General features: G+C 49.1%; 5 protein-coding genes, 1 long non-coding RNA gene and 1 other non-coding gene across 9 annotated transcripts in view; 3 read left to right on the top strand and 4 right to left on the bottom strand.

Moving 5' to 3' along the window:
• Positions 1-1,275: 1,275 nt before the first annotated feature.
• On the bottom strand, positions 1,276-13,028 carry LOC115182293 (60S ribosomal protein L18a). The gene is made up of 5 exons (XM_029743921.1): positions 12,956-13,028; positions 11,614-11,793; positions 9,008-9,137; positions 6,305-6,414; positions 1,276-1,429 (listed from the first exon to the last, which is right to left on the bottom strand). The coding sequence occupies exons 1-5, from the start codon at positions 12,971-12,973 to the stop codon at positions 1,337-1,339; spliced, it is 531 nt and encodes a 176-aa protein (XP_029599781.1). The 5' UTR covers positions 12,974-13,028; the 3' UTR covers positions 1,276-1,336.
• LOC115182294 (small nucleolar RNA SNORA68) lies at positions 11,945-12,079 on the bottom strand. Its single transcript, XR_003873709.1, has one exon. It is a non-coding gene; the product is annotated as a small nucleolar RNA SNORA68 (small nucleolar RNA).
• A 948-nt stretch (positions 13,029-13,976) lies between the features above and the next one.
• On the top strand, positions 13,977-67,724 carry xpot (exportin, tRNA (nuclear export receptor for tRNAs)). Its single transcript, XM_029743897.1, has 27 exons — positions 13,977-14,159; positions 31,227-31,392; positions 33,876-33,958; positions 34,386-34,442; positions 36,239-36,308; positions 36,804-37,022; positions 37,457-37,501; positions 37,610-37,749; positions 40,155-40,323; positions 49,280-49,516; positions 50,673-50,753; positions 51,391-51,429; positions 52,535-52,597; positions 53,228-53,352; positions 53,431-53,575; positions 54,697-54,816; positions 56,144-56,238; positions 58,562-58,631; positions 60,041-60,279; positions 62,195-62,480; positions 64,740-64,929; positions 65,474-65,590; positions 65,943-66,058; positions 66,151-66,198; positions 66,304-66,375; positions 66,486-66,542; positions 67,006-67,724. The coding sequence occupies exons 2-27, from the start codon at positions 31,303-31,305 to the stop codon at positions 67,030-67,032; spliced, it is 3,000 nt and encodes a 999-aa protein (XP_029599757.1). The 5' UTR covers positions 13,977-14,159; positions 31,227-31,302; the 3' UTR covers positions 67,033-67,724.
• Positions 67,725-73,007: 5,283 nt separating this feature from the next.
• Positions 73,008-73,398, bottom strand: LOC115182284 (uncharacterized). Its single transcript, XR_003873703.1, has 2 exons — positions 73,171-73,398; positions 73,008-73,122 (listed from the first exon to the last, which is right to left on the bottom strand). It is a non-coding gene; the product is annotated as an uncharacterized LOC115182284 (long non-coding RNA).
• A 355-nt stretch (positions 73,399-73,753) lies between these two features.
• On the bottom strand, positions 73,754-87,758 carry LOC115182283 (tRNA-splicing ligase RtcB homolog). Of its 2 annotated transcripts, none has more exons than XM_029743899.1 (12): positions 87,563-87,758; positions 86,932-87,010; positions 86,622-86,689; positions 86,219-86,318; positions 84,802-84,958; positions 83,186-83,342; positions 82,673-82,832; positions 80,157-80,332; positions 78,760-78,948; positions 75,598-75,708; positions 74,809-74,928; positions 73,754-74,246 (listed from the first exon to the last, which is right to left on the bottom strand). In XM_029743899.1, exons 1-12 carry the CDS (start codon positions 87,653-87,655, stop codon positions 74,139-74,141), a joined length of 1,518 nt encoding a protein of 505 aa, XP_029599759.1. In that variant the 5' UTR covers positions 87,656-87,758; the 3' UTR covers positions 73,754-74,138. The 2 variants fall into 2 exon arrangements, with proteins under 2 accessions (XP_029599759.1, XP_029599758.1); XM_029743898.1 differs by having other exon boundaries at positions 78,727-78,948.
• A 347-nt stretch (positions 87,759-88,105) lies between these two features.
• Positions 88,106-118,199, top strand: fbxo7 (F-box protein 7). The gene is given in 10 exon segments (XM_029743889.1): positions 88,106-88,309; positions 92,128-92,250; positions 104,691-105,144; positions 106,990-107,214; positions 107,562-107,805; positions 108,925-109,008; positions 110,182-110,277; positions 110,951-111,127; positions 116,025-116,068; positions 117,788-118,199. Coding segments are annotated over 9 exon segments (1,764 nt in total). The 5' UTR covers positions 88,106-88,309; position 92,128; the 3' UTR covers positions 118,106-118,199.
• A 9,668-nt stretch (positions 118,200-127,867) lies between these two features.
• Positions 127,868-142,330, top strand: part of kiaa0930 — a 75,747-nt gene continuing 61,284 nt past the window's right edge. For both annotated transcript variants that reach the window (XM_029743886.1, XM_029743887.1), the window contains exon 1: positions 127,868-128,465. In XM_029743886.1, coding sequence (XP_029599746.1) covers positions 128,315-128,465 — 151 coding nt within the window. In that variant the 5' untranslated portion in view covers positions 127,868-128,314. The remainder of the gene's footprint in view (positions 128,466-142,330) is intronic.

The following is a 142,330-nucleotide window of genomic DNA, read 5'->3' on the forward strand; positions in this document are numbered from 1 at the left end:
AAAGGACTTGTTCTCAACTAGCCACCTGGTTAAATAAAGGTGAAATAAATAAAAAGCCAGGGTATTACAGGTATGTCTACCTGATGTTTCAGAAGGTCTTTCCAAGGGGATCAGGAAACCTGGCGGGGGAATAAACCAGTATTAAACTGGTCCTCTCCTCTCTCTGTCAACACCGTATCTGAGCACTGACTGTCACTGATATCTGTAGGACCTCCGTTACCCACATGAGGTTGTTGAAAATGTATCATTCATATTGCAAGCCAGCCTACATGTCTTGATTTATTAGCCAACCTAAAAGCACATTTGAATATAAAAAAACAAATCTGACACAGGACATAACGTGTGATGTGACACTGGATTTATTAAGGTCTATTGAGTTGAGTAAAAAAAAAAATGAAGTCAGATTTAGTCTCATCCGTTAACGGAAGACATGAAACCGTCCCATGTGAGTTCAACACAATTTCAATTGAGAATAACTTTCCCCGCTCATTTTACCGAATTGAGAATAACTTTCCCCGCTCATTTTACCGAATTGACGTTTACCAAACTTACCTGAAGCTTTGCCAGGTATTTAAACCTTTAATGAAATCCCCTTCGTGACAGTAAAACGTCGATGACCGCGGTACCTCAAGACTACAAACTCCAGCCACAAGATGGCGCCAACTTACAGGAAATGAACATGTGGAAGGTGTGTGTGTGCGCGCCACAAACACAAAATACATTTAAAATAATTTAAATATACAGCTAACATGACTAATGGCACGGGCTATGGTTTCTTTACAAATATTAGTGGGGTGAAACTATGTCATTATAGAACAAAAAGGCAAGAACTCTTAAAAATGTGAGTTTCTAATGGATAAGGGGGGTAAAAATGGCCTCTTGCAGGACAATGCATGTAACAACCTGCAGGTGGTGACGATGAGCTCAACCATGGTATTTTATTGATAACTTTTATCTTTCATATATTGATCAGTACTCGTATGCAATGCATATTTCTTTCTAAATGCTCATTTATAAAGCCATAATTTAAGGGGGCTGTTTTTGTAGCAAATCTGTGGCGATGGTTCAAATTTTCTCTTCACATTTCTGAATGTTAACTAATAACTTCTCACATAATATCCACCGACAACAATTCACCCCCTCCTCCTGCAAAGCATTATGCAATCCAACTCACGGTTCACAGAAATTTGTTATATCAAACTTGCATATCAGAAGTATCACAAAATCTTAGCTAAAAATGTATTTAAAAAAAGAAATAACTCAAAACAAAATGGCTTCTTTTCTACAATTAGAAATTTTATTGTCCCGCACAACGTGAAACCAGAGGTCATTTCCTTTAGAAGAAGGTGTTTGGTCTCTTGGTGGTGAAGCGGGGCTTGTGTTGACGACGCAGGACCCTGTGAGGAAGAGGGAACTTGATCTTGGAGTCCTGAGGAGAGGACAAGGACGAGACTGTTTTAGACAAAGACATGCTATCCATTTTATCTGACAGGCAGAAGGTACGCGCACCTGATTAGGCGAGGCGCTGGTTAGCAGAGTGGAACACTTAAAATCGAAAAGGAGCGTCTCTCTGTCACACACACACACACACACACACACACACGAGGAGCTAAGATGCAATAATTGAATAACAATTCTTTGAAACGTTCACATGATTCCATCTTAGCTCCTAGCATTTCCATGAAGAAAACAAGGCACACGTAGCCGCCATGCTAACACGTAGCCGCCATGCTAACACGTAGCCGCCATGCTAACACGTAGCCGCCATGCTAACACTCGCTTGGTTTATTTTGAACAGCAGAAACCTACAGCCATCACAGCTACAATCATTTAAAAAAATAATAATCAAGTAGAAATGTATAGAATGAAAAAGCCAATTGACATTTACTCCTGAGGTGCTGACCTGTTGCTCCCTCGACAACCACTATGATTATTATTATTATTTGACCCAACAGTCTGACCTAGACTCGGGTCCCCAGTACCGCTTGCTGTGCCGGTAGCAGAGCGAACAGTCTGACCTAGACTCGGCGCCCCGGTACCGCTTGCTGTGCCGGTAGCAGAGAGAACAGTCTGACCTAGCTAGGGGCCCCGGTACCGCTTGCTGTGCCGGTAGCAGAGGGAACAGTCTGACCTAGACTCGGGTCCCCGGTACCGCTTGCTGTGCTGGTAGCAGAGAGAACAGTCTGCCCTAGCTAGGGGCCCCGGTACCGCTTGCTGTGCCGGTAGCAGAGAGAACAGTCTGACCTAGCTAGGGGCCCCGGTACAGCTTGCTGTGCTGGTAGCAGAGAGAACAGTCTGACCTAGCTAGGGTCCCCGGTACCGCTTGCTGTGCCGGTAGCAGAGAGAACAGTCTGCCCTAGCTAGGGGCCCCGGTACAGCTTGCTGTGCCGGTAGCAGAGAGAACAGTCTGACCTAGCTAGGGGCCCCGGTACCGCTTGCTGTGCCGGTAGCAGAGAGAACAGTCTGCCCTAGCTAGGGGCCCCGGTACCGCTTGCTGTGCCGGTAGCAGAGAGAACAGTCTGACCTAGCTAGGGGCCCCGGTACCGCTTGCTGTGCCGGTAGCAGAGAGAACAGTCTGCCCTAGCTAGGGGCCCCGGTACAGCTTGCTGTGCTGGTAGCAGAGAGAACAGTCTGACCTAGCTCGGGGCCCCGGTACCGCTTGCTGTGCTGGTAGCAGAGAGAACAGTCTGCCCTCGCTAGGGGCCCCGGTACCGCTTGCTGTGCTGGTAGCAGAGAGAACAGTCTGACCTAGCTAGGGGCCCCGGTACAGCTTGCTGTGCCGGTAGCAGAGAGAACAGTCTGCCCTAGCTAGGGGCCCCGGTACAGCTTGCTGTGCTGGTAGCAGAGAGAACAGTCTGCCCTAGCTAGGTGCCCCGGTACAGCTTGCTGTGCTGGTAGCAGAGAGAACAGTCTGCCCTAGCTAGGGGCCCCGGTACAGCTTGCTGTGCTGGTAGCAGAGAGAACAGTCTGCCCTAGCTAGGGGCCCCGGTACAGCTTGCTGTGCTGGTAGCAGAGAGAACAGTCTGCCCTAGCTAGGGGCCCCGGTACCGCTTGCTGTGCTGGTAGCAGAGAGAACAGTCTGCCCTAGCTAGGGGCCCCGGTACCGCTTGCTGTGCTGGTAGCAGAGAGAACAGTCTGCCCTAGCTAGGGGCCCCGGTACCGCTTGCTGTGCTGGTAGCAGAGGGAACAGTCTGCCCTAGCTAGGGGCCCCGGTACAGCTTGCTGTGCTGGTAGCAGAGGGAACAGTCTGCCCTAGCTAGGGGCCCCGGGCCGGTAGCAGAGGGAACAGTCTGACCTAGCTAGGGGCCCCGGTACAGCTTGCTGTGCTGGTAGCAGAGAGAACAGTCTGCCCTAGCTAGGGGCCCCGGTACAGCTTGCTATGCCGGTAGCAGAGAGAACAGTCTGCCCTCGCTCGGGGCCCCGGTACAGCTTGCTGTGCTGGTAGCAGAGGGAACAGTCTGCCCTAGCTAGGGGCCCCGGTACAGCTTGCTGTGCTGGTAGCAGAGAGAACAGTCTGCCCTAGCTAGGGGCCCCGGTACAGCTTGCTGTGCTGGTAGCAGAGAGAACAGTCTGCCCTAGCTAGGGGCCCCGGTACAGCTTGCTGTGCTGGTAGCAGAGGGAACAGTCTGCCCTAGCTAGGGGCCCCGGTACAGCTTGCTGTGCTGGTAGCAGAGAGAACAGTCTGCCCTAGCTAGGGGCCCCGGTACCGCTTGCTGTGCTGGTAGCAGAGAGAACAGTCTGCCCTAGCTAGGGGCCCCGGTACAGCTTGCTGTGCTGGTAGCAGAGGGAACAGTCTGCCCTAGCTAGGGGCCCCGGTACAGCTTGCTGTGCTGGTAGCAGAGGGAACAGTCTGCCCTAGCTAGGGGCCCCGGTACAGCTTGCTGTGCTGGTAGCAGAGAGAACAGTCTGCCCTAGCTCGGGGCCCCGGTACAGCTTGCTGTGCTGGTAGCAGAGAGAACAGTCTGCCCTAGCTAGGGGCCCCGGTACAGCTTGCTGTGCTGGTAGCAGAGGGAACAGTCTGCCCTAGCTAGGGGCCCCGGTACAGCTTGCTGTGCTGGTAGCAGAGAGAACAGTCTGCCCTAGCTCGGGGCCCCGGTACAGCTTGCTGTGCTGGTAGCAGAGAGAACAGTCTGCCCTAGCTAGGGGTCCCGGTACCGCTTGCTGTGCTGGTAGCAGAGGGAACAGTCTGCCCTAGCTCGGGGCCCCGGTACAGCTTGCTGTGCTGGTAGCAGAGGGAACAGTCTGCCCTAGCTCGGGGCCCCGGTACAGCTTGCTGTGCTGGTAGCAGAGAGAACAGTCTGCCCTAGCTCGGGGCCCCGGTACAGCTTGCTGTGCTGGTAGCAGAGGGAACAGTCTGCCCTAGCTCGGGGCCCCGGTACAGCTTGCTGTGCTGGTAGCAGAGAGAACAGTCTGCCCTAGCTAGGGGCCCCGGTACAGCTTGCTGTGCCGGTAGCAGAGAGAACAGTCTGACCTAGCTAGGGGCCCCGGTACCGCTTGCTGTGCCGGTAGCAGAGAGAACAGTCTGCCCTAGCTAGGGGCCCCGGTACAGCTTGCTGTGCTGGTAGCAGAGGGAACAGTCTGCCCTAGCTAGGGGCCCCGGTACAGCTTGCTGTGCTGGTAGCAGAGAGAACAGTCTGCCCTAGCTCGGGGTCCCGGTACAGCTTGCTGTGCTGGTAGCAGAGGGAACAGTCTGCCCTAGCTAGGGGCCCCGGTACAGCTTGCTGTGCTGGTAGCAGAGAGAACAGTCTGCCCTAGCTCGGGGCCCCGGTACAGCTTGCTGTGCTGGTAGCAGAGGGAACAGTCTGCCCTAGCTAGGGGCCCCGGTACAGCTTGCTGTGCCGGTAGCAGAGGGAACAGTCTGCCCTAGCTAGGGGCCCCGGTACAGCTTGCTGTGCTGGTAGCAGAGAGAACAGTCTGCCCTAGCTAGGGGCCCCGGTACAGCTTGCTGTGCTGGTAGCAGAGGGAACAGTCTGCCCTAGCTAGGGGCCCCGGTACAGCTTGCTGTGCTGGTAGCAGAGGGAACAGTCTGCCCTAGCTAGGGGCCCCGGTACAGCTTGCTGTGCTGGTAGCAGAGGGAACAGTCTGCCCTCGCTAGGGGCCCCGGTACAGCTTGCTGTGCTGGTAGCAGAGGGAACAGTCTGCCCTAGCTAGGGGCCCCGGTACAGCTTGCTGTGCTGGTAGCAGAGAGAACAGTCTGCCCTAGCTAGGGGCCCCGGTACAGCTTGCTGTGCCGGTAGCAGAGAGAACAGTCTGCCCTAGCTAGGGGCCCCGGTACAGCTTGCTGTGCTGGTAGCAGAGGGAACAGTCTGCCCTAGCTCGGGGCCCCGGTACAGCTTGCTGTGCTGGTAGCAGAGGGAACAGTCTGCCCTAGCTCGGGGCCCCGGTACAGCTTGCTGTGCTGGTAGCAGAGGGAACAGTCTGCCCTAGCTAGGGGCCCCGGTACAGCTTGCTGTGCTGGTAGCAGAGAGAACAGTCTGCCCTAGCTCGGGGTCCCGGTACAGCTTGCTGTGCTGGTAGCAGAGAGAACAGTCTGCCCTAGCTAGGGGCCCCGGTACAGCTTGCTGTGCTGGTAGCAGAGAGAACAGTCTGCCCTAGCTCGGGGCCCCGGTACAGCTTGCTGTGCTGGTAGCAGAGGGAACAGTCTGCCCTAGCTCGGGGCCCCGGTACAGCTTGCTGTGCTGGTAGCAGAGAGAACAGTCTGCCCTAGCTCGGGGCCCCGGTACAGCTTGCTGTGCTGGTAGCAGAGGGAACAGTCTGCCCTAGCTAGGGGCCTCGGTACAGCTTGCTGTGCTGGTAGCAGAGGGAACAGTCTGCCCTAGCTAGGGGCCCCGGTACAGCTTGCTATGCTGGTAGCAGAGGGAACAGTCTGCCCTAGCTAGGGGCCCCGGTACAGCTTGCTGTGCTGGTAGCAGAGGGAACAGTCTGCCCTAGCTAGGGGCCCCGGTACAGCTTGCTGTGCCGGTAGCAGAGAGAACAGTCTGCCCTAGCTAGGGGCCCCGGTACAGCTTGCTGTGCTGGTAGCAGAGGGAACAGTCTGCCCTAGCTAGGGGCCCCGGTACAGCTTGCTGTGCTGGTAGCAGAGAGAACAGTCTGCCCTAGCTAGGGGCCCCGGTACAGCTTGCTGTGCTGGTAGCAGAGGGAACAGTCTGCCCTAGCTAGGGGCCCCGGTACAGCTTGCTGTGCTGGTAGCAGAGAGAACAGTCTGCCCTAGCTAGGGGCCCCGGTACCGCTTGCTGTGCCGGTAGCAGAGGGAACAGTCTGACCTAGCTCGGGGTGAACGATATACTGTGTGTGTTGGACTTACGTGGAACTGCTTGATGGCAGGTCTGCGGCATTTATTGGCGGCGATCTCCTGCACCTTCATGATGTGGATGGAATGAGCACGGGCACGATGGCGAGCGCCCATATCACGATCTGGAGAACACACACACACACAAAACATTAGAATAACAAAAAAACAAAAACACAGCTAGTGACAACACCACTCAACTGCCCCCCCCCCCCCCAAGAAAGATTTATCAAAACCTTTAGGAGGGCAAATTAAGCAACATCCCAATGATCAAATTTCTGGTCTGCTGAGCGGACACTTGAACTTTGTGAAAAAAACTGTGTGACCTTTGGGGGGGGGGGTGTCAGATAAAGTACACGTCTCAAAGATTTTAAGTGCGGATTGGAGAACGTTGGTTTCAAAAGCTTTTAAGTGTGGATTGGAGAACGTTGGTTTCACGTGTAGCTGCTGAAAGACAACAGGGTCCTGATGGTTTGATTTCTGACACGACAAGATCACACACAGCAGGCTTGTAAATGATCTCCAGCTGTGCATCTGGTTTGCTAACTTGCTAGCTAAGATGTACTGAGTAAATGACATCTGGTTTGCTAACTTGCTAGCTAAGATGTACTGAGTAAATGACATCTGGTTTGCTAACTTGCTAACTAAGATGTACTGAGTAAATGACATCTGGTTTGCTAACTTGCTAGCTAAGATGTACTGAGTAAATGACATCTGGTTTGCTAACTTGCTAACTAAGATGTACTGAGTAAATGACATCTGGTTTGCTAACTTGCTAGCTAAGATGTACCGAGTAAATGACATCTGGTTTGCTAACTTGCTAACTAAGATGTACTGAGTAAATAGCTAACTTACTTGCTAGCTAAGATGTACTGAGTAAATAGCTAACTTGCTAGCTAAGACGTACTGAGTAAATAGCTAACTTGCTAGCTAAGACACCAATGATCAAATTTCTGGTCTGCTGAGCGGACACTTGAACTTTGTGAAAAAAACTGTGTGACCTTTGGGGGGGGGGGTGTCAGATAAAGTACACGTCTCAAAGCTTTTAAGTGTGGATTGGAGAACGTTGGTTTCACGTGTAGCTGCTGAAAGACAACAGAGTCCTGATGGTTTGATTTCTGACACGACAAGATCACACACAGCAGGCTTGTAAATGATCTCCAGCTGTGCATCTGGTTTGCTAACTTGCTAGCTAAGATGTACTGAGTAAATGACATCTGGTTTGCTAACTTGCTAGCTAAGATGTACTGAGTAAATGACATCTGGTTTGCTAACTTGCTAACTAAGATGTACTGAGTAAATGACATCTGGTTTGCTAACTTGCTAGCTAAGATGTACTGAGTAAATGACATCTGGTTTGCTAACTTGCTAACTAAGATGTACTGAGTAAATGACATCTGGTTTGCTAACTTGCTAGCTAAGATGTACCGAGTAAATGACATCTGGTTTGCTAACTTGCTAACTAAGATGTACTGAGTAAATAGCTAACTTACTTGCTAGCTAAGATGTACTGAGTAAATAGCTAACTTGCTAGCTAAGACGTACTGAGTAAATAGCTAACTTGCTAGCTAAGACGTACTGAGTAAATAGCTAACTTGCTAGCTAAGACGTACTGAGTAAATAGCTAACTTGCTAGCTAAGACGTACTGAGTAAATTGCTAACTTGCTAGCTAAGACGTACTGAGTAAATAGCTAACTTGCTAGCTAAGACGTACTGAGTAAATAGCTAACTTGCTAGCTAAGACGTACTGAGTAAATAGCTAACTTGCTAGCTAAGATGTACTGAGTAAATAGCTAACTTGCTAGCTAAGATGTACTGAGTAAATAGCTAACTTGCTAGCTAAGTGTTAGATGTCAACATCAAGCTTCTTGGTTACAGCAGAGATACTCAACATCCCCCTGGATCAAGGTCCCGGTTTCCTAAATGGTTTACAGTGCAACTTAGGTACACCTCCGATAATACCGTATACCCCAGCGTGGTACAGAAACGGTATGAACATCCGGATAGTACCCAAACCTAACACACACACACACACACACACACACACACACACACACACACACACACACACAGAGAGAGACAATGCACTTCGGGTTTATGTGCCAACTCAAACGTTTACACTGTTAACTCTAAATTCCCTCTCTATTCTCCTGGGACGGAGCTACAGCAGATACAAGCTGTTTAACTAAACATCTATCATCATTAGGAACCAGCTGATAATGATCACAGATCTTAAAAATGGCCGTCCAATGCATCAATGGGTTAAATCCAGTGAACTCCAGACTGTCAGACAGACTGGGACAAACTTACAGCACTAGGAGACAGTCCAGTGTTGTCCACACTGGGAGACAGTCCAGTGTTGTCCACACTGGGAGACAGTCCAGTGTTGTCCACACTGGGAGACAGTCCAGTGTTGTCCACACTGGGACATACAGCACTAGGACAGTCCAGTGTTCTCCACACTGGGTCAAACTTACAGCACTGGGTGACGGCTGCAGACGTGGTCAGGTCTCTGTATTCTACCGGGACATACTTACAGCACTGGGTGACGGCTGCAGACGTGGTCAGGTCTCTGTATTCTACCGGGACATACTTACAGCACTGGGTGACGGCTGCAGACGTGGTCAGGTCTCTGTATTCTACCGGGACATACTTACAGCACTGGGTGACGGCTGCAGACGTGGTCAGGTCTCTGTATTCTACCGGGACATACTTACAGCACTGGGTGACGGCTGCAGACGTGGTCAGGTCTCTGTATTCTCTGTACATGTTGTGGGTTCCGCTACGGGAGTCGTAACGCAACCAGATGCCAAAGTTCTTCACCTTCAGGGGAGTCTTCTCGTGCACCTGAGACAGAGGTGGGGGGGAATCAGAGTTAATTAGACAGGGGTCAACCTTACAGAACGAGACAACTTCCTGGACTGACTGACAGGGTTCAACCTTACAGAACGAGACAACTTCCTGGACTGAGAGACAGGGTTCAACCTTAGAGAACGAGACAACTTCCTGGACTGAGAGACAGGGTTCAACTTTACAGAACGAGACAACTTCCTGGACTGAGAGACAGGGTTCAACCTCACAGAACGAGACAACTTCCTGGACTGAGAGACAGGGTTCAACCTTACAGAACGAGAACTTCCTGGACTGACACTTTTAAGGGCAGAGGGATGAAAGACGGATGTACATTAGTGTTGCACGGTATTCTGAAACTTCGGTACTTTTCCAGATACACAACAACAACAAAAAACAGCCCGGTAAAAGTATTTTGTTAGTTACATTCTGTGCTTCTGTCAAACGGGTCTCACACGATTGAGAGGTTCCAGTCTATCAGCGCAATGCTAGTCCTAAAACAGAAGGGATTGTTTGTTATCTGTAGCCCCATTGAAATTAAATCAGCTAAAAACAAGCTGAATAACTCAATGCATGACACACTCCTATTGAATAATCTTCATTCACCTGTACTGTGAATAAGACCTGGTCTTCAGCTTGATTTAATTAAGTTTACCTAGAAATGTATCTTTCAAAATAAATTATTACCAAAATGTTTTTACTAAAATCTACAAAAGAACAATCAAATTGAATGTATGATTGATACATTGTGCGTCACCCATAACACAAATTGGCCCAGCGTCGTCCGGGTTCGGCTGGTGTAAGCCGTCATGGTAAATAAATAATATATATATTTTTTTTTTAAAACTGACTTGCATAGTTTAAAGAAAACCCCAAGATACCCAACCACAGAACAGAGGCGGCAGGGTAGCCTAGTGGTTAGAGCAGGTAGCCTAGTGGTTAGAGCAGGTAGCCTAGTGGTTAGGGCAGGTAGCCTAGTGGTTAGAGCAGGTAGCCTAGTGGTTAGAGCAGGTAGCCTAGTGGCTAGAGGCAGGTAGCCTAGTGGTTAGAGCAGGTAGCCTAGTGGTTAGAGGCAGGTAGCCTAGTGGTTAGAGCAGGTAGCCTAGTGGTTAGAGCAGGTAGCCTAGTGGTTAGAGCAGGTAGCCTAGTGGTTAGAGCAGGTAGCCTAGTGGTTAGAGCAGGTAGCCTAGTGGTTAGAGGCAGGTAGCCTAGTGGTTAGAGACAGGTAGCCTAGTGGTTAGAGGCAGGTAGCCTAGTGGTTAGAGGCAGGTAGCCTAGTGGTTAGAGACAGGTAGCCTAGTGGTTAGGGCAGGTAGCCTAGTGGTTAGGGCAGGTAGCCTAGTGGTTAGAGCAGGTAGTCTAGTGGTTAGAGCAGGTAGCCTAGTGGTTAGAGGCAGGTAGCCTAGTGGTTAGAGGCAGGTAGCCTAGTGGTTAGAGACAGGTAGCCTAGTGGTTAGAGGCAGGTAGCCTAGTGGTTAGAGACAGGTAGCCTAGTGGTTAGAGCAGGTAGCCTAGTGGTTAGAGCAGGTAGCCTAGTGGTTAGAGCGTTGGACTATTAACCGAAATGTTGCAAGTTCGAATCCCCGAACTGACAAGGTACAAATCTGTCGTTCTGCCCCCTGAACAAGGCAGTTAACCCCACTGTTCCCCGGGAGGCCGTCATTGTAAATAAGAATTTGTTCTTAACTGACTTGCCTAGTTATATAAAGGTTAAATAAAAGAGCTGTAACTGAGTTCCTCCATCTGGATCAGGTGCCATTTTCCATCGGTGCCTTAAGCGACCATTTTATATGTTGTGGCGTCGTTTTGAAAATCAAGCATCGTTGATGATATTGAGTATCCTGACAGTAAAACAGGAAGTTTAAGTCTAAATTCAGGATATCGTGACGACACTGGTGTACACCCACGACATTTACTCATGTTTACCCTGAAAACGGCAACATTTGTCAATTTCTTCAGGTATGACGGGGCCTTCGGGAGAGTACCATCTCACAAACGATGCAGCGATCGGTTTCTTTTTACATACAAATCTAATACCGGTCAATCTCATCAACCGTTTCCTTTCTTCTGTAATCTCTCTTTAAAGAGCAGTGTCTTTAAAACTACTTCATGGTTGTTTGTGCAACAGTAATACTAACTTCCAGCCAGACCACTGACCACCATCCATTCCCATAATATAATCGTTTATTTGCACATAATGAAAATCTCAGTAAATAGAAAACACATAAAAAAAACATATGAATTCAATAAACCGGTGAAATCTTAGCAGTTGATTTGTTCCCCCCCTGACTTATCATCCCACCCTGTCTGTCCCCCCCATCCCACCCTGTCTGTCCCCCCCCATCATCATCCCACCCTGCCCCCCCCATCCCACCCTGTCTGTCCCCCCCCCCCTCCATCCCACCCTGCCCCCCCCCCCTCCATCTTACCCTGTCCCCTCCCCCATTATCCCACCCTGTCCCCCCGTACCTACCAGCCCACAGTAGACAGTCTCTCCGTTGGCCTTCTTCATCTTCCTCAGCTGGGAGACAAAGTACCAGAAGCGAGATTTAGCCACCACGTGGTTAGGAGCGAAGATCCGCATGCGGTAGAGAGGAGGGGTGGGGTTCTTCACCGAGGGCAGGAGGCGCCCAACGACTTTGTACTCCCTAAGCTGTGTGGATGGAGCAGGAGAGGAAGTAATGTGAGGTAACGTACAATATAATGTCCATAGGACGATTTTTACAAACCGTCCAAATATACCAGTTGCTAACTTTAAATAAAAGACTGATGGATACCGGATAAAACAAAATATAGTATTAAAAAAATGTTGAACCTTGGATTCACTTTCAACGGCACATCGGCATCAGAGAAAGGCGACAAGGTACATCATGTTGATTTTAGCACACCTGACAAGATCATACCTTTTATTTGATATGGCCTTTGGGTTAGGGTGCATTACAATTCAGAAATAGAAAAACATTTACTAAATGAAATTAATACAATGCTTGACATTTCCTACAGTCAAACTGCATGATGTCAACATTACGTTGGTTTCATGTATTAATAAAGGCGCAATGTTTTTAGGTTGGTAACCAGCCAATCTTAACCTGCTAACTTAAGATATTTTTTACAGTTCTGAATGACACTACATTTTACAGACGGTCTTATCCAGAGTGACTTACAGTAGTGAATGCATACATTTCATACATTATTTTTCTCCGTACTGGTCCCTCGTGGGAATTGAACCCTCAACCCTGGCGTTGCAAACACCACGCTCAACCAACTGAGCCACACGGGACCACTATCTAGTTATATATATGTATAAAAAAAAATGTATGAAATGTATGCATTCACTACTGTAAGTCGCTCTGGATAAGAGCGTCTGCTAAATGACTAAAATGTAAGTGGCCAAGTTAGCCGGCTAGCAACGTGGCCTCCGGCTGGGCAGGTATATGGCAACTAACTAGCTTACTAAAGTTAGCACTTCACGGGCATTTTAACACACCCTGGGATGAAGTGTACAGAAAGACAAATTGTTTGGAGAAAGGTGGGCTAAAAATACACAGACGGGTAAATTTGTTCTCATCTTTTCCCTAGTTAGCTTGCCTTGTTTCTCTACGGGCCCACATGGTCCGAAATCTCAAACGTGGACGCCATGTTATAGCCGCGGAGGCTTCAGTTTTTATAAAAGAAAACGATCATTTAAACTATTTATATCGATTTAGCATCATGTGACTACATCAATCAAACGATTGTAACGGTATGTACTCAAATCTGTCTATATAACTGGGTTTCTGTGGTTTTAAAAAGGTCGAATAAACAATTTTACATACTGTGCCAGACGCCTTCATGGTGTCTCTCGCTGACTGCGAACTGGGAAAGAGGAAGTAGTAGGGCGGAGAACCCGGATATCACGTACAAAAAGGGGCGGGATCAAAACGTTTTAATTCCTCAGATTGGTTCGCCGTCAAGAGCGTTTATAAGCTGTAATAACCCAATTAAAAAAAAAAAATCTTATGAACGATTTTCTTTATATTTTAGCTATAATTTTTATCAGTATCTTTGACATTGTCAACGACAGTCAATCTTTGGCTGTATCAGAGAGTAGAATCACCTCATATCTAAATCTCTGAAACTGGAAACACTTATCTCCCTCACCAGCTTTAACCACCAGCTGTCAGAGCAGCTCACAGATCACTGCACCTGTACATAGCCCATCTATAATTTAGCCCAAACAACTACCTTTTCCCCTACTGTATTTATTTATTTATTTTGTTTTGCTCCTTTGCACCCCATTATTTCTATTTCTACTTTGCACTTTCTTCTACCACAATTCTACCATTCCAGTGTTTTACTTGCTATATTGTATTTACTTTGCCACCATGGCCTATTTATTGCCTTATCCTCCCTTATCTCACCTCATTTGCTCACATTGTATATAGACTTATTTTTCTAATGTATTATTGACTGTGTGTTTTGTTTATTCCATGTGTAACTCTGTGTTGTTGTATGTTGTCGAACTGCTTTGCTTTATCTTGGCCAGGTCGCAGTTGTAAATGAGAACTTGTTCTCAACTAGCCTACCTGGTTAAATAAAGGTGAAATAAATAAAAAAATAAAAAAATAATAAATTAGATTTATCTCATCAATTTGTGAAAAAAAATAGTTAAATATTCCCTTTTCAAAAACATTTATGGAATTATTATGAGGAAAAAGGATGACAAAAAAACATATATCTAGCCACAGACTTGTCGTGAAGGAAATGAAAGGTTTTAACGTTTTATTTGACAAAAAAAAAAAATGTGTGAGGGAACTTCTTCTTCCGGTGGTCATGACCCCACGTTTCCCCCCCGACATCCGGTTTTAATCGACACGCCGCAAGAAATCCGCTCGAAGAAATTCCTCCTCTTGAACCCTATTTTTTGTTTAGTAGAGATAAACAGACAAAACTAGAAGGGAAAGTGTTTCTCCTGAGTAATTCCTGACCATTTAGGATGTACCGACGGACGGAGACGATGAGATAAAAGTTAGCAATAAGGTGAGATATATATCGGTTTTCTTCTGAATTGATTTTGTTTAACGGGGCCTCGGGAATCGAGCACCGAGACCGTTATCGGGGCGCAATGTGGTACAACGATAGACGTTTTTTTTGTTTTGTTGATAATACAAGTATAAAACCTGTATTTATCGTTGTTATACCTTGTTAGTTTAAACGAAGCTAACTAGATATCCAGCTAACGTTATGAGAACAAGCCAGCACTCTACACACACACACACACACACACACACACACACACACAAGGGCAACTTTTTGTGAGGAGTGGCTGACCAGACACAGACGGACAGTCGGTATATCGGTGCCCGATGTCCAGCCGCTAGCGAGTTAAGCTAGTTAACGTTAGTCAATACTAGGTAACAGGCATCTAGGTCAAAATAGTTTATTAGACCTCGCAAGGCGACCGGACCGGACCAGACAGCATCCCACGTCCTCAGAACATGTTATTAACCAGCTGGCTGGAGTGTTTCCGGATATATTCAGTCTCTCTCCTATCCCAGTCTGATGTCCACATTTGCTTCAAGATGTCCACCATTTGTTCCTTGACCCAAGAAAAGCTAAAAGTACCTGAACTAAATGACCATCGCCCCCACAGCGCTCACTGCTGTCACCCTGAAGTGCTTTGACGCTAGTTAAGGTTCATATCACCTTACCTGATGCCCTAGACCTACTAGTTAATATCACCTTACCTGATGCCCTAGACCCACTAGTTAATATCACCTTACCTGATGCCCTAGACCCACTAGTTAATATCACCTTACCTGATGCCCTAGACCCACTAGTTAATATCACCTTACCTGATGCCCTAGACCCACTAGTTAATATCACCTTACCTGATGCCCTGGACCTACTAGTTAATATCACCTTACCTGATGCCCTAGACCCACTAGTTAATATCACCTTACCTGATGCCCTAGACCCACTAGTTAATATCACCTTACCTGATGCCCTAGACCCACTAGTTAATATCACCTTACCTGATGCCCTAGACCCACTAGTTAATATCACCTTACCTGATGCCCTGGACCCACTAGTTAATATCACCTTACCTGATGCCCTAGACCCACTAGTTAATATCACCTTACCTGATGCCCTAGACCCACTAGTTAATATCACCTTACCTGATGCCCTAGACCTACTAGTTAATATCACCTTACCTGATGCCTAGACCACGATTATATCACCTTACCTGATGCCCTAGACCCACTAGTTAATATCACCTTACCTGATGCCCTAGACCCACTAGTTAAGGTTCATATCACCTTACCTGATGCCCTAGACCTACTAGTTAATATCACCTTACCTGATGCCCTAGACCCACTAGTTAATATCACCTTACCTGATGCCCTAGACCCACTAGTTAATATCACCTTACCTGATGCCCTAGACCCACTAGTTAATATCACCTTACCTGATGCCCTAGACCCACTAGTTAATATCACCTTACCTGATGCCCTAGACCCACTAGTTAATATCACCTTACCTGATGCCCTAGACCCACTAGTTAATATCACCTTACCTGATGCCCTGGACCCACTAGTTAAGGATTATATCACCTTACCTGATGCCCTAGACCTACTAGTTAATATCACCTTACCTGATGCCCTAGACCCACTAGTTAATATCACCTTACCTGATGCCCTAGACCCACTAGTTAATATCACCTTACCTGATGCCCTAGACCCACTAGTTAATATCACCTTACCTGATGCCCTAGACCCACTAGTTAATATCACCTTACCTGATGCCCTGGACCCACTAGTTAATATCACCTTACCTGATGCCCTAGACCCACTAGTTAATATCACCTTACCTGATGCCCTGGACCCACTAGTTAAGGATTATATCACCTTACCTGATGCCCTAGACCTTCTAGTTAAGGATTATATCACCTTACCTGATGCCCTAGACCCACTAGTTAATATCACCTTACCTGATGCCCTAGACCCACTAGTTAATATCACCTTACCTGATGCCCTAGACCCACTAGTTAATATCACCTTACCTGATGCCCTAGACCTACTAGTTAATATCACCTTACCTGATGCCCTAGACCCACTAGTTAATATCACCTTACCTGATGCCCTAGACCTACTAGTTAATATCACCTTACCTGATGCCCTAGACCCACTAGTTAATATCACCTTACCTGATGCCCTAGACCCACTAGTTAATATCACCTTACCTGATGCCCTAGACCCACTAGTTAATATCACCTTACCTGATACCCTAGACCCACTAGTTAATATCACCTTACCTGATACCCTAGACCCACTAGTTAATATCACCTTACCTGATGCCCTAGACCCACTAGTTAATATCACCTTACCTGATACCCTAGACCCACTAGTTAATATCACCTTACCTGATGCCCTAGACCCACTAGTTAATATCACCTTACCTGATGCCCTAGACCCACTAGTTAATATCACCTTACCTGATGCCCTAGGCCCACTAGTTAATATCACCTTACCTGATGCCCTAGACCCACTAGTTAATATCACCTTACCTGATGCCCTAGACCTACTAGTTAATATCACCTTACCTGATGCCCTAGACCCACTAGTTAATATCACCTTACCTGATGCCCTAGACCCACTAGTTAATATCACCTTACCTGATGCCCTAGACCTACTAGTTAATATCACCTTACCTGATGCCCTAGACCTACTAGTTAATATCACCTTACCTGATGCCCTAGACCCACTAGTTAATATCACCTTACCTGATGCCCTAGACCCACTAGTTAATATCACCTTACCCGATCCCCTAGACCCACTAGTTAATATCACCTTACCTGATGCCCTAGACCCACTAGTTAATATCACCTTACCTGATGCCCTAGACCTACTAGTTAATATCACCTTACCTGATGCCCTAGACCTACTAGTTAATATCACCTTACCTGATGCCCTAGACCCACTAGTTAATATCACCTTACCTGATGCCCTAGACCCACTAGTTAATATCACCTTACCTGATGCCCTAGACCCACTAGTTAATATCACCTTACCTGATGCCCTAGACCCACTAGTTAATATCACCTTACCTGATGCCCTAGACCCACTAGTTAATATCACCTTACCTGATGCCCTAGACCCACTAGTTAATATCACCTTACCTGATGCCCTAGACCCACTAGTTAATATCACCTTACCTGATGCCCTAGACCTACTAGTTAATATCACCTTACCTGATGCCCTAGACCCACTAGTTAATATCACCTTACCTGATGCCCTAGACCTACTAGTTAATATCACCTTACCTGATGCCCTAGACCCACTACGATTTGCGTACCGCCCCAACAGATCCACAGATGACTCAACCGCCGTCGCATGCACACTGCCCTATCCCATCTGGACAAGATGAATTCCTATGTATATAAATGCTGTTCATCGACTACAGCGCAGCTTTCGACACCATAGTGCCCTCCAAGTTCATCACTGAGCTCGGGGGTCCTGGGGTCTGAACCCTGCCCTATGCAACTGGGTGCTGGATTCCCTGCTGTACTCCCTGTTCACCCGTGACTGCTTGGCTGCTCACGTCTCCAACTCAATCATCAAAGTTTGCTGATGACACAACAGTGGTAGTGCTGATGTACCAACAACGACAAGACGGCCTACAGGGAGGAGGTCGAGGGCCCCTGGCGGAGTGGTGCCAGGAAAAATAATCTCTTACCTCAACGTCGACATAACGAAGGAGCTTATCGTGGACTTCAGGAGACACCGGAGAGATCACGCCCCCCCCCCATTCACATCGACGGTGCCACAGTGGAGACGGTGAAAAATGCTTCAAGTTCCATCGGCGTGGACTGACAACCAGAAATGATCCATTCACACAGACGGTGTGGTGAAGAAGGCGCAACAACCGCCTCTTCAACCTCCAGAAGAAATTAGGCGTGGGGCCAATCAGATCCTCGCGTTCTTTTACAGATGCGCCATCGAGAGCATCCTGTCTGTTCGGGCTGTATCACCGCCTGGTACGGCACCTGCACCGTCCTCAACCGCAGGGCTCTCCAGTAGGTGGTGTGGTCGTCCCAACGCATCACCGCGGGCAACACTGCCTGCCCTCCAGGACATCTACAGCAAATGTACATTTTATTTGTCACATGCGCCGAATACAACAACCTTACCTTACCGTGAAATGCTTACTGACAAGGCCTTAACCAAACAATGCAGTTCAAGAAATAGAGTTACTCAAATGTTTTCCTAAATAAACTAAAGTGTTAAACAAAATCAAAAAGTAACACAAGAAAATGACATAACAATAACAAGGCTGAAGTGACTATTCATAGATAATAAACAGTGAGTAGCAGCAGTGGACAAAACAAGTGGGGTGGCCGGGTGGCCATTTGATGAATTGTTCAGCAGTCTTATGGCTTGGGGGTAGACGCTGTTAAGGAGCCTTTTGGTCCTGGACTTGGCGCTCCGGTACTACCTGCCGTGCGGTAGCAGAGAGAACAGTCTGACTGGGTGACTGTAGTCTTTGATACATTTTTTGGGGGGCCTTCCTCTGACACGGCCTGGTATAGAGGTCCTGGATGTCAGGAAGCTTGGCCCCAGCGATATACTGGGCCGTACACACTACCCTCTGTAGCGCCTTGTGGTCAGATGCCGAGCAGTTTCCATTAGAGATGCACGATATGTCGGTGAACATATGGGAATCGGCTGATATTAGCTAAAAATGCCAACATCGGTATCGGCCCGGTGTCTAGTTAAAAACCGGATGTCAAAGCTACCGTGCATACCGATATAACGAAGGTACATGACGTAATGACGCCACGTTAAAATGTTTGCGCTACACGTGCAAATCAGCATTCCTAACCTAGCCCACAATGTCTGCTGTGTGGATCGAGCAGTCAACAAGTCCAGCAGTCATTTGAAAGAGTAAGAACATTTCAACGAGACGACAACTCAAAAGGCGAAATCCATTAAAGCCAAGACAATGGAATTCATTGCCTTTGACAATCAACCGTTCTCTGTCGTGGGTGATGTTGGCTTTCGCCGACTGGTCGCGCTCCGGTACACACTAACATTACCAAGTGCACTATTTTTCAGATGTTGCCCTACCGGAGTTACACAGTAATAGCTTCGCTGCTATTAGCTTCACGACATACTATGGAACGCTGTTTGGGTCTTTGCATGTCAGAAAGATACAGTAGCGCTGTCAAAGCTGGACAAAAAAAAGTCTGCAAACAAGCAAACACCGGCCAGGAACGATGTGTTTTACAATACCGCGTCGGTAATAAAGCATCATTTTATTTGGTAACCTAGCTAACACCAATACAACCAGCCTTAAAACAACGACCAGTAGAAACACAGTCAACAGCCACTTCCTGTCCGCCCCCTTCTACCATCTAGAAGGAGGAGACATGTGCATGTGCATTAAAGCTGGGACAGAGAAACAAAAAATAAAACAGCTTCTATCTCCAGGCCATCCGAATGGTAGTCTCCAGTAGCTGGCCTGCGCCCCAGCGCCCCTGCGCCCCAGCGCCCCTGCCCTGAACTTTAGTCAGTGTTACTAGCTGGCTACCACCCGGTACTCTACCCTGCACCTCAGACTGCTGCTCCGTGTACATAGACGTGGATCACTGGTCACTTTAATAACGTTTCCATACTGTTTTACTCCTATGTGTTTTATAATGTATTCTAGTCAAGGCAAATCCTATATAACTACTGCTGTCCACACCATCCTGCTGCTGTCCACACCATCCTACTGCTGTCCACACCATCCTGCTGCTGTCCACACCATCCTGCTGCTGTCCACACCATCCTGCTGCTGTCCACACCATCCTACTGCTGTCCACACCATCCTATATAACTACTGCTGTCCACACCATCCTATATAACTACTGCTGTCCACACCATCCTACTGCTGTCCACACCATCCTACTGCTGTCCACACCATCCTACTGCTGTCCACACCATCCTGCTGCTGTCCACACCATCCTATATAACTACTGCTGTCCACACCATCCTGCTGCTGTCCACACCATCCTGCTGCTGTCCACACCATCCTGCTGCTGTCCACACCATCCTGCTGCTGTCCACACCATCCTGCTGCTGTCCACACCATCCTATATAACTACTGCTGTCCACACCATCTTGCTGCTGTCCACACCATCCTGCTGCTGTCCACACCATCCTATATAACTACTGCTGTCCACACCATCCTGCTGCTGTCCACACCATCCTATATAACTACTGCTGTCCACACCATCCTACTGCTGTCCACACATCCTGCTGCTGTCCACACCATCCTGCTGCTGTCCACACCATCCTATATAACTACTGCTGTCCACACATCCTGCTGCTGTCCACACCATCCTGCTGCTGTCCACACCATCCTACTGCTGTCCACACCATCCTACTGCTGTCCACACCATCCTACTGCTGTCCACACCATCCTACTGCTGTCCACACCATCCTATATAACTACTGCTGTCCACACCATCCTACTGCTGTCCACACCATCCTACTGCTGTCCACACCATCCTGCTGCTGTCCACACCATCCTGCTGCTGTCCACACCATCCTGCTGCTGTCCACACCAGCCTGCTGCTGTCCACACCAGCCTGCTGCTGTCCACACCATCCTATATAACTACTGCTGTCCACACCATCCTATATAACTACTGCTGTCCACACCATCCTGCTGCTGTCCACACCATCCTGCTGCTGTCCACACCATCCTGCTGCTGTCCACACCATCCTACTGCTGTCCACACCATCCTATATAACTACTGCTGTCCACACCATCCTGCTGCTGTCCACACCATCCTACTGCTGTCCACACCATCCTGCTGCTGTCCACACCATCCTACTGCTGTCCACACCATCCTATATAACTACTGCTGTCCACACCATCCTATATAACTACTGCTGTCCACACCATCCTACTGCTGTCCACACCATCCTATATAACTACTGCTGTCCACACCATCCTACTGCTGTCCACACCATCCTATATAACTACTGCTGTCCACACCATCCTACTGCTGTCCACACCATCCTGCTGCTGTCCACACCATCCTACTGCTGTCCACACCATCCTGCTGCTGTCCACACCATCCTGCTGCTGTCCACACCATCCTACTGCTGTCCACACCATCCTGCTGCTGTCCACACCATCCTGCTGCTGTCCACACCATCCTACTGCTGTCCACACCATCCTATATAACTACTGCTGTCCACACCATCCTACTGCTGTCCACACCATCCTACTGCTGTCCACACCATCCTGCTGCTGTCCACACCATCCTACTGCTGTCCACACCATCCTATATAACTACTGCTGTCCACACCATCCTACTGCTGTCCACACCATCCTACTGCTGTCCACACCATCCTGCTGCTGTCCACACCATCCTACTGCTGTCCACACCATCCTATATAACTACTGCTGTCCACACCATCCTACTGCTGTCCACACCATCCTACTGCTGTCCACACCATCCTACTGCTGTCCACACCATCCTATATAACTACTGCTGTCCACACCATCCTACTGCTGTCCACACCATCCTGCTGCTGTCCACACCATCCTGCTGCTGTCCACACCATCCTGCTGCTGTCCACACCATCCTACTGCTGTCCACACCATCCTATATAACTACTGCTGTCCACACCATCCTGCTGCTGTCCACACCATCCTACTGCTGTCCACACCATCCTGCTGCTGTCCACACCATCCTATATAACTACTGCTGTCCACACCATCCTATATAACTACTGCTGTCCACACCATCCTATATAACTACTGCTGTCCACACCATCCTACTGCTGTCCACACCATCCTGCTGCTGTCCACACCATCCTACTGCTGTCCACACCATCCTATATAACTACTGCTGTCCACACCATCCTACTGCTGTCCACACCATCCTATATAACTACTGCTGTCCACACCATCCTACTGCTGTCCACCATCCACACCATCCTGCTGCTGTCCACACCATCCTGCTGCTGTCCACACCATCCTGCTGCTGTCCACACCATCCTGCTGCTGTCCACACCATCCTACTGCTGTCCACACCATCCTGCTGCTGTCCACACCATCCTACTGCTGTCCACACCATCCTGCTGCTGTCCACACCATCCTGCTGCTGTCCACACCATCCTGCTGCTGTCCACACCATCCTATATAACTACTGCTGTCCACACCATCCTGCTGCTGTCCACACCATCCTGCTGCTGTCCACACCATCCTGCTGCTGTCCACACCATCCTGCTGCTGTCCACACCATCCTGCTGCTGTCCACACCATCCTATATAACTACTGCTGTCCACACCATCCTATATAACTGCTGCTGTCCACACCATCCTACTGCTGTCCACACCATCCTACTGCTGTCCACACCATCCTGCTGCTGTCCACACCATCCTATATAACTACTGCTGTCCACACCATCCTACTGCTGTCCACACCATCCTACTGCTGTCCACACCATCCTGCTGCTGTCCACACCATCCTGCTGCTGTCCACACCATCCTGCTGCTGTCCACACCATCCTGCTGCTGTCCACACCATCCTGCTGCTGTCCACACCATCCTGCTGCTGTCCACACCATCCTGCTGCTGTCCACACCATCCTGCTGCTGTCCACACCATCCTACTGCTGTCCACACCATCCTGCTGCTGTCCACACCATCCTGCTGCTGTCCACACCATCCTGCTGCTGTCCACACCATCCTGCTGCTGTCCACACCATCCTATATAACTACTGCTGTCCACACCATCCTGCTGCTGTCCACACCATCCTGCTGCTGTCCACACCATCCTATATAACTACTGCTGTCCACACCATCCTGCTGCTGTCCACACCATCCTGCTGCTGTCCACACCATCCTATATAACTACTGCTGTCCACACCATCCTGCTGCTGTCCACACCATCCTATATAACTACTGCTGTCCACACCATCCTATATAACTACTGCTGTCCACACCATCCTACTGCTGTCCACACCATCCTGCTGCTGTCCACACCATCCTGCTGCTGTCCACACCATCCTGCTGCTGTCCACACCATCCTATATAACTACTGCTGTCCACACCATCCTACTGCTGTCCACACTATCCTGCTGCTGTCCACACCATCCTGCTGCTGTCCACACCATCCTGCTGCTGTCCACACCATCCTATATAACTACTGCTGTCCACACCATCCTGCTGCTGTCCACACCATCCTGCTGCTGTCCACACCATCCTGCTGCTGTCCACACCATCCTGCTGGCTGTCCACACCATCCTATATAACTACTGCTGTCCACACCATCCTATATAACTACTGCTCTCCACACCATCCTGCTGCTGTCCACACCATCCTGCTGCTGTCCACACCATCCTGCTGCTGTCCACACCATCCTATATAACTACTGCTGTCCACACCATCCTATATAACTACTGCTGGTCCACAACCATCCTATATAACTACTACTGCTGTCCACACATCCTATATAACTACTGCTGTCCACACACATCCTATATAACTACTTGCTGTCCACACCATCCTACTGCTGTCCACACCATCCTGCTGCTGTCCACACCATCCTGCTGCTGTCCACACCATCCTGCTGCTGTCCACACCATCCTGCTGCTGTCCACACCACCTATATAACTACTGCTGTCCACAACCATCCTGCGGCTGTCCACACCATCCTGCTGCTGTCCACACCATCCTGCTGCTATCCACACACATCCTATATAACTACTGCTGTCCACACCATCCTGCTGCTGTCCACACATCCTATATAACTACTGCTGTCCACACCATCCTGCTGCTGTCCACACCATCCTATATAACTACTGCTGTCCACACCATCCTGCTGCTGTCCACACCATCCTGCTGCTGTCCACACCATCCTATATAACTACTGCTGTCCACACCATCCTGCTGCTGTCCACACCATCCTGCTGCTGTCCACAACCATCCTGCTGCTGTCCACACCATCCTGCTGCTGTCCACACCATCCTGCTGCTGTCCACACCATCCTGCTGCTGTCCACACCATCCTGCTGCTGTCCACACCATCCTATATAACTACTGCTGTCCACACCATCCTATATAACTAGTGCTGTCCACACCATCCTATATGACTAGTGCTGTCCACACCATCCTGCTGCTGTCCACACCATCCTGCTGCTGTCCACACCATCCTGCTGCTGTCCACACCATCCTATATAACTACTGCTGTCCACACCATCCTATATAACTACTGCTGTCCACACCATCCTATATAACTACTGCTGTCCACACCATCCTATATAACTACTGCTGTCCACACCATCCTATATAACTACTGCTGTCCACACCATCCTATATAACTACTGCTGTCCACACCATCCTATATAACTACTGCTGTCCACACCATCCTATATAACTACTGCTGTCCACACCATCCTGCTGCTGTCCACACCATCCTGCTGCTGTCCACACCACATCCTATATAACTACTGCTGTCCACACCATCCTATATAACTACTGCTGTCTACACACCATCCTATATAACTACTGCTGTCCACACCATCCTATATAACTACTGCTGTCCACACCATCCTATATAACTACTGCTGTCCACACCATCCTATATAACTACTGCTGTCCACACCATCCTATATAACTACTGCTGTCCACACCATCCTACTGCTGTCCACACCATCCTATATAACTACTGCTGTCCACACCATCCTGCTGCTGTCCACACCATCCTGCTGCTGTCCACACCATCCTGCTGCTGTCCACACCATCCTGCTGCTGTCCACACCATCCTGCTGCTGTCCACACCATCCTGCTGCTGTCCACACCATCCTGCTGCTGTCCACACCATCCTGCTGCTGTCCACACCATCCTGCTGCGGTCCACACATCCTGGCTGCTGTCCACACCATCCTGCTGCTGTCCACACCATCCTGCTGCTGTCCACACCATCCTACTGCTGTCCACACCATCCCTGCTGCTGTCCACACCATCCTACCTGCTGTCCACACCATCCTGCTGCTGTCCACACCCCCATCCTGCTGCTGTCCACACCATCCTACTTGCTGTCCACACCCTCCGCTGCTGTCCACACCATCCTATAAACTACTGCTGTCCACACCATCCTACTGCTGTCCACACCATCCTATATAACTACTGCTGTCCACACCATCCTACTGCTGTCCACAGCATCCTATATAACTACTGCTGTCCACACCATCCTACTGCTGTCCACACCATCCTGCTGCTGTCCACACCATCCTATATAACTACTGCTGTCCACACCATCCTACTGCTGTCCACAGCATCCTATATAACTACTGCTGTCCACACCATCCTGCTGCTGTCCACACCATCCTGCTGCTGTCCACACCATCCTGCTGCTGTCCACACCATCCTATATAACTACTGCTGTCCACACCATCCTGCTGCTGTCCACACCATCCTATATAACTACTGCTGTCCACACCATCCTACTGCTGTCCACACCATCCTACTGCTGTCCACACCATCCTACTGCTGTCCACACCATCCTATATAACTACTGCTGTCCACACCATCCTGCTGCTGTCCACACCATCCTGCTGCTGTCCACACCATCCTGCTGCTGTCCACACCATCCTACTGCTGTCCACACCATCCTGCTGCTGTCCACACCATCCTATATAACTACTGCTGTCCACACCATCCTACTGCTGTCCACACCATCCTGCTGCTGTCCACACCATCCTGCTGCTGTCCACACCATCCTACTGCTGTCCACACCATCCTACTGCTGTCCACACCATCCTATATAACTACTGCTGTCCACACCATCCTGCTGCTGTCCACACCATCCTGCTGCTGTCCACACCATCCTATATAACTACTGCTGTCCACACCATCCTGCTGCTGTCCACACCATCCTGCTGCTGTCCACACCATCCTACTGCTGTCCACACCATCCTGCTGCTGTCCACACCATCCTATATAACTACTGCTGTCCACACCATCCTACTGCTGTCCACACCATCCTATATAACTACTGCTGTCCACACCATCCTATATAACTACTGCTGTCCACACCATCCTATATAACTACTGCTGTCCACACCATCCTATATAACTACTGCTGTACACCTTTTGTATTTATATACTGTCTACACACCATTTATTTATTTATTTATTTATATATTTATATTACGGGCTCTGACATTGCTCGTTCTGATGTTTATTTTTAATTTAGGGATTTGTGTGTTTATTTGTTAGGTATTACTGTACTGCTGGAGCAAGAAACACAAGCATTAGGTATTACTGTTGGAGCTAGAAACACAAGCATTAGGTATTACTGTTGGAGCTAGAAACACAAGCATTTCGCTGCACCTGTTATGTTATCTGCAGCATATGTGTACGTAACTGATTAGAAATATTGAGTCCATGTTGCATCATGCTAGCTATGTGTTGTGTAACTGTTAGCTGCTGGGTACAGTGGACCTGAGGTTAGCTACTGGGGTACAGTGGACCTGAGGTTAGCTGCTGGGGTACAGTGGACCTGAGGTTAGCTACTGGGGTACAGTGGACCTGAGGTTAGCTACTGGGGTACGGCGGCGGACCCGAGGTTAGCTGCTGGTGTACGGTGGACCCGAGGTTAGCTGCTGGGGTACGGCGGCGGACCCGAGGTTAGCTGCTGGGGTACGGTGGACCTGAGGTTAGCTGCTGGGGTACGGTGGACCTGAGGTTAGCTACTGGGGTACAGTGGACCTGAGGTTAGTTACTGGGGTACAGTGGACCCGAGGTTAGCTGCTGGGGTACGGCGGACCTGAGGTTAGCTACTGGGGTACGGCGGACCCGAGGTTAGCTGCTGGGGTACGGCGGACCTGAGGTTAGCTACTGGGGTACAGTGGACCCGAGGTTAGCTGCTGGGGTACGGCGGTGGACCTGAGGTTAGCTGCTGGTGTACGGTGGACCTGAGGTTAGCTGCTGGGGTACGGCGGCGGACCTGAGGTTAGCTGCTGGGGTACGGCGGACCAGAGGTTAGCTGCTGGTGTACGGCGGACCCGAGGTTAGCTGCTGGGGTACGGCGGCGGACCCGAGGTTAGCTGCTGGGGTACGGTGGACCTGAGGTTAGCTGCTGGGGTACGGTGGACCTGAGGTTAGCTGCTGGGGTACGGTGGACCTGAGGTTAGCTACTGGGGTACGGCGGACCTGAGGTTAGCTACTGGGGTACGGCGGACCTGAGGTTAGCTACTGGGGTACGGCGGACCTGAGGTTAGCTACTGGGGTACGGCGAACCCGAGGTTAGCTACTGGGGTACGACGGACCCGAGGTTAGCTGCTGGGGTACGGCGGCGGACCCGAGGTTAGCTGCTGGGGTACGGCGGCGGACCCGAGGTTAGCTGCTGGGGTACGGCGGCGGACCCGAGGTTAGCTGCTGGGGTACGGCGGCGGACCCGAGGTTAGCTGCTGGGGTACGGCGGCGGACCCGAGGTTAGCTGCTGGGGTACGGCGGCGGACCCGAGGTTAGCTGCTGGGTATTGTTCATAGTGTTCATTATGTAGAGGGGAGAGGCCAGTTACAGGGTCTGTCTGGGCCTCGCATCAACGCCTGCATGTTTGTGTTGACTCAGCATTACGCTGTGTGTGTGTGTGTGTGTGTGTGTGTGTGTGTGTGTGTGTGTCAAACAATACTAGCCACACACACTCGCTGACACTCGCTGTGCCGTGCAGGCCACTACACTGCTGTGCTAGCTAGTTAGCTACTGTTGTTCACTGTCCTGGGCATGCTGGTCAGCTGCCACTGAGTCAATGAGGCAATCACACAATGGAACTCAACAGCACCAGCTATGCCAAGAGGCGGAGGCTAGCTCTATGCCGGGAGGCGGAGGCTAGCTCTATGCGGGGGCGGCAGGCTGCCTATGCCGGGAGGCGGAGGCTAGCTCTATGCCGGGAGGCGGAGGCTAGCTCTATGCCGGGAGGCGGAGGCTAGCTCTATGCCGGGAGGCGGAGGCTAGCTCTATGCCGGGAGGCGGAGGCTAGCTCTATGCCGGGAGGCGGAGGCTAGCTCTATGCCGGGAGGCGGAGGCTAGCTCTATGCCGGGAGGCGGAGGCTAGCTCTATGCCGGGAGGCGGAGGCTAGCTCTATGCCGGGAGGCGGAGGCTAGCTCTATGCCGGGAGGCGGAGGCTAGCTCTATGCCGGGAGGCGGAGGCTAGCTCTATGCCGGGAGGCGGAGGCTAGCTCTATGCCGGGAGGCGGAGGCTAGCTCTATGCCGGGAGGCGGAGGCTAGCTCTATGCCGGGAGGCGGAGGCTAGCTCTATGCCGGGAGGCGGAGGCTAGCTCTATGCCGGGAGGCGGAGGCTAGCTCTATGCCGGGAGGCGGAGGCTAGCTCTATGCCGGGAGGCGGAGGCTAGCTCTATAAAGTTAGTGGTTATGTAAGTTACCCATGTTTCTTTACCTACTCATCATAACTGCCATTTGGTAACCAGGTGTATTTGAATGTATTCCATAGATTACAATGGGTTTCAAATCCGGCAGATTTCCACATCATCATCATCGTTCTTCCTTGTGTGTTGTTATGGTTGGTAATGTGTGTGTGTGTGTGTGTGAGAGAGAATCCATAACAGCGTTCAGTAAATTATCTCAGACTTTCAAAAATTGATAGTTGCATATCAGGATATTTGTTTTTGATGATATGGCAATATAATGTATCTTTAGTTGGCTGCACCGGCACCAAAAGTGCAATATGTTTCTGTTTTTGATGATATGGCAATATAATGTATCTTTAGTTGGCTGTACCGGCACCAAAACTGCAATATGTTTCTGTTTTTGATGATATGGCAATATAATGTATCTTTAGTTGGCTGTACCGGCACCAAAACTCCAGTATGTTTCTGTTTTTGATGATATGGCAATATAATGTATCTTTAGTTGGCTGTACCGGCACCAAAACTCCAATATGTTTCTGTTTTTGATGATATGGCAATATAATGTATCTTTAGTTGGCTGTACCGGCACCAAAACTCCAATATGTTTCTGTTTTTGATGATATGGCAATATAATGTATCTTTAGTTGGCTGTACCGGCACCAAAACTCCAATATGTTTCTGTTTTTGATGATATGGCAATATAATGTATCTTTAGTTGGCTGTACCGGCACCAAAACTCCAATATGTTTCTGTTTTTGATGATATGGCAATATAATGTATCTTTAGTTGGCTGTACCGGCACCAAAACTGCAATATGTTTCTGTTTTTGATGATATGGCAATATAATGTATCTTTAGTTGGCTGCACCGGCACCAAAACTACAATATGTTTCTGTTTTTGATGATATGGCAGTATAATGTATCTTTAGTTGGCTGCACCGGCACCAAAACTACAATATGTTTCTGTTTTTGATGATATGGCAATATAATGTATCTTTAGTTGGCTGTACCGGCACCAAAACTCCAGTATGTTTCTGTTTTTGATGATATGGCAATATAATGTATCTTTAGTTGGCTGTACCGGCACCAAAACTCCAATATGTTTCTGTTTTTGATGATATGGCAATATAATGTATCTTTAGTTGGCTGTACCGGCACCAAAACTCCAATATGTTTCTGTTTTTGATGATATGGCAATATAATGTATCTTTAGTTGGCTGTACCGGCACCAAAACTCCAATATGTTTCTGTTTTTGATGATATGGCAATATAATGTATCTTTAGTTGGCTGTACCGGCACCAAAACTCCAATATGTTTCTGTTTTTGATGATATGGCAATATAATGTATCTTTAGTTGGCTGTACCGGCACCAAAACTGCAATATGTTTCTGTTTTTGATGATATGGCAATATAATGTATCTTTAGTTGGCTGCACCGGCACCAAAACTACAATATGTTTCTGTTTTTGATGATATGGCAATATAATGTATCTTTAGTTGGCTGCACCGGCACCAAAACTACAATATGTTTCTGTTTTTGATGATATGGCAGTATAATGTATCTTTAGTTGGCTGCACCGGCACCAAAACTCCAGTATGTTTCTGTCATCACTTGTTCTCCGTCTTTTTAAATGAGGAGACCAATTTTGTTTTCAGCACTTTTTAATTTAATTTCCATGACTGATCAAAACTTGTTTTCTCGGGCCTCCTGAGTGGCGTTGGCGGTCTAAGGTACTGCATGGCATCATTACAGACCCGGGTTCGATCCCAGGCTGAGTCACAGCCGGCTGTGACCCGGGGGGACCTGTGAGGCGACGCACAATTGGCCCAGCGCCGTCCGGGTTAGGGGAGAGTTTGGCCCAGCGTCGCCGTCCGGGTTAGGGGAGAGTTTGGCCCAGCGTCGTCGGCCGGGTTAGGGGAGAGTTTGGCCCAGCGCCGTCGCCCGGGTTAGGGGAGAGTTTGGCCCAGCGCCGTCGTCCGGGTTAGGGGAGAGTTTGGCCCAGCGCCGTCGTCCGGGTTAGGGGAGAGTTTTGCCCAGCGCCGTCGTCCGGGTTAGGGGAGAGTTTGGCCCAGCGTCGCCGTCCGGGTTAGGGGAGAGTTTGGCCGGCCGGGATGTCCTTGTCCCGTTCGCGCTCCAGCGACTCCTTGTGGCGGGCGGGTGCCTGCAAGCTGACTTCCGGTCTCCAGCTGGACGGTATTTCCTCCGACACATCGGTGCGGCTGGCTTCCGGGTTAAGCGAGCAGTGTGTCAAGAAGCAGAGCGGCTTGGCGGGGTCGTGTTTCAGAGGACGCACGGCTCTCGACCTTCGCCTGTCCCGAGTCCGTACGGGAGTTGCAGCGATGGGACAAGACTGTAACTACCAATTTGGATATCACGAAATTGGTGAGGAAAAAGGGTTAAATGTTTTTTTTTTTTAATTTTTTTTTTTAAATAACAAAAACTTGTCTTGTCGCTCTGCAGCAGACATATTGGTGAGCAATATGTTTGGAACATCAAATTGCAATAAAATCACAGTATCGAATCGCAGTGTGTGTATATATAGACTCTCAATGCATATGGAGTCATGAGAATCCCAATACACATTGTATTGGCACCTTAGTTTCATGATCTCGTATTGTGAGGTCCCTGGCTATTCCCAGCCCTAGTTATTGTTATTGTTGTTGTTGTTGTGTAGATGTGCTTGGCCTGCCGGAGGGGAGCAACAGAAGACAGTGAAACTACAGTGGAGGGAAGCAGCAGCTAACCTTCTCATGGCCTGCCAGTCTGTCTCCATTATCAACATGGACGAGCAGGCCCTGCTGGGGCTCAACCCTAACGCAGACGCCTGCTATAGGCAGAAGGTACGTCTGTCTCTGTCTGTCTCTGTCTGTCTGTCTCTGTCTGTCTCTGTCTGTCTCTGTCTGTCTGTCTCTGTCTGTCTGTCTCTGTCTGTCTGTCTCTGTCTGTCTGTCTGTCTCTGTCTGTCTGTCTGTCTGTCTCTGTCTGTCTGTCTGTCTGTCTGTCTCTGTCTGTCTGTCTGTCTGTCTGTCTCTGTCTGTCTGTCTCTGTCTCTGTCTGTCTCTGTCTGTCTCTGTCTGTCTGTCTGTCTGTCTGTCTGTCTCTGTCTGTCTCTGTCTGTCTGTCTCTGTCTGTCTGTCTCTGTCTGTCTGTCTGTCTGTCTGTCATCCCTAACGCAGACGCCTGCTATAGGCAGAAGGCACGTCTCATTACTGTGTGTGTGCAGTTCATTCATGTGTTTGTAGAGGACAAATCTTGCGGGTCCAAACGCATTGGCTCCTGGAAATGATTCTCAGACCCATGTAGACTGGCCCATGTAGACTGGCCCATGTAGACTGGCCCATGTAGACTGGCCCATGTAGCCTGGCCCATGTAGACTGACCCATGTAGACTGGACTTGATCCAAACTCGTTGGCTCCTGGAAATGATTCTCAGACCCGTGTAGACTGGCCCATGTAGACTGACCCATGTAGACTGGACTTGATCCAAACTCGTTGGCTCCTGGAAATGATTCTCAGACCCATGTAGACTGATCCATGTAGACTGGCCCATGTAGACTGGCCCATGTAGACTGGCCCATGTAGACTGGCCCATGTAGACTGGCCCATGTAGACTGGCCCAACATGGCCCATGTAGACTGGCCCATGTAGACTGGCCCATGTAGACTGGCCCATGTAGACTGACCCATGTAGACTGACCCATGTAGACTGACCCATGTAGACTCTCCATCCATGGGAGTTCTCTCTGCATGAAGTTGTAACTGGTGCTGTTTACAGAGTCCAGTACCCCTCAGGAAGTTCAATAATGGCTACAGGAAGTGGGTTAGAATGGATCTCTACAGACCAATAGGCCTCTATATACAGTAATATACACATATTCAGTAATACAACAGCAATACCTGTGGAACACAAGGCTTCCACCAGGGTTCTGCTGTTCTGCTGTGGTACACAAGGCTTCCACCAGGGTTCTGCTGTGGTACACAAGGCTTCCACCAGGGATCTGCTGTGGAACACAAGGCTTCCACCAGGGATCTGCTGTGGAACACAAGGCTTCCACCAGGGATCTGCTGTGGAACACAAGGCTTCCACCAGGGATCTGCTGTGGAACACAAGGCTTCCACCAGGGATCTGCTGTGGAACACAAGGCTTCCACCAGGGTTCTGCTGTTGTGCTGTGGTACACAAGGCTTCCACCAGGGTTCTGCTGTTCTGCTGTGGTACACAAGGCTTCCACCAGGGTTCTGCTGTGGAACACAAGGCTTCCACCAGGGATCTGCTGTGGAACACAAGGCTTCCACCAGGGATCTGCTGTGGAACATAAGGCTTCCACCAGGGATCTGCTGTGGAACACAAGGCTTCCACCAGGGATCTGCTGTGGAACACAAGGCTTCCACCAGGGTTCTGCTGTGGAACACAAGGCTTCCACCAGGGATCTGCTGTGGAACACAAGGCTTCCACCAGGGATCTGCTGTGGAACACAAGGCTTCCACCAGGGTTCTGCTGTTCTGCTGTGGTACACAAGGCTTCCACCAGGGTTCTGCTGTTCTGCTGTGGTACACAAGGCTTCCACCAGGGATCTGCTGTGGAACACAAGGCTTTCACCGGGCTTTTTCAGATGGTGGCCTACACAGAAATACATGTCACACCAACTGTGTCCTTGAGCCAGACAGCCAGTGAGCCAGACAGCCAGTGAGCCAGCCAGCCAGCCAGCCAGACAGCCAGTGAGCCAGTGAGCCAGTGAGCCAGACAGCCAGCCAGCCAGTGAGCCAGCCAGCCAGCGAGCCAGCCAGCCAGCGAGCCAGCCAGCCAGCCAGTGAGCCAGCCAGCCAGCCAGCCACCATAGTCCCTCTCCACTGTCAGCACGAGGGTTTGTGTGTCTGGCTGCAGAATGTGGTAGTTATGTGTGAGATTCAGAAGCTCTTTCATTCTCTCACTCCCTTTTCTAACCCTTGTTTCTCTCTCTGCTTCTGTCTCTCTGTTTTATCTCTCTGCCCCTCTCTCTCTGCCCCTCTCTCTCTGCCCCTCTCTCTCTGCCCCTCTCTCTCTGCCCCTCTCTCTCTGCCCCTCTCTCTCTGCCCCTCTCTCTCTGCCCCTCTCTCTCTGCCCCTCTCTCTCTGCCCCTCTCTCTGCCCCTCTCTCTCTGCCCCTCTCTCTCTGCCCCTCTCTCTCTGCCCTCTCTCTCTGCCCCTCTCTCTCTGTCCCCCTCTCTCTGTCCCCCTCTCTCTGCCCCTCTCTCTCTGCCCCTCTCTCTGCTTCTCTCTCTGCCCCTCTCTCTCTGCCCCTCTCTCTCTGCCCCTCTCTCTCTGCCCCTGTTCCTCTCCTCCTCAGGCGATGGTGTATTTTGAGCAGTTGAAGGAGTCCCAGGATGCCTGGGAGGTGTGTGCAGAGGCCCTGGCTAAAGGCATTTACAGGTGAGACCCATTTAGTTGGTAGGATTCTGATTAGAGATCCTTCTAGTCCCACCTGGGAGGTTACAGATTCCAACCTGTTCTACTGCTTGGTCTCCCTGTTGGTCTCCCTGTTGGTCTCCCCCCTGTTGGTCTCCCTGTTGGTCCCCCCTGTTGGTCCCCCCCTGTTGGTCCCCCCCTGTTGGTCCCCCCCTGTTGGTCCCCCCCCTGTTGGTCTCCCCCTGTGTTGGTCTCCCCCTGTGTTGGTCTCCCCCTGTGTTGGTCTCCCCCTGTGTTGGTCCCCCCCTGTGTTGGTACCCCCCTGTGTTGGTCCCCCCCTGTGTTGGTCCCCCTATTGGTCCTTCTCTGGATTCTGGTCTCCCTGTTGGTCCTTCTCTGGTCCCCCCCTGTGTTGGATGTATTGTAATAACTTTATTTATACCTCTCTCAGTGACGACCATGTGAAGTTCTTCTGTTTCCAAGTCCTGGAGCACCAGATCAAGTACAGGTAAGAGGAGGGGTGTGGGGGGGGTCTGATAGATGATGAATTAGGACGGCTGTGACTCTAGGTTGACTGTTCCTCCAATCCCATTGACTGTTCCTCCAATCCCATTGACTCTAGATTGACTGTTCCTCCAATCCCATTGACTCCAGGTTGACTGTTCCTCCAATCCCATTGACTCCAGGTTGACTATTCCTCCAATCCCATTGACTCCAGGTTGACTGTTCCTCCAATCCCATTGACTCCAGGTTGACTGTTCCTCCAATCCCATTGACTCTAGGTTGACTGTTCCTCCAATCCCATTGACTCTAGGTTGACTGTTCCTCAATCCCATTGACTCCAGGTTGACTGTTTCCTCCAATCCCATTGACTCCAGGTTGACTGTTCCTCCAATCCCATTGACTCCAGGTTGACTGTTCCTCCAATCCCATTGACTCCAGGTTGACTGTTCCTCCAATCCCATTGACTCCAGGTTGACTGTTCCTCCAATCCCATTGACTCTAGGTTGACTGTTCCTCCAATCCCATTGACTCTAGGTTGACTGTTCCTCCAATCCCATTGACTCTAGGTTGACTGTTCCTCCAATCCCATTGACTCCAGGTTGACTGTTCCTCCAATCCCATTGACTCCAGGTTGACTGTTCCTCCAATCCCATTGACTCCAGGTTGACTGTTCCTCCAATCCCATTGACTCCAGGTTGACTGTTCCTCCAATCCCATTGACTCCAGGTTGACTGTTCCTCCAATCCCATTGACTCCAGGTTGACTGTTCCTCCAATCCCATTGACTCCAGGTTGACTGTTCCTCCAATCCCATTGACTCCAGGTTGACTGTTCCTCCAATCCCATTGACTCTAGGTTGACTGTTCCTCCAATCCCATTGACTCCAGATAACAGCTAATGCTGTTAGCTTTTCTGAATGCTTTTACAGTAGAGTATTAAAGTACTGTCCCGTTTCTTACTGACGTCTGAATGAAAACCGTGTATATTTGTCTCTCTGACGCGGAACCCAAACCGGCTGCGCGCGTGTAAATGCATTTTGTCCCCCCCCACACAAAACGTGATCACGACACGCAGGTTAAAATATCAAAACAAACTCTGAACCAATTACATTAATTTGGGGACAGGTCGAAAAGCATTAAACATGTATGGCAATTTTAGCAAGTTAGCTTGCTGTTGCTAACTAATTTGTCCTATTTAGCTAGCTTGCTGTTGCTAGCTAATTTGTCCTATTTAGCTAGCTTGCTGTTGCTAGCTAATTTGTCCTATTTAGCTAGCTTGCTGTTGCTAGCTAATTTGTCCTATTTAGCTAGCTTGCTGTTGCTAGCTAATTTGTCCTGTGATATAAACATTGAGTTGTTATTTTACCTGAAATGCACAAGGTCCTCGACTCCGGCAATTAATCCACAGATAAAACGATCAACCGAATCGTTTATAGTCATCTCTCCTCCTTCCAGCCTTTTTCATCTTTGAACTTATATGGTGATTTGGTTACCACGACGACCGGCAAAACAGTTCGTCTTTCAGTCACCCCACGTGGGTATAACCAATGAGGAGACGGCACGTGGGTACCTGCTTCTATAAACCAATGAGGAGATGGGAGAGGCAGGACTTTCAGCGCGATCTGCGTCAGAAATAGAAAAGGACTTCTATTTTATCCCTTGGCATCGCAGACGCTCGTTCGGCGCGATCATTTTAAATAACATAGATTTCTAAATTTATTTTGATGACGCTCAACGGGATTCCTCTATGAATTAGTGAGGAACAGAAAGTGACATTGTGTTGTGTGTGTGTTTTGTCTCAGACATGGAGGTCTCAGTCCTGCCCAGCAACAGCTGATACGAGAAACCCTGATGAAATGGCTGCAGCTTCAGGTGGGGCTCTGCTTCTCCGTCTGGAACGCCGTAGCAGATTTCATCAACGACACTGTTTTGTTACTTGAGATTTGTTGTTGTTGTTGTTGTTCGGTACACATCTTTATACAGTCGTGAAGTTGGCCGTCTTCCACGCCTTGAATTCCTGGATTGGAAAAATTGTCGTAGAAAATTAATTTCAATATGTTTTTCTCCTTCTCTGCTATCCTCCCCCCTCTTCTTCATCTTCTTCCTCCTCCTCCTCCTTTCCTTCCTTCCCCTCCTCCCCCCTCTTCTTCCTCTTCCTCCTCCTCCCCTTCCTCCTCCCCCTTCCTCCTCCCCCTTCCTCCTCCCCCTTCCTCCTCCTCCTCCTCCCCCTCCTCTTCCTCCTCCTCTTCCTCCTCCTCCTTTCCTTCCTTCCCCTCCTCCCCCTTCCTCTTCCTCCTCCCCTTCCTCCTCCTCCTCCTCCTCCCCCTCCTCTTCCTCCTCCCTCTTCCTCCTCCTCCTCCTCTCCAGTTAATGAACTCCCAACCAGAGAAGCCGTTCATCCGTAACAAGGCAGCCCAGGTGTTTGCTCTGACCTTCGTGATGGAGTACCTGACCCACTGGCCCAAGTTCTTCTATGACCTGCTGTCTCTAGTGGGCCTGAACCCACACGGGGTCGACGTCTACCTCAGAACGCTGATGGCTATCGACGCTGAGGTGGTGGACAGAGATATCCTGCACTCCCCTGAGGTAAGAGGACACTGAGGTGGTGGACAGAGATATCCTGCACTCCCCTGAGGTAAGAGGACACTGAGGTGGTGGACAGAGATATCCTGCACTCCCCTGAGGTAAGAGGACGCTGAGGTGGTGGACACCCCCCCTATTGAGGGAGCAGGTTGTCCCTAGTCTGTAACTTCTCTGTCTCCTCTCTGTCTCCTCTCTGTCTCCTCTCTGTCTCCTCTCTGTCTCCTCTCTGTCTCCTCTCTGTCTCCTCTCTGTCTCCTCTCCTCTCTCTCCCCTCCTCTCTCTCCCCTCTCCTCTCTCTCCCCTCTCCTCTCTCTCCCCTCTCCTCTCTCTCCCCTCTCCTCTCCTCTCTCTCTCTCCCCTCCTCTCTCTCTCTCCCCTCCTCTCTCTCTCTCTCCCCTCCTCTCTCTCCTCTCTCCCCTCTCCCCTCCTCTCTCCAGGAGGTGCGTAGGAACACCTTAATAAAGGATAGTATGAGGGAGCAGGTCATCCCCAGCATCTAACTCTCCTCTCTCCCCTCCTCTCTCTCTCTCCCCTCCTCTCTCCAGGAGGTGCGTAGGAACACCTTAATAAAGGATAGTATGAGGGAGCAGGTCATCCCCAGCCTGGTTGAGTCCTGGTACCAGATCCTCGGGACCTATCAGCAGTCTCACCCTGAGATCACCTGTCAATGTCTGGAGGTGGTGGGAGCCTACGTCTCCTGGATAGACCTCAACCTCATCGCCAACGACAGGTCTGTCTGTCTGTCTGTGGTCGGCCGGCCTGTCTGTGGTCGGCCGGCCTGTCTGTGGTCGGCCGGCCCGTCTGTCTGTGGTCGGCCGGCCCGTCTGTCTGTGGTCGGCCTGCCCGTCTGTCTGTGGTCGGCCTGCCCGTCTGTCTGTGGTCGGCCTGCCCGTCTGTCTGTGGTCGGCCGGCCGGCCTGCCCGTCTATCTGTGGTCGGCCGGCCGGCCTGCCCGTCTGTCTGTGGTCGGCCGGCCGGCCTGCCCGTCTGTCTGTGGTCGGCCGGCCGGCCTGCCCGTCTGTCTGTGGTCGGCCGGCCTGCCTGTTTTAACGTGCCGTCATTACGTGTTGTAGGTCTGCACGGCAGCTTTGACATCCGGTTTTTAACATCGGCGTTAAACTAGATATCTGTCCGATACCCATGTTGGCATTTTTAGCTAATATCGTCCGATTCCGTTATGTTCACCGATATATCGTGCCTCCCTAATCAGGATAGATAATAATGAGGTATTTGAGGTAGATATGTACATGAAGGCAGGGTAAAGTGACTAGGCATCAGGATAGATAATAATAAGGTATTTGAGGTAGATATATACATGAAGGCAGGGTAAAGTGTCTAGACATTAGGATAGATAATGAGGTATTTGAGGTAGATATGTACATGAAGGCAGGGTAAAGTGACCAGGCATCAGGATAGATAATAATGAGGTATTTGAGGTAGATATGTATATGAAGGCAGGGTAAAGTGACTAGCCATCAGGATAGATAATAATGAGGTAGATATATACATGAAGGCAGGGTAAAGTGACTAGACATCAGGATAGATACTGAGGTAGATATGTACATGAAGGCAGGGTAAAGTGACTAGACATCAGGATAGATAATGAGGTAGATATATACATGAAGGCAGGGTAAAGTGACTAGACATCAGGATAGATAATGAGGTAGATATATACATGAAGGCAGGGTAAAGTGACTAGGCATCAGGATAGATAATAATAAGGTATTTGAGGTAGATATATACATGAAGGCAGGGTAAAGTGACTAGGCATCAGGATAGATAATAATGAGGTATTTGAGGTAGATATGTACATGAAGGCAGGGTAAAGTGACTAGCCATCAGGATAGATAATAATGAGGTAGATATATACATGAAGGCAGGGTAAAGTGACTAGACATCAGGATAGATAATAATAATAATGAGGTATTTGAGGTAGATACATTGCATTCAGACATCTTTCCCTTTTCCCACATTTTGTAACGTTACAGCCTTATTCTAAAATGGATTCAGTAAATTTTTCCCCCCGTAAATCTACACACAATACCCCATAATGACAAAGCGAAAACATGTTTTTTTTATTTTATTATTCTTGCAAATGTATTAAAAATCAAATCCAGATACATTATTTCCGTCAGTATTCAGACCCTTTGCTATGAGACTGGACACTGAGCTCAGGTGCATCGTGTTGGGTTGAAACTCTCATCAGATGTTGTCCTTCTACGTCCGCACCTTCTTCCCTTCAACATCAGTGGTTGTTGTGGTCCTGGACCAGATGACTGGTCCTGGACCAGATGACTGGTCCTGGTCCAGTGTTCCTGTCCAGGTTTATAAACCAGAGACCAGATGACTGGTCCTGGTCCAGTGTTTCCTGTCCCTCCAGGTTTATAAACCAGAGATCAGATGACTGGTCCTGGACCAGATGACTGGTCCTGGTCCAGTGTTTCCTGTCCCTCCAGGTTTATAAACCAGAGACCAGATGACTGGTCCTGGTCCAGTGTTTCCTGTCCCTCCAGGTTTATAAACCAGAGATCAGATGACTGGTCCTGGTCCAGTGTTTCCTGTCCCTCCAGGTTTATAAACCAGAGATCAGATGACTGGTCCTGGTCCAGTGTTTCCTGTCCCTCCAGGTTTATAAACCAGAGATCAGATGACTGGTCCTGGTCCAGTGTTCCTGTCCAGGTTTATAAACCAGAGATCAGATGGACTGGTCCTGGACCAGGTTTATAAACCAGATATCAGATGACTGGTCCTGGTCCAGTGTGTAACCAGTGTGTTTCCTGTCCAGGTTTATAAACCAGAGATCAGATGACTGGTCCTGGTCCAGGTTTATAAACCAGAGATCAGATGGACTGGTCCAGGTCCAGTGTTTATAAACCAGAGATCAGATGGACTGGTCCTGGTCCAGGTTTATAAACCAGAGATCAGATGGACTGGTCCTGGTCCAGGTTTATAAACCAGAGATCAGATGGACTGGTCCTGGTCCAGGTTTATAAACCAGAGATCAGATGGACTGGTCCTGGTCCAGGTTTATAAACCAGAGATCAGATGGACTGGTCCTGGACCAGGTTTATAAACCAGAGATCAGATGGACTGGTCCTGGTCCAGTGTGTAACCAGTGTGTTTCCTGTCCCTCCAGGTTTGTAAACCTGCTGCTGAGTCAGATGTCCGTGGAGGACCTGAGAGAGGAGGCGTGTGAATGTCTGTTTGAGATTGTTAATAAAGGCATGGACCCTACAGACAAAACCAAGCTGGTTGAGTCCCTCTGTCAAGTCCTGCAGTCGGCTGGCTTCTTCAATGTGGAGGAGGTAGGTGTATACACACACACACACACACACACACACACACACACACACACACACACACACACACACACACACACACACACCACACACCACACACCACACACCACACACCACACACACACACACACACACACACACACACACACACACACACACACACACACACACACACACACACACCATATTTTGTTGTGTTACAGCTTGAATTTAAAATCGATTTTTAAATTGAGATTTTTGTGTCACTGATCTACACACAATACTTCACAATGTCAAAGTGGAATTCTGTTTTTTTTTTTGTTTTACATATTTAATACATAATGAAAAGCTGATTTATGTATTGAGTCAATAAGTATTCACCCCCTTTTGTAATGTCAAGACTAAATAAGTTTAAAACTTACATCCTGTTTGCAACAAGACACTAAAGTAAAACTGCAAAAAAAAAATAGCGAATAAATTAACTTTGTCCTGAATACAAAATTGTTATATTTTGTGGCAAATCCAACACATCACTGAGTACCACTCTTCATATTGTCTGGCATGGTGGTGGCTGCATCATGTTATGGGTATGCTTGTCATTGGTAAGGACTAGGGAGTTTTTCAGGATAAAAAAATAAAACTGAATGGCGCTAAACACAGGAAGAATCCTCGAGGAAAACCTGGTTCAGTCTTCTTTCCAACACTGGGAGGCAAATTCAGCTTTTCAGCAGGACAATCACCTAAAACACAAGCTCAAATATACACTGGGGGTTGTTTACCAAGAAGACATTGAATGTCCCTGAGGGGCCTAGTTACAGTTTTGACTTTAAATCTGCTTGAAAATCTACGGAAAGACTTGAAAATGGCCGTCTAGCAATGATCAACAATCAACTTGACAGAGCTTGAGGAATTTCAAAAAGAATAATGTGCAAATATTATACAATCCAGGTGTTTAAATCTCTTCGAGACCCAGAAAGACTGAAGTCTGTAACGACTAAATACATTTAGTGTTATATTTTTCATAAATTATATTTGAAAAATATATATTATTCTTCGACTTTGACGTGAAGAGTATTTTGTGTAGATCGTTGAAAAGAAAATGTCATTTTTAATACCAATTCATAACGTGGAAAAGTCTAGGAGTGTGAGTACTTTCTGAAGACACACACACACACACCACATAACACACACACACCACATAACACATAGTGCTGTACAGTGAAATGTCCCCCCTGTCTCCTATATAGTAGTGCTGTACAGTGAAATGGTTTCCTGTCTCCTATATAGTAGTGCTGTACAGTGAAATGGCCCCCCTGTCTCCTATATAGTAGTGCTGTACAGTGAAATGGTTTCCTGTCTCCTATATAGTAGTGCTGTACAGTGAAATGGTGTCCTGTCTCCTATATAGTAGTGCTGTACAGTGAAATGGTGTCCTGTCTCCTATATAGTAGTGCTGTACAGTGAAATGGTGTCCTGTCTCCTATATAGTAGTGCTGTACAGTGAAATGGTGTCCTGTCTCCTATATAGTAGTGCTGTACAGTGAAATGGTGTCCTGTCTCCTATATAGTAGTGCTGTACAGTGAAATGGCCCCCCTGTCTCCTATATAGTAGTGCTGTACAGTGAAATGTCCCCCCTGTCTCCTATATAGTAGTGCTGTACAGTGAAATGGTGTCCTGTCTCCTATATAGTAGTGCTGTACAGTGAAATGGTGTCCTGTCTCCTATATAGTAGTGCTGTACAGTGAAATGGTGTCCTGTCTCCTATATAGTAGTGCTGTACAGTGAAATGGTTTCCTGTCTCCTATATAGTAGTGCTGTACAGTGAAATGGCCCCCCTGTCTCCTATATAGTAGTGCTGTACAGTGAAATGGTGTCCTGTCTCCTATATAGTAGTGCTGTACAGTGAAATGGTGTCCTGTCTCCTATATAGTAGTGCTGTACAGTGAAATGGCCCCCCTGTTTCCTATATAGTAGTGCTGTACAGTGAAATGGCCGTCCTGTCTCCTATATAGTAGTGCTGTACAGTGAAATGGCCCCCCTGTCTCCTATATAGTAGTGCTGTACAGTGAAATGGTGTCCTGTCTCCTATATAGTAGTGCTGTACAGTGAAATGTCCCCCCTGTCTACTATATAGTAGTGCTGTACAGTGAAATGGTGTCCTGTCTCCTATATAGTAGTGCTGTACAGTGAAATGGCCGTCCTGTCTCCTATATAGTAGTGCTGTACAGTGAAATGGTGTCCTGTCTCCTATATAGTAGTGCTGTACAGTGAAATGGTGTCCTGTCTCCTATATAGTAGTGCTGTACAGTGAAATGGCGTCCTGTCTCCTATATAGTAGTGCTGTACAGTGAAATGGCCCCCCTGTCTCCTATATAGTAGTGCTGTACAGTGAAATGGCCCCCCTGTCTCCTATATAGTAGTGCTGTACAGTGAAATGGTGTCCTGTCTCCTATATAGTAGTGCTGTACAGTGAAATGGCCCCCCTGTCTCCTATATAGTAGTGCTGTACAGTGAAATGGTGTCCTGTCTCCTATATAGTAGTGCTGTACAGTGAAATGGCCCCCCTGTCTCCTATATAGTAGTGCTGTACAGTGAAATGGCCGTCCTGTCTCCTATATAGTAGTGCTGTACAGTGAAATGGTGTCCTGTCTCCTATATAGTAGTGCTGTACAGTGAAATGGCCCCCCTGTCTCCTATATAGTAGTGCTGTACAGTGAAATGGCCGTCCTGTCTCCTATGTAGTAGTGCTGTACAGTGAAATGGCCGTCCTGTCTCCTATATAGTAGTGCTGTACAGTGAAATGGCCGTCCTGTCTCCTATGTAGTAGTGCTGTACAGTGAAATGGTGTCCTGTCTCCTATATAGTAGTGCTGTACAGTGAAATGGCCCCCCTGTCTCCTATATAGTAGTGCTGTACAGTGAAATGGTTTCCTGTCTCCTATATAGTAGTGCTGTACAGTGAAATGGTTTCCTGTCTCCTATATAGTAGTGCTGTACAGTGAAATGGCCCCCCTGTCTCCTATATAGTAGTGCTGTACAGTGAAATGGCCCCCCTGTCTCCTATATAGTAGTGCTGTACAGTGAAATGGCCCCCCTGTCTCCTATATAGTAGTGCTGTACAGTGAAATGGCCCCCCTGTCTCCTATATAGTAGTGCTGTACAGTGAAATGGTGTCCTGTCTCCTATATAGTAGTGCTGTACAGTGAAATGGCCCCCCTGTCTCCTATATAGTAGTGCTGTACAGTGAAATGGTGTCCTGTCTCCTATATAGTAGTGCTGTACAGTGAAATGGCCCCCCTGTCTCCTATATAGTAGTGCTGTACAGTGAAATGGCCGTCCTGTCTCCTATATAGTAGTGCTGTACAGTGAAATGGTGTCCTGTCTCCTATATAGTAGTGCTGTACAGTGAAATGGCCCCCCTGTCTCCTATATAGTAGTGCTGTACAGTGAAATGGCCGTCCTGTCTCCTATGTAGTAGTGCTGTACAGTGAAATGGCCGTCCTGTCTCCTATATAGTAGTGCTGTACAGTGAAATGGCCGTCCTGTCTCCTATGTAGTAGTGCTGTACAGTGAAATGGTGTCCTGTCTCCTATATAGTAGTGCTGTACAGTGAAATGGCCCCCCTGTCTCCTATATAGTAGTGCTGTACAGTGAAATGGTTTCCTGTCTCCTATATAGTAGTGCTGTACAGTGAAATGGTTTCCTGTCTCCTATATAGTAGTGCTGTACAGTGAAATGGCCCCCCTGTCTCCTATATAGTAGTGCTGTACAGTGAAATGGCCCCCCTGTCTCCTATATAGTAGTGCTGTACAGTGAAATGGCCCCCCTGTCTCCTATATAGTAGTGCTGTACAGTGAAATGGCCCCCCTGTCTCCTATATAGTAGTGCTGTACAGTGAAATGGCCCCCCTGTCTCCTATATAGTAGTGCTGTACAGTGAAATGTCCCCCCTGTCTCCTATATAGTGGTGCTGTACAGTGAAATGGCCCCCCTGTTTCCTATATAGTAGTGCTGTACAGTGAAATGGCCGTCCTGTCTCCTATATAGTAGTGCTGTACAGTGAAATGGCCCCCCTGTCTCCTATATAGTAGTGCTGTACAGTGAAATGGTGTCCTGTCTCCTATATAGTAGTGCTGTACAGTGAAATGTCCCCCCTGTCTACTATATAGTAGTGCTGTACAGTGAAATGGTGTCCTGTCTCCTATATAGTAGTGCTGTACAGTGAAATGGCCGTCCTGTCTCCTATATAGTAGTGCTGTACAGTGAAATGGTGTCCTGTCTCCTATATAGTAGTGCTGTACAGTGAAATGGTGTCCTGTCTCCTATATAGTAGTGCTGTACAGTGAAATGGCCCCCTGTCTCCTATATAGTAGTGCTGTACAGTGAAATGGCCCCCCTGTCTCCTATATAGTAGTGCTGTACAGTGAAATGGCCCCCCTGTCTCCTATATAGTAGTGCTGTACAGTGAAATGGTGTCCTGTCTCCTATATAGTAGTGCTGTACAGTGAAATGGCCCCCCTGTCTCCTATATAGTAGTGCTGTACAGTGAAATGGTGTCCTGTCTCCTATATAGTAGTGCTGTACAGTGAAATGGCCCCCCTGTCTCCTATATAGTAGTGCTGTACAGTGAAATGGCCGTCCTGTCTCCTATATAGTAGTGCTGTACAGTGAAATGGTGTCCTGTCTCCTATATAGTAGTGCTGTACAGTGAAATGGCCCCCCTGTCTCCTATATAGTAGTGCTGTACAGTGAAATGGCCGTCCTGTCTCCTATGTAGTAGTGCTGTACAGTGAAATGGCCGTCCTGTCTCCTATATAGTAGTGCTGTACAGTGAAATGGCCGTCCTGTCTCCTATGTAGTAGTGCTGTACAGTGAAATGGTGTCCTGTCTCCTATATAGTAGTGCTGTACAGTGAAATGGCCCCCCTGTCTCCTATATAGTAGTGCTGTACAGTGAAATGGTTTCCTGTCTCCTATATAGTAGTGCTGTACAGTGAAATGGTTTCCTGTCTCCTATATAGTAGTGCTGTACAGTGAAATGGCCCCCCTGTCTCCTATATAGTAGTGCTGTACAGTGAAATGGCCCCCCCTGTCTCCTATATAGTAGTGCTGTACAGTGAAATGGCCCCCCTGTCTCCTATATAGTAGTGCTGTACAGTGAAATGTCCCCCCTGTCTCCTATATAGTAGTGCTGTACAGTGAAATGGTGTCCTGTCTCCTATATAGTAGTGCTGTACAGTGAAATGGTGTCCTGTCTCCTATATAGTAGTGCTGTACAGTGAAATGGTGTCCTGTCTCCTATATAGTAGTGCTGTACAGTGAAATGGCCCCCCTGTTTCCTATATAGTAGTGCTGTACAGTGAAATGGCCGTCCTGTCTCCTATATAGTAGTGCTGTACAGTGAAATGGCCCCCGTCTCCTATATAGTAGTGCTATACAGTGAAATGGCCCCCCTGTCTCCTATATAGTAGTGCTGTACAGTGAAATGGTGTCCTGTCTCCTATATAGTAGTGCTGTACAGTGAAATGGTGTCCTGTCTCCTATATAGTAGTGCTGTACAGTGAAATGGCCCCCTGTCTCCTATATAGTAGTGCTGTACAGTGAAATGGCCCCCCTGTCTCCTATATAGTAGTGCTGTACAGTGAAATGGTGTCCTGTCTCCTATATAGTGGTGCTGTACAGTGAAATGGCCGTCCTGTCTCCTATATAGTAGTGCTGTACAGTGAAATGGCCGTCCTGTCTCCTATATAGTAGTGCTGTACAGTGAAATGGCCGTCCTGTCTCCTATATAGTAGTGCTGTACAGTGAAATGGCCGTCCTGTCTCCTATATAGTAGTGCTGTACAGTGAAATGGTGTCCTGTCTCCTATATAGTAGTGCTGTACAGTGAAATGGCCCCCCTGTCTCCTATATAGTAGTGCTGTACAGTGAAATGGCCGTCCTGTCTCCTATATAGTAGTGCTGTACAGTGAAATGGTGTCCTGTCTCCTATATAGTAGTGCTGTACAGTGAAATGGTGTCCTGTCTCCTATATAGTAGTGCTGTACAGTGAAATGGCCCCCCTGTCTCCTATATAGTAGTGCTGTACAGTGAAATGGCCGTCCTGTCTCCTATGTAGTAGTGCTGTACAGTGAAATGGCCGTCCTGTCTCCTATATAGTAGTGCTGTACAGTGAAATGGCCGTCCTGTCTCCTATGTAGTAGTGCTGTACAGTGAAATGGCCGTCCTGTCTCCTATATAGTAGTGCTGTACAGTGAAATGGCCCCCCTGTCTCCTATATAGTAGTGCTGTACAGTGAAATGGTTTCCTGTCTCCTATATAGTAGTGCTGTACAGTGAAATGGTTTCCTGTCTCCTATATAGTAGTGCTGTACAGTGAAATGGCCCCCCTGTCTCCTATATAGTAGTGCTGTACAGTGAAATGGCCCCCCTGTCTCCTATATAGTAGTGCTGTACAGTGAAATGGCCCCCCTGTCTCCTATATAGTAGTGCTGTACAGTGAAATGGCCCCCCTGTCTCCTATATAGTAGTGCTGTACAGTGAAATGGCCCCCCTGTCTCCTATATAGTAGTGCTGTACAGTGAAATGTCCCCCCTGTCTCCTATATAGTAGTGCTGTACAGTGAAATGGCCCCCGTCTCCTATATACACTGCTCAAAAAAATAAAGGGAACACTTAAACAACACATCCTAGATCTGAATGAAAGAAATAATCTTATTAAATACTTTTTTCTTTACGTAGTTGAATGTGCTGACAACAAAATCGCACAAAATAATCAATGGAAATCCAATTTATCAACCCATGGAGGTCTGGATTTGGAGTCACACTCAAAATTAAAGTGGAAAACCACACTACAGGCTGATCCAACTTTGATGTAATGTCCTTAAAACAAGTCAAAATGAGGCTCAGTAGTGTGTGTGGCCTCCACGTGCCTGTATGACCTCCCTACAACGCCTGGGCATGCTCCTGATGAGGTGGCGGATGGTCTCCTGAGGGATCTCCTTCCAGACCTGGACTAAAGCATCCGCCAACTCCTGGACAGTCTGTGGTGCAACGTGGCGTTGGTGGATGGAGTGAGACATGATGTCCCAGATGTGCTCAATTGGATTCAGGTCTGGGGAACGGGCGGGCCAGTCCATAGCATCAATGCCTTCCTCTTGCAGGACTGCTGACACACTCCAGCCACATGAGGTCTAGCATTGTCTTGCATTAGGAGGAACCCAGGGCCAACCGCACCAGCATATGGTCTCACAAGGGGTCTGAGGATCTCATCTCGGTACCTAATGGCAGTCAGGCTACCTCTGGCGAGCACATGGAGGGCTGTGCGGCCCCCCAAAGAAATGCCACCCCACACCATGACTGACCCGCCGCCAAACCGGTCATACTGGAGGATGTTGCAGGCAGCAGAACGTTCTCCACGGCGTCTCCAGACTCTGTCACGTCTGTCACGTGCTCAGTGTGAACCTGCTTTCATCGGTGAAGAGCACAGGGCGCCAGTGGCGAATTTGCCAATCTTGGTGTTCTCTGGCAAATGCCAAACGTCCTGCACGGTGTAAGCACAACCCCCACCTGTGGACGTCGGGCCCTCATACCACCCTCATGGAGTCTGTTTCTGACTGTTTGAGCAGACATATGCACATTTGTGGCCTGCTGGAGGTCATTTTGCAGGGCTCTGGCAGTGCTTCTCCTGCTCCTCCTTGCACAAAGGCGGAGGTAGCGGTCCTGCTGCTGGGTTGTTGCCCTCCTACGGCCTCCTCCACGTCTCCTGATGTACTGGCCTGTCTCCTGGTAGCGCCTCCATGCTCTGGACACTACGCTGACAGACACAGCAAACCTTCTTGCCACAGCTCGCATTGATGTGCCATCCTGGATGAGCTGCACTACCTGAGCCACATGTGTTGGTTGTAGACTCCGTCTCATGCTACCACTAGAGTGAAAGCACCGCCAGCATTCAAAAGTGACCAAAACATCAGCCAGGAAGCATAGGAACTGAGAAGTGGTCTGTGGTCCCCACGTGCAGAACCACTCCTTTATTGGGGGTGTCTTGCTAATTGCCTATAATTTCCACCTGTTGTCTATTCCATTTGCACAACAGCATGTGAAATTTATTGTCAATCAGTGTTGCTTCCTAAGTGGACAGTTTGATTTCACAGAAGTGTGATTGACTTGGAGTTACATTGTGTTGTTTAAGTGTTCCCTTTATTTTTTTGAGCAGTGTAGTAGTGCTGTACAGTGAAATGGTTTCCTGTCTCCTATATAGCAGTGCTGTACAGTGAAATGGTTTCCTGTCTCCTATATAGTAGTGCTGTACAGTGAAATGGCCCCCCTGTCTCCTATATAGTAGTGCTGTACAGTGAAATGGCCGTCCTGTCTCCTATATAGTAGTGCTGTACAGTGAAATGGTGTCCTGTCTCCTATATAGTAGTGCTGTACAGTGAAATGGTGTCCTGTCTCCTATATAGTAGTGCTGTACAGTGAAATGGTGTCCTGTCTCCTATATAGTAGTGCTGTACAGTGAAATGGTTTCCTGTCTCCTATATAGTAGTGCTGTACAGTGAAATGGTGTCCTGTCTCCTATATAGTAGTGCTGTACAGTGAAATGGTGTCCTGTCTCCTATATAGTAGTGCTGTACAGTGAAATGGTGTCCTGTCTCCTATATAGCAGTGCTGTACAGTGAAATGGTGTCCTGTCTCCTATATAGCAGTGCTGTACAGTGAAATGGTGTCCTGTCTCCTATATAGTAGTGCTGTACAGTGAAATGGCCCCCCTGTCTCCTATATAGTAATGCTGTACAGTGAAATGGTTTCCTGTCTCCTATATAGTAGTGCTGTACAGTGAAATGGCCCCCCTGTCTCCTATATAGTAGTGCTGTACAGTGAAATGGTTTCCTGTCTCCTATATAGTAGTGCTGTACAGTGAAATGGCCGTCCTGTCTCCTATATAGCAGTGCTGTACAGTGAAATGGTTTCCTGTCTTGGCTTTGACAGGAAGAGGATGTGGACTTCCTGGCGAAGTTCTCCAGACTGGTGAATGGGATGGGTCAGTCTCTGGTGCTGAGCTGGACCAAACTGGCCAAGGGGGGCGAAGTGAAAGACGCCGCCGAGTCGCTGAGCGCCATCGAGGCCAAGGTTCCTCTGCTCCTCCAGCTGTTGGTCCACGACGACGACGACATCTCGGCTAACATCGTAGGCTTCTGCTACGACTACCTGAACGTACTCAAACAGGTGAGATACGACTACCTGGACGTACTCAAACAGGTGAGATACCACTACCTGGACGTACTCAAACAGGTGAGATACCACTACCTGGACGTACTCAAACAGGTGAGATACCACTACCTGGACGTACTCAAACAGGTGAGATACCACTACCTGGACGTACTCAAACAGGTGAGATACCACTACCTGGACGTACTCAAACAGGTGAGATACCACTACCTGGACGTACTCAAACAGGTGAGATACCACTACCTGGACGTACTCAAACAGGTGAGATACCACTACCTGGACGTACTCAAACAGGCGAGATACCACTACCTGGACGTACTCAAACAGGCGAGATACCACTACCTGGACGTACTCAAACAGGTGAGATACCACTACCTGGACGTACTCAAACAGGTGAGATACCACTACCTGGACGTACTCAAACAGGTGAGATACCACTACCTGGACGTACTCAAACAGGTGAGATACCACTACCTGGACGTACTCAAACAGGTGAGATACCACTACCTGGACGTACTCAAACAGGTGAGATACCACTACCTGGACGTACTCAAACAGGTGAGATACGCACTGATAACAGAGGCCTATGGGAATATGGCTCCCTATTCTCTATGTGCACTACATTTGACCAGAGGTCTATGGGAAAATGGCTCCCTATTCTCTATGTGCACTACATTTGACCAGAGGCCTATGGGAATATGGCTCCCTATTCTCTATGGCACCTTATTCCATCCAGGTCTCTGGTCAAATGTAGTGCACTATAAAGGGAATAGTGTCATTTGGGCCACTCTAGACTCTAGATGTATCTCTACTAGACAGGAGAGGGAGCCACTCTAGATGTATCTTTACTAGACAGGAGAGGGAGCCACTCTAGATGTATCTCTACTAGACAGGAGAGGGAGCCACTCTAGATGTATCTCTACTAGACAGGAGAGGGAGCCACTCTAGATGTATCTCTACTAGACAGGAGAGGGAGCCACTCTAGATGTATCTTTACTAGACAGGAGAGGGAAACCATAGAAATATAATCTCTAGAACGGGCGTGGAATAGCCTCTCAAGACCACTGTCATGTGACAGCATCATCAATAGGTTCAGGTTGACACGGTAACAATGACGTAAACTTGTGTTTATCTGTTTTGAATCTTCCCCAAGGGGTCCGAGTGGCAGAGTAACATGCTTCAGGTAGGGAGAGGAGGACAGGAGGCCATTGAAGAGTACTGGGAATCAGACAAGGTGGAGAAAACTGTCCACACAAACTGACCCCAATCATTATCATTGGGGGAGGGGGGGCTGTTCCAGAAAGAACCAGGAATGAATTAGCTGGTTAACTGTCACAAATAATTAATAAATAAATAAATATATATCTTATATATATTTTTATTTTATTTATATTATATATTTTTATTTTATTTATATTATATATATATTTTTATTTTATTTATATTATATATATATTTTATTTTTTTATTTATATTATATATATATTTTATTTTTTTATTTATATTATATATATTTTTTAAATTTATATTATATATATTTTTTATTTAGATTATATATATATATATATAATTTTTTTTATTTTTTTTTTTATTTATATTATATATATATTTTTTAAATTTATATATTATATATTTTTTATTTTAATTTATATTATATATTTTTTTATATTATATATATATATATATATATATATATATATATATTTTTTTTTTTTTTTTTAAATACATAAAATACCTCCACGCTGGTGTTTATCATAGTTAGCTGGCTAATCTCTCCTGCTTCCTGGAACAGCCCCACTGCCTTGAATTAAAGGTCCCATTGGTTGTGTTTTCATAACGACAACATCCTGTCGTCTCTCTTCCTCTTGTAGTTTCCGCTGCTGACAGACCAACAGAAGACTAACGTTGAGGTACGATTTCATCACGAACTCTTTGGGGCTGGTTTCCCGGACACACAGATTAGGCCTTAGTTCTGGACTAAAAACATGACCATGTTTTATTTTATTTATTCCAGGAATATAATTAATCGGTGTCCGGGGAAACCAGCCACTAGCTTTTAAAATCTATTCTAACGTCTCTCCATCTGTCATCATGTTGACTGATGTATCCAGTATGTTGACTGGTGTGTATCCGGCGTGTTGACTGGTGTGTATCCGGCGTGTTGACTGACGTGTATCCGGCGTGTTGACTGACGTGTATCCGGCGTGTTGACTGACGTGTATCCGGCGTGTTGACTGACGTGTATCCGGCGTGTTGACTGACGTGTATCCGGCGTGTTGACTGACGTGTATCCGGCGTGTTGACTGACGTGTATCCGGCGTGTTGACTGACGTGTATCCGGCGTGTTGACTGACGTGTATCCGGCGTGTTGACTGACGTGTATCCGGCGTGTTGACTGGTGTGTATCCGGCGTGTTGACTGGTGTGTAGCCGGCGTGTTGACTGACGTGTAGTCGGCGTGTTGACTGACGTGTATCCGGCGTGTTGACTGACGTGTATCCGGCGTGTTGACTGGCGTGTATCCGGCGTGTTGACTGGCGTGTATCCGGCGTGTTGACTGGCGTGTATCCGGCGTGTTGACTGGTGTGTATCCGGCGTGTTGACTGGCGTGTATCCGGCGTGTTGACTGGCGTGTATCCGGCGTGTTGACTGGCGTGTATCCGGCGTGTTGACTGGCGTGTATCCGGCGTGTTGACTGGCGTGTATCCGGCGGGTTGACTGGCGTGTATCCGGCGGGTTGACTGGCGTGTATCCGGCGGGTTGACTGGCGTGTATCCGGCGGGTTGACTGGCGTGTATCCGGCGGGTTGACTGGCGTGTATCCGGCGGGTTGACTGGCGTGTATCCGGCGGGTTGACTGGCGTGTATCCGGCGTGTGTCCGGCGTGTATCCGGCGTGTGTCCGGCGTGTTGACTGATGTATCCAGGGTGTTGACTGATGTATCCAGCGTGTTGACTGATGTGTCCAGGGTGTTGACTGATGTATCCGGCGTGTTGACTGTGTCTCTGTCTCAACAGGCCATCATGTTGGCTGTGATGAAGAAACTAACTTATGATGAAGAGTACAACTTTGACAACGAGGTAAAAACTTGGAGATTTAAATTGTGGGGGGAGTTGAACATCTTTCTCATTACTCACTATCTCCTTCTCTCTCCCTTCCATCTCTCTCCTTTCTCTCTGTCCATCTCTCTCTCTCTCTCCATCTCTCTCTCCATCTCTCTCTCCATCTCTCTCTCCATCTCTCTCTCTCTCTCTCTCTCTCTCTCCATCTCTCTCTCCATCTCTCTCTCCATCTTTCTCTGTCCACCACTCTCTGTCCATCTCTTCCCCCTCTATCTCTCTGTTCATCTCTCTCCCTTCCATCTCTCTCCTTTCTCTCTGTCCATCTCTCTCTCTCTCTCCATCTCTCTCTCTCTCTCTCTCCATCTCTCTCTCCATCTCTCTCTCCATCTCTCTCTCTCTCTATCTCTATCTCTCTCTCTCTCCATCTTTCTCTGTCCACCACTCTCTGTCCATCTCTTCCCCCTCTATCTCTCTGTTCATCTCTCTCCCTTCTATCTCTCTCTGTCCATCTCTCCCCTCTCTCTCTCCCCTCTCTCTCTGTCCTTCTCTCTCTGTCCTTCTCTCTCTGTCCATCTCTCTCTGTCCATCTCTCTCTGTCCATCTCTCTCTGTCCATCTCCCTCTCTGTCTCTCTATCTCTCTCTCTCAGGGGGAGGATGAAGCGATGTTTGTAGAGTACAGGAAACAGTTAAAGATGCTGTTAGATCGTCTGGCTCAGGTGTCTCCTGAGCTGCTCCTGGAAGCTGTAGGCAGAGTTTTCAACAACACCGTGCAGTAAGACTCCATCTTGTTTTCTTCCTCAATGTCCACCTGTGAAGAACCGTGTACTGATCCTGATTGTGTGTCTCTCAGGCGGTGGCAGACGGCTTCCTTCATGGAGGTGGAGGTGGCCATCAGGCTGCTGTACATGCTGGGAGAGGCTCTGCCTGCTTCACACGGGGCCCACTTCTCTGGGGACACGGCCAAGACCTCCGCCCTGCAGGATATGATGAGAACGGTGAGTTAAACACAGCCGAGACCACCCGGGGTCCCAGGCCTCCACTGACCACCCGGGGTCCCAGTCCCCGCTGACGACCCGGGGTCCAGTCCCCGCTGACGACCCGGGGTCCAGTCCCCGCTGACGACCCGGGGTCCAGTCCCCGCTGACGACCCGGGGTCCAGTCCCCGCTGACGACCCCCCCGGGGCCCAGTCCCCGCTGACGACCCCCCCGGGGCCCAGTCCCCGCTGACGACCCCCCCGGGGCCCAGTCCCCGCTGACGACCCGGGGCCCAGTCCCCGCTGATGACCCCCCCCCCCCCCCGGGGCCCCAGTCCCCGCTGACCACCCGGGTCCAGTCCCCGCTGACCACCCGGGGTCCCAGTCCCCGCTGACCACCCGGGGTCCCAGTCCCCGCTGACCACCCGGGGTCCCAGTCCCCGCTGACGACCCGGGGTCCAGTCCCCGCTGACGACCCCCCCCCCCCCCCCCCCCGGGGCCCCAGTCCCCGCTGACCACCCGGGTCCAGTCCCCGCTGACCACCCGGGGTCCCAGTCCCCGCTGACCACCCGGGGTCCCAGTCCCCGCTGACGACCCGGGGTCCAGTCCCCGCTGACGACCCCCCCCCCCCCCGGGGCCCAGTCCCCGCTGACGCCCCCCCCCGACCCGGGGCCCAGTCCCCGCTGACGACCCGGGGCCCAGTCCCCGCTGACGACCCGGGGCCCAGTCCCCGCTGACGACCCGGGGCCCAGTCCCCGCTGACGACCCGGGGTCCAGTCCCCGCTGACGACCCGGGGTCCCAGTCCCCGCTGACCACCCGGGGTCCCAGTCCCCGCTGACCACCCGGGGTCCCAGTCCCCGCTGACCACCCGGGGTCCCAGTCCCCGCTGACCACCCGGGGTCCCAGTCCCCGCTGACCACCCGGGGTCCCAGTCCCCGCTGACCACCCGGGGTCCCAGTCCCCGCTGACCACCCGGGGCCCCAGTCCCCGCTGACGACCGACCCGGGGCCCCAGTTCCCGCTGACGACCGACCCGGGGCCCCAGTTCCCGCTGACGACCCCCCCCCGGGGCCCCAGTCCCCGCTGACGACCCCTGTTTCTAACGTCTGATATCATGTCCTGTGTTCTCCTCGTCTCCTCAGCTTGTCTCCTCTGGTCTCAGTGGTTACCAACACACATCTGTATCGCTGGAGTTCTTTGAGACGGTGGTTCGTTACGACAAGTTCTTCCTGGTTGAACCGCAGCACATCCCCAATGTCCTGGTTAGTACCGCAGTCGCTGAATCAATCAGCCAATCAGCTCTCTGTTCTACCTTTTAAACGTCGTGTCTTCAGTGTTGAGGAGAGGAGAGTGGAGCCCTGGATAAAGGAGAGGTTTTGTATCAGTGTTGAGGAGAGGAGAGGGACAGTGGACCCCTGGATAAAGGAGAGGTTTTGTATCAGTGTTGAGGAGAGGGACAGTGGAGCCCTGGATAAAGGAGAGGTTTTGTATCAGTGTTGAGGAGAGGGACAGTGGACCCCTGGATAAAGGGGAGGTTTTGTATCAGTGTTGAGGAGAGGAGAGGGACAGTGGAGCCCTGGATAGAGGGGAGGTTTTGTATCAGTGTTGAGGAGAGGAGAGGGACAGTGGACCCCTGGATAAAGGAGAGGTTTTGTATCAGTGTTGAGGAGAGGGACAGTGGAGCCCTGGATAAAGGAGAGGTTTTGTATCAGTGTTGAGGAGAGGGACAGTGGACCCCTGGATAAAGGAGAGGTTTTGTATCAGTGTTGAGGAGAGGAGAGGGACAGTGGACCCCTGGATAAAGGAGAGGTTTTGTATCAGTGTTGAGGAGAGGAGAGGGACAGTGGACCCCTGGATAAAGGAGAGGTTTTGTATCAGTGTTGAGGAGAGGGACAGTGGAGCCCTGGATAAAGGAGAGGTTTTGTATCAGTGTTGAGGAGAGGGACAGTGGACCCCTGGATAAAGGGGAGGTTTTGTATCAGTGTTGAGGAGAGGAGAGGGACAGTGGAGCCCTGGATAGAGGGGAGGTTTTGTATCAGTGTTGAGGAGAGGAGAGGGACAGTGGAGCCCTGGATAGAGGGGAGGTTTTGTATCAGTGTTGAGGAGAGGAGAGGGACAGTGGACCCCTGGATAAAGGAGAGGTTTTGTATCAGTGTTGAGGAGAGGAGAGGGACAGTGGACCCCTGGATAAAGGAGAGGTTTTGTATCAGTGTTGAGGAGAGGGACAGTGGAGCCCTGGATAAAGGAGAGGTTTTGTATCAGTGTTGAGGAGAGGGACAGTGGACCCCTGGATAAAGGAGAGGTTTTGTATCAGTGTTGAGGAGAGGGACAGTGGACCCCTGGATAAAGGAGAGGTTTTGTATCAGTGTTGAGGAGAGAGACAGTGGACACCTGGATAAAGGAGAGGTTTTGTATCAGTGTTGAGGAGAGGGACAGTGGACCCCTGGATAAAGGAGAGGTTTTGTATCAGTGTTGAGGAGAGGAGAGGGACAGTGGAGCCCTGGATAAAGGAGAGGTTTTGTATCAGTGTTGAGGAGAGGGACAGTGGACCCCTGGATAAAGGAGGTTTTGTTCTACTCTGTCCTGTAGATGGCCTTCCTGGACCATCGAGGTCTGAGACACAGCAGTCCTAAAGTCCGCAGCAGAGTGGCCTATCTCTTCTCCCGCTTCGTCAAGACGCTGCAGTAAGTCCAGCTGTCACTGAGCATTACCCAGTGTTCCCAATGGAGCCCTATTCCCTATATAGTACACTACTATAGACCAGGGCCCTATTCCCTATATAGTGGTACTACTATAGACCAGAGCCCTATTCCCTATATAGTGGTACTACTATAGACCAGAGCCCTATTCCCTATATAGTGGTACTACTATAGACCAGGGCCCCTATTCCCTATATAGTACACTACTATAGACCAGAGCCCTATTCCCTATATAGTGGTACTACTATAGACCAGAGCCCTATTCCCTATATAGTACACTACTATAGACCAGAGCCCTATTCCCTATATAGTGGTACTACTATAGACCAGAGCCCTATTCCCTATATAGTGGTACTACTATAGACCAGAGCCCTATTCCCTATATAGTGGTACTACTATAGACCAGGGCCCCTATTCCCTATATAGTGCACTACTATAGACCAGAGCCCTATTCCCTATATAGTGCACTACTTTAGACCAGAGCCCTATTCCCTATATAGTACACTACTATAGACCAGAGCCCTATTCCCTATATAGTGGTACTACTATAGACCAGAGCCCTATTCCCTATATAGTACACTACTATAGACCAGAGCCCTATTCCCTATATAGTACACTACTATAGACCAGAGCCCTATTCCCTATATAGTACACTACTATAGACCAGAGCCCTATTCCCTATATAGTACACTACTATAGACCAGAGCCCTATTCCCTATATAGTACACTACTATAGACCAGGGCCCCTATTCCCTATATAGTACACTACTATAGACCAGAGCCCTATTCCCTATATAGTGGTACTACCATAGACCAGAGCCCTATTCCCTATATAGTGCACTACTATAGACCAGAGCCCTATTCCCTATATAGTGCACTACTATAGACCAGAGCCCTATTCCCTATATAGTGCACTACTATAGACCAGAGCCCTATTCCCTATATAGTGCACTACTATAGACCAGAGCCCTATTCCCTATATAGTGCACTACTATAGACCAGAGCCCTATTCCCTATATAGTACACTACTATAGACCAGAGCCCTATTCCCTATATAGTGCACTACTATAGACCAGGGCCCTATTCCCTATATAGTACACTACTATAGACCAGAGCCCTATTCCCTATATAGTGGCACTACTATAGACCAGAGCCCTATTCCCTATATAGTGCACTACTATAGACCAGAGCCCTATTCCCTATATAGTGCACTACTATAGACCAGAGCCCTATTCCCTATATAGTGGTACTACTATAGACCAGAGCCCTATTCCCTATATAGTGCACTACTATAGACCAGAGCCCTATTCCCTATATAGTGGTACTACTATAGACCAGAGCCCTATTCCCTATATAGTGCACTACTATAGACCAGAGCCCTATTCCCTATATAGAGCACTACTATAGACCAGAGCCCTATTCCCTATATAGTGGTACTACTATAGACCAGGGCCCTATTCCCTATATAGTGCACTACTATAGACCAGAGCCCTATTCCCTATATAGTGCACTACTATAAACCAGAGCCCTATTCCCTATATAGTGGTACTACTATAGACCAGAGCCCTATTCCCTATATAGTGGTACTACTATAGACCAGAGCCCTATTCCCTATATAGTGCACTACTATAGACCAGAGCCCTATTCCCTATATAGTACACTACTATAGACCAGAGCCCTATTCCCTATATAGTGCACTACTATAGACCAGAGCCCTATTCCCTATATAGTGCACTACTATAGACCAGAGCCCTATTCCCTATATAGTGGTACTACTATAGACCAGAGCCCTATTCCCTATATAGTACACTACTATAGACCAGAGCCCTATTCCCTATATAGTACACTACTATAGACCAGAGCCCTATTCCCTATATAGTACACTACTATAGACCAGGGCCCTATTCCCTATATAGTGCACTACTATAGACCAGGGCCCTATTCCCTATATAGAGCACTACTATAGACCAGAGCCCTATTCCCTATATAGTGCACTACTATAGACCAGAGCCCTATTCCCTATATAGTGCACTACTATAGACCAGAGCCCTATTCCCTATATAGTACACTACTATAGACCAGAGCCCTATTCCCTATATAGTGGTACTACTATACATATTCTATTTACAGTAATAGATCTAGAAGGTTCTTTGAGTTTGACCCCAACCCGGCCCTCTGTTTACAGTAATAGATCTAGAAGGTTCTTTGTGTTTGACCCCAACCCTGCCCTCTGTTTACAGTAATAGATCTGGAAGGTTCTTTGTGTTTGACCCCTAACCCTGCCCTATGTTGTTTACTCTGTTGCCAGTAAACACATGAACTCCTTCATTGAAGACATCCTGTCCAGGATACAGGACCTGCTGGAGCTGGCTCCTCCTGTAAGTTACCTCTCCCCTCAAATACATTACCCTCTGCCCATTACCCTCTGCCCATTACCCTCTACCCTCTGCCCATCACCCTCTGCCCATCACCCTCTGCCCATTACCCTCTGCCCATTACCCTCTGCCCATTACCCTCTGCCCATTACCCTCTATACATTACCCTCTATACATTACCCTCTACCCTCTACCCATTACCCTCCACCCATTACCCTCTACACATTACCCTCTGCCCATTACCCTCTGCCCATTACCCTCTGCCCATTACCCTCTGCCCATTACCCTCTGCCCATTACCCTCTACCCATTACCCTCTACCCATTACCCTCTACCCATTACCCGTTACCCGTTACCCGTTACCCTCTACCCGTTACCCTCTACCCGTTACCCTCTACCCGTTACCCGTTACCCATTACCCTCTACCCATTACCCGTTACCCTCTACCCGTTACCCTCTACCCGTTACCCTCTACCCGTTACCCTCTACCCATTACCCTCTATATACATGACCCTCTACAGACCTGCTGGAGCTGGCTCCTCCTGTAAGTTACCTCTCCCCTCTATACATTACCCTCTATACATTACCCTCTATCCATTACCCTCTACAGCATCTCTTCACTGACCTACCTTACCCTCCATACATTATCCTCCCTCTGTCCTGACCTTCAGTCCCCTCCGTACATTATCCTCCCTCTGCACTGACCTACCTTACCCTCCGTACATTATCCTCCCTCTCCACTGACCTACCTTACCCTCCGTACATTATCCTCCCTCTCCACTGACCTACCTTACCCTCCGTACATTATCCTCCCTCTCCACTGACCTACCTTACCCTCCGTACATTATCCTCCCTCTGCACTGACCTACCTTACCCTCTATACATTATCCTCCCTCTCCACTGACCTACCTTACCCTCCGTACATTATCCTCCCTCTGCACTGACCTTCAGTCCCCTCCGTACATTATCCTCCCTCTCCACTGACCTACCTTACCCTCCATACATTATCCTCCCTCTGCACTGACCTACCTTACCCTCCATACATTATCCTCCCTCTGCACTGACCTACCTTACCCTCTATACATTATCCTCCCTCTGCACTGACCTACCTTACCCTCCATACATTATCCTCCCTCTGCACTGACCTACCTTACCCTCCATACATTATCCTCCCTCTGCACTGACCTACCTTACCCTCTATACATTATCCTCCCTCTGCACTGACCTACCTTACCCTCTATACATTATCCTCCCTCTCCACTGACCTACCTTACCCTCCATACATTATCCTCCCTCTGTCCTGACCTACCTTACCCTCATACATTATCCTCCCTCTGCATTGACCTACCTTACCCTCCATACATTATCCTCCCTCTGTACTGACCTTCAGTCCCCTCCCCGTGTGCACCTCAGGAGAACGGTTTCCCAGCGCTGCTGACCAGCGATGACCAGCTGTTTATATTTGAGACGGCGGGGGTGTTGATCGTCCACGGAGAGAGTCCCGCCGAGAGGAAGCAGGCTCTGATGAGATCGCTGTTGACCCCGCTGATCGATGCTTTCCGTCTGCTGCTCGCCAAACTGGCCTCGGAGAGGGAGGAGGAGAGGCAGGCCGCGCTGGCAGACTGTCTCAGTCACGCTGTTGGCTTCGCTAGGTAAATATACCAACGCTAACACCTAATATACACACACTGACCCCCTAATATACACTGACCCCCTAATATACACTGACCCCCTAATATACACTGACCCCCTAATATACACACACTGACCCCCCTAATATACACTGACCCCTAATATACACTGACCCCCTAATATACACACACTGACCCCCTAATATACACTGACCCCTAATATACACTGACCCCCTAATATACACACACTGACCCCCTAATATACACACACTGACCCCTAATATACACTGACCCCTAATATACACACACTGACCCCTAATATACACACACTGACCCCTAATATACACACACTGACCCCCTAATATACACTGACCCCTAATATACACACACTGACCCCCTAATATACACACACTGACCCCCTAATATACACTGACCCCTAATATACACACACTGACCCCCTAATATACACACACTGACCCCCTAATATACACACACTGACCCCTAATATACACACTGACCCCTAATATACACACACTGACCCCCTAATATACACTGACCCCTAATATACACTGACCCCCTAATATACACTGACCCCCTAATATACCAACACTGACCACCTAATATACCAACACTGACCCCCTAATATACACACTGACCCCCTAATATACACACTGACCCCCTAATATACACTGACCCCCTAATATACACACACTGACCCCCTAATATACACTGACCCCCTAATATACACACACTGACCCCCTAATATACACTGACCCCCTAATATACACACACTGACCCCCTAATATACACACACTGACCCCCTAATATACACTGACCCCCTAATATACACACACTGACCCCCTAATATACACTGACCCCTAATATACACACACTGACCCCCTAATATACACACACTGACCCCCTAATATACACACACTGACCCCTAATATACACACAGACCCCTAATATACACACACTGACCCCCTAATATACACTGACCCCTAATATACACTGACCCCCTAATATACACTGACCCCCTAATATACCAACACTGACCCCCTAATATACCAACACTGACCCCCTAATATACACACTGACCCCCTAATATACACACTGACCCCCTAATATACACACTGACCCCCTAATATACACTGACCCCCTAATATACACTGACCCCCTAATATACACTGACCCCCTAATATACACACACTGACCCCCTAATATACACTGACCCCCTAATATACACACACTGACCCCCTAATATACACACACTGACCCCCTAATATACACTGACCCCCTAATATACACACACTACCCCCTGGTATACACTGACCCCCTAATATACACTGACCCCCTAATATACATACACTGACCCCCTAATATACAAACACTGACCCCCTAATATACAAACACTGACCCCCTAATATACCTACACTGACCCCCTAATATACCAACACTGACCCCCTAATATACCAACACTGACCCCCTAATATACCAACACTGACCCCCTAATATACCAACACTGACCCCCTAATATACCAACACTGACCCCCTAATATACCAACACTGACCCCCTAATATACCAACACTGACCCCCTAATATACCAACACTGACCCCCTAATATACCAACACTGACCCCCTAATATACCAACACTGACCCCCTAATATACCCACACTGACCCCCTAATATACCCACACTGACCCCCTAATATACCCACACTGACCCCCTAATATACCCACACTGACCCCCTAATATACACACACTGACCCCCTAATATACACACACTGACCCCCTAATATACCCACACTGACCCCCTAATATACCCACATTGACCCCCTAATATACCAACACTGACCCCCTAATATACCAACACTGACCCCCTAATATACCAACACTGACCGCCTAATATACACTGACCCTCTCTCTCCCTCTAGTCGTACCAGTAAGGCGTTCAGCAACAAGCAGACAGTGAAGCAGTGTGGATGTTCGGAGGTCTACAGAGACTGTCTGCAGACCTTCCTGCCTGCGCTGAGCTGTCCCGTCCAGAGGGGGTCGCTGCGGAGCGCCGTCCGCTCTTTCCTCCACCGCATGATCATCTGTCTGGAAGAAGAGGTCCTGCCCTTCGTCCCGGCGGCATCAGAACACATGCTGAAGGACTGTGAGGCCAAAGACCTGCAGGAGTTTATACCCCTCATCAGTCAGATTACTGCCAAGTTCAAGGTAACTCAGGGACCCAAACACACAGTTACACTGAACATCTGGGGGCTGGTTTCCTGGACTCAGGTTGGATCTCCATAAGGAAGGGTTTTAGTTCAGGACTAAGATTAATCTGTCCAGGAAACCTGTCCTTAAAATATATCTATGGTAGGGGACTGACTGCTAAACAGCCAAGCTAAAAGGGTTACGTTTAGGGTTAGCTAACGTTAGGGACAGTCTATGCCCCCATTCCCTGGACCAGGTGTCTCTGGTCCCGTCTCTCTCGCCTCCCCAGGACCAGCTGTCTCTGGTCCTGCAGCAGGTATTCATGCCTCTGGTCCTCTCTCTCTCCTCCCCCGGACCAGGTATTCATGCCTCTGGTCCTCTCTCTCTCTCTCCTCTCCAGGACCAGGTATTCATGCCTCTGGTCCTCTCTCTCTCTCTCCTCCCCCGGACCAGGTATTCATGCCTCTGGTCCTCTCTCTCTCTCTCCTCTCCAGGACCAGGTATTCATGCCTCTGGTCCTCTCTCTCTCTCTCTCTCCTCTCCAGGACCAGGTATTCATGCCTCGGGTCCTCTCTCTCTCTCTCTCCTCTCCAGGACCAGGTATCTCCGTTCCTGCAGCAGGTATTCATGTCTCTGGTCCTCCCTCTCTCTCTCCTCTCCAGGACCAGGTATTCATGCCTCTTGTCCTCTCTCTGTCTCTCTCCTCTCCAGGACCAGGTATCTCCGTTCCTGCAGCAGGTATTCATGCCTCTGGTCCTCTCTCTCCTCTCCAGGACCAGGTATCTCCGTTCCTGCAGCAGGTATTCATGCCTCTGGTCCTCTCTCTCCTCTCCAGGACCAGGTATCTCCGTTCCTGCAGCAGGTATTCATGCCTCTGGTCCTCTCTGTCTCTCTCCTCTCCAGGACCAGGTATCTCCGTTCCTGCAGCAGGTATTCATGCCTCTGGTCCTCTGTCTCTCTCCTCTCCAGGACCAGGTATCTCCGTTCCTGCAGCAGGTATTCATGCCTCTGGTCCTCTCTGTCTCTCTCCTCTCCAGGACCAGGTATCTCCGTTCCTGCAGCAGGTATTCATGCCTCTGGTCCTCTCTCTCTCTCCTCTCCAGGACCAGGTATCTCCGTTCCTGCAGCAGGTATTCATGCCTCTGGTCCTCTCTCTCTCTCCTCTCCAGGACCAGGTATTCATGCCGCTGGTCCTCTCTCTCTCTCTCCTCTCCAGGACCAGGTATCTCCGTTCCTGCAGCAGGTATTCATGCCTCTGGTCCTCTCTCTCCTCTCCAGGACCAGGTATCTCCGTTCCTGCAGCAGGTATTCATGCCGCTGGTCCTCTCTCTCTCTCTCCTCTCCAGGACCAGGTATCTCCGTTCCTGCAGCAGGTATTCATGCCTCTGGTCCTCTCTCTCTCTCCTCTCCAGGACCAGGTATTCATGCCTCTGGTCCTCTCTGTCTCTCTCTCTCCTCTCCAGGACCAGGTATCTCCGTTCCTGCAGCAGGTATTCATGCCTCTGGTCCTCTCTGTCTCTCTCCTCTCCAGGACCAGGTATCTCCGTTCCTGCAGCAGGTATTCATGCCTCTGGTCCTCTCTCTCTCTCCTCTCCAGGACCAGGTATCTCCGTTCCTGCAGCAGGTATTCATGCCTCTGGTCCTCTCTCTCCTCTCCAGGACCAGGTATCTCCGTTCCTGCAGCAGGTATTCATGCCTCTGGTCCTCTCTGTCTCTCTCTCTCCTCTCCAGGACCAGGTATCTCCGTTCCTGCAGCAGGTATTCATGCCTCTGGTCCTCTCTGTCTCTCTCTCTCCTCTCCAGGACCAGGTATCTCCGTTCCTGCAGCAGGTATTCATGCCTCTGGTCCTCTCTCTCTCTCCTCTCCAGGACCAGGTATCTCCGTTCCTGCAGCAGGTATTCATGCCTCTGGTCCTCTCTCTCTCTCTCCTCTCCAGGACCAGGTATCTCCGTTCCTGCAGCAGGTATTCATGCCTCTGGTCCTCTCTCTCCTCTCCAGGACCAGGTATCTCCGTTCCTGCAGCAGGTATTCATGCCTCTGGTCCTCTCTGTCTCTCTCTCTCCTCTCCAGGACCAGGTATCTCCGTTCCTGCAGCAGGTATTCATGCCTCTGGTCCTCTCTGTCTCTCTCTCTCCTCTCCAGGACCAGGTATCTCCGTTCCTGCAGCAGGTATTCATGCCTCTGGTCCTCTCTCTCTCTCCTCTCCAGGACCAGGTATCTCCGTTCCTGCAGCAGGTATTCATGCCTCTGGTCCTCTCTCTCTCTCTCCTCTCCAGGACCAGGTATCTCCGTTCCTGCAGCAGGTATTCATGCCTCTGGTCCTGGCCATCTTTGAGGTGTTGTGTCGTCCTGCTGAGGACAACGACCAGGCAGCAGCCCTGGAGAAACAGATGTTACGGAGGAGCTACTTTACCTTCATACAGACGATAACCTCCAGCGGGATGAACCAAGTCCTGGCCAACCAGGGTGAGTACTGTGTGGTTCCTCAGGGTTCTGAGTGTGTGTTCTGTTACCCAGGTGTTGAGAACATTAAGTGGGTTCTAAGTGTGTGTGTGCTGTGATTCCTCAGCTATAAATATTTTGTTGTGTGGTTCTAAGTGTGTGGTTCTCTAGGGTTCTAGGTGTGTGTTTGTGGTGCGATTCCTCAGCTATAAATATGTTGTTGTGTGGTTCTCCGGGGTTCTAAGTGTGTGGTTCTCCAGGGTTCTAGGTGTGTGGTTCTCCAGGGTTCTAGGTGTGTGGTTCTCCAGGGTTCTAGGTGTGTGGTTCTCCAGGGTTCTAGGTGTGTGGTTCTCCAGGGTTCTAATTGTGTGTGGTGCGATTCCTCAGCTATAAATATTTTGTGTGGTTCTCCAGGGTTCTAAGTGTGTGTGGTGCGATTCCTCAGCTATAAATATTTTGTGTGGTTCTCCAGGGTTCTAAGTGTGTGTGTGTGTGGTGTGATTCCTCAGCTATAAATATTTAGTCGTGTGGTTCTCCAGGGTTCTAAGTGTGTGGTTCCTCCCACCAGGTGTTGAGAACATAGAGCGTGTTCTGTTCACCATCATCCAGGGAGCTGTCGATTTCCCCGATCCCATCGCCCAGAAGACCTGCTTCATCGTTCTCTCCAAGCTGGTGGAACTCTGGGGTGAGAAGAACGATACCTCCCGTAAACGGACCATCTGTCCGCTGCTGTTGATCCGTCCAGACAGAAATGGACCGTGGAGACGGATGGGAACAATTTGTTCTAGAAACATGACCAGCAAGATATTAGTTTAATGTTTTTTTGTTGTTGTCTTGGACTGGGTTGTATTCACTAGGAACCTTTTTTGGGCTGAAACGGGCAGGGACTTTGCTGAATTTATCCAAATAGAAACTCTTGTTTTCATTGTAAAACATTTTTTTTTGCTACGTTTTGGCGCTAATGAATACACCCCTGGTGTAAAAGTGAAACGTTTTGAACTGGGACTGATTTTGTTGTTTGTTTGTTTGTCCTTCAGGAGGTAAAGACGGTATGGCTGGGTTCCCAGACTTCATCTATAAACACATCGTCCCAGCATGCTTCCTGGCTCCTCTCAAACCATCCTTTGATCTCACAGACGCTCAGACAGTCCTGGTGAGTACCTGGAACCAGATTATTATCACAGACACCGTATCTCTTTACAAAACAAACTCAAAAGTAGTTTTGTTTTGTGTTTTTTCCCCCAGACGTTGTCAGAATGTGCGCTCACGTTGAAAATGATTCATCTCAGAAGAGTAAGTAACCACTTTTTCGGTTTCCTTCATAACGTTTGTCTCGTTTGACAACTTGATCGATCTTGAACTTGTTTGTCGTCATGTTTTGTACTTCCTGGTCGGCAGGGTCCGGAGTTTATCCAGTACCTCCAACAGGAGTACCTTCCTTCTCTACAGGTGTCACCTGAAATCACACAGGTACCGCTGTCTCATAACCAGACAAATCACAGCTGAAGCCGGTACGGATGTGTAACCTTTTTTTTGGTTCTGTAACACTCCTCCTCATCCTCCTCCTCTTCCTCTCACAGGAAGTGTGTCAAGTGCTTCAGCAGCCAGACGCCAAGGTCCTCAAAAACTACATGAAGGTCGGTAGTCAGCTGGTTGTTGCCTTAGAAACATCTCCACTCAGTAACCTGTGTCTTGGTACTAGCGATAACATCTGACAAGAGTCTCTCTCATCTCTCTGTCTCGTCTCTGTCTCTCTCTGTCTCTCTCTCTCTGTCTCTCTGTCTCGTCTCTCTGTCTCTCTGTCTCGTCTCTCTGTCTCGTCTCTCTGTCTCGTCTCTGTCTCGTCTCTCTGTCTCGTCTCTGTCTCTCTGTCTCTGTCTCTCTGTCTCTCTGTCTCTGTCTCTGTCTCTCTGTCTCTGTCTCTCTGTCTCGTCTCTCTGTCTCTGTCTCTCTGTCTCTGTCTCTCTGTCTCTGTCTCTCTGTCTCTGTCTCTCTGTCTCTGTCTCTCTGTCTCTCTGTCTCTCTGTCTCTCTGTCTCGCTGTCTCTCTGTCTCTCTGTCTCTGTCTCTCTGTCTCGTCTCTGTCTCTGTCTCTCCACAGGCTTTCTTTCAGCGAGCCAAACTGTAAATACGAACTGAACTGGAAGGATTGAGAGAGAGGACACTGGGAACGAAGAGGAGACTGGTAGTGAGATAGTACCAGTCACTACGGACAGTCGGACAGAGAGACGGACAGACGGACGGAGAGACAGATCATAAAGACGGACGGGGAGAGATCTTAAAGACGGAGAGCTTAGCATAAAGAGGGACCTTAGCACTTCTGAAGGTAACTGCCTAACCACGCCCATCCTGTCCACGTGGGAGGGAACGGAGCCAAGACACACGGACACGAGTGGTCAAGGAGGCTTTCACTGGGGGTGACCACACCCCCCTCCCCTCCCCTTCCACTGATCCAGGCCCAATCAAGGACGTGCTCTCCATCTGGGGCGGCACCCTGGTCAAGTGGAAGATGTGATTGGTTGGATTCTCTGCGAGACAGGAAGTAAACTAGAGTATAGAAGGGAGGTTTATGGAACGAGGCTTCCATAGTAGAATATCAATTATCGATTTAACAGGTCTGAAGCTTCCTCTTTCTGTTGGTAATGATCCAACAATGACCTGAACACAATTTAGGATTTATTAGTTTAAAAATAGTTTTTTTGTTGTTTTTTTTAAAACGTTTTCAAGATGTCTTTGATTTGAGTGGTTGAACGTGCAGGTTGTGTTTCTCTGCCCTGTGAATGAATTGATGGACAGAATAAAACGGCTGGTGGATTGATATTTTTTCTAGGTTTTTATGTTGTGGAAGAAATGGAGCGGTTGGGGGTTAGGATGTGTTTTAGTTTGACGTGACGTACTGGGCAGACCGCTGTAACGGTGGATAATACGCTGCTGGTTTATTCTGCATTTACTTTATCTTCTGTTCCAGTTGTACCCCCCCCCCCTGTCCCTCAGAACGTTGTAAAATAATCCCTCAGAACGTTGTAAAATAATCCCTCAGAACGTTGTACCCCTGTCCCTCAGAACGTTGTCAGGATGTCGTCCCTCAGAACGTCCCTCAGAACGTTGTCTGGTTGTCCCTCAGAATGTTGTAAAATAATCCCTCAGAACGTTGTCAGGTTGTCGTAAGGTACCCCTGTCCCTCAGAACGTTGTCAGGACGTCCCTCAGAACGTTGTCAGGACGTCCCTCAGAACGTTGTAAAATAATCCCTCAGAACGTTGTCAGGACGTCCCTCAGAACGTTGTCAGGACGTCCCTCAGAACGTTGTCAGGACGTCCCTCAGAACGTTGTCTGGACGTCCCTCAGAACGTTGTCTGGACGTCCCTCAGAACGTTGTCTGGACGTCCCTCAGAACGTTGTCTGGACGTCCCTCAGAACGTTGTCTGGACGTCCCTCAGAACGTTGTCTGGACGTCCCTCAGAACGTTGTCAGGACGTCCCTCAGAACGTTGTCTGGACGTCCTGAGAACATCAGGGCCTAAATTCCCCTGGTGTTTCAGTAGGAGTGCTGATGGACGACGTAACGCATAAGAAGAGGTTTAGACGGCTTCTAGATCAGATGAGCTTTGTGAACACGGTTCTCCTCTCCCCTCAGATCAGATGAGCTTTGTGAACACGGTTCTCCTCTCCCCTCAGATCAGATGAGCTTTGTGAACACGGTTCTCCTCTCCCCTCAGATCAGATGAGCTTTGTGAACACGGTTCTCCTCTCCCCTCAGATCAGATGAGCTTTGTGAACACGGTTCTCCTCTCCCCTCAGATCAGATGAGCTTTGTGAACACGGTTCTCCTCTCCCCTCAGATCAGATGAGCTTTGTGAACACGGTTCTCCTCTCCCCTCAGATCAGATGAGCTTTGTGAACACGGTTCTCCTCAGATCAGATGAGCTTTGTGAACACGGTTCTCCTCAGATCAGATGAGCTTTGTGAACACGGTTCTCCTCAGATCAGATGAGCTTTGTGAACACGGTTCTCCTCTCCCCTCAGATCAGATGAGCTTTGTGAACACGGTTCTCCTCTCCCCTCAGATCAGATGAGCTTTGTGAACACGGTTCTCCTCTCCCCTCAGATCAGATGAGCTTTGTGAACACGGTTCTCCTCTCCCCTCAGATCAGATGAGCTTTGTGACACGGTTCTCCTCTCCCCTCAGATCAGATGAGCTTTGTGAACACGGTTCTCCTCTCCCCTCAGATCAGATCAGCTTTGTGAACACGGTTCTCCTCTCCCCTCAGATCAGATGAGCTTTGTGAACACGGTTCTCCTCAGATCAGATGAGCTTTGTGAACACGGTTCTCCTCTCCCCTCAGATCAGATGAGCTTTGTGAACACGGTTCCCCTCAGATCAGATGAGCTTTGTGAACACGGTTCTCCTCTCCCCTCAGATCAGATGTGCTTTGTGAACACGGTTCTCCTCTCCCCTCAGATCAGATGAGCTTTGTGAACACGGTTCTCCTCTCCCCTCAGATCAGATGAGCTTTGTGAACACGGTTCTCCTCTCCCCTCAGATCAGATGAGCTTTGTGAACACGGTTCTCCTCAGATCAGATGAGCTTTGTGAACACGGTTCTCCTCAGATCAGATGAGCTTTGTGAACACGGTTCTCCTCAGATCAGATGAGCTTTGTGAACACGGTTCTCCTCAGATCAGATGAGCTTTGTGAACACGGTTCTCCTCAGATCAGATGAGCTTTGTGAACACGGTTCTCCTCAGATCAGATGAGCTTTGTGAACACGGTTCTCCTCTCCCCTCAGATCAGATGAGCTTTGTGAACACGGTTCTCCTCTCCCCTCAGATCAGATGAGCTTTGTGAACACGGTTCTCCTCAGATCAGATGAGCTTTGTGAACACGGTTCTCCTCAGATCAGATGAGCTTTGTGAACACGGTTCTCCTCAGATCAGATGAGCTTTGTGAACACGGTTCTCCTCAGATCAGATGAGCTTTGTGAACACGGTTCTCCTCAGATCAGATGAGCTTTGTGAACACGGTTCTCCTCAGATCAGATGAGCTTTGTGAACACGGTTCTCCTCTCCCCTCAGATCAGATGAGCTTTGTGAACACGGTTCTCCTCTCCCCTCAGATCAGATCAGCTTTGTGAACACGGTTCTCCTCTCCCCTCAGATCAGATGAGCTTTGTGAACACGGTTCTCCTCAGATCAGATGAGCTTTGTGAACACGGTTCTCCTCAGATCAGATGAGCTTTGTGAACACGGTTCTCCTCTCCCCTCAGATCAGATGAGCTTTGTGAACACGGTTCTCCTCAGATCAGATGAGCTTTGTGAACACGGTTCTCCTCAGATCAGATGAGCTTTGTGAACACGGTTCTCCTCTCTCCTCAGATCAGATGAGCTTTGTGAACACGGTTCTCCTCAGATCAGATGAGCTTTGTGAACACGGTTCTCCTCAGATCAGATGAGCTTTGTGAACACGGTTCTCCTCAGATCAGATGAGCTTTGTGAACACGGTTCTCCTCAGATCAGATGAGCTTTGTGAACACGGTTCTCCTCAGATCAGATGAGCTTTGTGAACACGGTTCTCCTCAGATCAGATGAGCTTTGTGAACACGGTCCTCCTCTCCCCTCAGATCAGATGAGCTTTGTGAACACGGTTCTCCTCTCCCCTCAGATCAGATGAGCTTTGTGAACACGGTTCTCCTCTCCCCTCAGATCAGATGAGCTTTGTGAACACGGTTCTCCTCTCCCCTCAGATCAGATGAGCTTTGTGAACACGGTTCTCCTCTCCCCTCAGATCAGATGAGCTTTGTGAACACGGTTCTCCTCTCCCCTCAGATCAGATGAGCTTTGTGAACACGGTTCTCCTCTCCCCTCAGATCATATGAGCTTTGTGAACACGGTTCTCCTCAGATCAGATGAGCTTTGTGAACACGGTTCTCCTCAGATCAGATGAGCTTTGTGAACACGGTTCTCCTCAGATCAGATGAGCTTTGTGAACACGGTTCTCCTCAGATCAGATGAGCTTTGTGAACACGGTTCTCCTCAGATCAGATGAGCTTTGTGAACACGGTTCTCCTCTCCCCTCAGATCAGATGAGCTTTGTGAACACGGTTCTCCTCTCCCCTCAGATCAGATGAGCTTTGTGAACACGGTTCTCCTCTCCCCTCAGATCAGATGAGCTTTGTGAACACGGTTCTCCTCTCCCCTCAGATCAGATGAGCTTTGTGAACACGGTTCTCCTCTCCCCTCAGATCAGATGAGCTTTGTGAACACGGTTCTCCTCTCCCCTCAGATCAGATGAGCTTTGTGAACACGGTTCTCCTCTCCCCTCAGATCAGATCAGCTTTGTGAACACGGTTCTCCTCTCCCCTCAGATCAGATGAGCTTTGTGAACACGGTTCTCCTCTCCCCTCAGATCAGATGAGCTTTGTGAACACGGTTCTCCTCAGATCAGATGAGCTTTGTGAACACGGTTCTCCTCAGATCAGATGAGCTTTGTGAACACGGTTCTCCTCAGATCAGATGAGCTTTGTGAACACGGTTCTCCTCAGATCAGATGAGCTTTGTGAACACGGTTCTCCTCTCCCCTCAGATCAGATGAGCTTTGTGAACACGGTTCTCCTCAGATCAGATGAGCTTTGTGAACACGGTTCTCCTCTCCCCTCAGATCAGATGAGCTTTGTGAACACGGTTCTCCTCAGATCAGATGAGCTTTGTGAACACGGTTCTCCTCTCCCCTCAGATCAGATGAGCTTTGTGAACACGGTTCTCCTCTCCCCTCAGATCAGATGAGCTTTGTGAACACGGTTCTCCTCTCCCCTCAGATCAGATGAGCTTTGTGAACACGGTTCTCCTCTCCCCTCAGATCAGATGAGCTTTGTGAACACGGTTCTCCTCTCCCCTCAGATCAGATGAGCTTTGTGAACACGGTTCTCCTCTCCCCTCAGATCAGATGAGCTTTGTGAACACGGTTCTCCTCAGTCCCCTCAGAAGAACAGGACCTGGTTTAACAAACGTCTGTTTTGTTCTCTGATGTTTAGATCACATGTCAGGAACTGTATCTCGGTGGGGGTGGGGCTTAACAGAAGGTCCACTACAGGGCCCTGGTCAACACTATATGGGGAATAGGGGGGAGATGGAGGGCGGCCATTTTGTGACTGAGCGAAGTCATCCACTGCACCTTCAACTGGAGAAATCTGGAGCAGACAGACGTGCGAAGTGTTTACCTCGGTGTTCGTTACAACACCGTCACTTTCAGAAGGAATTAAGGACTTTACAAGTGGATCAAAATGTAAATATGTTTTTTTTTTTGTTTTTTTTAAAGAAGGAAATATGTTTGGATGTAAATAAATTAGTTTCATTGTTTAGTGTTTTTGTTTTGACCTTTTCTGAAAAGATCTAATATTAAAGTTTAGTCGGTTATAAGATAAAGGCTTGAGAAACATGATCCATTTATGAACTGACTTTAAACCAGACAACGGTATTTTATACCCAACTATTACTGACCATTCAGCTTGACGAATGTGATAATGCAAAACCTGCCTGTTTAAATACATACTGAACAAAAACAATGTCAATGATTTTAACTGAGTTACAGTTCATTTAAGGAAATCAGTCCATTGAAATAGTTATTAAGCCCTAATCTATGGATTTCACAAGACTGGGCCCCGGCCATGGGAGGGTACCCACTTAGGTGCCAGGCCCAGCCAATCAGAATGAGTTTTTCCCCCCACAGAAGGGCTTCATTACAGACAGAAATACTCCTCAGCACCCTCCCTCTGGCGATCCCGCAGGTGAAGAAACCGGATGTGGAGGACCTGGGCTGGCGTGGTTTCACCTGGTCAGCAGTTGAGGCCGGTTGGACGGTCTCCCAAATTCACGATCTGGTGGACATTCCTGCAGTCAGGGTGCCAACTGCACGCTCCCTCAACTTGAGACCTCTGTGGCCGTTGTGTTGACAAAACTGAATGTTTTAGTGGCCTTTTGTCCCCAGCACAAGGTGCACCTGTGTAATGTTCATGCTGTTTAGTCAGGTGGATGGATTATCAAGGAGAAATGTTCACTAAAAAGGGACGTAAACATTTTGCTTGTATGGAACATTTCTGGGATCTTTTATTTCATCTCCTCCCAGGGACCAACATGTTCCGTGTCGTTGCTCCTGAGTTATGTTCTACCGTAGTGTTGAAGTGTTGAGTTATGGTCAGACTAATGGATATCCCAGACAGCTTACCTCCAGACCAGACTAATGGATATTCAGATATGATCCCAGACAGCTTACCTCCAGACCAGACTAATGGATATTCAGATATGATCCCAGACAGCTTACCTCCAGACCAGACTAATGGATATTCAGATATGATCCTAGACAGCTTACCTCCAGACCAGACTAATGGGTATTCAGATATGATCCTAGACAGCTTACCTCCAAACCAGACTAATGGATATTTACATAAATGTGATCCAGACTGGATCTAATGTGGTGTTGGAAAAACAGAACTGATCAACCAGGACCGGCGAGAGACCAAAGGCCACCCAGAACCAGGACCGGCTGTGGGGAGAAACCACCCATCAAATGTTTGGCAGACTGGAGAAAACACTGCACATTTAAGAGATATTTATGCCAGTTGAGGTAATTTGTTCATCCTGTATTGAGCTGTCTTCATGTTGATTTATGTTTTTGATGAACCAATAAAGTGTTTACTAATCCAAGACACCAATCAGGGTTTCTCCTACCAATGGGTGACGGCGGTAGTGAGGAAGATGATTTTCTGACCAGAATGCAGTTCCTCTCACAATATGAAGCTTTAGTGTTGTTTATTTTCTACAGATGTTGGAACAAAAAGTGACTACCAGGCATTAAATGCAGATACATAAATCTCTTCTCTTGTATTTTATTATCTGTGGTTAACCTGAATCTCAAGGTGATATTCCACAGTGATTTGCGATGAACGAAAAGTAAACACAAGACACCTTCACCCTACCAATATTTAAAGAGCCCATCCTGTCTTAATTTCATTGATCACTCAAACGGCCAAATCACCACCCCATTTCACAAAAATCATACTGGTCAGTAAGCAGGAAGCGGAGCTGAGGAAACCGATCCCTTGTCAAGTCTTTATGAAGACGGACACGCTCACTCGCAGTCAGACACTTCTCCATTGGCTCCTCTGCCAGCTCTCTGCCTGGTGATTGGCTCCTTGGATGGAGTGACACGGCCTTTACTGTCACTAGCAGAGGGGTGCGGCCTTAACCCTTGATCACCGCGATGGGTCGTAGTTTGATGGCTTTCTTGCTGATTCCGGCATCGTGACACGTGTTGACGACATCACACACGTTCTTGTACGACTCTGGAGCCTAGAAATGGTAAGAAAATACTGTTAGCCTTTATAACATTGTAGCCATGACCCACCCCACTGTAGCATGACCAGCTTGGGCGAAGCCTACCCCTTCCGTGACCAGCTTGGGCGAAGCCAAGCCTACCCCTTCCTTGACTAGCTTGGGCGAAGCGAAGCGTGACCAGCTTGGGCGAAGCGAAGCCTACCCCTTCCGTGACCAGCTTGGGCGAAGCCTACCCCTTCCGTGACCAGCTTGGGCGAAGCCAAGCGTGACCAGCTTGGGCGATGCGAAGCCTACCCCTTCCGTGACCAGCTTGGGCGATGCGAAGCCTACCCCTTCCGTGACCAGCTTGGGCGATGCGAAGCCTACCTCTTCCGTGACCAGTTTGGGCGATGCGAAGCCTACCCCTTCCGTGACCAGCTTGGGAGAAGCGAAGCCTACCTCTTCCATGACCAGCTTGGGCGAAGCCTACCTCTTCCATGACTAGTTTGGGCGAAGCGAAGCCTACCTCTTCCATGACTAGTTTGGGCGAAGCGAAGCCTACCTCTTCCATGACTAGTTTGGGAGAAGCGAAGCCTACCTCTTCCATGACTAGTTTGGGCGAAGCCACCCTGATGGCGATACCCTGGTCTGCCAGCTTATCCAACACGTCCTGGAAGTCGATGTTCCTGCGGGATTTGGCCCGAGACAGAGCCCGACCCTGCAGACAGGAGTTCAATGTTGAGTAACAGATAAAACATGTAGTTATTCTGGAACTAACAGGGAACATGTTCTTGATGATGAACGGATGGATGCAGTCGATCCTCACTACTTGTTATAATATGGACATTCCTTATCAAGTTACAACAGTGATGTAGCCAGGAACACAGACAGAGGAGGCGGGGTAAAGCGACAGAGAGGAGGCGGGGTAAAGCGACAGAGAGGAGGCGGAGTAAAGCGACAGAGGGGAGGCGCAGTAAAGCGACAGAGGGGAGGCGCAGTAAAGCGACAGAGGGGAGGCGCAGTAAAGCGACAGAGGGGAGGCGCAGTAAAGCGACAGAGGGGAGGCGCAGTAAAGCGACAGAGGGGAGGCGCAGTAAAGCGACAGAGGGGAGGCGCAGTAAAGCGACAGAGAGGAGGCGGGGTAAAACGACAGAGAGGTGCAGTAAAGCGACAGAGGGGAGGCGCAGTAAAGCGACAGAGGGGAGGCGCAGTAAAGCGACAGAGGGGAGGCGCAGTAAAGCGACAGAGGGGAGGCGCAGTAAAGCGACAGAGGGGAGGCGCAGTAAAGCGACAGAGGGGAGGCGCAGTAAAGCGACAGAGGGGAGGCGCAGTAAAGCGACAGAGGAGAGGTGCAGTAAAGCGACAGAGAGGTGCAGTAAAGCCTTACCGCTCCGTGGCAGGTGGTGCCGAAGGTCTCCGTCATGCCCTGCTCTGTGCCCGTCAGGACGTAACTGCAGGTGCCCATCGTGCCCCCGATCAACACCGGCTGGCCTGTCAGCTGATTGGACCAGAAACAGGAAGCGTTTTAAAAACATTGTCTCCGCATCAAAATGGCACCCAATGCCCTCCCTATATAGGGCACTACTTTAGGGCTGCCAGATAGGGCTGCCAGATAGGGCTGCCAGATAGGGCTGCCAGATAGGGCTGCCAGATAGGGCTGCCAGATAGGGCTGCCAGATTGGCCAGAGCCAGAAACACATATGGATTAAGGTTAACTATAATATTATGTATTGATGTTGAGGGGGGGGTACCTGGTAGTCTACAGGGATAAGAGGGGGGGTACCTGGTAGTCTACAGGGATGAGGGGGGGGGGGTACCTGGTAGTCTACAGGGATGGGGGGGGGGTACCTGGTAGTCTACAGGGATAAGGGGGGGGGGTACCTGGTAGTCTACAGGGATGGGGGGGGGTACCTGGTAGTCTACAGGGATAAGGGGGGGGGGTACCTGGTAGTCTACAGGGATGGGGGGGGGGGTACCTGGTAGTCTACAGGGATGGGGGGGGGTACCTGGTAGTCTACAGGGATGGGGGGGTACCTGGTAGTCTACAGGGATGGGGGGGGGTACCTGGTAGTCTACAGGGATGGGGGGGTACCTGGTAGTCTGCAGGGATGAGGGGGGAGGTAACCTGGTAGTCTGCAGGGATGAGGGGGGGGTACCTGGTAGTCTACAGGGATGAGGGGGGGGGGGTACCTGGTAGTCTACAGGGATGAGGGGGGGGGGGGTACCTGGTAGTCTACAGGGATGGGGGGGGTACCTGGTAGTCTACAGGGATGAGGGGGGGGGGGGTACCTGGTAGTCTACAGGGATGAGGGGGGGGTACCTGGTAGTCTATAGGGATGAGGGGGGGGGACCTGGTAGTCTACAGGGATGAGGGGGGGGTACCTGGTAGTCTACAGGGATGAGGGGGGGTACCTGGTAGTCTACAGGGATGAGGGGGGGTACCTGGTAGTCTACAGGGATGAGGGGGGGGTTACCTGGTAGTCTACAGGGATGAGGGGGGGTACCTGGTAGTCTACAGGGATGAGGAGGGGGGGAGTACCTGGTAGTCTACAGGGATGAGGAGGGGGGGATGAGGGGGGGGTACCTGGTAGTCTACAGGGATGAGGGGGGGTACCTGGTAGTCTACAGGGATGAGGGGGGGTACCTGGTAGTCTACAGGGATGAGGGGGGGGGGGTACCTGGTAGTCTACAGGGATGAGGGGGGGGGTACCTGCTAGTCTACAGGGATGGGGGGTAACCTGGTAGTCTACAGGGATGGGGGGGGAGTACCTGGTAGTCTACAGGGATGAGGAGGGGGGGATGAGGGGGGGGTACCTGGTAGTCTTCAGGGATGAGGGGGGGGGGGTACCTGGTAGTCTACAGGGATGAGGGGGGGTGTACCTGGTAGTCTACAGGGATGAGGGGGGGTACCTGGTAGTCTACAGGGATGAGGGGGGGGGTGTACCTGGAAGTCTACAGGGATGAGGGGGGGTACCTGGAAGTCTACAGGGATGATGGGGGGGTACCTGGTAGTCTACAGGGATGAGGGGGGGTACCTGGTAGTCTACAGGGATGAGGGGGGGGGGTGGGGGGAGTACCTGGTAGTCTACAGGGATGAGGGGGGGTGTACCTGGTAGTCTACAGGGATGAGGGGGGGTGTACCTGCTAGTCTACAGGGATGGGGGGTACCTGGTAGTCTACAGGGATGGGGGGGGGGGAGTACCTGGTAGTCTACAGGGATGAGGGGGGGGTACCTGGTAGTCTACAGGGATGAGGGGGGGGTACCTGGTAGTCTACAGGGATGAGGGTGGGGGACCTGGTAGTGTACAGGGATGAGGGGGGGGACCTGGTAGTCTACAGGGATGAGGGGGGGGACCTGGTAGTCTACAGGTATGAGGGGCGGGTACCTGGTAGTCTAGAGGGATGAGGGGGGGTACCTGGTAGTCTAGAGGGATGAGGGGGGGGTAACCTGGTAGTCTAGAGGGATGAGGGGGGGGTACCTGGTAGTCTAGAGGGATGAGGGGGGGGTACATGGTAGTCTAGAGGGATGAGGGGGGGGGGGTACCTGGTAGTCTACAGGGATGGGGGGGTACCTGGTAGTCTACAGGGATGAGGGGGGGTGGGGGGAGTACCTGGTAGTCTACAGGGATGAGGGGGGGGGACCTGGTAGTCTATAGGGATGAGGGGGGGGTACCTGGTAGTCTAGAGGGATGAGGGGGGGGTACCTGGTAGTCTACAGGGATGGGGGGGTACCTGGTAGTCTACAGGGATGGGGGGGTACCTGGTAGTCTACAGGGATGAGGGGGGGGGGGTGGGGGGAGTACCTGGTAGTCTACAGGGATGAGGGGGGGGTGGGGGGAGTACCTGGTAGTCTACAGGGATGAGGGGGGGTGGTGTACCTGGTAGTCTACAGGGATGAGGGGGGGGGGTACCTGGTAGTCTACAGGGATGAGGGGGGGGTACCTGGTAGTCTACAGGGATGGGGGGGTACCTGGTAGTCTACAGGGATGAGGGGGGGGTACCTGGTAGTCTACAGGGATGAGGGGGGGGGTACCTGGTAGTCTACAGGGATGGGGGGGTACCTGGTAGTCTACAGGGATGAGGGGGGGTGGTGTACCTGGTAGTCTACAGGGATGAGGGGGGGGGGTACCTGGTAGTCTACAGTGATGAGGGTGGGGTACCTGGTAGTCTACAGGGATGAGGGGGGGTAGTACCTGGTAGTCTATAGGGATGAGGGGGGGGGGGTACCTGGTAGTCTACAGGGATGAGGGGGGGGGTACCTGGTAGTCTACAGGGATGGGGGGGGGGGGAGTACCTGGTAGTCTACAGGGATGAGAGGGGGGGTACCTGGTAGTCTACAGGGATGAGTACCTGGTAGTCTACAGGGATGAGGGGGGGTGGTGTACCTGGTAGTCTACAGGGATGGGGGGGGGGGGGGGGGTACCTGGTAGTCTACAGGGATGAGTACCTGGTAGTCTACAGGGATGGGGGGGTGGTGTACCTGGTAGTCTACAGGGATGAGCGGGTGGTGGTGTACCTGGTAGTCTACAGGGATGAGCGGGTGGTGTACCTGGTAGTCTACAGGGATGAGCGGGTGGTGTGGGGGGAAGGCCCGGGTGGACCCCTTGCGGTGCAGCAGCAGAGTCTTCTGTTTCCCATCTACCATGTGTTCCTCCACCTTGGCGATGTTATGAGACACGTCATAGATCACATGCATGTCCAGGTCATCAGGAGTGGTGGTGAACACCTTGGCAAACGCCTGGAGGAGACAGAGACACGGAGGAGTCACACTGAGGGGGAAACGGAGGAGTCACACTGAGGGGGAAACGGCTACACAGAGGAGTCACACTGAGGGGGAAACGGAGGAGTCACACTGAGAGGGAAACGGAGGAGTCACACTGAGAGGGAAACGGAGGAGTCACACTGAGGGGGAAACGGAGGAGTCACACTGAGGGGGAAACGGAGGAGTCACACTGAGGGGGAAACGGAGGAGTCACACTGAGGGGGAAACGGAGGAGTCACACTGAGGGGGAAACGGAGGAGTCACACTGAGGGAAACCGGCGACTCGGACTAGCCACCCGCCTCGGGTGGGGTCAGTTACCCGTCTCGGGTGGGGTCAGTTACCCGTCTCGGGTGGGGTCAGTTACCCGTCTCGGGTGGGGTCAGTTACCCGTCTCGGGTGGGGTCAGCCAGCCACCCGCCTCGGGTGGGTTCAGTTACCCGTCTCGGGTGGGGTCAGTTACCCGTCTCGGGTGGGGTCAGTTACCCGTCTCGGGTGGGGTCAGTTACCCGTCTCGGGTGGGGTCAGCCGGGGTCAGTTACCTGTCTCAGGTGGGGTCAGTTACCTGTCTCGGGTGGGGTCAGTTACCTGTCTCGGGTGGGGTCAGTTACCTGTCTCGGGTGGGGTCAGTTACCTGTCTCGGGTGGGGTCAGTTACCTGTCTCGGGTGGGGTCAGTTACCCGTCTCGGGTGGGGTCAGTTACCCGTCTCGGGTGGGGTCAGTTACCCGTCTCGGGTGGGGTCAGTTACCCGTCTCGGGTGGGGTCAGTTACCCGTCTCGGGTGGGGTCAGTTACCCGTCTCGGGTGGGGTCAGTTACCCGTCTCGGGTGGGGTCAGTTACCCGTCTCGGGTGGGGTCAGTTACCCGTCTCGGGTGGGGTCAGTTACCCGTCTCGGGTGGGGTCAGTTACCCGTCTCGGGTGGGGTCAGTTACCCGTCTCGGGTGGGGTCAGTTACCCGTCTCGGGTGGGGTCAGTTACCCGTCTCGGGTGGGGTCAGTTACCCGTCTCGGGTGGGGTCAGTTACCCGTCTCAGGTGGGGTCAGTTACCCGTCTCAGGTGGGGTCAGTTACCCGTCTCAGGTGGGGTCAGTTACCTGTCTCAGGTGGGGTCAGTTACCTGTCTCAGGTGGGGTCAGTTACCTGTCTCAGGTGGGGTCAGTTACCTGTCTCAGGTGGGGTCAGTTACCTGTCGCGTGAGGAAGGTCATAGAGGAACGGTTGACCCAGGCATAGTTTCCGGCGGCGGCCATTCCTTTCAGGTAGTCCTGTCCCTCCTCCGAAAAGATACGGGCGCAAGCCAGCTGGCGATCGTTCACCTGGATCTTGTCTCGCTTCATCGCCTTCTCCATGGCAACCAGGGCATCTACCAGAATATATTACAGTACCAGTTAAAAGTTAAGACCCCAAATCATTCAAAGGTTTTTCCTTCAGTGCCGTCAGAAGTATTCAGACCCCTCAACTTTTTCCACATTTTGTTACGTTACAGCCTTATTCTCAAATTGATTAAATAGTCCCCCCCTCATCAATCTGCACACAATGCCCCATAATGACCAAGTAAAACGTTTTTTTTTGTGCTAATTTATAAAAAAAATAAGAAACAGAAATAACATTTACATAACTATTCAGACTCTTTAACTCAGTACTTTGTTGAAGCACCTTTGGCAGCGATTACAGCCTCGAGTCTTCTTGGGTATGTGACGCCCCTCCCACTCTGCCTGACGCCCCTCCCACTCTGCCCGACGCCCCTCCCACTCTGCCCGACGCCCCTCCCACTCTGCCCGACGCCCCTCCCACTCTGCCCGACGCCCCTCCCACTCTGCCCGACACCCCTCCCACTCTGCCCGACACCCCTCCCACTCTGCCCGACACCCCTCCCACTCTGTCTGCCGTCTTCTTTCTCTTTGCTCTCGTTTTCCTTATTAGGATGGTCGGGGGGCGGAGCTGGGAGCGTCGTCAGCGATACAGGACACACCTGGGCTCCGGGTGTGTCCCAGGATAAATCCACCACTTCCCTATTCATCGAGGAGACTCTCTCCATGCAGACACACTGATAGATTTTGGTAGTGGCCATTTTGTTTGTTTACGTTGGTACCTTTCAACATCCCTCATTATCACATTTATACACGCAACCACTCACTCACACTACGGATTACTGACTACACACACACTATTGTTAATTGTATTTAGTTTACTTCAGTTAATAAATATATTTTGTTATTCGTTATCGCCCCGTTGTCTCCCTTTTTGTTACGAATTTCGAGCCGGTTCGTGACAGGTATGACGCTACAAGCTTGGCACACCTGTATTTGGGGAGTTTCTCCCATTCTTCTCTGTAGATCCTCTCAAGCTCTGTCAGGTTGGATGGGGAGCGTCGCTGCACAGCTATTTTCAGGTCTCTCCAGAGATGTTCGATCGGGTTCAAGTCCGGGCTCCTGCTGGGCCACTCAGAGATTTGTCCCAAAGCCACACTTCTGCGTTGTCTTGGCTGTGTGTTTAGGATCGTTGTCCTGTTGGAAGGTGAACCTTCGCCCTCTGTCTGAGGTCCTGAACGCTCTTGGAGCAGGTTTTCATCAAGGATCTTTCTGTACTTTACTCCATTCATCTTCGCTCGATCCTGACTAGTCTCCCAGTCCCTGCAGCTGAAAAACATCCCCAGGTTTCAGGTACCAGATTTCCTCCAGACGTGACGCTTGGCATTCAGGCCAATCTTGGTTTCATGAGACCAGAGAATCTTGTTTCTCATGGTCTGAGATTCCTTTTGGCAAACTCCCAGCGGGCTGTCATGTGCTTTTTACTGAGGAGTGGCTTCCGTCTGGCCGCTCTACCATAAACGGCTGATTAGTGTAGTGCTGCAGAGATGGTTGTCCTTCTGGAAGGTTCTCCCATCTCCACAGAGGATCTCTGGAGCTCTGTCAGAGTGACCATCTGGTTCTTGGTCACCTCCCTGACCACGGCCCTTCTCCCCAAATTGCTCAGTTTGGCCGGGTGGCCAGCTCTAAGAAGAGTCTTGGTGGTTCCAAACTTCTTCCGTTTAAGAAAGATGGAGGCCACTGTGTTCTTGGGGACCTTCAATGTTTTGGTACCCTTCCCCAGATCTGTGCCTCGACACAATCCTGTCTCGGAGCTCTACAGACAATTTCTTCAACCTCATGGCTTGGTTTTTGCTCTGACATGAACTGTCAACTGTGGTACCTTATATAGACAGGTGTGTGCCTTTCCAAATCATGTCCAATCAAATTAAATTTATGAAAGGTGGATCTACAATCAAATTGTAGAAACATCAAGGATGGAAACAGGACACACCTGAGCTCATAGCAACGAGTCTGAATACTTATGTAAAGTATCGATTTTTTGTTTGTAATAAATTTGCCAAAACTTCTAATACATGATTTTCACTTATGGGGTAGTATGTAGATTGAGAATGTGTATTTATTTCATCCATTTAAGAATAAGGCTGTAACGTAGCCTTATTATAAAACGGATCAATCATTCTTCCCCCCCCCTATGTATATTTGTACCTTTTTGATTTAACCAGGTAAGTCATTGAAAACACTAATCATTTACAACAACCTGACCAAGATAAGAAGCAATACACCGTGCAGCAACACAGACAAGTGACCACGTCACAGACAATTCTTTAAAAACGTAAACAAAAACAGAAAAAAAAGCATATTTCCAACATGGTTAGAGAGAGCAGTCCTACCTGTCGCTACCTGGTGACCCAGCCCTCTGCTGCCACTGTGGATCATCACACACACCTGGCCCTTGTGGTCGATGCCCATCTTCTTCGCAGCATAGTCATTATAGATCTCATCCACCACCTGGATCTCAGCGTAGTGGTTTCCTGCCCCCAGAGTGCCGAGCTGGTACAATACCATAGAATAGAATAAGGATAGGTCATTATAGATCTCAGCGTAGTGGTTTCCTGTCCCCAGAGTGCCGACCTAGAACAATACCATAGACTGGGCCATTATAGATCTCAGTGTAGTGGTTTCCTGTCCCCAGCAGGAACAATACCATAGACTGGGCCATTATAGATCTCAGTGTAGTGGTTTCCTGTCCCCCCCCCCCCCCCCCCCCCAGCAGGAACAATACCATAGAATGGGTCATTATAGATCTCAGTGTAGTGGTTTCCTGTCCCCCCAGAGTGCCGAGCTGGTACAATACCATAGAATGGAGTAAGGATAGGTCATTATAGGTTAGGGAGTGGTGTTACCTGAGGCAGGCCTCTCTTCTTGGCCTTGGAGGAGACCTTGTTGGGGTCGGCCTGCAGCATCCTGCCGTATTCCTCACAGTGCTCCTTATCTTCTGCCCAGGCATAGCCTTCTCTCAGGGACCAGTCCACTCCCATCTCTAGAGCCTCCTCTAGATCCCTGTAACAGACACCAGGTTATCAGTCTCTAGACAGCCTTCTGTCAGGGACCAGTCCACTCCCATCTCTAGAGCCTCCTCTAGATCCCTGTAACAGACACCAGGTTATCAGTCTCTAGACAGCCTTCTCTCAGGGACCAGTCCCCTCCCATCTCTAGAGCCTCCTCTAGATCCCTGTAACAGACACCAGGTTATCAGTCTCTAGACAGCCTTCTGTCAGGGACCAGTCCACTCCCATCTCTAGAGCCTCCTCTAGATCCCTGTAACAGACACCAGGTTATCAGTCTCTAGACAGCCTTCTGTCAGGGACCAGTCCACTCCCATCTCTGTCGCCTCCTCTAGATCCCTGTAACAGACACCAGGTTATCAGTCTCTAGACAGCCTTCTCTCAGGGACCAGTCCACTCCCATCTCTAGAGCCTCCTCTAGATCCCTGTAACAGGTCATTATGGGGTGTTGTGTGCAGAATGAGGCTGTAACGTAACGAAATGTGTAAAAAGTCAAAGGGGTCTGAATACTTTCCGAAGACACTAACCTAAACCCTGCTCTATCCAAAGGGATTGGGTTAATGTTGTACCTTAACCCTGCTCTATCCAAAGGGATTGGGTTAATGGTGTAGTGGTGCCTGCAGACAGCAGGGTGTTGGTGTAGTGGTGCCTGCTGACAGCAGGGTAGTGGTGTAGTGGTGCCTGCTGACAGCAGGGTATTGGTGTAGTGGTGCCTGCAGGGTATTGGTGTAGTGGTGCCTGCAGACAGCAGGGTATTGGTGTAGTGGTGCCTGCAGACGGCAGGGTATTGGTGTAGTGGTGCCCTCAGACGGCAGGGTATTGGTGTAGTGGTGCCTGCTGACAGCAGGGTAGTGGTGTAGTGGTGCCTGCTGACAGCAGGGTAGTGGTGTAGTGGTGCCTGCAAACAGCAGGGTATTGGTGTAGTGGTGCCCGCAGACAGCAGGGTAGTGGTGTAGTGGTGCCCGCAGACAGCAGGGTATTGGTGTAGTGGTGCCTGCAGACAGCAGGGTATTGGTGTAGTGGTGCCTGCAGGGTATTGGTGTAGTGGTGCCTGCAGACAGCAGGGTATTGGTGTAGTGGTGCCTGCAGACAGCAGGGTGTTGGTGTAGTGGTGCCTGCAGACAGCAGGGTGTTGGTGTAGTGGTGCCTGCAGACGGCAGGGTATTGGTGTAGTGGTGCCTGCAGGGTATTGGTGTAGTGGTGCCTGCAGACAGCAGGGTATTGGTGTAGTGGTGCCTGCAGACAGCAGGGTATTGGTGTAGTGGTGCCCGCAGACGGCAGGGTATTGGTGTAGTGGTGCCCGCAGACAGCAGGGTATTGGTGTAGTGGTGCCTGCAGACGGCAGGGTATTGGTGTAGTGGTGCCTGCAGACGGCAGGGTATTGGTGTAGTGGTGCCTGCAGGGTAGTGGTGTAGTGGTGCCTGCTGGGTAGTGGTGTAGTGGTGCCTGCTTACTTGGCGGTCATAGGGATGACTCCCTTGGACCCGACTCCGACGGGGATGTGGTCGAACAGGGCCTGAGCCAGCTGCTCCTTGACTGGCTGGACGTCTCCCTCGTCTAGGTTGGTCCTCAGTAGACGCACTCCACAGTTAATATCAAACCCCACACCACCTAGTACACACACACACACACACACACACACTCCACAGTTAATATCAAACCCCACACCACCTAGTACACACACACACACACACACTCCACAGTTAATATCAAACCCCACACCACCTAGTACACACACACACACACACACACTCCACAGTTAATATCAAACCCCACACCACCTAGTACACACACACACACACACACACACACTCCACAGTTAATATCAAACCCCACACCACCTAGTACACACACACACTCCACAGTTAATATCAAACCCCACACCACCTAGCACACACACACACACACACACACACACACACACACACACACACACACACACTCCACAGTTAATATCAAACCCCACACCACCTAGCACACACACACACTCCACAGTTAATATCAAACCCCACACCACCTAGCACACACACACACACGCCACAGTTAATATCAAACCCCACACCACCTAGTACACACACACACACACACACACACACACACACCACAGTTAATATCAAACCCCACACCACCTAGCACACACACACACACACACACACACACACGCCACAGTTAATATCAAACCCCACACCACCTAGTACACACACACACACACACACACACACACACACGCCACAGTTAATATCAAACCCCACACCACCTAGCACACACACACACACACACACTCCACAGTTAATATCAAACCCCACACCACCTAGCACACACACACACACACTACAGTTAATGTCAAAACCCACACCACCTAGCACACACACACACACACTACAGTTAATGTCAAAACTCACACCACCTAGTACACACACACACACACGCCACAGTTAATATCAAACCCCACACCACCTAGTACACACACACACACACACACACACACACACTCCACAGTTAATATCAAACCCCACACCACCTAGTACACACACACACACTCCACAGTTAATGTCAAAACCCACACCACCTAGCACACACACACACACACACACACACACACACACACACAATGTCAAAACCCACACCACCTAGCACACACACACACTCCACAGTTAATATCAAAACCCACACCACCTAGCACAAACACACACACACACACACACACACACACACTTAATGTCAAAACCCACACCACCTAGCACACACACAGAGTTAATGTCAAAACCCACACCACCTAGCACACACACACACACACACACAACCAGTTAATGTCAAACCCAGACCAGAGATAGACAGGACAGCCTGTTGGACTGTGTGGATCCTCTGTACCTGGGGATACGACAGCGTTGGGGTCACTCATGTCGAAGGCAGCCATGTTTCCGATGGCAAACCCATACCCCGAGTGGCAGTCTGGCAGGCCGATGGACCTCTGAGGGAGAGAGAGACAGAGAGGGGAGAGATACAGAGGGGAGAGAGAGAAGAGAGCGAGAGGTTTGAGGACACAGGTTAAGAGTAATCCTGGTCTGACAAACAAACTCATTGGAGAATCTCCATGTTTAAGTGCGTCGTAGTCCGTGACCAGGCTAAATACATGTCTGGGGGCAAACAGCCCCTGTCAGATATTACAGAGTGTCAATATGTCTGTTTATAGCTCGTTAGATACCGGTTGTTAGCTTCATCTCCTGCTGACTTGTGTTAAAGGCCTGATCCAGACCAGCGCTTCTCCACTTACATGGACTATTCCAGGCAGAGCTGCAACGTTTCCAATCTGTTTCATGGCAGGGAGAAACCCACCAAAACCTGAAGACAAAATAACAACCAAATCAGTCAAATCAACAGGGAGAAACCCACCAAAACCTGACGACAAAATAACACAACAAAACCCAAATCAGTCAAATCAACAGGGAGAAACCCACCAAAACCTGACGACAAAATAACACAACCAAACCAAACCAGTCAAATCAAGGGGGGGGGGGACAATACAGGAGAGAGCTTGTCTGTTATTAATACGGCATCATCATGTTATTGTTGTTGTTGTTTACCTCCTCCTTTACACGCGTTACGCAGCTCCTCAAACATCAGCTTCTCCAGAGACTCGTTGACGTAAAACACTCCTTCCACCTGGAATGAAACGATGATTAAACTAACTATATATATATATATATATATATATATATATATATATATATATATATATATATATATATATATATATATATATATATATATATATATACACACACACACTATAATACAGGAGTGGGCTTGTCTGTTGACGTAAAACACTCCTTCCACCTGGAATGAAACGGGAAGGATTTGATGATTAAACTAACTATATATATATATATATATATATATATATATATATTATCCAGCTTGACTCTGTTGTTTCTCTTGTCTTTTTGTATGTAGAGAAGGTGTAAAAGCATAGTAACTACATTAACTAGCTAACTAGCTAACCTAATGTGGCGTATCAGCTGTCAAGTCCCATACTCCACATTAGGTTAGCTAGTTAGCTAGTTAATGTAGCTACTATGCTCTTACACCTTCTCTACATACAAAAAGACAAGAGAGACAACAGAGTCAAGCTGGATAGTAGCGAGCCACGTCTGAAGCTGGTAAACTACGGACATGTGTTAAAGTTAATTCATTCCGTATAGTTAGTTTAATCACCTGCATATTCGGGACGAAACCTTTCTTGATTCGCCAGCAGTTTTTGTCAATCTTGTCCAAATATTGTAACTCGTCATTGTACGATCGACTCATGATTATGATTATTATCTATCCGGCTGTTTAATAATAATTTGACTTGTATTTCTGCAGTGTCTGATTCTGTCCTGAACCAACAGACTACGGCGCCTCGCAGACGCGTCCGGATAAAAACGCGTTTTTCAAAACGGTGATATATGACGCAGCTGGAAATGTTTTTTTAAATTAATGAATTGCGTTTATTTATTTTGAATGGATTGAAATATTGATCTTAGATAACATCATATTATAGTCGTGCCTACCAAATACATGTTTCCTAATATCCGAGCAACGTTAAAAAAAATGTTTGTTGACAACATTAGTGGTCATTTATTTTTCCTAAATGTGTTTTGTCATTTTTGACTTTCCGTAGTTGAAGTCAGAACTCTACTCGCTTTCCGTAGTTGAAGTCAGAACTCTACTCGCTTTCCGTAGTTGAAGTCAGAACTCTACTCGCTTTCCGTAGTTGAAGTCAGATCTCTACTCGCTTTCCGTAGTTGAGGTAAACAAGCTGATATCATTGTTGACCATCTAGCTTCTGTCAAAGCCTCTTCTATCTTCTCGTTACCGTGGAAATCTTCAACTATCTCTACTCTTTAGTTAACATGAAATGTATGGTGTGAAATGATTAAGGCTTGCAATAAGTTAACAAGAGACAACAACTAAACTAAAGTAAGCGAAACGCTGCTGGCTAGCTAGCTAGCTACTAGCTAGCTGCACTTGTACATCTAGGTTTGCATTGTTCTAGCTAGATAACACCGGAAGTGTGCTGTGCATAATGAAATATATCTGTATACTGTAGGAATTGCTAGGCCAGTGGACCTGCTATAACGTTAGGTCGTTACACTGATGAACGTTTGTCATTTTGCTTTCATAATTCAGTCTTTCTTAAGAACACAGTTGGTAAGAAATGAAAGTGAAAGAATTCCAGCTAGCACTGTATTTCTAGTGTAAACAGGTGACTTGGCTTTGCCAAGTGTTTTATACCTCATTGTGAAAACTGACATCATGCTCAGAAAGTTGGACGCTTTGTGAAAACTGACATCATGCTCAGAAAGTTGGACGCTTTGTGAAAACTGACATGCTCAGAAAGTTGGACGCTTTGTGAAAACTGACATCATGCTCAGAAAGTTGGACGCTTTGTGAAAACTGACATGCTCAGAAAGTTGGAGGCTTTGTGAAAACTGACATCATGCTCAGAAAGTTGGACGCTTTGTGAAAACTGACATGCTCAGAAAGTTGGAGGCTTTGTGAAAACTGACATCATGCTCAGAAAGTTGGACGCTTTGTGAAAACTGACATCATGCTCAGAAAGTTGGAGGCTTTGTGAAAACTGACATCGTGCTCAGAAAGTTGGACGCTTTGTGAAAACTGACATCATGCTCAGAAAGTTGGACGCTTTGTGAAAACGTTTTTTTTTTTTTTGGAAGATGCCAGTAATGATTCATGATGAACCAGGGAGAGAAGACCACATTTAAGTGTCTTGGGTCTGAATTATTGAATTTGTGTCCTTAACCTGTCTGATGGTGTTCTGTGTGTTGGTTACCTAACCCTGTCCGTCGGTCTCTCTCCCCCCCAAGCATAACCCTGTCCGTCGGTCTCTCTCCCCCCCCCCCCCCCCCAAGCATAACCCTGTCCGTCGGTCTCTGTCTCCCCCAAGCATAACCCTGTCCGTCAGTCTCTCTCCCCTCCCCCAAGCATAACCCTGTCCGTCGGTCTCTCTCCCCCCCAAGCATAACCCTGTCCGTCGGTCTCTCTCCCCCCCCAAGCATAACCCTGTCCGTCGGTCTCTCCCCCCCAAGCATAACCCTGTCCGTCGGTCTCTCTCCCCCCCATGCATAACCCTGTCCGTCGGTCTCTCTCCCCCCCCAAGCATAACCCTGTCCGTCTGTCTCTCCCCCCCAAGCATAACCCTGTCTGTCGGTCTCTCTCCCCCCAAGCATAACCCTGTCTGTCGGTCTCTCTCCCCCCAAGCATAACCCTGTCCGTCGGTCTCTCTCCCCCCCCAAGCATAACCCTGTCCGTCTGTCTCTCCCCCCCAAGCATAACCCTGTCTGTCGGTCTCTCTCCCCCCAAGCATAACCCTGTCCGTCGGTCTCTCTCCCCCCCAAGCATAACCCTGTCCGTCGGTCTCTCTCCCCCCCAAGCATAACCCTGTCTGTCGGTCTCTCTCCCCCCAAGCATAACCCTGTCTGTCGGTCTCTCCCCCCCCAAGCATAACCCTGTCCGTCGGTCTCTCTCCCCCCAAGCATAACCCTGTCCGTCGGTCTCTCTCCCCCCCAAGCATAACCCTGTCCGTCGGTCTCTCTCCCCCCCAAGCATAACCCTGTCCGTCGGTCTCTCTCCCCCCCCAAGCATAACCCTGTCCGTCGGTCTCTCCCCCCCCAAGCATAACCCTGTCCGTCGGTCTCTCTCCCCCCCAAGCATAACCCTGTCCGTCGGTCTCTCTCCCCCCCAAGCATAACCCTGTCTGTCGGTCTCTCTCCCCCCCATGCATAACCCTGTCCGTCGGTCTCTCTCCCCCCCAAGCATAACCCTGTCCGTCTGTCTCTCCCACCCAAGCATAACCCTGTCTGTCGGTCTCTCTCCCCCCAAGCATAACCCTGTCTGTCGGTACTCTCTCCCCCCAAGCATAACCCTGTCCGTCGGTCTCTCTCCCCACCAAGCATAACCCTGTCCGTCTGTCCTCTCCCCCCAAGCATAACCCTGGCAGTCGGTCTCTCTCCCCCCAAAGCATAACCCTGTCCGTCGGTCCTCTCTCCCCCCCATAGCATAACCCTGTCCGTCGGTCTCTCTCCCCCCCCAAGCATAACCCTGTCTGTCGGTCTCTCTCCCCCCAAGCATACCCTGCTGTCGTCTCTCCCCCCCCAAGCATAACCCTGTCCGTCGGTCTCTCTCCCCCCCAAGCATAACCTGTCCGTCGGTCTCTCTCCCCCCAAGCAATAACCCTGTCCGTCGGTCTCTCATCCCCCCCCAAGCATAACCCTGTCCGTCGGTCTCTCTCCCCCCCCAAGCATAACCTGTCCGTCGGTCGCTATCCCCCCCCAAGCATAACCCTGTCCGTCGGTCTCTCTCCCCCCCAAGCATAACCCCTGTCCGTCGGTCTCTCTCCCCCCCAAGCATAACCCTGGTCTGTCGGTCTCTCTCCCCCCCAAGCATAACCCTGTCTGTCGGTCTCTCTCCCCCCAAGCATAACCCTGTCCGTCGGTCTCTCTCCCCCCCAAGCATAACCCTGTCCGTCGGTCTCTCTCCCCCCAAGCATAACCCTGTCAGTCGGTCTCTCTCCCCCCCCAAGCATAACCCTGTCCGTCGGTCTCTCTCCCCCCCAAGCACAAACCCTGTCCGTCGGTCTCTCTCCCCCCAAGCATAACCCTGTCCGTCGGTCTCTCCCCCCCCCCCCAAGCATAACCCTGTCCGTCGGTCTCTCTCCCCCCAAGCATAACCCTGTCCGTCGGTCTCTCCCCCCCAGCATAACCCTGTCCGTCGGTCTCTCTCCGCCCCCAAGCATAACCCTGTCTGTCGGTCTCTCTCCCCCCCAAGCATAACCCTGTCTGTCGGTCTCTCTCCCCCCCAAGCATAACCCTGTCCGTCGGTCTCTCTCCCCCCCAAGCATAACCCTGTCCGTCGGTCTCTCTCCCCCCCCAAGCATAACCCTGTCCGTCGGTCTCTCTCCCCCCCCAAGCATAACCCTGTCTGTCGGTCTCTCTCCCCCCCAAGCATAACCCTGTCCGTCGGTCTCTCTCCCCCCCAAGCATAACCCTGTCCGTCGGTCTCTCTCCCCCCCCAAGCATAACCCTGTCCGTCGGTCTCTCTCCCCCCCAAGCATAACCCTGTCCGTCGGTCTCTCTCCCCCCCAAGCATAACCCTGTCCGTCGATCTCTCTCCCCCCCAAGCATAACCCTGTCCGTCGGTCTCTCTCCCCCCCAAGCATAACCCTGTCTGTCGGTCTCTCTCCCCCCCCAAGCATAACCTGTCCGTCGGTCTCTCTCCCCCCCAAGCATAACCTGTCCGTCGGTCTCTCCCCCCCCAAGCATAACCCTGTCCGTCGGTCTCTCTCCCCCCCAAGCATAACCCTGTCTGTCGGTCTCTCTCCCCCCCCAAGCATAACCCTGTCTGTCGGTCTCTCTCCCCCCCCCAAGCTACCTGTCCGTCGGTCTCTCTCCCCCCCAAGCATAACCCTGTCTGTCGGTCTCTCCCCCCCCCAAGCATAACCCTGTCCGTCGGTCTCTCTCCCCCCCAAGCATAACCCTGTCCGTCGGTTCTCTCTCCCCCCAAGCATAACCCTGTCCGTCGGTCTCTCTCCCCCCCAAGCATAACCCTGTCCGTCGGTCTCTCTCCCCCCCAAGCATAACCCTGTCCGTCGGTCTCTCTCCCCCCAAGCATGACCCTGTCTGTTGGTCTCTCTCTCTCCCCCCCAAGCATAACCCTGTCCGTCGATCTCTCTCCCCCCCAAGCATAACCCTGTCTGTCGGTCTCTCTCCCCCCCCAAGCATGAAACTGCGTGTGAGGATAAACAAGCAGACCAGCCGGGTGAAGCTGGAGGGAGAGGAGCCAACTCTGACAGAGCTCAACGTTCAAATCAGAGAGATCCTTCTGCCTTCACATGGACTCAGGTTAGTTAGACCCTCAGGTTAGTTAGTCCCTCAGGTTAGTTAGTCCCTCAGGTTAGTTAGTCCCTCAGGTTAGTTAGTCCCTCAGGTTAGTTAGACCCTCAGGTTAGTTAGACCCTCAGGTTAGTTAGTCCCTCAGGTTAGTTAGTCCCTCAGGTTAGTTAGACCCTCAGGTTAGTTAGACCCTCAGGTTAGTCCCTCAGGTTAGTTAGTTCCTCAGGTTAGACCCTCAGGTTAGTTAGTCCCTCAGGTTAGTTAGTCCCTCAGGTTAGTTAGTCCCTCAGGTTAGTTAGACCCTCAGGTTAGTTAGCTCCTCAGGTTAGTCCCTCAGGTTAGTTAGTCCCTCAGGTTAGACCCTCAGGTTAGTCCCTCAGGTTAGTCCCTCAGGTTAGTTAGTCCCTCAGGTTAGTTAGTCCCTCAGGTTAGTTAGACCCTCAGGTTAGTTAGTCCCTCAGGTTAGTTAGACCCTCAGGTTAGTCCCTCAGGTTAGACCCTCAGGTTAGTTAGTCCCTCAGGTTAGTTAGTCCCTCAGGTTAGTTAGTCCCTCAGGTTAGACCCTCAGGTTAGTTAGTCCCTCAGGTTAGTTAGTCCCTCAGGTTAGACCCTCAGGTTAATTAGACCCTCAGGTTAGTTAGACCCTCAGGTTAGTTAGACCCTCAGGTTAGACCCTCAGGTTAGACCCTCAGGTTAGTTAGTCCCTCAGGTTAGTTAGACCCTCAGGTTAGTTAGTTCCTCAGGTTAGTTAGTCCCTCAGGTTAGTTAGTCCCTCAGGTTAGTTAGACCCTCAGGTTAGTTAGACCCTCAGGTTAGTTAGACCCTCAGTTAGACCCTCAGGTTAGTTAGACCCTCAGGTTAGTTAGTCCCTCAGGTTAGTTAGACCCTCAGGTTAGTTAGTCCCTCAGGTTAGTTAGTCCCTCAGGTTAGTTAGACCCTCAGGTTAGACCCTCAGGTTAGACCCTCAGGTTAGTTAGTCCCTCAGGTTAGTCCCTCAGGTTAGTTAGTCCCTCAGGTTAGTCCCTCAGGTTAGTTAGACCCTCAGGTTAGACCCTCAGGTTAGACCCTCAGGTTAGTTAGTCCCTCAGGTTAGTCCCTCAGGTTAGTTAGTCCCTCAGGTTAGTTAGACCCTCAGGTTAGTTAGACCCTCAGGTTAGTTAGACCCTCAGGTTAGTTAGACCCTCAGGTTAGTTAGTCTCTCAGGTTAGTTAGACCCTCAGGTTAGTTAGTCCCTCAGGTTAGTCCCTCAGGTTAGACCCTCAGGTTAGTTAGTCCCTCAGGTTAGACCCTCAGGTTAGTCCCTCAGGTTAGTTAGACCCTCAGGTTAGTTAGACCCTCAGGTTAGTTAGTCCCTCAGGTTAGTTAGACCCTCAGGTTAGTTAGACCCTCAGGTTAGTCCCTCAGGTTAGTCCCTCAGGTTAGTTAGACCCTCAGGTTAGTTAGTCCCTCAGGTTAGTTAGACCCTCAGGTTAGTTAGTCCCTCAGGTTAGTTAGTCCCTCAGGTTAGACCCTCAGGTTAGACCCTCAGGTTAGTTAGACCCTCAGGTTAGTTAGTCCCTCAGGTTAGTTAGACCCTCAGGTTAGTCCCTCAGGTTAGTTAGTCCCTCAGGTTAGTTAGTCCCTCAGGTTAGTTAGACCTCAGGTTAGTTAGACCCTCAGGTTAGTTAGACCCTCAGGTTAGTTAGACCCTCAGGTTAGTCCCTCAGGTTAGTTAGACCCTCAGGTTAGTCCCTCAGGTTAGACCCTCAGGTTAGTTAGTCCCTCAGGTTAGACCCTCAGGTTAGACCCTCAGGTTAGACCCTCAGGTTAGTTAGACCCTCAGGTTAGTTAGACCCTCAGGTTAGTTAGTTCCTCAGGTTAGTTAGACCCTCAGGTTAGTTAGTCCCTCAGGTTAGTTAGTCCCTCAGGTTAGTTAGTCCCTCAGGTTAGTTAGACCCTCAGGTTAGTTAGACCCTCAGGTTAGTCCCTCAGGTTAGTTAGTCCCTCAGGTTAGTTAGACCCTCAGGTTAGTCCCTCAGGTTAGTTAGACCCTCAGGTTAGTCCCTCAGGTTAGTTAGACCCTCAGGTTAGTTAGTCCCTCAGGTTAGTTAATCCCTCAGGTTAGTTAGACCCTCAGGTTAGTTAGACCCTCAGGTTAGTTAGTCCCTCAGGTTAGTTAGTCCCTCAGGTTAGTTAGTCCCTCAGGTTAGTTAGTCCCTCAGGTTAGTTAGTCCCTCAGGTTAGTTAGACCCTCAGGTTAGTTAGTCCCTCAGGTTAGTTAGTCCCTCAGGTTAGTTAGTCCCTCAGGTTAGTTAGTCCTCAGGTTAGTTAGAACCCTCAGGTTAGAACCCTCAGGTTAGTTAGTCCCCTCAGGTTAGTTAGACCCTCAGGTTAGTTAGACCCTCAGGTTAGTTAGTCCCTCAGGTTAGTTAGTCCCTCAGGTTAGTTAGTCCCTCAGGTTAGTTAGTCCCTCAGGTTAGTTAGACCCTCAGGTTAGTCCCTCAGGTTAGTTAGTCCCTCAGGTTAGACCCTCAGGTTAGTTAGTCCTTCAGGTTAGTTAGACCCTCAGGTTAGTTAGACCCTCAGGTTAGTTAGTCCCTCAGGTTAGTTAGACCCTCAGGTTAGTTAGACCCTCAGGTTAGTTAGTCCCTCAGGTTAGTTAGTCCCTCAGGTTAGTTAGACCCTCAGGTTAGTTAGACCCTCAGGTTAGTTAGACCCTCAGGTTAGTTAGTCCCTCAGGTTAGTTAGACCCTCAGGTTAGTTAGACCCTCAGGTTAGTTAGTCCCTCAGGTTAGTTAGACCCTCAGGTTAGTTAGTCCCTCAGGTTAGACCCTCAGGTTAGTTAGTCCCTCAGGTTAGTCCCTCAGGTTAGTTAGTCCCTCAGGTTAGTTAGACCCTCAGGTTAGTTAGTCCCTCAGGTTAGTTAGTCCTCAGGTTAGTTAGTTCCTCAGGTTAGTTAGTCCCTCAGGTTAGTTAGTCCCTCAGGTAGTTTAGACCTCAGGTTCAGACCCTCAGGTTAGTTAGTCCCTCAGGTTAGTTAGTCCCTCAGGTTAGTTAGACCCTCAGGTTACGTAGTCCTTCAGGGTTAGTTAGACCTCAGTTAGTTAGACCCTCAGGTTTAGTTAGACCCTCAGGTTAGTTAGTCTCCTCAGGTTAGTTAGACCCTCAGGTTAGTTAGTCCCTCAGGGTAGTTAGACCCTCAGGTTAGTTAGTCCCTCAGGTTAGTTAGACCCTCAGGTTAGACCCTCAGGTTAGTTAGTCCCTCAGGTTAGTTAGAACCCTCAGGTTAGTTAGTCCCTCAGGGTAGAACCTCAGTTAGTCCCTCAGGGTAGTTTAGTCCCTCAGGTGTAGTATAGTCCCCTCAGGTTAGTTAGACCCTCAGGTAGTTAGACCCTCAGGTAGTTAGTCCCTCAGGTTAGTTAGTCCCTCAGGTTAGTTAGTCCCTCAGGTTAGTTAGTCCCTCAGGTTAGTTAGTCCCTCAGGTTAGACCCTCAGGTTAGACCCTCAGGTTAGTTAGTCCCTCAGGTTAGTTAGTCCCTTAGGTTAGACCCTCAGGTTAGTTAGACCCTCAGGTTAGTTAGACCCTCAGGTTAGTTAGTCCCTCAGGTTAGTTAGTCCCTCAGGTTAGACCCTCAGGTTAGACCCTCAGGTTAGTTAGTCCCTCAGGTTAGTTAGTCCCTTAGGTTAGACCCTCAGGTTAGTTAGACCCTCAGGTTAGTTAGTCCCTCAGGTTAGACCCTCAGGTTAGTTAGACCCTCAGGTTATACCCTCAGGTTAGTCCCTCAGGTTAGTTAGACCCTCAGGTTAGACCCTCAGGTTAGTTAGTCCCTCAGGTTAGTTAGACCCTCAGGTTAGTTAGTCTCTCAGGTTAGTTAGTCCCTCAGGTTAGTTAGACCCTCAGGTTAGTTAGTCCCTCAGGTTAGTTAGACCCTCAGGTTAGTTAGTCCCTCAGGTTAGTTAGTCCCTCAGGTTAGTCCCTCAGGTTAGTTAGTCCTCAGGTTAGTCCCTCAGGTTAGTTAGTCCCTCAGGTTAGTTAGTCCCTCAGGTTAGTTAGTCCCTCAGGTTGTGAGTTACCTCAGGTTAGTTAGTCCCTCAGGTTAGTTAGTCCCTCAGGTTAGACCCTCAGGTTAGTTAGACCCTCAGGTTAGTTAGTCCCTCAGGTTAGACCCTCAGGTTAGTTAGACCCTCAGGTTAGTTAGTCCCTCAGGTTAGTTAGACCCTCAGGTTAGTTAGTCCCTCAGGTTAGTTAGTCCCTCAGGTTAGTTAGTCCCTCAGGTTAGACCCTCAGGTTAGACCCTCAGGTTAGTTAGTCCCTCAGGTTAGTTAGACCCTCAGGTTAGTTAGTCCCTCAGGTTAGTTAGTCCCTCAGGTTAGACCCTCAGGTTAGTTAGACCCTCAGGTTAGTTAGTCCCTCAGGTTAGTTAGTCCCTCAGGTTAGACCCTCAGGTTAGTTAGTCCTCAGGTTAGTTAGACCCTCAGGTTAGTTAGACCCTCAGGTTAGTCCCTCAGGTAGTTAGTCCCCTCAGGTTAGTTAGTCCCTCAGGTTAGTCCCTCAGGTTAGTTAGACCCTCAGGTAGTTAGTCCCTCAGTTAGTAGTCCTTCAGGTTAGTTAGTCCCTCAGGTTAGTTAGTCCCTCAGGTTAGACCCTCAGGTTAGTTAGTCCCTCAGGTTAGTCCCTCAGGTTAGTTAGTCCCTCAGGTTAGACCCTCAGGTTAGACCCTCAGGTTAGTTAGACCCTCAGGTTAGTTAGACCCTCAGGTTAGTTAGTCCCTCAGGTTAGTTAGTCCCTCAGGTTAGTTAGTTCCTCAGGTTAGTTAGTCCCTCAGGTTAGTTAGTCCCTCAGGTTAGTTAGTCCCTCAGGTTAGACCCTCAGGTTAGACCCTCAGGTTAGTTAGACCCTCAGGTTAGTTAGACCCTCAGGTTAGTTAGTCCCTCAGGTTAGTTAGTCCCTCAGGTTAGTTAGTCCCTCAGGTTAGTTAGTCCCTCAGGTTAGTTAGTCCCTCAGGTTAGTTAGACCCTCAGGTTAGTTAGTCCCTCAGGTTAGTTAGACCCTCAGGTTAGTTAGTCCCTCAGGTTAGTTAGTCCCTCAGGTTAGACCCTCAGGTTAGTTAGACCCTCAGGTTAGTTAGACCCTCAGGTTAGACCCTCGGTTAGTTAGAATCCCTCAGGTTAGTTAGGACCCTCAGGTTAGTTAGTCCCTCAGGTTAGTTAGTCCCTCAGGTTAGTTAGACCCTCAGGTAGTTCGTCCCTCAGGTTAGTTAGTCCCTCAGTTTAGACACTCAGGTTAGTTAGACCCTCAGGTTAGTTAGCTCCCTCAGGTTTAGTTAGTCCCTCAGGTTAGACCCTCAGGTTAGTTAGTCCCTCGGTTAGACCCTCAGGTTAGTTAGTCCCTCAGGTTAGTTAGTCCTCAGGTTAGATTAGACCCCTCAGGTTAGTTAGGCCCTCAGTAGTTTAGTTAGTCCCTCAGGTTAGTTAAGTTAGGCCCTCAGGTTAGTTAGACCCTCAGGTTAGTAGACCCTCAGGTAGACCTCAGGTTAGTTAGACCCTCAGGTTAGACCCTCAGGTTAGTTAGTCCCTCAGGTTAGTTAGTCCCTCAGGTTAGTTAGTCCCTCAGGTTAGTTAGTCCCTCAGGTTAGACCCTCAGGTTAGTCCCTCAGGTTAGTCCCTCAGGTTAGTTAGACCCTCAGGTTAGTTAGTCCCTCAGGTTAGACCCTCAGGTTAGACCCTCAGGTTAGTTAGTCCCTCAGGTTAGACCCTCAGGTTAGTTAGTCCCTCAGGTTAGTTAGTCCCTCAGGTTAGTTAGTCCCTCAGGTTAGTCCCTCAGGTTAGTTAGTCCCTCAGGTTAGTTAGACCCTCAGGTTAGTTAGACCCTCAGGTTAGTTAGACCCTCAGGTTAGTTAGTCCCTCAGGTTAGTCCCTCAGGTTAGTTAGTCCCTCAGGTTAGTCCCTCAGGTTAGTTAGTCCCTCAGGTTAGTTAGTTCCTCAGGTTAGTTAGTCCCTCAGGTTAGTCCCTCAGGTTAGTTAGACCCTCAGGTTAGTTAGTCCCTCAGGTTAGTTAGTCCCTCAGGTTAGTTAGTCCCTCAGGTTAGTTAGACCCTCAGGTTAGACCCTCAGGTTAGTTAGTCCCTCAGGTTAGTTAGACCCTCAGGTTAGTTAGTCCCTCAGGTTAGTTAGACCCTCAGGTTAGTTAGACCCTCAGGTTAGTTAGTCCCTCAGGTTAGTTAGACCCTCAGGTTAGTTAGACCCTCAGGTTAGTTAGTCCCTCAGGTTAGTTAGACCCTCAGGTTAGTTAGTCCCTCAGGTTAGTTAGTCCCTCAGGTTAGTTAGTCCCTCAGGTTAGTTAGACCCTCAGGTTAGTTAGACCCTCAGGTTAGTTAGACCCTCAGGTTAGTTAGTCCCTCAGGTTAGTTAGACCCTCAGGTTAGTTAGTCCCACAGGTTAGTTAGACCCTCAGGTTAGTTAGTCCCTCAGGTTAGACCCTCAGGTTAGTTAGTACCTCAGGTTAGTTAGTCCCTCAGGTTAGACCCTCAGGTTAGTTAGACCCTCAGGTTAGTTAGTCCCTCAGGTTAGTCCCTCAGGTTAGTTAGTCCCTCAGGTTAGTTAGTCCCTCAGGTTAGTTAGACCCTCAGGTTAGTTAGTCCCTCAGGTTAGTTAGTCCCTCAGGTTAGTTAGTCCCTCAGGTTAGTTAGACCCTCAGGTTAGTAAGACCCTCAGGTTAGTCCCTCAGGTTAGTCCCTCAGGTTAGACCCTCAGGTTAGACCCTCAGGTTAGTCCCTCAGGTTAGTCCCTCAGGTTAGTCCCTCAGGTTAGACCCTCAGGTTAGACCCTCAGGTTAGTCCCTCAGGTTAGTTAGTCCCTCAGGTTAGTTAGTCCCTCAGGTTAGTTAGTCCCTCAGGTTAGTTAGTCCCTCAGGTTAGACCCTCAGGTTAGTCCCTCAGGTTAGTTAGTCCCTCAGGTTAGTTAGACCCTCAGGTTAGACCCTCAGGTTAGTTAGTCCCTCAGGTTAGTCCCTCAGGTTAGTCCCTCAGGTTAGTTAGTCCCTCAGGTTAGTTTGTCCCTCAGGTTAGACCCTCAGGTTAGACCCTCAGGTTAGTTAGTCCCTCATGTTAGTTAGTCCCTCAGGTTAGACCCTCAGGTTAGTTAGTCCCTCAGGTTAGTTAGACCCTCAGGTTAGTCCCTCAGGTTAGTTAGACCCTCAGGTTAGTTAGACCCTCAGGTTAGTTAGTCCCTCAGGTTAGTTAGTCCCTCAGGTTAGTTAGACCCTCAGGTTAGTTAGACCCTCAGGTTAGTTAGTCCCTCAGGTTAGTTAGACCCTCAGGTTAGACCCTCAGGTTAGTTAGTCCCTCAGGTTAGTTAGTCCCTCAGGTTAGTTAGTCCCTCAGGTTAGACCCTCAGGTTAGTTAGTCCCTCAGGTTAGTTAGACCCTCAGGTTAGACCCTCAGGTTAGTTAGTCCCTCAGGTTAGTTAGTCCCTCAGGTTAGTTAGTCCCTCAGGTTAGTTAGACCCTCAGGTTAGTCCCTCAGGTTAGTTAGACCCTCAGGTTAGTTAGTCCCTCAGGTTAGTTAGACCCTCAGGTTAGTTAGACCCTCAGGTTAGTTAGACCCTCAGGTTAGTTAGACCCTCAGGTTAGTTAGTCCCTCAGGTTAGTTAGTTCCTCAGGTTAGTTAGACCCTCAGGTTAGTTAGTCCCTCAGGTTAGTCAGTCCCTCAGGTTAGTCCCTCAGGTTAGTTAGTCCCTCAGGTTAGTTAGTCCCTCAGGTTAGTTAGTCCCTCAGGTTAGTTAGTCCCTCAGGTTAGACCCTCAGGTTAGTTAGTCCCTCAGGTTAGTCCCTCAGGTTAGTTAGTCCCTCAGGTTAGTTAGTCCCTCAGGTTAGTCCCTCAGGTTAGTTAGACCCTCAGGTTAGTTAGTCTCTCAGGTTAGTCAGACCCTCAGGTTAGTCCCTCAGGTTAGTCCCTCAGGTTAGTTAGTCCCTCAGGTTAGTTAGTCCCTCAGGTTAGTTAGACCCTCAGGTTAGTTAGACCCTCAGGTTAGTTAGTCTCTCAGGTTAGTCAGACCCTCAGGTTAGTTAGTCCCTCAGGTTAGTTAGTCCCTCAGGTTAGTTAGTCCCTCAGGTTAGTTAGTCCCTCAGGTTAGACCCTCAGGTTAGACCCTCAGGTTAGTCCCTCAGGTTAGTTAGTCCCTCAGGTTAGTTAGTCCCTCAGGTTAGTTAGTCCCTCAGGTTAGTTAGTCCCTCAGGTTAGTTAGTCCCTCAGGTTAGTTAGACCCTCAGGTTAGACCCTCAGGTTAGTTAGTCCCTCAGGTTAGTTAGACCCTCAGGTTAGTTAGACCCTCAGGTTAGTTAGTCCCTCAGGTTAGTTAGTCCCTCAGGTTAGTTAGTCCCTCAGGTTAGTTAGTCCCTCAGGTTAGACCCTCAGGTTAGTTAGTCCCTCAGGTTAGTCACTCAGGTTAGTTAGTCCCTCAGGTTAGTTAGTCCCTCAGGTTAGTTAGACCCTCAGGTTAGTTAGACTCTCAGGTTAGTTAGACCCTCAGGTTACTTAGACCCTCAGGTTAGTTAGTCCCTCAGGTTAGTTAGTCCCTCAGGTTAGTTAGACCCTCAGGTTAGTTAGTCCCTCAGGTTAGTTAGACCCTCAGGTTAGTTAGTCCCTCAGGTTAGTTAGACCCTCAGGTTAGACCCTCAGGTTAGTTAGTCCCTCAGGTTAGTTAGACCCTCAGGTTAGTTAGTCCCTCAGGTTAGTTAGACCCTCAGGTTAGACCCTCAGGTTAGTTAGTCCCTCAGGTTAGTTAGTCCCTCAGGTTAGTTAGACCCTCAGGTTAGTTAGTCCTCAGGTTAGTTAGTCCCTCAGGTTAGTTAGTCCCTCAGGTTAGTTAGACCCTCAGGTTAGTTAGTCCCTCAGGTTAGTTAGACCCTCAGGTTAGACCCTCAGGTTAGTTAGTCCCTCAGGTTAGTTAGACCCTCAGGTTAGTTAGTCCCTCAGGTTAGTTAGTCCCTCAGGTTAGTCCCTCAGGTTAGTCCCTCAGGTTAGTTAGTCCCTCAGGTTAGTTAGTCCCTCAGGTTAGTTCCCTCAGGTTAGTTAGACCCTCAGGTTATTAGTCCCTCAGGTTAGTTAGTCCCTCAGGTTAGTTAGTCCCTCAGGTTAGTTAGACCCTCAGGTTAGTTAGACCCTCAGGTTAGTTAGACCTCAGGTTAGTTAGTCCCTCAGGTTAGTTTAGTCCCTCAGTTAGTTAGTCCCCAGGTTAGTTAGACCCTCAGGTTTAGTTAGTCCCTCAGGTTAGTTAGTCCCCAGGTTAGTTAGTCCCTCAGTTAGTTAGTCCCTCAGGTTAGACCCTCAGGTTAGTTAGTCCCTCAGGTTAGTTAGACCCTCATTAGTTTAGTCCCTCAGGTTAGTTAGTCCCTCAGTTAGTTAGTCCCTCAGGTTAGTTAGTCCCTCAGTTAGTTAGACCCTCAGGTTATTAGTCCCTCAGGTTATTAGTCCCTCAGGTTAGTTGACCCTCAGGTTAGTTAGTCCTCCTCAGGTTAGTTAGTCCCTCAGGTTAGTTAGACCCTCAGGTTAGACCCTCAGGTTAGTTAGACCCTCAAGGTGAGAGGCCCTCAGGTTAAGGTAGTCCCTCAGGTTAGGTTAGACCCCTCAGGTTAGTTAGTTCCCTCAGGTTAGTTAGTCCCTCAGGTTAGTGTAGACCCTCAGGTTAGACCCTCAGGTTAGTTAGAGTCCCTCAGGTTAGTTAGAAGACCCTCAGGTTAGTTAGACCCTTCAGGTTAGAACCTCAGGTTAGACCCTCAGGTTAGACCCTCAGGTAGACCCTCAGGTTAAGTTAGTTCCCTCAGGTTAGTTAGTCCCCCTCAGGTTAGTTAGACCCTCAGGTTAGTTAGACCCTCAGGTTAGTTAGTCCCTCAGGTTAGTTAGACCCTCAGGTTAGTTAGACCCTCAGGTTAGTTAGTCCCTCAGGTTAGTCCCTCAGGTTAGTTAGTCACTCAGGTTAGTTAGTCCCTCAGGTTAGTTAGACCCTCAGGTTAGTTAGTCCCTCAGGTTAGTTAGACCCTCAGGTTAGACCCTCAGGTTAGTTAGTCCCTCAGGTTAGTTAGTTCCTCAGGTTAGTTAGACCCTCAGGTTAGTTAGACCCTCAGGTTAGTCCCTCAGGTTAGTTAGTCCCTCAGGTTAGTCCCTCAGGTTAGACCCTCAGGTTAGTTAGTCCCTCAGGTTAGTTAGTCCCTCAGGTTAGTTAGTCCCTCAGGTTAGTTAGACCCTCAGGTTAGTTAGTCCCTCAGGTTAGTTAGACCCTCAGGTTAGTTAGACCCTCAGGTTAGTTAGTCCCTCAGGTTAGTTAGACCCTCAGGTTAGTTAGACCCTCAGGTTAGTTAGTCCCTCAGGTTAGTTAGATCCTCAGGTTAGTCCCTCAGTAGTCCTCAGGTGACCTCAGGTTCCCTCAGGTTAGTTAGTCCCTCAGGTTTAGACCCCTCAGGTTAGTAGACCCTCAGGTTAGTTAGTCCCTCAGGTTAGTTAGACCCTCAGGTTAGTTAGACCCTCAGGTTAGTTAGTCCCTCAGGTTAGTTAGACCTCAGGTTAGTTAGACCCTCAGGTTAGTTAGTCCCTCAGGTTAGTTAGACCCTCAGGTTAGTTAGACCCTCAGGTTAGTTAGTCCCTCAGGTTAGTTAGACCCTCAGGTTAGTTAGTCCCTCAGGTTAGTTAGTCCCTCAGGTTAGACCCTCAGGTTAGTTAGTCCCTCAGGTTAGTTAGTCCCTCAGGTTAGTTAGTCCCTCAGGTTAGTTAGTCCCTCAGGTTAGTTAGACCCTCAGGTTAGTTAGACCCTCAGGTTAGTTAGACCCTCAGGTTAGTTAGTCCCTCAGGTTAGTTAGACCCTCAGGTTAGACCCTCAGGTTAGTTAGTCCCTCAGGTTAGTTAGTCCCTCAGGTTAGTTAGACCCTCAGGTTAGTCCCTCAGGTTAGTTAGTCCCTCAGGTTAGTTAGTCCCTCAGGTTAGTTAGTCCCTCAGGTTAGTTAGTCCCTCAGGTTAGTTAGTCCCTCAGGTTAGTCCCTCAGGTTAGTTAGTCCCTCAGGTTAGTCCCTCAGGTTAGTTAGTCCCTCAGGTTAGTTAGTCCCTCAGGTTAGTTAGACCCTCAGGTTAGTTAGACCCTCAGGTTAGTTAGTCCCTCACGTTAGTTAGTCCCTCAGGTTAGTTAGACCCTCAGGTTAGTTAGACCCTCAGGTTAGTTAGTCCCTCAGGTTAGTTAGTCCCTCAGGTTAGTTAGTCCCTCAGGTTAGTTAGTCCCTCAGGTTAGACCCTCAGGTTAGTTAGTCCCTCAGGTTAATTAGTCCCTCACGTTAGTTAGTCCCTCAGGTTAGTTAGACCCTCAGGTTAGTTAGACCCTCAGGTTAGTTAGACCCTCAGGTTAGTTAGTCCCTCAGGTTAGTTAGACCCTCAGGTTAGTTAGTCCCTCAGGTTAGTTAGTCCCTCAGGTTAGTTAGTCCCTCAGGTTAGTTAGTCCCTCAGGTTAGTTAGACCCTCAGGTTAGACCCTCAGGTTAGTTAGTCCCTCAGGTTAGTTAGTCCCTTAGGTTAGTTAGTCCCTCAGGTTAGTTAGTCCCTCAGGTTAGTTAGTCCCTCAGGTTAGTTAGACCCTCAGGTTAGACACTTTCTCCTTCTGTTGCTGAAGGGCAATTCTACGGTAGATTCAGATTTCCACTTTAAAAATGTATAGCGAACAAAAAAAACATTGGTTTCAAAGTGTAACAAACCATCCAACTCTATGCACAAGTACAACTTTTAAACATGTCTACTGAACATTTCACAAAAACACATTTAGAGGAATAACTGGGCAGAAACTAAGTTTGCTAACAGAATAAAGCTGAGGGAGATTTGATTGTAATTCAGGAACCAAACTGTTCATCTGGAGTTATCCTAGTAAATGGGATCTTTTTAAATGTATTGTGTAAATTGTTCAAAGCAGTCATTTTTCATAGTTGTATGGTTTATTTTAACTTTGAAATCAATGGTTTATGTTTAGACTTGACCAGATCCTAACTCTCCTCTGTCCCCCCACAGCCCAGAGTTCACCTTGTCCCTGAACAGCTCAGATCCTAACTCTCCTCTGTCCCCCCCACAGCCCAGAGTTCACCTTGTCCCTGAACAGCTCAGATCCTAACTCTCCTCTGTCCCCCCCACAGCCCAGAGTTCACCTTGTCCCTGAACGGCTCAGATCCTAACTCTCCTCTGTCCCCCCCCACAGCCCAGAGTTCACCTTGTCCCTGAACAGCTCAGATCCTAACTCTCCTCTGTCCCCCCCCCACAGCCCAGAGTTCACCTTGTCCCTGAACAGCTCAGATCCTAACTCTCCTCTGTCCCCCCACAGCCCAGACGCAGAGTTCACCTTGTCCCTGAACAGCTCAGATCCTAACTCTCCTCTGTCCCCCCACAGCCCAGAGTTCACCTTGTCCCTGAACAGCTCAGATCCTAACTCTCCTCTGTCCCCCCACAGCCCAGACGCAGAGTTCACCTTGTCCCTGAACGGCTCAGATCTTCTCTCTGACTCTGGTCAGACTTTGTCTTCCTGTGGCATCGTCACTGGGGACCTGGTCTGTGTCATCCTGTGTCCATCTGTCGCTGTGCCCTCCGTCGCCGCTGCCCCCTCCGCTGCCCCTGCTTCCTCAGCCTGCCAGGCTGTTCCCTCAGGCTACCCTGCTCCCTCAGCCCGCCAGGCTGCCCCCTCCGCTGCCCCTGCTCCCTCAGCCCGCCAGGCTGTTCCCTCAGGCTACCCTGCCCCCTCCGCTGCCCCTGCTCCCTCAGCCTGCCAGGCTGTTCCCTCAGGCTACCCTGCTTCCTCCGCTGCCTTTGCCTCCTCAGCCCGCCAGGCACCCAGCAACAGCAGCAGTAGTAGTAGTAGTACTGGGCTGTACCAAGCTGTACACCCACCAGCCCAACGCTCCAGTGAGGTGAGCCTTTAACTCCTAACACCATTAGTATATTATATTACAGTAGTGTATATATAGTAGTAGTATATTACAATACAAGTATTCAGACCCTTTGACTTCTTCCACATTTTGTTACTTTACAGCCTTATTCTAAAATTGATTCAATCTACACACAATACCCCATAATGACATCACAATACCCCATAATGACATCACAATACCCCATAATGACATCACAATACCCCATAATGACATCACAATACCCCATAATGACAATGTGAAAACAGGTTTTTAGAATTTTTTGCAAATTTATAAAAAAAACAAAAAACAGATACCTTATTGATGTAAGTATTCAGACGCTTTGCTATGAGACTCAAAATTGAGCTCAGGTTTATCCTGTTACCATTGATCATCCTTGAGATGTTTCTACAACTTGATTGGAGTCCATCTGTGGTAAATTCAATTGATTGGACATGATTTGGAAAGTCACACACCTGTCTATATAAGGTCCCACAGTTGTCAGTTCATGTCAGAGCAAAAACCAAACCATGAGGTTGAAGGAATTGTCCGTAGAGCTCCGAGACAGGATTGTGTCGAGGCACAGATCTGGGGAAGGGTACCAAAAAATGTCTGCAGCATTGAATGTCCCCAAGAACACGGTGGCCTCCATTTTTAAATGGAACCACCAAGACCCTTCCTAGAGCTGGCCGCCCGGCCAAACTGAGCAATCTGGGGAGAAGGGCTTTGGTCAGGGAGGTGACCAAGAACCCGATGGTCACTCTGACAGAGCTACAGAGTTCCTCTGTGGAGATGGGAGAACCTTCCAGAAGGACAACCATCTCTGCAGCACTACACTAATCAGGCCTTTATGGTAGAGTGGCCAGACGGAAGCCACTCCCCAGTAAAAGGCACATGACAGCCCGCTTGGAGTTTGACAAAAGGCACCTAAAGGACTCTCAGAACATGAGAAACAAGATTCACTGGTCTGATGAAACCAAGATTGAACTCTTCGGCCTGAATGCCAAGCGTCACGTCTGGAGGAAACCTGGCACCATCCCTACGGTGAAGCATGGTGGTGGCAGCATCATGCTGTGGGGATGTTTTTCAGCGGTAGGGACTGGGAGACTAGTCAGGATCGAGGGAAAGATGAACGGAGCAAAGTACAGAGAGATCCTTGATGAAAACCTGCTCCAGAGCGCTCAGGACCTCAGACTGGGGCGAAGGTTCACCTTCCAACAAGACAACGACCCTATGGACACAGCCAAGACAACGCAGGAGTGGCTTCGGGACAAGTCTCTGAATGTCCTTGAGTGGTCCAGCCAGAGCCCGGACTTGAACCCGATCGAACATCTCTGGAGAGACCTGAAAATAGCTGTGCAGCGACGCTCCCCATCCAACCTGACAGAGCTTCAGAGGATCTGCAGAGAAGAATGGGAGAAACTCCCCAAATACAGGTGTGCCAAGCTTGTAGCTTCATACCCAAGAAGACTCAAGGCTGTAATCGCTGCCGAAGGTGCTTAAGCAAAGAACTGAATTAAGGGTTAATTAATATTTATGTCAATGTGATATTTCAGCTTTTTATAAATTTCTTAACCTGTTTTTGTTTTGTCATTATGGGGTATTGTGTGTAGATTGAGGGGGTATAAACAATTTAATCCATTTTAGAATAAGACTGTAACATAACAAAATGTGAATACTTTCTGAATTCACTGTGTGTGTATATGTATATAAAATGTGTAAATCATTAGATTTTTGCGGTAATTCAATTGTATTGTGAGTTTTTCTATAACTCTAATAGGATACTGCTGTTGACTTTCATCTCAGTATACCAGATAGTCACCATGGTGATTTGTGTTGTTGATCCAGGCCAGCAAGGGGGTGGAGCCTCAACAGGAAGTGGTCAGAGAGGAAGAGCAGGAAGAAGAGGCAGGCCGGTGGGTTTGGGAACCCATGCTGTGTGGGGAAGCAGAAGGAGGGAAGGTGCCCCATTCCCTGGAGGTCCTGTACCACCAGGCTCAGAGCAGCAGTACCTGTGATGCCCTGATGGTGGCAGTACATCTCCTGATGGTTGAGACCGGCTTCCTGTGTCAGGTATAAGGCTCTACGGGAGACTAGGGAGGGGGGGGGGGGGGAGAATCTCAATTCAATAACTCCTCGCATCCTCTCTGCTTCCTCCTCAAAACTCATTGGAGGAGAAGTTTCAGGTGGGAGGGACCTCTGGTTTTCTCATCCAATGGGTTTGAGGAGGAGGAGGCGAGGAGTTATTGAATTGAGATTCTCTCTGGGATTGCATCCCAAATGTCACCCTATTCCCTAAATAGTGCACTACTGTTGACCAGAGCCCTATTCCCTAAATAGTGTGTGTGCGCGTGCACGTGTGGTGTGTGTGTGCGTGCGTGCGTGCGTGTGTGTGTGTGTGTGTGTGTGTGTGTGTGTAGGGCTCTGAGGGACGTCCTGGTGAGATGCCAGCTGGGTGGAGGGCACCAGGAGGGCTGTACAGACTGCAGTATGCCCATCCTCTCTGTGTGTGTGTGTAGGGCTCTGAGGGACGTCCTGGTGAGATGCCAGCTGGGTGGAGGGCACCAGGAGGGCTGTACAGACTGCAGTATGCCCATCCTCTCTGTGAAGACAGCCTGGCCATGGTCCTAGCTGTATCCATGGGACCTATTCTGGTTATCAACGGTCAGTCTCACTGTTTCTCAAAGCTGTGGCTGGGTCCCAAATGGGATCCTATTCACTATATAGTTTATTACTTCTGACCAGGGACTATAGGGGGCCATCTGGAGGGACCATAGGGCTCTTTAGGGGGCCATCTGGAAGGGCTATATTGGGCCATCTGGAAGGGCTATAGGGGGCCATCTGGAAGGGCTATAGGGGGCCATCTGGAAGGACTATAGGGGGCCATCTGGAAGGGCTATATTGGGCCATCTGGAAGGGCTATATTGGGCCATCTGGAAGGGCTATATTGGGCCATCTGGAAGGACTATAGGGGGCCATCTGGAAGGGCTATAGGGGGCCATCTGGAAGGACTATAGGGGGCCATCTGGAAGGACTATAGGGGGCCATCTGGAGGGACCATAGGGCGCTATAGGGGGCCATCTGGAAGGACCGTAGGGGGCCATCTGGAAGGACCATAGGGGGCCATCTGGAAGGACCGTAGGGGGCCATCTGGAAGGACCGTAGGGGGCCATCTGGAAGGACCGTAGGGGGCCATCTGGAAGGACCGTAGGGGGCCATCTGGAAGGACCATAGGGGGCCATCTGGAAGGACCATAGTGCTCTATAGCTGGCCATCTGGAAGGGCCATCTGGAAGGACCATAGGGCACTATAGGTGGCCATCTGGAGGACCATAGGGGGCCATCTGGAAGGCCCATAGGGCTCTATAGGGGGCCATCTGGAAGGCCCATAGGGCTCTATAGGGGGCCATCTGGAAGGCCCATAGGGCTCTATAGGGGGCCATCTGGAAGGAGCATAGGGGGCCATCTGGAAGGACCATAGGGCTCTATAGGGGGCCATCTGGAAGGGCCATAGGGGGCCATCTGGAAGGGCCATAGGGGGCCATCTGGAAGGGCCATAGGGGGCCATCTGGAAGGACTATAGGGGGCCATCTGGAAGGGCTATAGGGCTCTATAGGGGGCCATCTGGAAGGGCTATAGGGGGCCATCTGGAAGGGCCATAGGGGGCCATCTGGAAGGCAGTCTCAGTGTTTTCCATAGCTATATGTTTAATCCATCTCTGCTTATCATTATTGACCTCATTGGTCTCCCCCCTGATTGATCGGTAAATTGCTCCCCACTGCAGCCACCCTGAAGGTGAACCAGCAGGTGGACACAGTGAGGAAACTGTCGCTGAAACCCTCCACCTATGTGACTGACCAGTGGACAGGTTAGTGTGTGTATCTTCTGTCTGTCCTGTTCCAGGTGATAGTGTCTGTCCTGTTCCAGGTGATAGTGTCTGTCCTGTCTGTCCTGTTCCAGGTGATAGTGTCTGTTCTGTCTGTCCTGTTCCAGGTAATAGTGTATGTTCTGTTCCAGGTGATAGTGTCTGTCCTGTTCCAGGTAATAGTGTATGTTCTGTTCCAGGTAATAGTGTATGTTCTGTTCCAGGTAATAGTGTCTGTTCTGTTCCAGGTGATAGTGTCTGTCCTGTTCCAGGTGATAGTGTCTGTCCTGTTCCAGGTGATAGTGTCTGTCCTGTTCCAGGTGATAGTGTCTGTCCTGTTCCAGGTGATAGTGTCTGTCCTGTTCCAGGTGATAGTGTCTGTCCTGTTCCAGGTGTGGTGTCTGTCCTGTTCCAGGTGATAGTGTCTGTCCTGTCTGTTCAGTTCCAGGTGATAGTGTCTGTCCTGTTCCAGGTAATAGTGTCTGTCCTGTTCCAGGTGATAGTGTCTGTCCTGTTCCAGGTGATAGTGTCTGTCCTGTTCCAGGTTATAGTGTCTGTCCTGTTCCAGGTGATAGTGTCTGTCCTGTTCCAGGTGTAGTGTCTGTCCTGTTCCAGGTAGGAGTGTCTGTCCTGTTCCAGGTGACAGTGTCTGTCCTGTTCCTGGTGATAGTCTCTGTCCTGTTCCAGGTGACAGTGTCTGTCCTGTTCCAGGTGGTAGTGTCTGTCCTGTTCCAGGTGATAGTGTCTGTCCTGTTCCAGGTAATAGTGTCTGTCCTGTTCCAGGTGATAGTGTCTGTCCTGTTCCAGGTGATAGTGTCTGTCCTGTTCCAGGTAATAGTGTCTGTCCTGTTCCAGGTGATAGTGTCTGTCCTGTTCCAGGTGATAGTGTCTGTCCTGTTCCAGGTGATAGTGTCTGTCCTGTTCCAGGTGATGGTGTCTGTCCTGTTCCAGGTGATAGTGTCTGTCCTGTCTGTCCTGTTCCAGGTAATAGTGTCTGTCCTGTTCCAGGTAGTAGTGTCTGTCCTGTTCCAGGTAATAGTGTCTGTCCTGTTCCAGGTAATAGTGTCTGTCCTGTTCCAGGTGAAAGTGTCTGTCCTGTTCCAGGTAATAGTGTCTGTCCTGTTCCAGGTAATAGTGTCTGTCCTGTTCCAGGTAATAGTGTCTGTCCTGTTCCAGGTGACAGTGCTGCGGCCGTCTACACAGAGCTGAGGAAGTTGTCCCGTGTCTTCAAAGACCAGCTGGTGTATCCTCTGATCGCTTCAGCCAGAGAAGGTACTGGGATGTAGATATGTAGTACTGTTATTAAATAAATAGTACTGGGATGTAGATATGTAGTACTGTTAAGTAATATATAGTACTGGGATGTAGATATATAGTACTGTTAAGTAATATATAGTACTGGGATGTAGATATATAGTACTGTTAAGTAATATATAGTACTGGGATGTAGATATATAGTACTGTTAAGTAATATATAGTACTGGGATGTAGATATGTAGTACTGTTATTAAATAAATAGTACTGGGATGTACATATGTAGTACTGTTATTAAATAAATAGCACTGGGATGTAGATATGTAGTACTGTTAAGTAATATATAGTACTGGGATGTAAATATGTAGTACTGTTATTAAATAAATAGCACTGGGATGTAGATATGTAGTACTGTTAAGTAATATATAGTACTGGGATGTAGATATGTAGTACTGTTATTAAATAAATAGTACTGGGAGGTAGATATGTAGTACTGTTATTAAATAAATAGCACTGGGATGTAGATATGTAGTACTGTTAAGTAATATATAGTACTGGGATGTAGATATGTAGTACTGTTATTAAATAAATAGTACTGGGAGGTAGATATGTAGTACTGTTATTAAATAAATAGTATCTCTCTGTATTGTGACTCTCTGTCTCCCCCTGGTGTCTGGTGGTGGTATAACAGCCATGGCCCTGCCAGCAGTGTTTGGCCTGCCAGTCCTTCCTCCAGAGCTGTTACTGAGGGTGCTGAGACTGCTGGATGTCTCCTCTCTCCTGGCCCTCTCCTCGGTCAACAGGCACCTCCACCAGACCACCACAGACCCGGCTCTCTGGAGACACCTCTACCGCCGAGACTTCAGGGGTAGGACGAACGCACACACACACACACACGGATATATTTCTAAACACACATAAAAGACAGGAGGTCTCTGGTCTGTCTGGAGGTCTCTGGTCTGTCTGGAGGTCTCTCTGGTCTGTCTGGAGGTCTCTCTGGTCTGTCTGGAGGTCTCTCTGGTCTGTCTAGAGGTCTCTGGTCTGTCTGGAGGTCTCTCTGGTCTGTCTGGAGGTCTCTCTGGTCTGTCTGGAGGTCTCTCTGGTCTGTCTGGAGGCCTCTGGTCTGTCTGGAGGTCTCTCTGGTCTATCTGGAGGTCTCTCTGGTCTGTCTGGAGGTCTCTCTGGTCTGTCTGGAGGCCTCTCTGGTCTGTCTGGAGGCCTCTCTGGTCTGTCTGGAGGTCTCTCTGGTCTGTCTGGAGGTCTCTCTGGTCTGTCTGGAGGCCTCTCTGGTCTGTCTGGAGGTTTCTCTGGCCTGTCTGGAGGCCTCTGGTCTGTCTGGAGGTCTCTCTGGTCTGTCTGGAGGTCTCTCTGGAGGTCTCTCTGGTCTGTCTGGAGGTCTCTCTGGTCTGTCTGGAGGTCTCTCTGGTCTGTCTGGAGGTCTCTGGTCTGTCTGGAGGTCTCTCTGGTCTGTCTGGAGGCCTCTCTGGTCTGTCTGGAGGCCTCTCTGGCCTGTCTGGAGGTCTCTCTGGCCTGTCTGGAGGCCTCTGGTCTGTCTGGAGGTCTCTCTGGTCTGTCTGGAGGTCTCTCTGGTCTGTCTGGAGGTCTCTCTGGTCTGTCTGGAGGTCTCTCTGGTCTGTCTGGAGGTCTCTCTGGTCTGTCTGGAGGTCTCTCTGGTCTGTCTGGAGGTCTCTCTGGTCTGTCTGGAGGTCTCTCTGGTCTGTCTGGAGGTCTCTCTGGTCTGTCTGGAGGTCTCTCTGGTCTGTCTGGAGGCCTCTGGTCTGTCTGGAGGTCTCTCTGGTCTATCTGGAGGCCTCTGGTCTGTCTGGAGGTCTCTCTGGAGGTCTCTCTGGTCTGTCTGGAGGTCTCTCTGGTCAGTCTTGAGGTCTCTCTGGTCTGTCTGGAGGTCTCTGGTCTGTCTGGAGGCCTCTCTGGTCTGTCTGGAGGTCTGTCTGGAGGTCTCTCTGGTCTGTCTGGAGGTCTGTCTGGAGGTCTGTCTGGAGGTCTCTCTGGTCTGTCTGGAGGCCTCTCTGGTCTGTCTGGAGGTCTCTCTGGCCTGTCTGGAGGTCTCTCTGGCCTGTCTGGAGGTCTCTCTGGTCTGTCTGGAGGCCTCTCTGGTCTGTCTGGAGGTCTCTCTGGCCTGTCTGGAGGTCTCTCTGGCCTGTCTGGAGGTCTCTCTGGTCTGTCTGGAGGTCTCTCTGGTCTGTCTGGAGGTCTCTCTGGTCTGTCTGGAGGTCTCTCTGGTCTGTCTGGAGGCCTCTCTGGTCTGTCTGGAGGCCTCTCTGGCCTGTCTGGAGGTCTCTCTGGTCTGTCTGGAGGTCTCTGGTCTGTCTGGAGGCCTCTGGTCTATCTGGAGGCCTCTCTGGTCTATCTGGAGGCCTCTGGTCAGTCTTGAGGTCTCTCTGGTCTGTCTGGAGGTCTCTGGTCTGTCTGGAGGCCTCTCTGGTCTGTCTGGAGGTCTGTCTGGAGGTCTCTCTGGTCTGTCTGGAGGTCTGTCTGGAGGTCTGTCTGGAGGTCTCTCTGGTCTGTCTGGAGGCCTCTCTGGTCTGTCTGGAGGTCTCTCTGGCCTGTCTGGAGGTCTCTCTGGCCTGTCTGGAGGTCTCTCTGGTCTGTCTGGAGGCCTCTCTGGTCTGTCTGGAGGTCTCTCTGGCCTGTCTGGAGGTCTCTCTGGCCTGTCTGGAGGTCTCTCTGGTCTGTCTGGAGGTCTCTCTGGTCTGTCTGGAGGTCTCTCTGGTCTGTCTGGAGGTCTCTCTGGTCTGTCTGGAGGCCTCTCTGGTCTGTCTGGAGGCCTCTCTGGCCTGTCTGGAGGTCTCTCTGGTCTGTCTGGAGGTCTCTGGTCTGTCTGGAGGCCTCTGGTCTATCTGGAGGCCTCTCTGGTCTATCTGGAGGCCTCTGGCCTGTCTGGAGGTCTCTCTGGTCTGTCTGGAGGTCTCTCTGGTCTCTCTGGAGGTCTCTGGTCTATCTGGGTAAGAGTGTCTGTTAAAAACTTCTTGCGCATATCATCCCGTTAGCGGGATCATTTTCCAGCGAAAACTCCTAGCGACATTAGCATAACGAAATTCAATATTTTTTTTTTTTCAAATATAGGGCTGTCTCATATCGTTTTATAGATACACCTCTCTTGAATCGACCCTTGTCGTCCGATTTCAAAAAGGTTTTACAGGAAAAGCACAATATTAGATTATGTTAGAGGAGTACATGGTAAAAGTTGCATCATATCAATTTTCCAACCAAGCACATGCATCACATATAACCAAAAAACAGCTAAATGCAGCACTAACCTTTTACAAACTTCATCAGATGACACACCTAGGACATCATGTTACACACAGCATGCAATCTTTTGTTCAATAAAGGTCATATTTCTATATAAAAACAGCATTTTACATCGGCACCTGACGTTGACTAACTATTTTCCCATAAAATGCGTCCCGGGAAACAGTGCTACAATTTTATAAATTACTATTCGAAAACATTTTTTTTTTTTTATATTGTCAATCTAAGATTTATAGATGAATATCTCTTGAAAACACCCGTCATAACAGATTTTAAATTAACTTTACAGGGTAATCACACTTTGAGATAAAAGGGGATGCGATACCCAGAAAGCCTAGCTCCTCGCCATCTTGGAACAATCGCACATCACATCTGATCTTGTATAATATTGCCAATAATCCCTCACCTTTAGTTGTCTTCATCAGAAAGCACTTCCCGATATCCCAGGTCCATGACAAATGTATTTTCGGTCCATCCTTTATGTTCCATTAGCTTGCTGTTGTTAGCGCGTCAGAAGGCTGTAACCAAATGTTGATCCGTGCGCGGCACTTGGCTAACGAAAAATGACTGTTTTCCCTCAGTTAGGTTCGTTCAAACATGTCAAACGTTGTATAACATTAATCTTCAGGGCCTGTTTCAACAAGAGAGCCAATCAGATTCGAGTGGGACGATTTCATTGTGTTTCAAAACGTTTCCAAAGGTGGGGGCAGACACGGCCGCCGACGTCACAATGCTGATGGCCCTCCTACTGTGACCAATTGCCACATCGTCTCCTTCACTGAGTTTCGACCGTAGAACCCTCAAAACACTTTGTAAAGACTGGGGACATCTAGTGGACGCACTGGAAAGTGCTCAATTATCATTTTGTCACGTTGTAAATTATAGGGAAGGCTGTGAAGTCGAGTCCACAATTCAGAATCCCACTTCCTAGTTCAATCGGTCTCGGGGTTTTGACTGCCATACGAGTTCTGTTATACTCACAGACACCATTCAAACAGTTTCAGAAACTTTAGGGTGTTTTCTATCCATATAAAATAAGTATATGCATGTCCTAGCTTCTGAGTTTGATTAGTAGGCCGTTGAAAATGGGAACGAATTTTTTCCAAAATGCGCTGTGGCGCCCCCATTGGTAGGGTACTCGCTAGAGGTTAAATGACTGAAATGTAAAGAGAAATGGATGTTATGCCACCATATGTAGCTTCACTCAAATGGGGTTTTATGATTCATTGACAGTCTGATTCCACACGTCAGAGCAGAGCCAGAACTGTTCTCCTGAGACCTGTCTGTCTGTATTAAAGATATGTTTAGTTTCTCCACGTCAGAGGACTGTTCTCCTGAGACGTGTCTGTCTGTATTAAAGATATGTTTAGTTTCTCCACGTCAGAGGACTGTTCTCCTGAGACGTGTCTGTCTGTATTAAAGATATGTTTAGTTTCTCCACGTCAGAGCAGAGCCAGGACTGTTCTCCTGAGACGTGTCTGTCTGTATTAAAGATATGTTTAGTTTCTAGACGTCAGAGGACTGTTCTCCTGAGACCTGTCTGTCTGTATTAAAGATATGTTTAGTTTCTCCACGTCAGAGCAGAGCCAGGACTGTTCTCCTGAGACGTGTCTGTCTGTATTAAAGATATGTTTAGTTTCTCCACATCAGAGGACTGTTCTCCTGAGACCTGTCTGTCTGTATTAAAGATATGTTTAGTTTCTCCACGTCAGAGCAGAGCCAGGACTGTTCTCCTGAGACGTGTCTGTCTGTATTAAAGATATGTTTAGTTTCTCCACGTCAGAGGACTGTTCTCCTGAGACCTGTCTGTCTGTATTAAAGATATGTTTAGTTTCTAGACGTCAGAGCAGAGCCAGGACTGTTCTCCTGAGACGTGTCTGTCTGTATTAAAGATATGTTTAGTTTCTTCACGTCAGAGCAGAGCCAGGACTGTTCTCCTGAGACGTGTCTGTCTGTATTAAAGATATGTTTAGTTTCTCCACGTCAGAGGACTGTTCTCCTGAGACGTGTCTGTCTGTATTAAAGATATGTTTAGTTTCTAGACGTCAGAGCAGAGCCAGGACTGTTCTCCTGAGACGTGTCTGTCTGTATTAAAGATATGTTTAGTTTCTCCACGTCAGAGGACTGTTCTCCTGAGACCTGTCTGTCTGTATTAAAGATATGTTTAGTTTCTCCACGTCAGAGCAGAGCCAGGACTGTTCTCCTGAGACGTGTCTGTCTGTATTAAAGATATGTTTAGTTTCTCCACGTCAGAGGACTGTTCTCCTGAGACCTGTCTGTCTGTATTAAAGATATGTTTAGTTTCTAGACGTCAGAGCAGAGCCAGGACTGTTCTCCTGAGACGTGTCTGTCTGTATTAAAGATATGTTTAGTTTCTTCACGTCAGAGCAGAGCCAGGACTGTTTTCCTGAGACGTGTCTGTCTGTATTAAAGATATGTTTAGTTATTGAGTGTATATTGTGTGATGGAGATTTGTTATTTGACTGTTGCAGACTGCCAAGACCACAGCCGAGACAGAGACACTCAGTGGAAAGAGGTGAGTCAGGTCCTAGTGTGCTATATATATATATATATATTAACTATGCTCTTTAAACACATGTCTTTTTCCAGCCCTGGTTTAAAAGGGTTTGGTGTCTCAGCTGTATTTATTGTGTTGCTCATCATCCCTGGAATCAACCCCACAGATGGTAAGTCTCTGTTCATTAGTGACCTGCTTTTAGAAATCAATAAAACTACAATCTGACTTTATTATTAAAACCCCAGCTACAATCTGACGTTAATAAAACCCCAGCTACAATCTGACGTTAATAAAACCCCAGCTACAATCTGACGTTAATAAAACCCCAGCTACAATCTGACTTTATTAATAAAACCCCAGCTACAATCTGACGTTAATAAAACCCCAGCTACAATCTGACGTTAATAAAACCCCAGCTACAATCTGACGTTAATAAACCCCCAGCTACAATCTGACGTTAATAATAAAACCCCAGCTACAATCTGACGTTAATAATAAAACCCCAGCTACAATCTGACTTTATTAATAAAACCCCAGCTACAATCTGACGTTAATAAACCCCCAGCTACAATCTGACGTTAATAAAACCCCAGCTACAATCTGACGTTAATAAAACCCCAGCTACAATCTGACGTTAATAAAACCCCAGCTACAATCTGACGTTAATAAAACCCCAGCTACAATCTGACGTTAATAAAACCCCAGCTACAATCTGACGTTAATAAAACCCCAGCTACAATCTGACGTTAATAAAACCCCAGCTACAATCTGACGTTATTAATAAAACCCCAGCTACAATCTGACGTTAATAAAACCCCAGCTACAATCTGACGTTAATAAAACCCCGGCTACAATCTGACGTTAATAAAACCCCAGCTACAATCTGACGTTAATAATAAAACCCCAGCTACAATCTGACGTTAATAATAAAACCCCAGCTACAATCTGACGTTAATAAAACCCCAGCTACAATCTGACGTTAATAAAACCCCAGCTACAATCTGACGTTAATAAAACCCCGGCTACAATCTGACATTAATAAAACCCCAGCTATCTGGTCTAAAGTAGTGCACTATATAGGGAATAGGGCTCTGGTCTATAGTAGTGTACTATATAGGGAATAGGACTCTGGTCTATAGTAGTGTACTATATAGGGAATAGGGCTCTGGTCTATAGTAGTACCACTATATAGGGAATAGGGCTCTGGTCTATAGTAGTGCACTATATAGGGAATAGGGCTCTGGTCTATAGTAGTACCACTATATAGGGAATAGGGCTCTGGTCTATAGTAGTGCACTATATAGGGAATAGGGCCCTGGTCTATAGTAGTGTACTGTATAGGGAATAGGGCTCTGGTCTAAAGTAGTACCACTATATAGGGAATAGGGCTCTGGTCTATAGTAGTGTACTATATAGGGAATAGGGCTCTGGTCTAAAGTAGTACCACTATATAGGGAATAGGGCTCTGGTCTATAGTAGTACCACTATATAGGGAATAGGGCTCTGGTCTATAGTAGTACCACTATATAGGGAATAGGGCTCTGGTCTATAGTAGTGCACTATATAGGGAATAGGGCTCCGTTTAGGACTCAGCCACTGTCTAACTCTCTGGTACCATTTAGGACTCAGCCACTGTCTAACTCTCTGGTACCATTTAGGACTCAGCCACTGTCTAACTCTCTGGTTTCATTTAGGACTCAGCCACTGTCTAACTCTCTGGTACCGTTTTAATTTCAGCTCTACAAGAAGAAGTACAGGTGGAGGAGAGAGGCAGCCAGTTACCCCCGCCACATGCCCCGCTACCACCCTGTCCCCCCACCCCTCTACCCCCTCCACCCCCTTCCCAACAACCCCTTCCCCTTCTACCCGCCTGGCATCATCGGTGGGGAGTACGACCAGAGACCTGGCATCCCCGGTGGTATTCTGCCCCGCCCCCGCTACGACCCTATTGGTCCGCTCCCAGGTCACGATCCCACAGCAGGAGGGCTGATTGGACGAAGGGGGCTGAGACCTGCTGGGAACCGGCCGGCTGACATCAGAAGAGGGTTCATTTGACCCCACTCCCCACCCTGACCAGTGACCTCTAGTGGTGGTGTAGGAGTATGACCACCACACAGAGAAGCTTAAATAAAACAGAGATGAACGCTAACCCCCATCCAGCCTGCTTATTATCACCCAAACCTCATCCAGGTGTTTTTTTATAAACCTTATCCCTGATCCAGAATCAGCTTTAATAGCTCATGTTCTTCTGTGTGTGTGTGTGTGTGTGTGTGTGTGTGTGTGTGTGTGTGTGTGTGTGTTTAGTAAGTGATGAGGTAACCTCATACTGATCTGCTATCTTCATTAGATCGCTCTGTTGTTGCAGAGAATGTTGCTGCACAGCAGGAAATGCAAACTTCTAAAAAGTTTTCCTGTTGAGAAACCGGTCAAATTTAAAGATGGCGGATCTGTAGGGGTGCCTGGGGGGATTGAGGTAGCAGATCTGTAGGGGTGCCTGGGGGGATTGAGGTAGCAGTTCTGTAGGGGTGCCTGGGGGGATTGAGGTAGCAGATCTGTAGGGGTGCCTGGGGGGATTGAGGTAGCAGATCTGTAGGGGTGCCTGGGGGGATTGAGGTAGCAGATCTGTAGGGGTGCCTGGGGGGATTGAGGTAGCAGATCTGTAGGGGTGCCTGGGGGATTGAGGTAGCAGATCTGTAGGGGCGCCTGGGGGGATTGAGGTAGCAGATCTGTAGGGGTGCCTGGGGGATTGAGGTAGCAGATCTGTAGGGGTGCCTGGGGGATTGAGGTGGCCGTTTCTATCTTCCACCATTCACTATGAAGACATTTTGTAGAGCACTTGTTTCCCCGCAGACTAAAAGCTTTAAATAAAATGAGAAATGGGAATCGACTGGTTTTTAGCTGTGGTCATATTTGAGCCCTCAGTGTCTCTCTGAAAACCAGACTGTTCAGGGACGATTCAATAGTCATGTACACTGAACTAAAATATAAAACGCAACATGTAAAGTGTTGGTCTCTATGTTTTATGAGCTGAAATAAAAGATCCCAGAAATGTTCCATACACACAAAAAAAACGTATTTCTCTAAAATGTTTGTGCACAACTTTGTTTACATCCTTGTTGGTGAGCGTTTCTCTTTTGCCAAGATAATCCATCCATCTGACAGGTGAGGCATATCAAGAAGCTGATTAAACAGCGTGATCATTACACAGGTGCACCTTGTGCTGTGGACAATAAAAGGCCACTCTAAAATGTGCAGTTTTGTCACACAACACAATGCCACAGATGTGTCAAGTTTTGAGGGAGAATGCACTTGGCATGCTGACTACAGGAATGTCCACCAGAGCTGTTGAATGTTCATTTCTCTACCATAAGCCACCTCCAAAGTCGTTTTTGAGAATTTGGAAGTAAGTACAACCGGCCTCACAGACCACGTGCGCATGGCGTTGTGTTGATGAGCGGTTTGCTGATGTGAACAGAGTGCCCCATGGTGGCGGTGGGGTTATGGTATGGGGCAGGCATAAACTACGGACAACGGACACAATTGCATTTTATCGATGGCAATTTCAACGCACAAAGATACCGTGATGAGATCCTGAGGCGCCTTGTTGTGGCATTCATCTTCCGCGATTCAGCATGATAATGAACGGCCCCAAGTCGCAAGGATCTGTACACAATTCCTGGAAACTGAAAATATCCCAGTTCTTCCATGGCCTGCGTACTCACTAGACGTCACCCATTGAGCATGTTTGGGATGCTCTGGATTAACGTGTACAACAGCGTGTTCCAGTTCCCGCAAATATCCAACAACTTCACACAGCCGTCGAAGAGGAGGTGGGGACAACATCCAAACAGGACCACCAATCAACAGCCTGATCAACTCGATGTGAAGGAGATGTGTTACGCTGCATGAGACAAATAGTGGTCACACCCAGTGGCGGCCTGACATTCAGGGCAGGTGGGGCAGAGCCCCGCATTTTTACCAAAAATAAATAAATACAATTTGAGGGGGGGGGGGGGCTTGCCTGTTTTGCATGTTATTTTGGCATTAATACATGTCACATATCAGTTTGCAAACAATGTAAAAAATAATATAAATCATTGAGTTGATAAAGCCACATACAAACATGGTCTCTTTGTTGTTTTCTTGAGTAAAGGCAGCTCTGAAATGCAGGCGTTTCAGCCTAGCTCAGTGCTTTCTGTGGTGGTGGGGCGAGCCAGCAGAAAATACGGAGCGTTGCGCCGAGATTGGCTAAGTGTTCTGTCACTCACGGGGACTTTACGTCACTGCCAAGTGTAAGAGGAGAACTTGAACATTCTAGCCCCTTCGGGTGCTGCCATAGAGTTACATTAGAAGTGCCCCATCCAAGAACGCTCAAGGTCGTCGGCCACAGATACAAAAATGACGTCAAATCACGTTAAAATGTACAGTATAGCTTTGATTGGACTGATCATGTCAACTTCATACTTTCACAATCTTAGTTAGCATGCTAGCTAGCTAGCTAGCAGTCATCATCATGAATCAAGTCGACAATCAACTGGCAAATCCTTTTTTGATCCTTGTCATATGAAGAGAAATTTTTTAAAAAAATAATAAAACGTATCGGTGCTCATCGACCGTTGGACATAAACACATTACACAACAAGTTGGAAATCGCAAATTCAACTGAGTGGTTTGGAAGGAATCGGTGGCTGTGTGGTCCCAAATCTGGGATTAAGCGGCTCTTTTACAAGTTCAACATGATAAACGTTTAACATTGGACGTGCTGTCGACTCGGAATTGAAAATCCGGCCTCCAGTTGATTTGAAAGCACCAGAAATCCAGAGAATGCCAGACTTTGATGAAAAAATTTGAGCACCAACGACCGCTGCGCCACCTTCCTGTTCAAGTGAGCACAGCACAACAACGGTGAGTCCAATAATGTCTTGTCTGCTGCTGCATAAGTGATGTTATCTGCCGGGGAGATGTGTATACTGTAGCTAAGAAAGTAACACATTTTTGACATTTTTTGACATTTTAGTCATTTAGCAGACGCTCTTATCCAGAGCGACTTACAGTAGTGAGTGCCTACATTTCATACATTTTTTTTTTCTTCCCCCGTACTGGTCCCCCGTGGGAACTGCCAGGGGGTCAAGGTTCAGTAAGCCAGGTATTACATTCAGATCTGTACCAACTGCCAGGGTCAAGGTTCAGTAAGCCAGGTATTACATTCAGATCTGTACCAACTGCCAGGGTCAAGGTTCAGTAAGCCAGGTATTACATTCAGATCTGTGCCAACTGCCAGGGGGTCAAGGTTCAGTAAGCCAGGTTTTACATTCAGATCTGTACCAACTGCCAGGGGGTCAAGGTTCAGTAAGCCAGGTAATACATTCAGATCTGTGTCTGTGCCAACTGCCAGGGTCAAGGTTCAGTAAGCCAGGTATTACATTCAGATCTGTGTCTGTGCCAACTGCCAGGGGGTCAAGGTTCAGTAAGCCAGGTATTACATTCAGATCTGTGCAAGAACAAGTCCTTTATTTAACCAGGTTAGGATAGTTGAGAACAAGTTCTCATTTACAACTGTGACCTGGCCAAGATAAAGCAAAGCAGTTCGACAACATACAACAACACAGAGTTACACATAAACAAACATTCAGTCAATAACACAATAGAAACATCTATATACAGTGTGTGCAAATGTAGACGAGTAGGGAGGTAAGGCAATAAATAGGCCATAGAGGTGAAATAATTACAATTTAGCATTAACACTGGAGTGATAGATGTGCAGATGATGATGTGCAAGTAGAGATACTGGGGTGCAAAAGAGCACGACGATAAATAACAATTTGGGGATGAGGTAGTTGGATGGGCTATTTACAGATGGGCTATGTACAGATGGGCTATGTACAGATGGGCTATTTACAGATGGGCTATTTACAGATGGGCTATTTACAGATGGGCTGTGTACAGATGGGCTGTGTACAGATGGGCTGTGTACAGATGGGCTGTGTACAGATGGGCTATTTACAGATGGGCTATTTACAGATGGGCTATTTACAGATGGGCTGTGTACAGATGGGCTGTGTACAGATGGGCTGTGTACAGATGGGCTATTTACAGATGGGCTGTGTACAGATGGGCTATTTACAGATGGGCTATGTACAGATGGGCTGTGTACAGATGGGCTGTGTACAGATGGGCTGTGTACAGATGGGCTATTTACAGATGGGCTGTGTACAGATGGGCTATTTACAGATGGGCTATGTACAGATGGGCTGTGTACAGATGGGCTATGTACAGATGGGCTGTGTACAGATGGGCTGTGTACAGATGGGCTGTGTACAGGCACAACTTCCTGTCCAGCCAGTTCTGCCAAGGTTTAGTGAACTGGTATCACAGGTTTATCTACTGTCATTATCTATGGAGAGGAAAAGCCCATCACTGGTTGTCAGAATATCGTGTGTTTAAAATGCCATAATCGTGGTTGTCAGAATACAACATTGTCCCAAATGACAAACCATTTTTTCCCTTTTGTTTCAGTGTCGGCTCATCTACTCTGCACAGATTTTTAATACATTTACTCAATATTTAATATTGGAAAGATGGTTGTAAACATTTTTGTTGCTGTTACGACCTCAATGGGAATCATAGATACATGTAATTTCTTTTTTCCCCCACTAAGCCACTGTGATGAGTTTCAGTAGTTTAGTCTGTATTCCAAATGACATCCGATTCCCTTTATAGTGACCTAGCTTTTTACCAGAGCTCTGGTTGAAAGTAGTGCACTATAAATGAAAATAGGTTGCCATTTGGAAGGAGTATAAATAGGTATAGTGGTTCTCCGGTGAGAGGAGAGAGCTGCTGTTGAGCAAGTCTTTATCCTGGTTTATTGATGCAGTCTGTATCCTGGTTTATTGATGCAGTCTGTATCCTGGTTTATTGAGCAGTCTGTATCCTGGTTTATTGATGCAGCCTGTATCCTGGTTTATTGAGCAGTCTGTATCCTGGTTTATTGAGCAGTCTGTATCCTGGTTTATTGAGCAGTCTATATCCTGGTTTATTGAGCAGTCTATATCCTGGTTTATTGTGCAGTCTGTATCCTGGTGTATTGAGCAGTCTGTATCCTGGTGTATTGAGCAGTCTGTATCCTGGTTTATTGTGCAGTCTGTATCCTGGTTTATTGAGCAGTCTGTATCCTGGTTTATTGAGCAGTCTGTATCCTGGTTTATTGAGCAGTCTGTATCCTGGTGTATTGAGCAGTCTGTATCCTGGTTTATTGATGCAGTCTGTATCCTGGTTTATTGATGCAGCCTGTATCCTGGTTTATTGAGCAGTCTGTATCCTGGTGTATTGAGCAGTCTGTATCCTGGTGTATTGAGCAGTCTGTATCCTGGTTTATTGATGCAGTCTGTATCCTGGTTTATTGAGCAGTCTGTATCCTGGTTTATTGATGCAGTCTGTATCCTGGTTTATTGATGCAGTCTGTATCCTGGTTTATTGATGCAGTCTGTATCCTGGTTTATTGAGCAGTCTGTATCCTGGTTTATTGAGCAGTCTGTGTCCTGGTTTATTGAGCAGTCTGTATCCTGGTTTATTGAGCAGTCTGTATCCTGGTGTATTGAGCAGTCTGTATCCTGGTTTATTGATGCAGTCTGTATCCTGGTTTATTGAGCAGTCTGTATCCTGGTTTATTGAGCAGTCTGTATCCTGGTGTATTGAGCAGTCTGTATCCTGGTTTATTGATGCAGTCTGTATCCTGGTTTATTGATGCAGCCTGTATCCTGGTTTATTGAGCAGTCTGTATCCTGGTGTATTGAGCAGTCTGTATCCTGGTGTATTGAGCAGTCTGTATCCTGGTTTATTGATGCAGTCTGTATCCTGGTTTATTGATGCAGTCTGTATCCTGGTTTATTGAGCAGTCTGTATCCTGGTTTATTGATGCAGTCTGTATCCTGGTTTATTGAGCAGTCTGTATCCTGGTTTATTGATGCAGTCTGTATCCTGGTTTATTGAGCAGTCTGTATCCTGGTTTATTGAGCAGTCTGTATCCTGGTTTATTGAGCAGTCTGTACCCTGGTTTATTGAGCAGTCTGTATCCTGGTTTATTGATGCAGTCTGTATCCTGGTTTATTGATGCAGTCTGTATCCTGGTTTATTGAGCAGTCTGTATCCTGGTTTATTGAGCAGTCTGTATCCTGGTTTATTGAGCAGTCTGTATCCTGGTTTATTGAGCAGTCTGTATCCTGGTTTATTGAGCAGTCTGTATCCTGGTTTATTGATGCAGTCTGTATCCTGGTTTATTGAGCAGTCTGTATCCTGGTTTATTGAGCAGTCTATATCCTGGTTTATTGAGCAGTCTGTATCCTGGTTTATTGAGCAGTCTGTATCCTGGTTTATTGATGCAGTCTGTATCCTGGTTTATTGAGCAGTCTGTATCCTGGTTTATTGAGCAGTCTGTATCCTGGTTTATTGAGCAGTCTATATATCCTGGTTTATTGAGCAGTCTGTATCCTGGTTTATTGAGCAGTCTGTATCCTGGTTTTTGAGCAGTCTGTATCCTGGTTTATTGAGCAGTCTGTATCCTGGTTTATTGAGCAGTATGTATCCTGGTTTATTGAGCAGTCTGTATCTTGCTTTATTGAGCAGTCTGTATCCTGGTTTATTGATGCAGTCTGTATCCTGGTTTATTGAGCAGTCTGTATCCTGGTTTATTGAGCAGTCTATATATCCTGGTTTATTTAGCAGTCTATATTCTGGTTTATTGAGCAGTCTGTATCCTGGTTTATTGAGCAGTCTATATCCTGGTTTATTGAGCAGTCTGTATCCTGGTTTATTGAGCAGTCTGTATCCAGGTTTATTGAGCAGTCTGTATCCTGGTTTATTGATGCAGTCTGTATCCTGGTTTATTGATGCAGTCTGTATCCTGGTTTATTGAGCAGTCTGTATCCTGGTTTATTGAGCAGTCTGTATCCTGGTTTATTGAGCACTCTGTATCCTGGTTTATTGAGCAGTCTGTATCCTGGTTTATTGAGCAGTCTGTATCCTGGTTTATTGAGCAGTCTGTATCCTGGTTTATTGAGTAGTCTGTATCCTGGTTTATTGAGCAGTCTGTATCCTGGTTTATTGAGCAGTCTGTATCCTGGTTTATTGATGCAGTCTGTATCCTGGTTTATTGATGCAGTCTGTATCCTGTTTTTTTGAGCAGTCTGTATGGTTTATTGAGCAGTCTGTATCCTGGTTTATTGAGCAGTCTGTATCCTGGTTTTTTGAGCAGTCTGTATCCTGGTTTATTGAGCAGTCTGTATCCTGGTTTATTGAGCAGTCTGTATCCTGGTTTATTGAGCAGTCTGTATCCTGGTTTATTGAGCAGTCTGTATCCTGGTTTATTGATGCAGTCTGTATCCTGGTTTATTGAGCAGTCTGTATCCTGGTTTATTGAGCAGTCTGTATCCTGGTTTATTGAGCAGTCTATATATCCTGGTTTATTGAGCAGTCTGTATCCTGGTTTATTGAGCAGTCTGTATCCTGGTTTTTGAGCAGTCTGTATCCTGGTTTATTGAGCAGTCTGTATCCTGGTTTATTGAGCAGTATGTATCCTGGTTTATTGAGCAGTCTGTATCTTGCTTTATTGAGCAGTCTGTATCCTGGTTTATTGATGCAGTCTGTATCCTGGTTTATTGAGCAGTCTGTATCCTGGTTTATTGAGCAGTCTATATATCCTGGTTTATTTAGCAGTCTATATCCTGGTTTATTGAGCAGTCTGTATCCTGGTTTATTGAGCAGTCTATATCCTGGTTTATTGAGCAGTCTGTATCCTGGTTTATTGAGCAGTCTGTATCCAGGTTTATTGAGCAGTCTGTATCCTGGTTTATTGATGCAGTCTGTATCCTGGTTTATTGATGCAGTCTGTATCCTGGTTTATTGAGCAGTCTGTATCCTGGTTTATTGAGCAGTCTGTATCCTGGTTTATTGAGCACTCTGTATCCTGGTTTATTGAGCAGTCTGTATCCTGGTTTATTGAGCAGTCTGTATCCTGGTTTATTGAGCAGTCTGTATCCTGGTTTATTGAGTAGTCTGTATCCTGGTTTATTGAGCAGTCTGTATCCTGGTTTATTGAGCAGTCTGTATCCTGGTTTATTGATGCAGTCTGTATCCTGGTTTATTGATGCAGTCTGTATCCTGTTTTTTTGAGCAGTCTGTATGGTTTATTGAGCAGTCTGTATCCTGGTTTATTGAGCAGTCTGTATCCTGGTTTTTGAGCAGTCTGTATCCTGGTTTATTGAGCAGTCTGTATCCTGGTTTATTGAGCAGTCTGTATCCTGGTTTATTGAGCAGTCTGTATCCTGGTTTATTGAGCAGTCTGTATCCTGGTTTATTGATGTAGTCTGTATCCTGGTTTATTGATGCAGTCTGTATCCTGGTTTTTTGAGCAGTCTGTATGGTTTATTGAGCAGTCTGTATCCTGGTTTATTGAGCAGTCTGTATCCTGGTGTATTGTGGCCTGGGATATAAATGACATCATCTTTTTTCCCTTTGCAACAATGACATCAGAGGGGGCTCACATGATTGGCTGTTCGTTGCCAGCGACTCGGGGAGACACTTTTCCAGCCACTGCGAGCCACAGGCCAATGACAAGCTGGAAACGGCAGAGAGCCTCCAGTACATGAGATGAGCTGGGAGCGAATGGCCGCTCCGTCTCTCGCATAGAGATAGATAGAGGACTCATCTTTATATGGGTTTCCATTATAGCGTCTTGTGACAACATGGGCATCTCCACTGAGGCTACAACCCATAGGAATCCTTAACCAGTTGACTACTTTCAACTGTCAGAAAGAAGCATGGTGAAAGCCTTCAATGTCGCTGCCCATGCTAAAAAAACAAAATGGCCTATTGGCCACTAGAGGCCTCTAGCATTCTCTATGGTCTCACATTAATATTTGAGTCGATCTACAAGGTGATTTTATCGGCCATTCTTCATCATATCGTGGGATAAACGCTGAACCAGGCTATTTATTGAACTATTGACATGATTAGGCTGTGTGTGATGATGCCTTGGTTTGTACAGTAGTAGGCCCACATATCAGTTCTGATATTAGAAAACAGACAGGCTGTGCTTTTACCCTACTGTACTGGCTGTACCCTACTGTACTTGCTGTACCCTACTGTACTGACTGGCCCCTACTGTACTGTCTGTACCCTACTGTACTGACTGGCCCCTACTGTACTGTCTGTACCCTACTGTACTGGCCCTACCCTACTGTACTCTACTGTACCCTACTGTACTGTCTGTACCCTACTGTACTGGCCCTACCCTACTGTACTCTACTGTACCCTACTGTACTGGCCCTACCCTACTGTACCCTACTGTACTGTCTGTACCCTACTGTACTGTCTGTACCCTACTGTACCCTACTGTACTGGCTGTACCCTACTGTACCCTACTGTACTGTCTGTACCCTACTCTACCCTACTGTACTGGCTGTACCCTACTGTACCCTACTGTGCCCTACTGTACCCTACTGTACTGTCTGTACCCTACTCTACCCTACTGTACTGGCTGTACCCTACTGTACCCTACTGTGCCCTACTGTACCCTACTGTACTGGCTGTACCCTACTGTGCCCTACTGTACCCTACTGTACTGGCTGAGCTGCAATTCACAGTTGTCGATTGTCGGTGGGGAAAAAAAAAACAATAAACAGTCATATAAATAATTTAATCTAGAACTTGGAGGAACCCTGAAAACGGAAAGAACGTCTCGTACCAATTCCGTCATCTTCGGAGAACACCGCGAGCTCGCACCGAATACCCGCTGCCCCCTCCCCTTCCGGTCAGCTCGAGACCGACGGAAACGTCACAGACCTGTCCCGTTGATCCACACGAGAGAAACGTATCTAAAAGAGAAACATGCATTAGATTTGTTACAACGTGTCTGATATTTGACTGTTTGTCTAGAATAGAAGCGTTCAACCAAATATCCATTTGCGAGAACTCGACGGAAATGGAGACTTTTCCTTTAAATGTTGTCAGTTGTTGTGTATAATATCCAGGAAGTGGGACGATTCCTCCTCAAGCTGATCTACAGAGCCAGACGGAAGTCTCCTACTCAGGGCTTTTAACCGTGACCGGACAAGGAGACAGTGCTGTTCGGGAAATACTGTCTGGAATTAATCCCGTGGATTATCAGTGGAGACGCGGCCCGGTATCCCCCCACCGCCTCGGTCTTTCTCCCGGTCGGTCGGTCGGGTGGATCTGCCGCGGGAGGACTGTCATGATCCCGGGCTGGGAATGGCATCCTTTCCCAGTGTTTGTAAGAAGGTCGGACCGGTGGAGGAGGAGGAGGAGAACGGAGAACCGGACCGTTCTCTACAAGACATGTTGAAGGCGATAACCGACGAACGGAACCGTCTTACTATCAGACAAGAAATCAGTGGACTTGGTGAGTTATTTCCAATGTGCACAGTAGAGTTGATTAGGTTGGTGTGGGGGCCTATCGCGTCTGGTCATATCACCGACAACAGCTACCACCTCATCACTTATGTCACTTTGTAATGGACAAACTCTCCAAAAACCCTTGTTATTTATTATCTGTAGGGGTTTTCAGCAGTTAAACCGAGCTCTTCTCCGCGGTTGGTTGCTTGGGAACTAGACTACAAATTCCCGACTGTTTTAACGTTTTAGAAACGTTAAATCTTCGATATCAGCGAGAGAGAATGTTTTCTATTAGAAATGACATCCTTACTGGAGCAGTTTGGCACAGATCTAGCTGAGGAAGTACACTTCTCCCCCAGTGATGCTTACCCACAGGTGTTCAGAACATGCTGCATGTAAACTGTTGGTCTCTGTATGTTTTTAATGAGCTGAAATCAAAAGATCACAGAAATGTTCCAGACGCACAAAAAAAAAAACGTTTATCTCAAATGTTTTTGCACAACTTTGTTTACGTCCATGTTAGTGAGCATTTCTCCTTTACCAAGATAATCCATCCACATGATAGATGTGGCATATCATGAAGCTGATTTTAAACAGCATGATCATTACACAGGTGCACCTTGTGCTGGGGGACAATAAAAGGCCACTCTAAAATGTGCCGTTTTGTCACAACAACACAATGCCACAGATGTCTCAGGTTTTGAGGGAGCGTGAAATTGGCATGCTGACTGCACGAATGTCCACGAGAGCTGTTGCCAGAGGATTGAATGTTAATTTCTCTACCATAAACCGCCTCCAAAGTCGTTTTAGAGAATTTGCCAGTGTGTCCAACCGGTCTCACAACCGCAGACCACATGTAACCACGCCAGCCCAGGACCTCCACATCCGGCTTCTTCACCTGCGGGATCGTCTGAGACCAGCCACCCGGACAGCTGATGAACCTGAGGAGTATTTCTGTCTGTAATAAAGCCCTTGGTGGGGTAAAAACTCATTCTGATTGGCTGGGCCTAACTCCCCAATGGGTGGGCCTATGCCCTCCGCTGCCCGGTCATGTGAAATCCATAGACTAGGGCCTCATCATTTATTTAATTCAATGGACTGATTTTCCTTATATGAACTGTAAACTCAGTAAAGTCGTTGACATTGTTGTATGTTTCATTTTAATATTTTGATTAAATATAATTATCACAGATGGCTGCATATGTCTTCCATAAACAAGCGATTTTAACATTGAGATATGGCCGTGTGGAAACACTACCCTATAAACGTGTGTACTAATTTAACTAGGGCTGTCAAACTATTCAAATAATTCATTTAGTTAATCGCGATTTAATCTTTGTATTGTTTATTTTGAAGCAGTGCATTGTGTTACAGGCGTACTATGCTTTAATTGTAAAAGGATGGAAACACAAAATTATCTACATCAGAATGTTTTAATAGCATTTTCACCGTAAACAACAACAAACGTTTTCTAACATGGCTACAGCTGTCAATGTTTCAGTAGGTCTACTCCCTCTGATCAATGTTTCAGTAGGTCTGATCAATGTTTCAGTAGGTCTACTCTCCCTGATCAATGTTTCAGTAGGTCTACTCCCTCTGATCGATGTTTCAGCAGGTCTGATCAATGTTTCAGTAGGTCTACTCTCCCTGATCAATGTTTCAGTGGGTCTACTCCCTCTGATCAATGTTTCAGTAGGTCTGATCAATGTTTCAGTAGGTCTACTCCCTCTGATCAATGTTTCAGTAGGTCTACTCCCTCTGATCAATGTTTCAGTAGGTCTACTCCCTCTGATCAATGTTTCAGTAGGTCTGATCAATGTTTCAGTAGGTCTACTCCCTCTGATCAATGTTTCAGTAGGTCTACTCCCTCTGATCAATGTTTCAGTAGGTCTACTCCCTCTGATCAATGTTTCAGTAGGTCTACTCCCTCTGATCAATGTTTCAGTAGGTCTACTCCCTCTGATCAATGTTTCAGTAGGTCTGATCAATGTTTCAGTAGGCCTACTCCCTCTGATCAATGTTTCAGTAGGCCTACTCCCTCTGATCAATGTTTCAGTAGGTCTGATCAATGTTTCAGTATGTCTACTCCCTCTGATCAATGTTTCAGTAGGTCTGATCAATGTTTCAGTAGGTCTGCTCCCTCTGATCAATGTTTCAGTAGGCCTGCTCCCTCTGATCAATGTTTCAGTAGGTCTGCTCCCTCTGATCAATGTTTCAGTAGGTCTACTCCCTCTGATCAATGTTTCAGTAGGTCTGATCAATGTTTCAGTAGGTCTGATCAATGTTTCAGTAGGTCTGCTCCCTCTGATCAATGTTTCAGTAGACCTACTCCCTCTGATCAATGTTTCAGTAGGTCTGATCAATGTTTCAGTAGGTCTACTCCCTCTGATCAATGTTTCAGTAGGTCTGATCAATGTTTCAGTAGGTCTACTCCCTCTGATCAATGTTTCAGTAGGTCTGATCAATGTTTCAGTAGGTCTGCTCCCTCTGATCAATGTTTCAGCAGGTCTGATCAATGTTTCAGTAGACCAGTAGTTTGATAAAAAGTCATTTGGGGAAAAAAAAGTTGCGACATGCAAGTAGTGTAAAATGGCCCGCGACACGCGCACCAACCTGCAGCAGAAAGACACAAACATTGCAAGTCTTTACTGCAGCCGTGTTCCGTGTTCCGTGTTCCGTGTTCTGCATTTAAAAAGGTTCTGATTGGAAACACGTGCGCTTAGAGGTTCCATGCTGTGGAGAAAATGGAGACGCGATTAATGGCGTCAACAATTTACGGCGATAAACATGTCACGGGTTATTTAGGCTTTAACATTGACAGACCTACATTTTTATTTTATTTAGGTAGCCCAGTGGGGGGAGGGGGAGGGGGGCGGGTAGCCTAGAGGGGGGAGGGGGGGGCAGGTAGCCTAGTGGGGGGAGGGGGAGGGGGGGGGGGGGGTAGCCTAGTGGGCGGAGGGGGGGGGGGGCAGGTAGCCTAGAGGGGGGAGGGGGGGGGGGGCGGGTAGCCTAGAGGGGGGGGGGGGGGGCAGGTAGCCTAGTGGGGGGAGGGGGAGGGGAGGGGGGGTAGCCTAGTGGGCGGAGGGGGGGGGGGGCAGGTAGCCTAGAGGGGGGAGGGGGGGGCAGGTAGCCTAGTGGGGGGAGGGGGAGGGGGGGGGCAGCCTAGTGGGCGGAGGGGGGGGCAGGTAGCCTAGTGGTTAGAGCGTTGGACTAGTAACCAGCAGGTAGCCTAGTTGTTAGAGGCAGGTAGCCTAGTATCCGAAAGGTTGCTGGATCGAATCCCCGAGCCGACAAGGTAAAAATCTGTCGTTCTGCCCCCTGAACAAGGCAGTTAACCCACTGTTCCCCGGGAGGCCGTCATTGTAAATTAGAATTTGTTTCCTAACTGACTTGCCTGGTTAAATAAAAGGTTAAATAAATACTGTATTCACAGTACTGACAGTAGAATACACCTGATGCTCATTACAAAAGGCTCATTTTACAGGAATGTGTTATCTTGAACAGCCCTTAGCCGTGGTATATCGGCCATATACCCCCTCGTGCCTCATCGCCAACTAGAGGCCTGTTGCCGAGCGCGGGGTGTGATCACTAGGAGGCAAAACGGAAAACACAGGTGCTGAAACGTAAAAGGTACATACCTGAAATTGTGCAAAAGTTTCTGTTTTTCCGATGTGCACTAATGAATACACCCGTTTTGTTTCCACAACAGATGCTTTCCAGGCTGCTTTTAAAAATTAAACGATTTGGGTTCATTTTTATTCCTGAATAACCTAGCTGGAGCTCATCTCTAATGCCCTTCATATGATAATTTGCCTTTAGGCAGGTGTGCAGCTGTGGGTGACATTACAATGAGAATGGCCTATTTTAGGAGGCAGCGGTGGTACAGAAACATTGAAGAAAAAAAAAAAATACACACAGTTACTGATGTTATTGCTATTCACAATCCCAGTTCCCTGCGGTTGCTATAGCCTGAAAACATTAAATCATTCAAATGTTTCTATCATGTGGTTTTCAAAAAGTCCAAAAATAAACTTCCTGATGCCAAAGTTGAACACCCAGAATCCCCCCCTTCTCCTGGCCAGGGACGAGTCTGGTGGCCTGGTGATCCAATAATATTCACATGGACTATCACAAGGTCTACAACACTATAGCCGACAGTTTAGGGCCGTTGAGGCTACCTCATTCCTCATCAGTCCACTGGTAGGTGCACTATGAAGACACACAGACAGACACTAGCTGTCCATGAAGCAACGTGATTTGTTTCAGAAAACTGGGCATGTGGAGCTACAGTGTTAGGAAATGGCGAAGTTTCAGAAACGGGACAGATGACCGGGGGAGTTTTGTTAAGATAGGTTTTAACGTTCAGAGCGTTGGGCATCGCATGCTACGGTTTCTGAAACATAAAAGGAACCTCTCTTTCATATCAGCAAGAAATAATTGTTTATTTAACCTTTTATTTAACGAGGCAAGTCAGTTAAGAACAAATTCTTATTTTCAATGACGGCCTCCCGGGGAACAGTGGGGTTAACTGCCTTGTTCAGGGGCAGAACAACAGATTTTTACCTTGTCAGCTCAGGGATTTGATCCAGCAACCTTTCGGATACTAGGCTACCTGCTGGTTACTAGTCCAACGCTCTAACCACTAGGCTACCTGCCTCTAACCACTAGACTACCTGCCTCTAACCACTAGGCTACCTGCTGGTTACTAGTCCAACGCTCTAACCACTAGGCTACCTGCCTCTAACCACTAGGCTACCTGCCTCTAACCACCAGACTACCTGCCTCTAACCACTAGGCTACCTGCCTCTAACCACTAGGCTACCTGCTCTAACCACTAGGCTACCTGCCTCTACCCACCAGACTACCTGCCTCTACCCACTAGGCTACCTGCCTCTAACCACTAGGCTACCTGCCTCTAACCACTAGGCTACCTGCCTCTAACCACTAGGCTACCTGCCTCTAACCACTAGGCCACTAGGCTACCTGCCTCTAACACTAGGCTACCTGTCTCTAACCACTAGGCTACCTGCTGGTTACTAGTCCAACGCTCTAACCACTAGGCCACTAGGCTACCTGCCTCTACCCACTAGGCTACCTGCCTCTAACCACTAGGCTACCTGCCTCTAACCACTAGGCCACCTGCCTCTAACCACTAGGCCGCCTGCCTCTAACCACTAGGCCGCCTGCCTCTAACCACTAGGCCACCTGCCTCTAACCACTAGGCCACCTGCCTCTAACCACTAGGCTACCCGCCTCCTCTAACCACTAGGCTACCCGCCTCCTCTAACCACTAGGCCACCTGCCTCTAACCACTAGGCTACCTGTCTCTAACCACTAGGCCACCTGCCTCTAACCACTAGGCTACCCGCCTCCTCTAACCATTAGGCTACCTGCTCTAACCACTAGGCTACCTGCCTCTAACCACTAGGCCACCTGTCTCTAACCACTAGGCTACCTGCCTCTAACCACTAGGCTACCTGCCTCTAACCACTAGGCTACCCTGCCGCCCCTGGTATACTGTATGACCATCTAAATGTAGTCTCTCTGGTAGCCCAGTGTGGACTGAAGACAGGTTTATCTCTGAGTGTCAAGGTGAATGCAACATCTAGGCTCGTCTACAGAAAGCAATGGGTTCAACAGCGTAATCTGAGGGGTGACCACAGAACGCTAGTCTGCATTGTAATCTGAGGGGTGACCTCAGAACGCTAGTCTGCATTGTAATCTGAGGGGTGACCTCCTAACACTAGTCTGCATTGTAATCTGAGGGGTGACCTCAGAACGCTAGTCTGCATTGTAATCTGAGGGGTGACCACAGAACGCTAGTCTGCATTGTAATCTGAGGGGTGACCACAGAACGCTAGTCTGCATTGTAATCTGAGGGGTGACCTCAGAACACTAGTCTGCATTGTAATCTGAGGGGTGACCTCAGAACACTAGTCTGCATTGTAATCTGAGGGGTGACCTCAGAACACTAGTCTGCATTGTAATCTGAGGGGTGACCTCAGAACGCTAGTCTGCATTGTAATCTGAGGGGTGACCTCAGAACGCTAGTCTGCATTGTAATCTGAGGGGTGACCTCAGAACGCTAGTCTGCATTGTAATCTGAGGGGTGACCTCAGAACGCTAGTCTGCATTGTAATCTGAGGGGTGACCTCAGAACGCTAGTCTGCATTGTAATCTGAGGGGTGACCTCCTAACACTAGTCTGCATTGTAATCTGAGGGGTGACCTCAGAACGCTAGTCTGCATTGTAATCTGAGGGGTGACCACAGAACGCTAGTCTGCATTGTAATCTGAGGGGTGACCACAGAACGCTAGTCTGCATTGTAATCTGAGGGGTGACCTCAGAACACTAGTCTGCATTGTAATCTGAGGGGTGACCTCAGAACACTAGTCTGCATTGTAATCTGAGGGGTGACCTCAGAACACTAGTCTGCATTGTAATCTGAGGGGTGACCTCAGAACGCTAGTCTGCATTGTAATCTGAGGGGTGACCTCAGAACGCTAGTCTGCATTGTAATCTGAGGGGTGACCTCAGAACGCTAGTCTGCATTGTAATCTGAGGGGTGACCTCAGAACGCTAGTCTGCATTGTAATCTGAGGGGTGACCTCAGAACGCTAGTCTGCATTGTAATCTGAGGGGTGACCTCAGAACGCTAGTCTGCATTGTAATCTGAGGGGTGACCTCAGAACGCTAGTCTGCATTGTAATCTGAGGGGTGACCTCAGAACGCTAGTCTGCATTGTAATCTGAGGGGTGACCTCAGAACGCTAGTCTGCATTGTAATCTGAGGGGTGACCTCAGAACGCTAGTCTGCATTGTAATCTGAGGGATGACCTCAGAACGCTAGTCTGCATTGTAATCTGGAAACGGTGGTGATTTGCCAAGCGTTTGTTTGTCTGTCAGTAGTGGTATTGTTCTGTCACGGATGTGTCATCTGTATTCTGGTGTCAATATGGCGTCGCCGTAGAGAGCGCGTGGGTCTCCTCGTGTCAATATGGCGTCGCCGCAGAGCGCGCCGGGTCTCCTCGTGTCAATATGGCGTCGCCGCAGAGAGCGCCGGGTCTCCTCGTGTCAATATGGCGTCGCCGCAGAGAGCGCCGGGTCTCCTCGTGTCAATATGGCGTCGCCGCAGAGAGCGCCGGGTCTCCTCGTGTCTGATGTCAGTGTCTTTCTCTCAGAGACATTTTATGCATCTAATCAATAGCTCTGTTACTGTTATCACTGAAGGATGAATGGATGGACATTTTAACATCTAATGACTAATTGAAAGGCCGTATGAATAGCCAGTGTTTGGGGACAAGGTAGCACGTCTGGTGAACAGGTCAAGGTTCCGTAGCCGCAGGCAGAACAGCAGAGACTGGATCAGCAGCACGACCAGGTGGACTGGAAACAGGGGACAGCCAGGAGACCAGGTAGTCCTGAGGGATGGTCTTCGGGCTCAGGTCCTTGAGGAGGAGGAGGGAGAGAGAACTGACCCTAGCCCCGCAGCATAGATATGGGGGACGACGACACTGTGGCCTTGTCTGGTGATGGGGGGGGGGGGGGAACAAGACGACACTGTGGCCCTGTCTGGTGATGGGGGGGAACAAGACAACACTGTGGCCCTGTCTGGTGATGGGGGGGGGGGGGGGAACAAGACGACACTGTGGCCCTGTCTGGTGATGGGGGGGGACGACAAGACAACACTGTGGCCCTGTCTGGTGATGGGGGGTGAACAAGACGACACTGTGGCCCTGTCTGGTGATTGGGGGGGACAAGACAACACTGTGGCCCTGTCTGGTGATGGGGGGTGAACAAGACGACACTGTGGCCCTGTCTGGTGATGGGGGGGGGGGACAAGACAACACTGTGGCCCTGTCTGATGATGGGGGGGGGGGGGGGGTGAACAAGACAACACTGTGGCCCTGTCTGATGATGGGGGGGGGGAACAAGACGACACTGTGGCCCTGTCTGGTGATGGGGGGGGGGAACAAGACAACACTGTGGCCCTGTCTGGTGATGGGGGGGGGGAACAAGACGACACTGTGGCCCTGTCTGGTGATGGGGGGGGAACAAGACGACACTGTGGCCCTGTCTGGTGATGGGGGGGGGGAACAAGACAACACTGTGGCCCTGTGTGGTGATGGGGGGGGGAACAAGACAACACTGTGGCCCTGTCTGGTGTTGGGGGGGGGGGGAACAAGACAACATTGTGGCCCTGTCTGGTGATGGGGGGGAACAAGACAACACTGTGGCCCTGTCTGGTGTTGGGGGGGGGGGAACAAGACAACATTGTGGCCCTGTCTGGTGATGGGGGGGAACAAGACAACACTGTGGCCCTGTCTGGTGTTGGGGGGGGGGGGAACAAGACAACATTGTGGCCCTGTCTGGCAGCAGGAGTAGTGCAGAACCCTTTTTTTCTATGTGGGATTTAAAAACAGGAACGGCATCATCCGCTGTGAAAGCTTTCCGTCTGACCGCGGCTTTCCGAAGGTTATTAAAGGTTACACTGTTTTAAAGGTTACAGACAACCAAGGTGTTGATGCCATTTCTGTTGTTGATTGGCTTCCACACGTTGTTCTGTGGCGCTGTGGGCCCCTGCTTGGCGCTGTGGGGCCCTGCTTGGCGCTGTGGGGCCCCTGCTTGGCGCTGTGGGGCCCTGCTTGGCGCTGTGGGGCCCCTGCTTGGCGCTGTGGGACCCCTGCTTGGCGCTGTGGGGCCCTGCTTGGCGCTGTGGGGCCCCTGCTTGGCGCTGTGGGACCCCTGCTTGGCGCTGTGGGCACCTGCTTGGCGCTGTGGGCCCCTGCTTGGCGCTGTGGGCCCCTGCTTGGCGCCGTGGGGCCCCTGCTTGGCCGTGATGTGGAGTCAGTGATAGTCGGATGGTATGAGGACTCTACTGTCTCTATAGGACCCCTGGTCCCCTGTTATCAAGAATGCTGTATGGTTCCTATGGGCGCGGACAAACAGATTCGTTTTTGGGGTTCGTAGTCTGTGTGGAGTGTGTCGATAATTTGGCAAACGCATCTGTCGACCCGTCAAGAGTTCAACTCATCTGAATTTTTTTTGTTTTTGTGAAAATGGATGGACACGTCATCTCCCATTTTGAGGAAGCTTTGGATATCACGGATACAGATCAACGGGCCAGTTGGCCACGGCCCTCTGACTCCCCGCCCCACTACCCAGTCCTCTACTCTAGTTACTGATGGCCACGGCCCTCTGACTCCCTGCCCCACTACCCAGTCCTCTACTCTAGTTACTGATGGCCACGGCCCTCTGACTCCCTGCCCCACTACCCAGTCCTCTACTCTAGTTACTGATGGCCACGGCCCTCTGACTCCCCGCCCCGCTACCCAGTCCTCTACTCTAGTTACTGATGGCCACGGCCCTCTGACTCCCCGCCCCACTACCCAGTCCTCTACTCTAGTTACTGATGGCCACGGCCCTCTGACTCCCCGCCCCTCTACCCAGTCCTCTACTCTAGTTACTGATGGCTACGGCCCTCTGACTCCCTGCCCCACTACCCAGTCCTCTACTCTAGTTACTGATGGCCACGGCCCTCTGACTCCCTGCCCCACTACCCAGTCCTCTACTCTAGTTACTGATGGCCACGGCCCTCTGACTCCCCGCCCCACTACCCAGTCCTCTACTCTAGTTACTGATGGCCACGGCCCTCTGACTCCCCGCCCCGCTACCCAGTCCTCTACTCTAGTTACTGATGGCCACGGCCCTCTGACTCCCCGCCCCACTACCCAGTCCTCTACTCTAGTTACTGATGGCCACGGCCCTCTGACTCCCCGCCCCGCTACCCAGTCCTCTACTCTAGTTACTGATGGCCACGGCCCTCTGACTCCCTGCCCCCCTACCCAGTCCTCTACTCTAGTTACTGATGGCCACGGCCCTCTGACTCCCCGCCCCGCTACCCAGTCCTCTACTCTAGTTACTGATGGCCACGGCCCTCTGACTCCCCGCCCCCCTACCCAGTCCTCTACTCTAGTTACTGATGGCCACGGCCCTCTGACTCCCTGCCCCACTACCCAGTCCTCTACTCTAGTTACTGATGGCCACGGCCCTCTGACTCCCCGCCCCACTACCCAGTCCTCTACTCTAGTTACTGATGGCCACGGCCCTCTGACTCCCCGCCCCACTACCCAGTCCTCTACTCTAGTTACTGATGGCCACGGCCCTCTGACTCCCCGCCCCGCTACCCAGTCCTCTACTCTAGTTACTGATGGCCACGGCCCTCTGACTCCCCGCCCCACTACCCAGTCCTCTACTCTAGTTACTGTTGCTCTATGAGCATCTTGAGGAGGACTGCAGGTTATAGGACAATGAGGTCCTGTATCATATCTCTCTCGCTGTCTCTCTCTCGTCTGTCTGTCTCTCTCTCTCCTGTCTGTCTCTCTCTCCTCTGTGCCTCTCTCAGACCAAGTTGGTCTGTCTAATCTCTTTGACGAGGTAGCGTGTGTGTGTGTGTGTGTGTGTGTGTTCCTCTGTGACAACAGTATGTGTTTTATATTATAGTTTCCTGTTTTGACAGACCGCATCAGAGCGCTGGTCTTGTAGTATAAAGTCAACTGAAATAGTTGTAATAGAAATAGTCACATTTATAGCCTAACATTTTTGACTGAGGAGAAACACAAGAATAGATTTAGGTGATTTCTACTTCTCCTGTTGTCATGAGTTGTTCTAGAAAAGTGTTCAGGAACAGAACAGAGCTGAGAGGAGCTGTAGTCCATATATAGACCAGCGCTTTATCAACGTCTCTCTGGGAGAGGAGCTCTACTCCATATATAGACCAGCGCTTTATCAACGTCTCTCTGGGAGAGGAGCTCTACTCCATATATAGACCAGCGCTTTATCAACGTCTCTCTGGGAGGGAGAGGAGCTCTACTCCATATATAGACCAGCGCTTTATCAACGTCTCTCTGGGAGAGGAGCTCTACTCCATATATAGACCAGCGCTTTATCAACGTCTCTCTGGGAGAGGAGCTCTACTCCATATATAGACCAGCGCTTTATCAACGTCTCTCTGGGAGAGGAGCTCTACTCCATATATAGACCAGCGCTTTATCAACGTCTCTCTGGGAGGGAGAGGAGCTCTACTCCATATATAGACCAGCGCTTTATCAACGTCTCTCTGGGAGGGAGAGGAGCTCTACTCCATATATAGACCAGTGCTTTATCAACGTCTCTCTGGGAGGGAGAGGAGCTCTACTCCATATATAGACCAGCGCTTTATCAACGTCTCTCTGGGAGAGGAGCTCTACTCCATATATAGACCAGCGCTTTATCAACGTCTCTCTGGGAGAGGAGCTCTACTCCATATATAGACCAGCGCTTTATCAACGTCTCTCTGGGAGAGGAGCTCTACTCCATATATAGACCAGCGCTTTATCAACGTCTCTCTGGGAGAGGAGCTCTACTCCATATATAGACCAGCGCTTTATCAACGTCTCTCTGGGAGAGGAGCTCTACTCCATATATAGACCAGCGCTTTATCAACGTCTCTCTGGGAGAGGAGCTCTACTCCATATATAGACCAGCGCTTTATTAACGTCTCTCTGGGAGAGGAGCTCTACTCCATATATAGACCAGCGCTTTATTAACGTCTCTCTGGGAAAGGAGCTCTACTCCATATATAGACCAGCGCTTTATCAACGTCTCTCTGGGAGAGGAGCTCTACTCCATATATAGACCAGCGCTTTATTAACGTCTCTCTGGGAGAGGAGCTCTACTCCATATATAGACCAGCGCTTTATCAACGTCTCTCTGGGAGAGGAGCTCTACTCCATATATAGACCAGCGCTTTATCAACGTCTCTCTGGGAGAGGAGCTGTACTCCATATATAGACCAGCGCTTTATCAACGTCTCTCTGGGAGAGGAGCTCTACTCCATATATAGACCAGCGCTTTATCAACGTCTCTCTGGGAGAGGAGCTCTACTCCATATATAGACCAGCGCTTTATCAACGTCTCTCTGGGAGAGGAGCTGTAGTCCATATATAGACCAGCGCTTTATCAACGTCTCTCTGGGAGAGGAGCTCTACTCCATATATAGACCAGCGCTTTATCAACGTCTCTCTGGGAGAGGCGCTCTACTCCATATATAGACCAGCGCTTTATCAACGTCTCTCTGGGAGAGGAGCTCTACTCCATATATAGACCAGCGCTTTATCAACGTCTCTCTGGGAAGGAGAGGAGCTCTACTCCATATATAGACCAGCGCTTTATCAACGTCTCTCTGGGAGAGGAGCTGTAGTCCATATATAGACCAGCGCTTTATTAACGTCTCTCTGGGAGAGGAGCTCTACTCCATATATAGACCAGCGCTTTATTAACGTCTCTCTGGGAGGGAGAGGAGCTCTACTCCATATATAGACCAGCGCTTTATCAACGTCTCTCTGGGAGAGGAGCTCTACTCCATATATAGACCAGCGCTTTATCAACGTCTCTCTGGGAGAGGAGCTCTACTCCATATATAGACCAGCGCTTTATTAACGTCTCTCTGGGAGAGGAGCTCTACTCCATATATAGACCAGCGCTTTATCAACGTCTCTCTGGGAGAGGAGCTCTACTCCATATATAGACCAGCGCTTTATCAACGTCTCTCTGGGAGAGGAGCTCTACTCCATATATAGACCAGCGCTTTATCAACATCTCTCTGGGAGAGGAGCTCTACTCCATATATAGACCAGCGCTTTATCAACGTCTCTCTGGGAGAGGAGCTCTACTCCATATATAGACCAGCGCTTTATCAACGTCTCTCTGGGAGAGGAGCTGTAGTCCATATATAGACCAGCGCTTTATCAACGTCTCTCTGGGAGAGGAGCTCTACTCCATATATAGACCAGCGCTTTATCAACGTCTCTCTGGGAGAGGAGCTCTACTCCATATATAGACCAGCGCTTTATCAACGTCTCTCTGGGAGAGGAGCTCTACTCCATATATAGACCAGCGCTTTATCAACGTCTCTCTGGGAGGGAGAGGAGCTCTACTCCATATATAGACCAGCGCTTTATCAACGTCTCTCTGGGAGAGGAGCTCTACTCCATATATAGACCAGCGCTTTATCAACGTCTCTCTGGGAGAGGAGCTCTACTCCATATATAGACCAGCGCTTTATCAACGTCTCTCTGGGAGAGGAGCTCTACTCCATATATAGACCGGCGCTTTATCAACGTCTCTCTGGGAGAGGAGCTCTACTCCATATATAGACCGGCGCTTTATTAACGTCTCTCTGGGAGAGGAGCTCTACTCCATATATAGACCAGCGCTTTATCAACGTCTCTCTGGGAGAGGAGCTCTACTCCATATATAGACCAGCGCTTTATCAACGTCTCTCTGGGAGAGGAGCTCTACTCCATATATAGACCAGCGCTTTATCAACGTCTCTCTGGGAGAGGAGCTCTACTCCATATATAGACCAGCGCTTTATTAACGTCTCTCTGGGAGAGGCGCTCTACTCCATATATAGACCAGCGCTTTATCAACGTCTCTCTGGGAGGGAGAGGAGCTGTACTCCATATATAGACCAGCGCTTTATCAACATCTCTCTGGGAGAGGAGCTCTACTCCATATATAGACCAGCGCTTTATCAACGTCTCTCTGGGAGAGGAGCTCTACTCCATATATAGACCAGCGCTTTATTAACGTCTCTCTGGGAGAGGAGCTCTACTCCATATATAGACCAGCGCTTTATCAACGTCTCTCTGGGAGAGGAGCTGTAGTCCATATATAGACCAGCGCTTTATTAACGTCTCTCTGGGAGAGGAGCTCTACTCCATATATAGACCAGCGCTTTATTAACGTCTCTCTGGGAGGGAGAGGAGCTCTACTCCATATATAGACCAGCGCTTTATCAACGTCTCTCTGGGAGAGGAGCTCTACTCCA

Source organism: Salmo trutta, unplaced genomic scaffold, assembly GCF_901001165.1.
Source record: "Salmo trutta unplaced genomic scaffold, fSalTru1.1, whole genome shotgun sequence".
Lineage (NCBI taxonomy): Eukaryota > Metazoa > Chordata > Actinopteri > Salmoniformes > Salmonidae > Salmo > Salmo trutta.

Bases quoted from the DNA above. Each gene is read 5' to 3' on its own strand.
- LOC115182293 (XM_029743921.1), bottom strand. The intron at 9,138-11,613 runs GTAGGTACGGGG...CCTCTGTCTCAG, and splicing joins AGACTGTCTACTGTGGGCTG to GTGCACGAGAAGACTCCCCT. The intron at 1,430-6,304 runs GTAAGTCCAACA...TCCTCTCCTCAG, and splicing joins CTGCCATCAAGCAGTTCCAC to GACTCCAAGATCAAGTTCCC.
- xpot (XM_029743897.1), top strand. From the start codon at position 31,303: ATGGCCTGCCAGTCTGTCTCCATTATCAACATGGACGAGCAGGCCCTG. The intron at 37,023-37,456 runs GTAAGAGGACAC...TCCTCTCTCCAG, and splicing joins ATATCCTGCACTCCCCTGAG to GAGGTGCGTAGGAACACCTT. The intron at 58,632-60,040 runs GTAAGTTACCTC...TGTGCACCTCAG, and splicing joins TGCTGGAGCTGGCTCCTCCT to GAGAACGGTTTCCCAGCGCT.
- LOC115182283 (XM_029743898.1), bottom strand. From the start codon at position 87,655: ATGAGTCGATCGTACAATGACGAGTTACAATATTTGGACAAGATTGAC. The intron at 80,333-82,672 runs GTAGGACTGCTC...ATATTCTGGTAG, and splicing joins GGGTCACCAGGTAGCGACAG to ATGCCCTGGTTGCCATGGAG. The intron at 74,929-75,597 runs GTAAGGCTTTAC...TCCTGTCTGCAG, and splicing joins GCACCACCTGCCACGGAGCG to GGTCGGGCTCTGTCTCGGGC.